We start from the raw sequence: 141,052 nt of genomic DNA on the forward strand, positions 1-141,052 counted from the left end.
CCCAACCAAGGGAAAGAAATATGACTGTTCAACAACTATATTACGCATTTCAACATACGACAGTTTCTCTTAGTAAAAAAAGAACATGGCCCAGTTGCTCAAAAAACTGGGGGTGCCTTTCTACAGAAAGTATGGCATTATCTAATAATGAAAAGTTCCTATTCAAAAAAAAAATGAAAAGTTGAGAACAGATCACTAGAATTGATGGTTGGTTGATTGTAGGAAACAAAATCTTGGTTTAGATTAGTGGCTGTTTCACGAAACAATGTAACACTCCAGAAGATTTCTGATTTCACTAACCAAACATAGGCATCATCTCCTTGCCAAGGTCTCATGCCAAATCGCCAGAGTATTCCACAACAAAAATAACTGGTAGAAATGGCAAGAACTAACCCTCACGAATCCCAGAAGCTCCCCTCCAGCAGCACTAGCTCCGCTACGGAACAGGAGAGACATTTCGTAGTTCACAGCTTCACACGACAATGCACGAGGCACCGTACACTCCGGCCACAGATTAGGCGCGGGATCGATCTGCCTCTGGGGGAAGAAGATGAGGGTGATAGGGATGGATATACCCGAAGAAGCCACGCCGACTGAGCGCCCGAGTAGCTCATCGCCGGCGAGATCCGGCCGCTGGCCGCAGCCGAGCGCCGGCGGACGCATCGGCATCGCCGCATATCAGATCGTACTTGGGAAAAAAAAAGTTAATTAGATTTATGCCATTACAAATTTGTTAGTTTATAAAAATGTCATTATAATTTAATAATTTATAAACATGCCATTATAATTAGGCTGAAACTTCTTTTATACCACTTTGTAGCATATGAGTAGGCATTTTACTTATTTGTCGTATACAGACTAAAATCCCAGAGAAATTCCCATATCTCAGTACGAGGACGAGGGGGCTGAGACCGCAGCCAAGGAAGATGAGGCGGGAGGGCGGCGGGCTGGGGCGGGCGAGGAGGCTAGCCAGCGAGGCAACGGTGGAGTCGACGGCGGTGGGCGGTCGGTCAGCTGACACGGCGACGAGCGGAGTCAATGGCGCGGTCAGCGCGGCGGGTTCCAAGACCAGCCGCAAGGCCTCAGGATGAACTACTACCCGCCGTGCCGAGAGGCCGACAAGGTGCTCGGTTGTCGCCACACACCGACGACCCGACCCGACGCTGCTCCTGCAGGTGAACAACGTAGCGCGCCTGCAGATCAGGAGGCCCGACGACGATGGCAATAGGTGGCTCTCTATTGGCACCCCTCTCGACGGCGTATTCATCGTCAATGTCGGCAACATACTCAAGGTGGTGATCACCGACCATCAATGGTTGCGGAGACGCAGCCATCGATCTTGCCCGATGCTTTTCTTGGCTTCATGTGTTGCTTTGCTGCTGCGTCATGTGCATGCAGATCATGAGCAACAGCAAGCAAGTATATAAGCGTGGAGCACAAGGCGTTGGTGTGCCCCAACATGGAGCGCATTTCGGTGGCGGTGTTCAACCAGCCATGCTAGGATGAGGTGGTCGGCCAACTAGCGCGGAGACGACACGACGACGAGGGAGGCCGGCTAGCGCGGTGACGACGCAAAGAGGCATGGTGTACAATGACGAGAGAAAAGATGGAAGGGCATTTTAGGTTATATAGAAATATACTAGTCTGCCATGTGGGCCCAACAGCCTTTAAGTTATAGAGAATGGCACGTCTCTAATTGAGAGATAATTGGAATGGCATGTTCATAAATATTTGAATTATAATGACATTTTCCTAAACTAGCATATTTGTAATGGTATGGATCTAATTAACCCAAAAAAAAGAAAAGGGGATCTCAAGGATCCAAACACCGTTGGATATGAAATGGGCGTGGGGATCACTTTCGGACCCCTAGTTTGACATCACAAAATGGAAATTCATTGGGGCTTTCTTTTGTCGTGACAATATACTCGTCTATTGTAGTGGGTCTACGTTGACGGATGGATTGTACAGGGCCTATTGAGGAGAAGGGAGTGTATTTTTCCTGGTTTTCCCGACAAACCGCGTACGTGTAGATAATAAGTCGGCTTGGTTCGGCTTTTGAGTTGACTCGTTAAGTTTGTTTGACTCGACAAAAGCTTTATTTTAGTTATGTAACCTTCGTAATTTCAAATTCATCAATTTATTATATGTTAACATAATAATAAATAGGTAAATTTTGTAACAGTACAGCGTGACTTCGCGGTTTTACCTTAGGATACTGCATAAAGTGATTTTTGGGAAACACACTTGGTAAATGTGGGAATAGTTCATAGACACCACGCTCGTTAGAATATTTATTTCTTCTAAAATAGGAAAGAGAAACTATGTCATTGTTTCATGGACCCCGCCTGCATGTAAGTCTCTAAGTTTTGCAATGATGTCGTTGGTCACCAAGACACTTTGCACCCCCAGCGTCTACATCTCTAATGACGCTAGCCTTTTCTCGCTACTCCATCGCGTCACATGGGAGACTTTGGCATGTGAGCCTAGGGGTACTTTTGAACTTTCACATGGTTTATCTCTTATATTCAAGCAAACATGAATATTCTAATGGACATAGTGTTCGTGAGCTAATTTCCACATTTACGGAGTGTATTTCCCTAAAAATCATTCCGTATGGTGTTCTGCTAAAACCACAATATCACGATGTCCTACAACAAATTTGCCTAATAAATATTAGCGGGTAAAGAACTAACTAAATAGAAGTAGTTTTAGAAGTAACCATAAGAATAAATATTGTTCTCTCAAAACGAAGTTAAGTGCACCATTCAGACTTCAAAGGTATACTCTCTGTTTTAAAATATAACGATCTAGTACTCAATGTGACATTTTATAGTACTACATATTTAGAGGAGTGGTTAAAAAGTACACTCTCTGTCCTAAAAAAATTCATCTTTATTCTTTTTTGTTTGTTCCATAAAGACTTTTTTATGAGTGTTTCATAAAGACTATTTTGTGAGTAATTATTGTATGGAGTTTGGTAAAACGTGGAACAAAATGCATTGGGGTTTCGAAAAGTAGGGTACAATTGCATTGAAGTTTGAGAAAAATAAAGGGCCTTTTAGTCTTTATAGTTTTGTTGGGATTGTGAACGTTCATCACAATTAGGATGTCTTCACGATTCACTGGATTATAGCGTTCTTTTTATTTTTGTTGTTGTTGGGGGGGGGGGGGGGGGGTGTATGGTGTACTGTGTACATATGCTGCCATCTCTGTTTAGGAAAGTTTATGGTAACTGCAAGAAAGAATCTCCACCTCGTTATAGGATGATTGAATCAAATAACATATTTACAAATGAAAAATATTTTATAAGGAAAACTTTTATATATGTGTACTCGTGACGAGTGAAAAACTAAGGCTATAAAATAAACTACGATAAAAAAGACCAAAATCTACTCTAAATTTAATATTAAAAATTGAAATTTTGGCTTATAAATATAAACGAAAGCGAAAAGACAAGGATATAATTAAGATATTTGCTCCAGTCCAACAAAAAAGTACCTTAAGGTACCAAATTGTTTCACTTGGATCTGTTAGATCCAATGACCAGAAACGATTTGGTATCACGAGGTATTTTTGTTACTTTTTATTGGACTGAAGCAAATCTCTATAATTAAACAGCCCAGATGCAACAGTGTATCTTCTAATCTGAACTTTCGAAGATGCAACGATCTACTAGTGCATTCAGGAAGGAGAAAGTAGAAACAACCGAATAAACAGCAACATAAATCACCTAGACATGTATATATTTATACAAGAATTGTACTACAGCAATCACAATCCATCTGCTTCACCTGCAAATCACTCACTCGAATCACAGCCACAGCAGGGGGGGTACAGTAGCTAGCTCACCACGGTTAACGGTATAGTTAACACAACAGAGCCAAGAAGAATCACACCAAGCTAAGCATTTATTTGTCGATGAACAACAATTCTTTAACGAACCCAGGAATCGATATGTCTTGAAATCTATCAGTCATCCTTCTTGCAGCAGCAGCAGAAGCACTCGAGGCAGTGCTCACAGGTTTCGTAGCAACAGAAGCAGCAGCACAGCATGAACAGGCTACCAAAAAAACAAACATGAAAAACCAGATTAATAGCAGCTAATTAACCTTACACGATGCGTCATGCAGGTATGCAGAGTGCAACACCTCAGAAGTTCAGAGTTCAGGGCTAGTCTGATATTGGTACTGAAGCTACTGCATATGCAGCAAGAAACAAGCAGTATGGTCATGCGGCATCAAACAGTTTTTAATACAGAGGTAAAACGGTGGATATCTATCTGTATATTTACATGTCATCTAGATAATTATCAAAAAGAACATAAAAAAGTTGATAGATAGATTAATACGAGTTATATCACTCTATAAACATGTAAGATTAAATTAAACTTCTACAAGTTATAGAAAAAAATTAAACTGAAACTAAGCATACGTATATTCATAATTATTTTTGTTACGTAGATGTTGAATTTAAATTTACATGTTTGTGAAATGATAATAAATCATATTAATATATCTTATCAATTTTTTTATATTTTTTATAACTATTTAAATGATACGGAGACAACCGGTGGACATCCCGTGTGCCTTGTGCATGCAGATGCAGTGTTGTGTTCTGTACAAACCAGGCATAGAGGAAGCCCTTCTCCTCATGGCGCTTCTTGACATGCTCCATGGCCGACAGCTTCTGGTCACCGCCGCTCTGAGATGGCTCGTCCATCGTCGTCGACTCGATGCTTGATTCTTCAGTTCGCAGCCAAGAGCGAGGAGGATTTACGAACTGATGCTGCAAATTAGAGAGGGGAGAGGTGAGGAGCAATGGTGTGGCTTGTTCTTGCTCCAGTGTTCCAGTGTGATATTTAAGGAGAAGGGGAGAGAGTCTGGCTAGGCCAGAGCTTTAACTAATCCCTTGCATCTTCAGATCAGACTGTTTCAATTCCACTAGAATAGTACATTATTGTTTAATTAATTTTGCTATTTTTCTTTTGATTTGTGTACCAATACGATATTGTCGTGATCATCGTGTTCCCCACCAATTTCCAGCTAGAAATGGAGCATATAAATATGTAGCTAGGAGATACCTCTGAAGATGCTTTGAAAAGTCAGGGTGAGAGTGATGTTGCTGGATATACCTAACCCCAGCAGTCTATCCATCCCATTCTCTATCATGAAAATAGAGAATAGAGGATAAAAATTGAGCTCCGGCAAAACATTCGATCACATCCTCTATTTTTGGATGTCATCCATATTAGTTGAGAAAAACTCTGCATTTAAATGTTCTCTCTGCACCCTTAAAGAAATATGAAGGATATCATGTATGGATAATCAGCTGAAGTACGAAGAAATATAAATGATGAAATTGTTTTAGATGATCATCTGAATGAAGATATGGATGATCAGATTTAGATGAGCTACTGGGAATGCTCCTAGGATACTTCAGCAATAATCTGGATTGGTCTTGCAACAAATGAACCGAAACAATATCCGTTCAACGTAGTGCACCCTTAGTTTGACGAGTAACATGCTCGTACGTTACAACTAGTCCATACCGTCGCGCAGTACTTAATTCTTATGACTCGAGATGGGTTGGGAGTCTTCTATCGTCCGTTGGAAAGGAAATGAAGGAGGACGACTTCGCTATTACAGAGGTAGAGAAAATTGAAACTAAAATAGAAATGTCATTAGCACTAAGTATGCATGGGACTTGGGAGTTAGCACACCAACATATCACAGATTTTGCATTCATAACGACTCCAAATTAGAATAAAAAAATGGTTTATATGAAGGTAAAGAGGCAGACCAGCATATGTCTGTAGTTAGTGCTAAAAACATGTCAATTTCACACCATAAAAGTAGCTAGCCCTTATCCTTACACTGATCCATTCAGGTTCAGATTTTAGACTAGTTAGGCTTCTTGTTCTAAACTTCTAATCATTCATCAATCACAATCCAAGGTGACCTGCCACCAAATTAGTGATAGTTCATCGGTATCATCCAAGAAAAACGAACCACGGTTCAATTAATCTATTTAAATCAGGCGTGTCATGATTCAAAGTTAAAGGGCGCTATTATGGTACTTTTTACTGTTAGTGGTAGTAGCGCAGTAAAAATTAGAATTAATTATGTATCTAGAATTAAATATTTTATTTCAAACATTGGTAAAATATATTTATCAATTTATCTATTTTAATATGATATATGACACACAAATTTATCATAGAATTGTATATTTTAGTTTCAATTTTACCCTTATAGAATTTCTATTACACATACTATCGGTGCAGTATAATAAAAACCGGACCCATTGGATCCAAAGCAATGAACAACTACTTTTAAAAAAATCCTAGTTAAAAGATAGAGTAGCTCATTTAAAGTTGAATTTCCATTTTAATTGTAATATCATTTTGACATTTTCAGAAGCTGTTGTTTTCAGTGACTCATCATCTATGCCCCAGCTACCACAACCGATGTAAACATCACCTTAATGAGATATAAAGCACTATGGGGGCAAAGTGTCAAGAAATTAGAGGCTTGCTTCGCCCATTAAATCTTAAGCAACCAACCAGATGCGTAGAACGAATAAGATAAGTCAGTGTGTTGTGTATGTGGATATATGAAAAATCAGACTTTAGAGAATATTTAACTTTTGCATCAGCATATCCCGTTTACCAATTGAGAATGTTTGGGTGCAGATCATCTTTTATGTTTTTGTTTTGTCTGAGTTGAACTGGCATTAGCTAGTCGCTAAGTCTTTGCTGGCTATTCCTCTACAAGATAAGTGCTTGTAGCCTCATTTTTCGCTTTTACTTATGCTAAGCCAAAATTTAAATTTTTAACTAAATTTGAATTTAACTTTTAGGGTTTTATCGTAGTTTATTTTCAGTCTTGTCTTTTACATCACTGAGAACATATATATATATATATATATATATATATATATATATATATATATATATATATATATATACAAACATTTTATTCATGAATATGCCGTTCACGACCATCCCTGGAATCGTATCGACAAATGATTGAACACCACGATTTAAGTAGAATAGTAGATCGTTTTGAATTTATTTTTTAATAAAGAGGGGGAATATCTAGACATCATATTTTTTTTTATACAAGTTACAAACATGAATGCTACTGTCCAACATTTGATCACCAAGGAATAAACAGAGATAACCAGCACAGCCATGGTTGGATACCTAGTAAATAGTTTAACATCTTTGGACATCAGGTGAACACTGATCAGGGAACAACATTCCAAAGTGTCTCTGTCCCCATGTCCAACAATTATCTTCCGAGCTGATTGATTTGGAGAAAATGGAGCTACTAAACAGTATCAACAAAGAGTTGATTGGTGAGAGGAGGCCTTACCAGGAGCAGGAACAGCAACCATGTCTAAAAATAGTTCTTATTATACGGCAATTTGCAAGAATATGAACGGAGATGTTTTCATATGATTCCTGAAATCTAATGACAAAACAAACACAAGATTATTTTTTTTAATGATGATGCGAAGAGAGAAGATAATTTGATAGGATTGCATGTCGCACATCAGAAAAACGACAGTGGAGTGGAGTCAAAAGTAAATTTCTAAGGTGGATCAATATTTTTTTTGACAAGAATTGAACTAACCATTGCGAAAATATTGTATTCCGAAGGAAAACTAGGCGATGTTCTTTACACATCATCAAATTACATGGATTATCAGCGCCAGTAGTACGCTTTTCAAATTCATAAATGATGTGTCTTGCGTAAAAAATATGTACGAAAGTTGCTCATCCAACCCTTCTAAAGTGATGTTGGACATGTGGTAGTTAGTGGTTGTTTGAACCCAGAGACTTTTTCAAGTCCCTTGTCACATCGGATGTTTGGATGTTAATTATGAGTATTAAATATATACTGATAATAAAAACTAAGTTTTTGCATAAATAAAGGCTATTTCATTAGACAATTTTTTAAGCCTAATTAATCCACAATTAGCAAATGTTTACCGTAGCATCACATTCGCGAATCATGGACTAATTAGGCTCAATAGAATCGTCTCGCGAAATAGTCTAGAGTATGGGGTGAGTTTTATTAATAGTCTATATTTAATACTTCTAATTAGTGTCCAAACATTCGATGTGACAAGAACTTAAAAAAGTCAGAGGAAAACAAACACCCCCTTAATCAAATAGCTTTCAGTAAAACTTGCATTTCTGGTTCAAATTTTTGGTGGGCCTAATTAGACTGGACGCAATTTTAGGTGGGCCGAAATCCGATCGGATTGTCGTCCTGGCCCATACACAACAAAGGAGGCCCAAGTGACGAAATCACGGCCCATCAAACACCCCAAGGCCCAACACCGCAGCGTGGGAGCCGGATGGATGGATGGATGGAGTCGCGACCCGAACGCCACCTCATCCACACGCACTCCGCCACTCACCACACACACGCGACGCGACACCCCACCTCCTCTCTCGCGCGGCGGGGGCGGCGCCGAGCCAAAAACCAAACGGAAGAAACGCGAAATCCGTGAGCTAACCCTAAACCCCCAAATCACCTCCCCCGCCCCCCCCCCCCCCCCGCCCCCCCGGGCAAATCTCCTCCCCGCCTCTCGATCCCCGATCTCGCCGCCGCCGCCGGTGCCTGCGCCTGCGCCGGCGCCGGGCTGGCCTTCTCGTCGAGCCAGGTGAGGTGTGGGTTGGGATCCCTCCCGGGCGCTTCCGGATGAGTCGTGAGATCGACGCGTGTAGTTGTTGTTGTTTTTTCGGGGGTTGGGAGCGTCGCCATCGTCGTCGTCGTTGGTGTCGGCGTGTTTGCGGGATGGCCCGTGATCGCCGCTGTTTGGTGTGGGGGGAGCGCGGCGCTGCTCGTTTGTTTTGAGTGATTGGGATTGTACGATTTTGGAGGGAGGTGGTAGGGTTGGTTATGTCCTCCTAGGGGTGATTTGTCTGTTGTAGTTCGTTCCGTGCGCGTTGGTGCACTCTTGTCAAATATGCCATCCCTTTGGATTTGAGTATGGTTTGGTGTTACTTGCATGAGAGAAGTTTGATATAATGAACACTTGCATGAGAGAAGTTTGATATAATGATGGATGTAGAGGAATGTGAGTATAGTTTGGTGTTCCTTCTCGTGCATGAGAGAAGTTTGATATAATTATTGATGTAGAGGAATGTTATAATTCTGGTTTTTGCTTTGTTAAGGGGTGTATTGAGATCTACTAGTGGTACTTCCATAGTTTCATCCACATAGTTTATCTCAACTTGGTGCATTTCCTAGTAAGTGCTAATCAAACATTGGTTCATTTGTTTACTTGTGTTGGCATTTTAACCCCTAGCGTTGTATCATGATAGTGCTATGGAGTATGGACTTTTTTTTACTGTTAAACTAGATTGTAGTGTTAATCTGGAACCGATGAATGTAGTCACCTCTTTAAATCAATTCTCATGAATGAAATCCATGTGCATACTTTTCTAGTAAACTCAATGCTCCGCCACAATAATTTTCATTTTCATGTGAGAAATGTCTTACTTTTACTGTTGTTTCTCTACAAAATCCCAATTCAACTTTATTTTTGTCTTTCATGCTTGAGTCAACAACTAGTTCTGGGAGTATCTATTTGGTCTTCTCCACAGTTTGTATATGCTCTTTTCTGTTTATGGTTCTAAAACCTCCACTCCTTTATATATATTTCAGATATACGTATTAACTCTGTGTTAAGCAACACAGCTATTTCTCATCAAGGATCTTGGGAGTTTTTGAAAAAGTTTGCGTGATGGAGTTGTCAAATCAAGGGCAGACACCCATGTCAACTACCATGGGTTCTCAACCATTGCCTTCTTCAAATATCCAACCTAATCAGGCTGAGTATCCATCTATGCTTTATCCATCCTTGCCTGCTGATTGGGGTGCACAGCCAATGTTTTCCATGGGAGCTTCTGTACCAATTAGCTCTTATTATATTGTTCCTATGAGTCAACAGTCAGTCCAAATTGGTGCTTCCAGGCCTGATACTCCACGTTCTTCAGGGCCACAATCTCTAAGCAGAGTATCATTGAGGCCACCACAGCAAGTACTAAGTATTCGAACATCTTTGCCAACAATGGCTGGATCACAACCCTCGCCTGCCAGCAAGAAACTGCAATCATCAGTTGCTTCTCCAAAGGTTCAGATGCTGAAATCTACACAATCACAGTCATTGAACAAACGTTCTGCACAAAAGGAGACACCATCAAGGGGTCAAACTCAGCAATTGGAATCTGTGAGATCAAAGTTTAGGGAGTCACTTTCTGCTGCTCTGAGAACAGATTCTGATCACCGGAATAAGAATCAATCATCTGAGAATGTGCAGCCAGATGGGTCTGCAGACCAAAAGAAACAGGTGGAGGTAGACACAGATCCAGTGTCGACCACTTCTCAAGGCGTGAGCTCAGCCAAGTCGGAAGTATTGACGAGTGTTGATGCTGAGAGACATGAGGAAAATAAGAAGTTGAGCAACGATTTAGTTTCAAACACGGTCACACCAACAAATGCTGACACCCAGCAACAGCCAGAGAATGTTTCTTTACAAGATGATGTTTTAGGTCAATATACAATTGTCGCCGATGAACTCTTGCAAGGTCATGGACTTTGTTGGGTTTCTGATTTTGATGCTGGGATCTCTGAGACTTCCACACAACCTAATTTAAAAAGGTCCAGGACTTCTGATACTGACCCTAGTGTTGCAGACTCTCTCTCGGAATCTGAATTGAAAAGAATGAAGTCTTGCAACGATGATAAAGCAATAAATAAGAACAACATTATTCAAAAGGCAGATGATTTGGCATTTAGGATTGAAGAGGAGCTGTTCAAACTATTTGGTGGAGTTAATAAGAAGTATAAGGAGAAAGGCAGATCTCTTCTATTTAATCTAAAAGATAAAAGTAATCCTGAGTTAAGAGAGAGGGTCTTATCTGGAGATATTACACCTGACCGCCTCTGTTCAATGACTGCGGAGGAACTTGCTTCCAAGGAGCTCTCACAGTGGCGAATAGCTAAAGCTGAAGAACTTGCACAGATGGTTGTCCTTCCTAGTACCGAGGTTGACGTTAGACGTTTGGTTAGGAAAACACACAAAGGAGAATTTCAAGTTGAAGTAGAAGAAACAGATGGTATCTCAGTGGAGGTTGAGCTTGGAGGCAATCTTCTTACTCAAGTTCCATCAAAAGCATCTGAAGGTCGGACCAAATCAGAGGATAAAGAAGGTACAGACAATAAAGCAGGCGCACAAGAAAAAGAAAAGGCACCCGATGGGACTTCACAAGATGAGGATAATGTGACAGGCGACAAAGACCTCCAAGATGATTCAGAATACACAGATAATGAGAAAAGTGATCTTATGCAAGAACTTATGGTGGATGACTTGAAAGACACCGAGAATCTTCCACCAATTCCTTCACTAGATGAATTCATGCAAGGTTTAGATTCTGAACCACCTTTTGAAAATCTCTCAGTTGGGACGCCAGAAGAGGATTCAGAAGATCGAGACGAAGCTGACACCACCGTTGAATCTGAGGAATTTCCTGAGAAGGAAGTTAAGGTTTCTGCACCAGAGAAGATTGGATCTGAAGCTGAATTGCCATCTTTGCAGGATAAGGATAAACGTGAGTCCAAGTTAGAGTCACCCAAACATGAGGTGGGTTCAAATTTGGGCCCTGCTGAGCTGTCTGAAGGGAAGCTTATAAAATCATCCCCAGATAGAGTTGATGCCAAACAAACAAGTGCTGAAAAAATGTTGAATCATGAATCTGCCATTCATAATAAGGCAACTACTATTCCTATCATACGTGAGAGTATATGGGAGGGTGCAATTCAACTTACCATGTCTTCGCTCACAAATGTTGTTGCCATCTTCAAAAGGTTTCTTTGATCTACAACTTTTCCTTACCCAATGTGCAATCTTCTGTTATCATACCATGATTATTTAACATGTTCACTTCGATGTTTGTCTTAGCTTTAATTCATTAAAAGTGGATTAATGTTTTACAGAACTTTTACATCTTTCTTTGCACAGAACTTACTGTGAACCGTGTCTGCAAATTTCATCTTGTATTTAAGAATCGATCTATGGAGGACAGGCCCTCTTGTATAGGGCAGGGGCCTCAAAGCATGGGTTAAGGACCGATCCATAGGGGGTGATTTCTTCTCCAGTCGAGTTTTTATATTATCCTGGACGTATTTTGCACATTGGTTGTCTGTTCTTGGTGTTATGAACTTGGAGGTTTATGCTCTCCTTCATCCAAGACATTACACTTCTCATATGTCCAAGACACATGATAACTTAAATTATTATTATTATTTTGGCTTAGAGGCTACTATTGCAAATCTAGCTAGCATCAAATTAAGTATATAACTGATGGCACACAAAGTGTCTAAATATATCTTTGTATGAGAACCACTAAGATTGATAATATATAATTGGCAAGAACTGCCAAATGTGACATGCTTCACTGTACTTCTCTTGATTCACTAGTTCACTAGAGAGTGCATCACGTAGGCTTTGAGGGTTCAATTTGGCTTCCTCCTCATTCTGATAATAACTTGTACATTTGTGTTTTTGTTTGGCTCTTTGTCTTCTTGTTAATGAATAATGAAATAAATTGTTTCTCTTGCTCAAGCTGTCTGATTTAATTTACATACTCATGTTGATTACAATTTGCAACTGCTTCTTTGTTGTTGTGACCCACCCCAGTACCCCATTGGGGAATGTCCTGCTACTGTCCAAATACACATGATTCACTCAAACTGTAATATAGTGTGAACGCTGATATTCTAGAAACTAAAAAAACTGTGGATATGTGGTGATTCTGTACTTTATATTTGTATTTGTGCTGACATGTATTAAATTTAACTTTGTAGTGGTGAAAAGCCACCAGTAAAAGAATGGCGGAGCTTTGTTGAAATCAAGGGGAGAGTGAAACTTAGTGCCTTTCAAGAGTTCGTTGAACAGCTTCCCAAATCTAGGAGCCGTGCTATAATGGTAATCTTGCATTTTTTTTATTTTTCTATTGTAAACTAAAGATTATGTTTAAACATCGGAGGTCTGGGCAAAGATGTTTGACAAATACTAATACTTATGTTATTTGAAAGAAAAATTGAGTGAATTGGAGCATGTGTCAGTAAAAAAGTGAACTGTTACAGAAAAAAATCTGGAGAAAGATCCCTTGCATATATCTTCAATCTGTTCTTTGTGAAATTCCTCTTATATTCTATATGCTTTAGCATCTAGAGGTATCACTCTGTTTGGAATTGTTACTCTATTTATTCTCCAACTAAATTGTTCAACCCACAGATAATGCTTTTAGCGTTATGGATTATGGTTCATGCTGGTAGTGATAATTTCATATCGATGTCAACTTTATAGGTAACTGAGCTGTGTTGGAAAGAGGGTTCTCAGGAGAGTGGTCGCCAACACCTCTTGCAGGTTTTCTATCCTAAGCCCTTTTGTTTCTTCAGTAGCTAGCATAATGAATGTTTGTTGATTTGATAATTATATTTGCATGTTCTTCTGCAGACAATTGACTCGTATGTTTCAGATGAGAGAGTAGGATTAGCTGAACCTGCAGAAGGAATAGAGCTGTACTTGTGCCCTTCTCAAGGGAAAACTGTGGAGATTCTCTCTCGGCATCTTCCAAAGGAGCATTTGGAGAGCCTTGTTGTGCCTGCATCCTCCATCATCGGAGTCATCGTCTGGCGGAGGCCCAACATTCCCAGGATGTCTGGCCACCCTAGGCATGATAGTTCCAGGAGGCTGTCGATTCTAAAGAAACCGCAGGTTACCGGTTCTACCTCAGGTCCTAGGCCCTCCTTGCCTATGAACTCGCTCGGCGCGCCGCCAGGCTTTCCAGTTCAGCGTCATCACCCCCACGAGGAAGATGTAACTGATGATGTCCCCCCGGGCTTTGGCCCTGGTGTTGCTAGGGATGAAGACGATCTTCCTGAATTTAATTTTGTTAACTCGTCCAATCCTGCTGCTAATGTAACAACCCAGGCCTACAAGGGCCGGCAGCATGTACACCCTTCCTCTGCTCGCCCGGTAGAGCAAATGAGGGAACTGGTTCAGAAGTATGGTAAAAGATCATCTGTTCAGGCTCGTCCTTGGGATGATGATGATGACGATGATATACCAGAATGGAACCCCAACCAGCTTAACCAACAGCCAACAAGGCAGCAACAACTCCCAGTTGCACCAACTCCACCGCCGCCACCACCACCCCCGCTTCAGCAAATGCACCCCTACCAGCACCAGCAGCAACTTTTCCACCAAAATGCAGTGCAGCCTCAGATTCCCAGCAACCCTCTTCCCCAGGCTTACCTCCGGACCACCCAGCAGCAGCCTATGCAGCAACTTTCTCTGATGCAGCAGCAGCAGCAGCAGCTTCAGCCGGCGCAGGCCTGGCAGCAGCCTAATACTTGGTGGCCGGCGCAGGGCGGCGCGGCCACCGGTGCCGCCGCCGTCGGCGCGGTGGCTCCGGCGAGCATGGTGCAGCAGTCCCAGTATGGTGTGATGCCTAACAGTAATAACAGCGTGCAAGGCTATGGCTCCGGGAGTGTGGGCGGAATGGCATGGAGACCGAGATAGAAAGAACCTGTAAAACTTGAAATCTATGTTCTTTGTAGTTTGTGGTTACAACCTGCGAGCGTCCGTTGTAGGGTGGCTTCTTTTTCTCTCTTAGTTCTCCGATTCATGTAAGTATGAGTCAGCCGTGTACACCCATACAGGGGATGTAATTTGGATAAACTAGAGATAGCTGTGGGTTGTATTCATAATCGTAGGGAAAAAAAGTTTACTCTTTGTTTTGGACCTCTCCCTCTCCGAATCAGTTCGTAAGCACTTCAAATAATAATTTAAACGACAATAATGTACTGCAAAACCTGCTTGGTTTTAATTAAGTGGCATTCAGTGAACCGGTGTTAGCCAGGAAAATTGCAAAGCGACTAGTGACTTGAGGTCTTGCCTTTCCGACCTACTGATGTTGATGTGACACGTATGGGAGATGAGCTACAACTACAAGTAGCCAAGTACAGTGCGCTACCATGATGCTGTCGTTTTTTTCCCCAGACATTTTTGTGATATATTCTCATTTTCCTGGAGAACTATTTCTACGTAGGAACATAAAAAAAAACTTTAGTTATTTTTGAATGTGATATATATATAACGCTTTAAGCGCTACATAATAAACCATGCGTGACACACCATAATCAAACCAACCTCACATCACCCATCAACAACGCAATCATCTCATCTTTACACGTTGCAGTAAAGTTTTAATATTTTAAGGGGTTATTTAGATGGGGCTAAACTTTTTAGCCTCATGCCACATCTGATATTTGGACACTAATTTGAAGTATTAAATATAGACTAATCAAAAAACTAATTTTATAAATAAGAGCTAATCCACGAGACGATTTTTTTAGTCTAATTAATCCATAATTAGCAAATATTTACTGTAGCATCACATAGGTTAATCATGGATTAATTAGGCTCATTAGATTCGTCTCGCAAATTAGTCCAAGATACATGAGTTTTATTTATAGATTACGTTTACTATTTATAATAAATATCAGGGACTAAAGTTTAGCCCCTATAAACAAACGTCCTAAATTACTTACGGCTGCCCCTGAATAAAAAAAAATTGTACTATGTAATAACTAGCGGCCCAGAGCACGTACGTCTTACCTGCAGAGTATTCTTCAGAGTCGCTGAGACTCCGACGACTGTGCGGGGCCCACCCTCACATCCACTTGGCTTCAGTTCTCCATCGCCGCCGCATTCCTGACCCTCCACTCGCCGGCGCAGCCAGTCGATCGGCCGCTCCATCTCGCTGCATCCCGATTCCCGAGCACGACCCCGGCGACTCGATCGGCCTCAGCCTCTAGGCCCTCTACCTGTAAGCGCGCGGGGCCGCGGCCGGAGGAACGCGGAGGCCGCCGCGAGGATCGGGAGAGCGACGACGTGTTCGCCCGCCGCGCTCAAGGCCCGCAGGAGGAAGAGGAAGGAGTCGAGGAAGGCCGCCGCGGCAGGGGGGGAATGAGGAGTCCACGCTGCCACCTCCGCCGGTGTTCTAGACTAGGGACCCGCGCCGCTCAAGTCCAAGGCCTGGGCCGACGTCGACGGCTAATTCGCCACCAGGTGAGAGCCTGATTACACAGTTTACTTGCATTCGTGTGGGTTCACTTCTCAGGACTTCCGCGCTGATGCTATGCCGAGCTCATATGAGCACCGATACATAACTTGCTTGTCTAGTTTGGAACCGATTAAGTGTAGCTTTGTCATTAAGGTGGTATTCTAATTAATTTTGTTGTTTTTTAATCAAGACGTAATTTTGTAATTCGCAGTTACTCATGTGGCGTTGTGATCATTGGTTGTAGCTTTCCTTGAAGTATCTAAAAATGTCTAGAGCCCGTTTGTTCGTGATGGAACGAATCATCCAGAAGAAGGGGATGGTTCATAACCAAAGGGTGAAATTTCCAAATTATTGAGAATCTGGCATGAGGTGCCTTCTCTTTTGGGTTTGTGTTTTTGTGATGCATTCCGATGATTGGTACACTCTTTGTGTGCACTGCTTTTGTGTTTAGCTCACTGCTCACCCAAGTAAAGCACTTGTGGAGATGGGTGGTGGGTATATCTAATGTTGGCTGCACATTTCCCCTGTACCACATTTTTTTGTAAGTTTATATATGTGTGCGATTCAAATCTTGGTGCATATTGCTGTAACGTAGAAGAAAAAATATATAGTGTTGTCCTTGTGATCATTTTGTCTTTCTGTTTTTCTAGATTCCTAATTTACAGTGGAACACTGAAAGTTCTTTTCATTACAGCAGCATAAACCCGTTGGTGTTGCATAAAGCACTTCAGACCATTCCCTTGCCTATTTCTTGCTGGCTTCTCATTTACTAGTAAAATTTAGCAATCTTATTCCATCCTTGGGGCCATCAGTTGTCCTTTTATGCACGTTTTTTTTTTGTCTACCCATGCATATTCTGACATTACATGGTTGTAATTCAGGATCTTGTTTAATCCACTTGATTCTATGTCATGATGAATAGATTAGAAGTTAAAATGCTCTTTTTGTGGACACGTGCTTGTTTATTGTCTGTGCATCTCTATGGGAATCCAAAATATATATATCAGCTCGCAGTGAAGCTTTAAGTTCCATCTTTCATGTTGCTAGTAATTTTACATACATATACTAGTAGACGTAAAACGTTCAGGGAACTAGGGTAACAATATTTTTCCATATTCAATTTATCTTGTGTGTGCCAATCATGACCCTTTTCATGCATATAAGTGTTAAGAGTTGAGAATATAGAACAGAAAAGGAAAATATTTATATATGCTCTATATTATTCTTATTTATCTGAGCAATTTTACGGTACTTAATTAGATACCAAGAGGTACTAAAATTTACATAGAAAAAAATGACAGTTCTTGGTATCTTCTCAAGGACTGTAAAATTGGTCTATTTATTTACCCTGCACGATTATACAAGGGACATCACACCTCAAGAACAAAATATTATCTGTTTCAGAGACTAATTAGGCATAAATAAATTCTGCTCTTTATTGCGTAATTACATTGGTGTACATCATCGATGTGTCCAGTTGTCCACCGTTAAGTTGTATGTGCCGTAATTATTTTTATCCAACTCACTCTGGTCTAATTAATTACTGTTATTTTTATTCTCTAGGAATCGAAGAGTGAAGATGATGGCCTTGATGTTGATATGGGTGATAATGAACCAGAGGAGGAACCTGAGCATGAACCTGAAGTTGATGTACGAGTAAGATCTGAGCAGCTTCAAAGAGAGAGGCAGCTTTCAAAGAAGGAATTGAGGAAGGAAGAGCTTGCAGAACTAGATACTGTGCTGGCTGAGCTGGGGATTTCTGGACATGCTACACAGCCTGATGCAATTAGTAAATGTATGGAACTTAGTCATGATGTGGCTTGTACTAAATTAACATCATCTTCACTATTTGGCATTCATGAACTGTTGTTTATTTATGATATGATATATTTTACTAAACAAGCAAGTATTTTTTGACTTTTGCAAATTTGCAGCTGACAGAAAACCAGATGAGCAGAATGATGGAGATAAGAATGGTGCTCCTTCACCTTCAGAAAGCAAGACTTCAAAATTGAAAAAAAGAAACAATCAAAGGACAAATCAATCAGGGATTGTAAAGAGCAACCCCATGAAGTGGATTCCAGCAAGGATCATGGAGAGGCAGCTAATCCAAAAGCATGAGGAGGAAAATAGGGCTGTGGATGTGAGGGAGAAGATGAAGAAGATAACTGCAACCAAAAAGAAAAGGTCCATCAGAGATGGATGGTGCTGCAAAGCATGCCCCCATGGAGTGCCAAGCTTGCTGCTGCAAAGAAGACGGAGAAACCCCATTACAACCAACAACCCGTGCGATAGACTTGCTTCGATCACCAAGTTTAGAATGATCACTGTGCTCATTTGTTGTACTTGGTCTGTTTGCTTTATATTATCCAATGCACTTCTCGTGAATGTATCCACCATATCTGGTGAAACATACCGTTTTTGTGAATCCCAACTTCTATATTGAATAGTCAAATTGATATATTAAGTGAACAGTGGTAGATCTAGCAACGATGTTAGAGGGTTTGAATAAACTAGATAGAGCTTTATTTCTCTTTCCATTGATTTTTCACGTAAAATTTTTGAGAAGCCTATGGGCCCCATAGTCTTAACGAGAATAGTTGAGGCTCGAGCCCTCACCGCCCTGCAAGTGAATGGCAATTAGGCCATCAACATACAGAACTTATACTCAGGAAACTCTAGTTATCTTTTACCTATGCCTGGCTTGACTTCAGGATATATATTTGGTGATGCCAACTATACAAATGGTCCAACTTGTTAGATAGATATTTACGGAGTGATTATTTGACTTTTTCATGAAAATAGTCAAATGGCATATTTACAAATAAAAAATAATTTATGAATAAAAATTTTATATACATGTTCTTAGCGATCTAAAAACCAAAGTTGAAAAATAAACTTTAGTAATAAACCTTAAAATTGACTTTAATTTAAGATTGAAAATTCAAATCTTGCTTTACGAACATCAATGTTTTGTCTTAACCATACTACAGGCAAGACATGCTGACATTTTTTAAGGTCATATGTTCTGTTCGTGTCTGGTCTGAGTTTGGATTCTGCTCTCTGCGTGTGTCGGCGGCCATAGTTTCTTCTCAGCAGCAATGAAGTGGAAGTGCTTGGTATTGGATTTGCGGCAAGATGTGATCTCAGAGATTTGCTGTACTTGGTTTGGTCAAGAACCAGGTACAGAGCAGAGGTAGATAAGATTTGGCACTCATTACGCAGCAGCCAGAAATGATTTTTGCTTCAGATTCAAGCCGGTGAACTTTCAGGCGGCGTTGACCGGTTGGCACTTTGTTAGGTCAGCTTTAAAAATAGGCACCACGGTGACTCTGAAGCTCATAAAAAAGATTACAAGGTCAGAATTCTCAAGTTTTTAGTTTGAATCAGAATTCTTCTAAGAGGATTTTTTTTTCTTGACGTGTTAAGTCCTGGTAAGAGAGAGGCTAGCTAGTTAAAAGTTTTAAAATTGACAGTGTATATGGTCAAATTAACAGTTGATAGTGACTATATGTATACCATACTATTTATATTTATACATAGCTTACTAGCCTAAGTTGTAGCTAGCTATAAATTTATAATATTTCGATTTTCTTCTATTTCGTCTATCTAAGCATAAGTTTGATGTATCAAATATTATATTCCATCCAATTTATAATATAAAACTTTTTATATTAACTAGATTTATATTGATGCTAATGAATATATACATATATACCAACAACAAACATGCATGGATAATAAATAAATTTAAATATAGATATGATTAAAAAAATCAGCAGTTCGTCACTCTATTGTACTCTGTATAAAAACCTTTGCTTTTCACAAAAATTCCAAAGAGACGGGTTTTTGCCACGTTGGAAACGAAACCTGCGTCCACCAGAACACAGTGAAAACTGAAAACGCCCTCAGCTCGCCGATCCCACGCTGAGAACGGATTCGGATCACCTGCTATTGCTTAGCAATGGCAGGACAGCACAGTAAAAAAGTAGAGAGGAGATGGCAAAACACCGTAGCATATGTACTATAGCTTAAAACATAAAAATATAATCACTGTTTTTGTACTATAGCAAATCACTGTAGCGTATTGATCCGTATCCATCCACCGTGAAACAAATGACCGAGATTAATTGTTCATCCTCTACCATTAGCATGGCATTAGCATGGAACGGTAGAGAATCCATTTCGCCCTGAGAACAGCTCGCGGATTCCGCTGGCCGAGCTGGACAACGTCGCCGTCAACGGCATACGACATCCCTCATCCTGGTCTGGTCCCTCTTTTTTTTTTCTCTCTCTCTCCGTCGGCTTCCGTGCCGGCAACGGTTATCCGTTGGGCGCGAAAGGAAGTACGGCATTCTGCGGCCGTTGCTTTCGCGCCATTTACCGGCGGCGGCGGGGCTACGGATCAGATCGTTCGACTTTCTCTATGTGTGCGCGTATCTGTGGTTTAGGCATCAGCAGGGTTTTGAACGGACCACTTGCCGCTGCAGGTTGTGTATACTCACGTACTCCCTCCGTCCTATAATAAGCCAACTTTTGGTTCGTATATTCATAGTTTGAGCATTCGTTTTATTTAAAAAATTTTAAATTTTTTTTAAAAAATAGTCACACGTAAAGTACTATTTATGATTTATCATCTAATAAAAATAAAAATGTTAATCGTAAAATTTTTTTAAATAAGACGAAGAGTAAAAAACTATAAATAAAAAGTGAAATATTGATTTATTTTGGGACGGAAAGAGTATAGGTCCACTTTAAGTCGACTGGCTTCTCTCTTTTTTTCTGTTTTGCCTTGCTCTGTCGTTGTCTTCAACAGGAATGTCACATATGATTGCATAAATATAAACCCATCGTTTTTTCGTTAATTTGTATATACATGTTTAATTTTTTTTCCTTTGTTTAAAAAGATTAGGTGGTTATTATTTACTTTGGTGTGATTTGCTTTATACTTTAAACATAACTTATCTTTTTATATATTTGATAAAAATAAAATAAGATGAATAAGTAGGGTGCGTTCTTTTCGGCCTATCCGGTTAAAGTAATCCTTGGTTTTTCGTAAAAAATTTCTATATAGAAATGGTTTTATAAGATCAAATAAATTTATTTTTCAAATTTTTAATAAGTAATACTTGATCAAACATATACTACGCAACACCCACTTTCAAACGCAGCCGTAAAACACATGTTACAAAGTTAATGGTATTAAACATGAAAAAAACAAAAGGAGTATCATCCAAGATCTGATTTTACCAGCATTATTATATTTTGGGATTTGTAAATATAATCAATGCTATAAAGGGGTGACAGTATTTATTTTAGCAATAATAGTGATAATATGAAGTTTATGTTTAGAAGTGTAAAACGCATGGACCGGTCCTTAAACTCTCATTTTACCATGCCACCTCTAACTCCTCAAATCTATTGTCATCACCTCTCCGCAAATTGAAGGTGCGTTGGAATCCCCACATCACCCTTCCCGGCCGATCGGCTAAGGTATCGATTTCCTTGAGCTAGGACAGAAGGGATAACAGAAAAAATAAAGTTGAAAAAGTAAACAGAAAAGGAAAGGGAATTTTGTGGGTGGACCCATTTGCTAGTTGGCATAGGATTAGTTCAGGTGCAATGCCAGTGTTATTGTGGGCCTGTGGCACATAACATCAGGATTTTTGATCGATGTAGGCATGCTTAACAAGTTTAGGGATCTAAAGATGTACTTTTTCAAGTTTATATACAAGGATGAAACTCGCATCCAAATTTAAGAATTATATGTATATTTTACTATTTTTTCACTAAAGAGTTATAATAACCCCAAAAGTTGTAGAAATATGGGCACTCATTGTTTGGCTTTTACTTTTAAAAAACAAACGATATATTTGCCAATGAAAAATAATTTATAAATAAAAATTCTATATACGTGTTTTTAGCGATATAAAATCAAATGCTAAAAAATAAACTTTGATGAAAAATCCTAAAATCAACTCTAAATTTAATGTTAAAAATTTATATTTTGTCTTATAAGCATAATCAAAAGCAAAGAGACAAGTGTAACGATGTTCATACATAGATAAGGATGTAATTTCACTAGAAATTAAGTGGTTGTTTATCTTTTTAGGAAATAACCAAATTTTATAAAGCCATAAACCGAAAAATAAATTTATTTTTTATATTCACGTTCTAATGATCTGGCCAAGGAAAAAAATAAATTATGATAAGAAACCCCTAAAATCAACTCTAAATTTAAGATTAAAACTTTAAATTTGTACACATAATAAGTAGAAACGGAATGATGGAGCTGTCAGTAAGAATAATGATACTACCACCCGTCTCTAAGTATCTGTGTTAAAGATGCAGGTGCATGAGTGTGGTATATACGCGCAATGGTGTATACTTACTCGAAAGAGAAAAAATAGCGTTCAATTTATGGATGCACGGAAGACTCAAACGAGCTTAAGTTAAGTACACAAACAGAGCTTGTGAAAACTGATCGTCACCATCATTTCAAATCGTTGTATACACGAAAGGCTAAGCTTCAAGTAACACAAACAAAACAGAGTTCCGCGCAACATCATGTACATTACATGCACGTATAGTTATACTTCGACGCAGCACGCGGCCTGCACGTACCCGGCGAACTCCGGCGGCGCCGGAGCACGCGCCCACGGCTGTGCCGCCGCCGCCGCTGCGGTGAGCAGGTACACTGCCTGCTGGGCGCCGTGGCTACCGGCGCCGATGGCGACGACGCGGCCGTCCCCGATGGCCGCGAGGGCCGACACCGCGCGCCCGTCCTCCGGCAGGGTCGCCACCGCCCGCCACGCGGAGGCGGCGGGGCCGTCGGCGGTGGCGTCGCGCGCCGCGAGCTGGCCGTCACGGAGCATGTACAGCGTCGTGCCCGCGGCGCAGCACGTCCTCGGGCACGTGCCCTCGTCGAGCACCCGCTCCTGCACGGGGCCCCACGCCCACGCCGCCGGGTCGAACGCCTCGGTGGAGCCGGCGAACCTGCCCTGCGCCTCCGTCGGGTACCCGCCAACGACGACGAACCTGCCTCCGACGGAGACCCCCCTGGCCTCGTCCCTGTCCGTCGCCATGTCCGGGAGCGTGACCCACGCGTCGGCCTCGGCGTCGTACGCGGCCGCCGACCGCAGCGCGTTCTTCTCCTCGTCGTGCCCGCCGGCGACGAACACCCACCTCCCCGCCGCCGCGCACGCGAAGAACGACCGCCTCGGGCCAGGCATCGCCGCGCCGCTCCGCCACGCGCCGGACAAGAAGTCATACACATGCACCGCATCCGTCGGCGCCCACGTCTCCGGATCCCACCCTCCGACCACCACCAGCCGCCGCCTCTCCCCGCACGCCACCGCGGCGAGCTGGCAGAACAGCGGCAGCCCGCCACCACCACCACCACTGGGAAGCGGCGGCAGCGTGGCCCACCCTCCCCCGACGGGGTCGTGCAGCACGAGGCGATACGACGTCGCCAGCCCGGCGTACTTGCGCGCCGGCCCGGCGGCGGGGAGCGGCGGCTCGGCCTGCGCGAGGGCGAGCAGCGGGCGCGCCATGCCCCGCGCCCTGCGCAGCCGGTGGTAGAACGGCGACTCGACCTCCGCCTTCCACCGCCGCGAGGTGCTCCTCGCCGCCGGGAGCTGGTCGAACCCCACGCGCAGCAGGCACTCCCGCGCCACCTCCTCCGGTAGGCCAGGAATCAGCTCGTCGTCCATCGCTTCTTCCTTTCTTCGATCGCGCAGCGAGAAGAACCGACCGGGAGAAAAAAAAACCGGGATTTTGAGACTCGAACCGTGGATGAGCCGTGGCGGCGTTGGGAGCCGCGGTTTAAATAGATGGCGGGAGCGGAGGGAACCGGGGTTGCGGCGGGGCGAACCGTTGGTTTGGGCGGGGGGAACCGGGGGGTCGCGTCGCGTGTCGTCGCGTGGTTTTGGAGGGGGTAATTTTGCGCGTGTTTCCGTGGGAATCGGCGGCGGGGGCACACGGTTGGGTCGGGAGGGGAACCGGGGAGGCGCCCCCCGTCGCTTGGATGGATTTTTGGTGTGCGACGCCGACACATGACTATGGGATCCGCTCGTCTGGACTCCTCTTTTGCCTCTGTTCGTAGTGCCCCTGCCACCCTAATCTTGTCGTTTTTTTAAATTATTTTTAGCCTTTATTTTTTTAATTGTAAACTTAATCTCCACCAGACTTGTTTCCAAATCTTAACATTTTTGACACGCAGGAGATTACGACCAGCCTAACCATGTGCTTATAGCGTGATATTGTTTATTTGATCATTCTAAACGTGTGGCGTGTAAAAAAGGTTTAGTTTTATAAATAAGTTTTTGGAATATTTGATTTTAGAATTTTAAAAAGTGCACTAGACATTCATAAAATTGAATTCTATGTCTATACTTATAAGCTAAAATTTAAATTTGAAAACTCAAGTTGCAATGGGTTTTTCTATATAGTTTATTTATATCATTTGTTTTTGAAATGGTAAAAATACATATGCAAAAGTTCTACCAATAATTTTTTTTATTTAGTAAATATTGTTTTGCTTACGCTTATTATAAACAAAACGATTTGGCCCTCAGACTGTTTTTTAAATATTAGTGATTCCATTAAACCAAGGCCTCCGGCGCTCGGTATGCAAGATCGTCAGCCAACAAAAGGGAACACGGTTTGGAACCGAGTCCGACCACATCACACTAGCTAGACCAAGTTTGCAATAGCAAGTTCATCAGCTAATAAGTTACAAAACACGAGGACAATTAGTTACTCTAAATTCAATAAAGTTATAGCTAAGTATGAATTTTGTCTCCCTATTCCCTAACAAGGATATCAACAGCGACATATCAAAAGTTATGCTATAGATTGTGTTGCGCCGTTAATTCTCATAGCTATACTGTGCTGTATGCTATCCATCTTCGCTTCTCTTGTTATTCGTATGAACTTTTTTCTCATTGAATTGAATGTACTAGTTGATACCCCACACGTTGGGCGGAAATTTATAAAAATCGATGTGTTATATATATATATATATAGCTGGACAACAACAAAAAATGATTGCACTTAAATATTTTTGTCATAGAACATTTAGAGCAAAACCGTAATAAATTATACAATACATTAAATTGTGTAGTCATGTCATCGTTGCACATGTTCTTTACTTCTTGTGTTCTGAATATTAGGTAATTATGCATTGGCTCTAGATCAAACTGTTTTTTAATTTCTGACAAATTCATATAGAATCATGCCTAGGAGTGGTAAGACCAAGACCTATGGATTCTTTCACAACCCAATTCATTCCTAATATATTTTTAGCTCAACTGTTTATAAAATTTCAGCCCACATCTTTTTAACACATCGCTTAAATTTTATAGGCCAACAAATTGCACCTATTACCATCTCCTGTAATAATGGCCTGGTGTCAACAATATTGCTACACTGAGAACATTAATAAAAAAAAGAAGCACTAGCAGGTAGGGAAGAAGGGAGCATTGTTTGGATGGGGAAGAGAATGCGAAGTGTTATAGAAAATGCATCAATTAAAAAGGGATCAGATAACGACAGTTTCATGTGAGGGCAATAAAGAGGGAAGGGGAGAGGGCTGCAAACATTAAGGGGAGCAACAATGAGCTGTTGGCCCAAAGCAGTCGAATCATCACCTAGATAGATATCACTAATTGTACTTATTGGGAGTGAACTTTAATAGGTATATGAAGAGATGAAACCTATGGACACGTGGTAAAAATCGAGAGCTCACCGGATTTGTTCGGACGGCTGTGATTTAACGATGATGTGGCCTTCTAGAAATTAAGCTTTGTGGGTGAAAATATAGTAAGAGTAGATTTGTTTTGGATCACTCCTGCCTTTGGAAAGTATTTTCTCCTCTATTTCATATTATGAGATATTTTGGTTCTGTCTGATTCATCAATGGGTTAATATATACTCACTCTATATTTTTTATATGATGTCGTTTTTTTACGTTTGGTCATTTGTTTTATTAAAAAATATAATTATTAATTATTTTGTTATAATATGATTTATTATTATAGAAACTTTGAGTATGACTATGATTTTGCATACTTGGATAAAATTTTTGAATAAAACGAATGGTTAAACACAAACTTAAAAGTCAGTGACATTAGATGAAAAAACATGTAGGGGTACATTATATATATATATATATATAAATATATATATATATATATTTGTGTGTGTTAAATTTATTAGCATATAGTTCATGGTGAACTGGATATTAATAAAGGAAATGTAAAAACCTCATCCTAAAACCATTACTCACTCCATCAATCACTGTGTCTTCGCGGTTATCGCATTTTCTATCGATCAGGATAGATCATGAGATGGGTGATATTTTAGTGGACCATCAGAGTGACCGAAACAGACCGAGCAAAAGCAAAACCGCTGGTTAACTGCAGCCGCAAGTGCATCCATCCCATTAACCTATTTCCTCTCAACTTGATGCCACTGTCGCATCCCGGGTCAGAATCAGATCGTCGGCATGCTGGCTTATCCATTCGTGCCCAGATCTCGGATCCTCCGTCATGTGGTACTGACGTACTGTACATTTATATGTGAGCTACATGACTCACCGACACCTAGTCTCTACTCCATGACCAGAGGTGTCGATGGTTCTCGTTACCTGTTTCGTCGCGGGGAATTCTCCTACTAAGGGATTTCATCGTGGGGAATTCTCCTACTAAGGGATAGAGATGGTTCTAATTGATTTCCCATGAGAAACTAAATGGAGAAAAACATGTCCTCGTCGGGTCTCGCATGGACAAGTATGGTCCTTTATCCCTGTCCCCGTTCTCACGTATACCCGATTAATACACAATATATGAGTTTTAAGTTTTTTTCATGTCATGGGATTATATTCATGGGATTAGTGAATATATGTTCATTTTTATTGATATTAAATGTAGATTATATATATGATTTGATATGCATACTATATTGTTTAAGCAGGGACGGGGAACCTACAGGGATTAATTCCCCGTGTAGGGACAGGTATGGGGAAATTGTTTACCCGTTGCAATTCGCGAGGATGACAATAGGAAAAATTCTAACTCACGTGGATATGTCTAGGGATGTAAAACCCGACGGGGAATTTTCCATTGCCATCTCTATCCATGACACATAAAGTCATATGTTGGTAAGCAGTAATACAGAAACAAGACTGTAGATATCCCAACTGCTTGTGCACACCGTCGTCGTCGATGAGTAGAGACAGGGGCGGTGCTAGAGTGAAACAGAGGGTGCCACTCATATATTTTTTAGTGCCTTGAACTAGATTTAGAATGTTACGAGTGTCTAAGTTTAAATCAGCAGAATGCATATATGGTGAAAATTGATAAACTCAAGCTAATTTTTTTTCTAAGTGGGGTTCTTGGGAACCCCCTCAACACATGCAAATACAGCTCCGCCCCTGAGTAGAAAGATACGGATATGTTCGTCTTTTCGTTTCTTATGCTTATAAGTAATGTTTTTCTATTATAGTTTATTTTTCAACAATAGTTTTGAATAAAAATTTTATTCACGGACTATTTTTTGTTTACAAATATACAGTTTGGTTTTTTCACGATAACCATATGAAAACACACGCGAGTGCCATGTTGCTATCACTGTTACACCTGGAGTGCTACTGGTCGACGTGCTGATCGATCTAAGCGGCCGGGACTGTGCAGTGCAAAACGGTGATCAGACTGGGGAGTTGGAGCCTCAATGCACCGGCTCATTTGTGGCCGCTGGCGTAGCTTGCAGGGTTGCCCAGATATCTGGGGATTACTGTTCACACATGCACACACGCTGTTCACACAAATATTTGACGATTTTACAGGGACAGCAAGATGACTAATACGGCAGGATTGGGTTCTTTATCAGGTTTGGATCGATGATGGCTCTTGTGTCCCAAGTGCAACGTTGTTGTAAGTAATTCGTGAAACTGATTGAAAAAAGAATAGGGATGATTGTTTGGTTTTCTTAACGCATATCTATAAACGATAAAATTTTTATACACGTATTCTTAGTGTTCTAAAGGAGAAAACTGAAAAATAAGTTTTGGTAAATTTTTTTAAAAAAATTAATTTTAAATTTAAGGTCAAAAAATCAAACCTTATCAATTTAGCATGAAGAGAAGCGAAAAAGATAGAAATAGATCTCTCAAACACATTGAAGTATTGAATAACTGAGTTCTTTGAATTATTTTTAAACCTTTTTAATAAATAATTTTATTACTAAACCTTAGGAAAAATATTTTCACCATGTGAACCTTTTGGCCACACTAATATTATTTTTATTTTTAAACATTTTTAATAAATAATTTTATTACTAAACCTTTGGAAAAATATTTTCACCATGTAAACCTTTTGGCCACGCCACCAACATTAGCGTGGCCAAAAAGTTTATACAGTGAAAATGTTTTTACCCGAGGTTTAGTAATAAAATTATTTATTAAAAAGATTAAAAAAAATAAAAAAAAATCGAACTCTTCCTGCCTCTAAAAACGAAATGGAAAAAAAAAGGATTCTGCTGTTGAAATTTCTGTCCTGAATTCTGGGCAGGTTTTCTAAAGGAAGTGGAAGGGTATACGCACGGAAGAATTGAAGACGCGCAGTTTGGCAAAAGCTGCACATTTCTGAAACTGGAGATGAGCTTCTGAAGTTTCTGAATGTATGTCTCCGTGGAAGAATGTGGTGTGATATGGGTGTAGCAGGATGGCATATGTTCTTTGTAGTTACCCGAAAATCTCAACTACCTGTTCCGATGGATATAGCTACGTGAGCTGTTGTCCAGGATGGATTTCAGTCTTTCTTAATGAAAAAAATGGAGCAGGTTGTTAATTTGGCCTAATTCTAATAACATTAGGAATTTAGGATGATCATGATATCTGGTTTATTCAAGCTGTTACTGTTTACATCCAGCGAAGCAAAGTTTACATGAATAAGCAAAATAGTTGTGAGAGGATTGAACATCTGGTATTCAGATCAGGTGTGAGTATTGGTTTTGGTGGTGAGATAAACCATCTGAACTGTGAATCTCTTCAAGCCACCTACTCTATGTAATGTACTGGTAGAACTAATGTTCATCCGTGACACCAACGTCTTATTCATAGATTCATAGTACATCCGAGTAAATTCTACTGTGATTCTAATTTCTAAAGTACAGGAAAAGTGCATGAATTGAAATGCATGACCACATCCATTCATAAGATTTTTTTAAGAGGTCTGAGTGGGTGAAATTTTTCTATGCTAGGAAAATAAATTATGTTTTACTTCTCTATACTCTATTCCTCCAAACCGAATCACTTACTTAAAAATCCAATTCTTTGTTTTTCCCCGGAAAAAAAAAGAGCCTCACCCATACAAATTGCACAGAAAATACTACCATGATGATACTACATGGGATGAGAGCCCGAACGTGTCACTGACATATGGAACATAGCCATAACAAAGTAAAAACATCCTAGACAGCTTATGAAAATTTAAAATCTTCATTATCCCTCACTTAAGGGATCATATTTTCTCTTTTTAAAGACCATGCCAAATAACATATTTACAAACAAAAATAATTTGCAAATAAAACTGTTATATATGTGTTCATATCGATCTAAAATGCAATGCTGAAACATAAACTATTGTAAAAAAAAATCTTAAAATCAACTATAAATTTAAGGTTAAAAATTTAATTTTGATGTTAATTTCATACAACACACATCAATCTTACCTTTCAATCCCAACCAGGAAAGATAAAAAAAAATAGTTCAACCGATCAACTCTCTGTACATGCCACCAACTCAGCTGCAAGGTTCTAGAACCATCAGCTTCCGCAAAACATATACTAAGAAAGAACTTCTTTTCCGCTGGTCCCCACCTGTCGGCGAGACAGCGCCGAGACAGTAATCATGATTAGCCAGCAAATCAGCAAAAAAAAAACCAAACAAACCGAACCAAACCAAACAAACCAGACCAGAAACGCCGGTGACCGGAACAGCCCACGTCCAGCTCAGCACGCACCCCCCCAACCGCCGCTGCCATGTGGGCCCCACGCGCCCCTGGCCCCACGCCCTCCAGAAAACCGCCGCCCCCTCGACCGGCCACAGCCGGTCACCGCCCGCCGGGTGACCGGCTACCCTTCCCTTCGAGCTGCCTCCTTCTTCTCCCCTTCCGGTCACCGCCCACCCCCAAAACCCACCCCACGAGAAAGGGAGAAGGAAAAAAAAACCTTTTTTATTTTATTTTATATTTTTATTCACACGCGCAGCGAAGCAGCAGCAGGCAGCGCAAAAGAGGCGAGCCTTTGCGTCGCCCCGCCCGCGCGCGTGCGAGATCTCGGCGAGCTCCTGCGCCGTCGCCGGAGGAGGAGGAGGAGCGCCCCCCCGCAGGTGAGTGGGGCTCGTCGATCTGGCGGCGGTTTCGGTGTGGTTGTCGCGCGGATCTGGCCGGATCTCGGGCCATTTTCGGTGTGTGGGTGTGTGTGTTTGATTTTGTTGCGGCGGTGGGGTTTTAGGGTTTGCGGCGGCCGGGGATCCGGCGGCGATGGCGAGCCGGCTGAAGGAGGATGAGCGGAACGAGCGGATCATACGTGGGCTGCTCAAGCTGCCCGCTAACAAGAGGTGCATCAACTGCAACAATTTGGTGAGTTTTTTTTTCTCCATTTTTGCTGGCTTTCTACAGTTCTCTTGCTAAATGTGGTAGGATTCGGGAGGGTTTTGAGGTTTCGGGGGTTGGGTAGGATCTCGGGAAGTGATTTCGAGCCAGCTTCGCCCTATACTCGAGCGTTGCTAGAGAATGCGAAGGTTTTTAAGCTACCCGCGAATGCTTGCGGCATACTAGGAGATCTCATTGGCTGGATATGGAAGTTTCTCGATTAGTTAACGGTGCCTTAGGTTGGTTAAATACCGGATCACAATTCAGTAGATTGGGACGTAGAGTAAAATGCGGTGCTACTGCTGGAGATAGTGCCACAAATGTTGCTATATCGAGAGCGCAATGAAAGATTATGAGCGCATGAAGTATTCCCATCTTTGCATAGGAACGGATTATGAGTGTCACGACTCACGAAGTTATCATATCTTTGCAGTCAATGGTGAAAGTTAGACTTGCGATTTTATCCAGGAACTCTTGCACTGTCTGCAGTGGAACAAAACAAAGCACACCCAAGAGCATCACAAGCAGAAAGGGAAAGAAAATACCTATAGTTGAACTACAACATATGGATTTTAATGAATTTCTTAACGGAAAACAGCTTGTGAAATATATTCTTCATTACTATTATAAATGATGACAAGCATAGAAGTATTATAAAGCACCACATGTTTTCCTGGATCAAAACTTGTAATGTGATATGTCTGGCATATCATGCCAACACTTCTAATATATACAAAGCACCATTGATTGTGAACTCTAGATGATCTCTAAAAGTTCGCTAGTTTTTCAACCACCCTAGTATGCTAGTTGACCTTGTTTTAGTCCGTGGGTGTTTAATACTTTCCCTTCTGTTTTATACCCTTAACTCCGTTGTTGTGCTAATACGTGTAAGGTGCACACCTCACTTTAGGCTCTATCATTTTCTTAAGCTTAAAGTATTTTTTTCTTTTTTCTTTTCTGCCAGCGTAATGTCTATGCGAGCATCCTTGGCTTTAGGTATGAATTTTGCGCATTTATAGTGGAACACAGCCATCAATAAGGAAAGTAGGTCCATTTGGATGTCTATAGTGTTGGTAGTAAACTTTTACCCTTTTAGAGTATTTCACTTAGTGACTGCTTTAATTATGATGCAAAATAATGTTTTTTCTTAAACTGCTAGTATTAAAGTGGGATCCTATAATATGCCAGTTGTCACTAATACTTTTACTGTTGGAAAAGCCTGAACCATATGTTTCACTGTATAAGCCTTCTTTGCTAGTTATTTGCTACTCTATCTACAGTTCAATGAGGTGATTTGGTAGACTCCAAGATTGTTCAAGCTTAGATGTATGCCCAATATTTTGATTGAGTGGAGTTTTCCTTGCTTAGGTGCTTCACACATGTTTTATTTTATTTGGACAGTAGACTTAAATGAGTTGGTCTGTAATACTGTTTCACATTACTTTATTTCCTAAATTTCTGTTTTTCTTCTATATTGCTGATTTCTGATGCACATATATTGATATTAACAGGGACCACAATATGTCTGTACAAATTTCTGGACCTTCGTTTGTACGAATTGCAGTGGAGCACAGTAAGATTCTTATTCAGTTCTGTTTTATACACTTCTAAACTGTCAAACCTCTCTAGCTTCATTGTTCCATTTGCCAAATTAGATGCGTGATAAAATTTGTTTTGCTTCTCCTAGCCGAGAGTTCACTCATCGAGTGAAGTCAGTTTCCATGGCTAAATTTACTGCACAGGAAGTTAGTGCTCTTCAAGAAGGAGGAAATGAGGTAGCTTGTACATTTTTGTGTTTTCTATCAGTTTGCGGCCTTATGTCTAATTTGACATGTATCTTGCTTAACCTGTAGCGTGCCAGAGAAATATTCTTCAAGGAATGGGATCCTCAACGTAATTCTTACCCTGACAGCAGGTTTCCATTTTCGTTTAGCTATTCCATATTTTAGATTACATCATATTTTCTTTATCTGGAAATTCTGATATGTTTCTTTTGGTCTCAGTAATGCTGATAAATTGAGGAACTTCATCAAGCATGTCTATGTGGAACGGAGATATACAGGGGAAAGAAGTGCTGATCGGCCACCAAGGGGAAAGGTGATATATTGGTTAAATATAGCTCTTATCAATTTTCTTGCATTGGTCATTGCTTGTTGGAAATGCCAATTACACTCTCCTAAATTTGTTATTTCCTTATTTCTTTGCATCTTTAGGATGATAAGGATGAAATTAGTGAAAATAGGAGATCTGATGGAAATTGGGGTAGCTCAAGAAGTCCTCCATATAATGAAAGCTACTCTGATCGTCGCAGTTATAGTGGAAGGAGCGATGACAGAAATTCCAGATACTCCTATGGAGAACGAAGTCCTGGCTATGAACAGAATGATTATAAGAAAAGTCCCCGCTACTTTGACGTTGATGATAGAAGTCGTGAGGATAGATCTGGGAAAACAACTCCAGTTCAACGGTTTGAGGACCGCAGGTCTTCTGAACCACAAAAGCTAGACAATGGTTCTCCAAATTACCAGAAGGAAACTGATGGATCTAGCCCTGTTGTACGGCCGGTGAGGGATATATTAGGCGATAATGCACCTCAACTTCGAGTTGGTGAACCTCCTAAGCCACATGTAGTAAGACCAATTTATCCTCCAAGACCAGTTGATCCTCCAAGACCGATTGATCCCCCAAGAGTAATTGATCCCCCAAGAGCAAATGGTCCCCCAAGACCAAATGGAACCAGAGCCATCGAACCTCCACTGCAGAGGCAGGTTGTTATTCTCCTCTGATGTTTCCTTTTTTTTTTTTTGCAGAAATTGATTTAGAAGTATTCCTTTTGAAATATCACCATTTTTTTGTTTCCATTTCCTCATTAGGCTGATAATTTTTCAGCAGCTTCAACTTCACTTCACTTGCTTACATACCTCATAATTGCAGAGGACATCAACTGCCAGCAGTATTGGTTCTTCTGAGGGTACCTCGGAACAGATAAAGGCAGCAAATACGATAAGTTTGATTGATTTCAGTGCAGATTCTGAGCCTGTATCTGTGCCACTGCCACAGTCGACCCCTACATCACAACAGCAGCCTGCTAATGCACAGCCAGTGCAACCTGTTAATGCACCAGCACAACAGCCTGTTCTGGAACAAGGGACAAATGCATCATCAGTGATCAGTGGTGGAGGTGACTGGGCATCTTTTGGTTCTTTTGGCCAGCAACAAACACCACAAGCTAGCAATAGTGTAAATCCCCTTGAGTCTGCGCTTGCACAACTATCATTTTCTGAAACACCCTCTGCATCCAATGCATCAGCTTTTCCAGCCTCTGTCAGTTCCACTTCAGTTCCAAATGATGGAGGATCATTTTTTGGTGCATCCCTTGGAGTCTCAGGTCATCAGGTACTTCCATTTTCATAAGAATATCAAAAGTCAATTAGTGTACATGCCATTTCTTTTTTTTGCCTTGAAAGACGTTTTCACTTGATATCTTTCTTAGGCCTCAACAGGAATTTCTGTCCATGGATCTTCTGTTCAACAAACTGGTCTAGCTGGTCCGACAGTTGTACTTCCATCTCAGGTGTCTGCAAGTTCGCGAGCAACTAGTGGCATTCCAGAAGCAGCACCTTCTACAGACAGTAGATCCATTGGTCGGAAAGAACTTCCAGCGGTATGTGATTAACTGCTTGTAGAGTATTGAACATCTAACAATGCAGCATTTTCTAGTTCATGCACTACGGCTTGTTCCATTTTTTGTTGACCCTTTGCTTCATTGTCCTCATTTTGACATGTAATCTGTTAATTTGTATGTTCTACGGTGTAGCTTCTGAAACATATGATGCCATTTTCTAAACATATTGAACCATTTTTGTCGATCATAAAACTGAAGTTACCAAATTTGCAGGCAAAGCATAAAACTAACCAGTTACCACTTCAGTAGCGTATCTGTTAGAATACATTCTAGAAGTTGCAGAAGAACTGCATTGTACTATACCCATATATAGGTCAGCAGTCTGTGGCACCTTGCTGGTGCCTAGGTAACCAAGTTAATACCTGTTGGAATGCTTTGAGTTTCAGGACATTATGTGGTTATATTCCCATGAACTACTTTGATGATCTATATCAATACAGTTCAATTAAAGTGAATACTAGATCTAAATGAGTTTTAACTCAGTTCAGATTTCACATACCATATGCATATGAGCATGTTGGGATATGAAACATTTCATACCCAAGCATACCAACAGGTATCGGACAATTGTAGATGTGCATGCCCAGATATTCAGGTTCCTTGAATAATTTACATGAAATTACAAAACTAGTTGTCAGTGTTGTATTGAGATTTTATAAAGTTAGCATCAAATAAAAAAGAATGGGAGTACTTAGTACAAGGTAATCCCAAAACTGCTAAGAGATTGATGGTTGATACCTGCAATTCTGTATTCCTAATAGTTCCTTGAAATCTTGTAAAATAATGCAAGGTGATGGCCCAAGGTTAATGATAATCTGATCTGTCAGAGGTGGAATTTATGTTTAACAAGTATTAGATAATATGTAGGTAGAGTATATCATTTCCTATGTGATTCAGTTATGTTGGTTTGCAATTAAGTGGGATTTTGTTGACTGTTAATATATAAGATTGCATTTTAGTGGGGTTACATGGTTATCAACTATTGCATCTACTGTACATAAACTAGTGTGGTGGGTGCAAATAGGTACAACAACTTGTAAATTGCTCACTCCAGTGCAGCAACTTGCTTACTCTGTGCAAACTAAGGGTAAGATAGTCCATACAATCAATATGAGATGATGTGGAGCCAACATAAATGCTGCATTAACTTCCATGCTAGAAAATTTGATGATGGTCTGCTTTTCATTTTTTAAAAAGAGAAGGCTATGCGTATGGGATGCTATTTTAGATGATTTTATTATTTTCTAGATCTTATCTGTGATTTTTCTTTTCTAAAATATTTGCGTGATGTGTATAAAATTTAGGTCCTGACAATGATGATGAGTTTAGCATCAAGTTGCTCCTCACCAACCACTTGTGTTATTTGGTTAAGATAGAAAGGAATGGGTTCGAGTAAAACCATAAACAATGTCGAATGGTATTTTTTGGAAAAAAATGAAAAGAAAACCATGAGCCATGCTATCTTAGAATCTAACGTGATATTAATATCAATGCCATATCAAATATTTTGCTTACTTGTAGTGTTTTGTCCCTGGTTCATGCGAACTAGGTAAGTCGTTGTAACGTGGTGAGCTATTTGTAAGTTGTTGTACCTGTTTACACCCACTATCTAGGTTTGTGTTCTGTTAGTGCATTTCACTAACACTTTATGGAGAGATGGTAACATGTGCATGTAAATAATGCATGGCATGGTAGGGCAAGTATTGAAATAGTGGTTTTAATTGTTATTTTGGTGCATTTGAATATGATATCTGGGCTGACTGGCCAGATACCTGGAAACAAACCAGGTTGTAGAGTGAAAAGGCTAAACGTGCCATTTAGATCATAATTATGCAAGAAAAAATAGTTGGTTATTGGTTTGAGTCTGTATTTCCAGTAAGTAATAACTAATACTACCTCCGTCCCATAATAACTTCATTTTTCAGTTTTTTGATACGATGTTTTAACTCTTCGTCTTATTTGAAATTTTTTTGCGATTAATATTTATTGGTGCTAGATGATAAAATATGAATAGTACTTTATGCATGACTAATTTTTAAAAGTTTTTTACAAATTTTTTGAAATAAGACGAATGGTCAAACGTTGGACAGGAAAAATAAAAAATGAAGTTATTATGGGACGGAGGTAGGAAGTAATAACCGAGCTATTTTTTTCTCTTTTTTCATGCGCAGGTTTCGTGAATTGCTAAATGGTTTGTTTTTTGCAAAAAAAAAATCAAAGTTGCTTAAAAAAATTAGATTAATCTATTTTTCAACTTTATAATATAATAGCTAATATTTTACTGAATTAATCATACGCTAATGGCTTTCCTCGTTTTTCGTGCGCTATTAGTCAAACAACATTAGCTGTTGATAAAGCGCATGTAGTGATCTGTATGCCCATGTGGCCATGCATTCTGATCAGAACTAACAAATAGTTGCTCAGTTCATTTGTGTTCTGCTGTAACCATATTTCACTTGTAAGATTGTTTAAACTAACTTTAAATGGAAGACAACCATGTCATCCTTTTCCTTTCCTGTGAAAAATGATCATGTTAGAGAGAAAAACTTATAAGGCCATTACTGTGCTCCATAAAATCATCGTATCAGCATAGTTGACCATTAAATCAATTTTTGCAGGATATCTTTACCTCACTATATCCACAAGGAGCAATGGGGGGTTGGCAGAGAACACCCCAATTCGGAATGGGATATGCCATGCCATATCAGACTCCAATGGTATCTATCATTTGTCATATAAGTAATTTATTATGTATCACATGTTGATGTTTTTCCTTACTAGATAAATTATTTCCCAATCTTAGGGAATGCAAGCATATCCTCTGATGGCATTTGCTCAACCTGCATATCAACAACCTCAACAACATGTTTATCCGCAACATGCATATCCCCAACCTGCAAAAGCATCAAACCCTTTTGATCTTGGCAACGAGCCAGCTCCAATTCAAGCTCACACGGTATGATTGAAATCCCTCTTTTACAAACTATCTGAAACTAATATCATTTCTAATTCTATTCTTGTAAATCTTGAGATATCTTGTTTATCAACTATGCTAGTTTGTTTCATTGACATGATATTCTTGTAAATATTGAGCCTCTATAAAACTGTCGAGTGCATTAGTTTTAAGTACTTGATGATGCACTTTGATATCGCAAACATATTGGATGTGCATCATATTTGTTCTTCTGGAAGTCATTTTGTTTGTCCCATTGAGCATCCCCAACCTGGATCAGCTGGCATGACTCACATCTTTGCTCCGTTAACATTGTTAATTTGTGTCGTTGAGCAGCAGCAGCCCCTACCTGGACCATTGGGAGCATCTGCTGGCATGACTCCCACAACCTTACATGGTACCTCAAGTTTTGGAGTCCTTCAACAACAACCTCAGCAGCTGTATCAGTCACCTGCACCTCCAAGTATTTGCATATCTCAGCATAATATCTGGAATCGTGCTCATTATTAGTATTTCTTTTATGTGTGCTAACTTGTGTTTCAACTTCAGATCATTACATGATGCAGCAAGTTCCAAACATGGCTGAGCAGTTACCTAATTCCATGCTTCCAATGTGAGTTGACTATTGTATTTGGTGCATCTTGTAAGTTTGAAGTGAAGATTATTTAGCGCTAGTTGTTAAAAGGATTTTTTTTTTTGCTTGTGCTGACTTTTTTTTTTTGCATTTTTATTCTCTATGAAATGTAGAAAAAAGTACCCAACCTTAAAATATAAATCAGTAATGAGTCCATTGGACCAGATTGGATGGTTAACATTAACCACTGAAACCCATAGCTTAGCATCCACATTCTAGTGGCATGGCCAGTCCTTTCTTGTTGCGTCACCAAAATCTGGTACAATAATAACCAAGGCTGGTGTTCATGTTGCCATTCTTTCATTTTAAGATTAGTTCTTTCAAGATATATTACCCCAGTAAAATACTGGTGTGGTACTAGTGTTCCATTGTGCATTCCTGTTGTCGGTTCAACACCTTACGTCTGGGTTGTGGCATTTACAGGCAGCAAGGAGGGTTGGGTTCCCTCAGCATGGGCTTTGATCAACAAGCCGCTCCCAGGTATCCCCACCCAAACACCCCACCTTCGTATGGCTCTGCTGGCGGAAATCCTTTTGGGTGAGTTCATATATAATTGGTTGTCTGTACAATATTATCCGTTCTTTTGGAGTCTTGTGCATCATCGGACAAGGGTTTGCAATGCCCGGCGGGATCAGGAACCATACTAGCCCTCAACAGAGAATTGGTTTCATATAACTGGTTGTGTATTTATCTGCTATAGTTCGTTGTTCAACTCATCTCCACAGGGGTAGTGGTCGAGTGTTACTTTGAGCATAAGCTCCAGCCGCGGAGTTCTTGATGCACATCCAATAGTTCTTGTATATTTGTGTTTGCTGCGGTTACAACATGTATATTTGGGAAGAATGTGAGGCCTTGTGGCTTCGATTTCTCTCTTTTCACATTTCCTATGTACTCCGATCATGTATTCTTGCATCTTTGGCCAGATTGTTTATTTACCTCTAGTGTAGTACAGTTGGCTATTCAAATTTATATGGACGATAAAACCATGGTTGATATGTATAATTATGTAAGGTCATTTTTGGGATGTATAACACGACAAAAATGTTTTAAGTCGATTTTTTTTTTACTTCTATGTGTTTGAAATTCTTTTGCTTCCTTTGCCCACTAGCAAGCGTGCCGTTTGATTACTGCGTGTCAAGGTTATAGATGCGCCCAAGCAAAAATGGGTAAACATTTAGTTAAGTTGCGCCTGTTCACTTTCTTTGCATATAAAACTAGAGTAGGCTACACGTCCGACGTGCTCGCAGGGAATCCAAAAATTCCTTTGGATTGGCTTTAATCAATACTTAATATATTCAAGCATTACAAGAAGTTGATAATATATCCATGCGTTATGACAGGTTTATATAATTCATGATGAACTGCATAAGCCGGTAGAAATATAAGCCTGTAGAAAAAGAATGCATGTTTAATAAACCACTTCAATTTTTTTTCTGAAAGCAGTAACAGTTGATGTTCTTCACCAAAAAGAAAGTGGACGGATGGGACGGATGACTCCGGAGAATACCTTCGTATCTAAACTTTATTCACCAAAAAACTCACAAGGTATATATCACAAATGAAAATGATACATAGCTCACAAAGTGCTGTCTTCCAACATCCTGAGGATTGCATCGATGAAATACCCTATCCAGCGAGCATACTATCAACCTATGTACTTTGTAAAATATGGCTCCGCTGTAGCTGATCAAGTTCAACCTCAACGAGAAGGGAAAAAAGATCCTCACTCATTCCCGCTATAAGAAAATCCAGAGAACCCACAGTAATGACCTATATGTGTAAAAAAGGTACAAAATTTTCTATCCGGAACAAGGACAAAGTGTGACCTAACTTTCTGCGGGTTTTATCATCGGATATATCGATTGTAAAGCACGCCCAATGATTATACAAGTGGGGGGAAACGGCCTTCACAAGGTCTCAGTAGGAGTCAGCAACCTGTGAAAAAGAATTAGATATAGTAACAGAAAAGATGTCGCAAACAACTGCTGCTAATAGTATATTTGGAGCAAATGAACAAAACCCCACCTTTACAAACTGAAACAGTGTAACAGGTTGCTCTCCCGCTGATTCACTATTGGTCAGGTGTCAATACTGCAAAGGCAGGACAATCGTTAGAATTTATATAAATTTTGCATAAAATCAAGTATAGCAAATACAAAATATGCTTCCATGTTCAAACGGTGTCTAAGGAAGCAGGTCAGACCAACAGATAAACTCGAATACCAAAATGAATTAAAACAGAAACTATTCCAAACAGATTAACTGAAGTATGTGGTCCAGAATAAACACTTCTATCCAGTTCAGCCACAAGTTCTCTCTATTTTTTTAGGGTACTAGCAGCAGCTGCACTAAGATCAATGTTACGCTGGGAGGAAAAACCAGGACGTAAAAAAGTTTTAGGACTGTACACTTTTTCAACTACAGCTTTTATGCTGACAATTCTTCGTTGTTCGTACCCCACTGTTCCTCAGTATCATTTTCATTCACAAGGACAGCACCATCAGTTGAACCATCAGCCTCAACCTCAATAGCATCTTCTTGGCTGTCTTCTACTCCATTTTCCTCGGGAACCTGTTCGACCACACAGATATTTGTGTATTAACGCTTAAACATGAAGCAAAGAAAATATAATGAAGAACAAAAGAACTGATTGTACTGAAATAATGAACATCTTTAAAGGTTGGCAGAAACCAGTAGAAACCTCATATGCAACAAAAAATCTGTTCTAAAAGTAATTTAACATCATCAAGGAACTACCCAACTGTTCAACAGCATTTTTGACAACTGTCTTTCTGCAAGAGAGTGATACCTCATGATCATCGTCCCCATTTTCATCTGGCAGCACCTCTTCATCATGTATATGCATATTTTTGAAAACTTCCACCAGAGTCTCATTGGGCCTTTCAGCATGAATAATGTACTCCTCAGCTGGTGGATAAATACCCCTACCAAAATAGTATTTCGTCAGCATGGCAATGAGAGATTACAAATGAGTATTGACATAACTTTTCTTTATTTCAAAACCCACATCCAATGGGATGTTTATTTCATCAGATGCTTTCAACTAAAGAAAAGAGGAAACACTAAAAACCTAGTCAGTTTGTCCTATGCAAAGAAGAGGTAAACAGCCAAAACTCACAAAAGACATAACTTTTAACTTCTACAAACACATACCTTTTGGGCGCAACATTAGCTTCTACATTCAGAGCAATTTGCCAGTCTTCAAACAAGTTTGGGTACTCGTCAGGATCTGCCAACGATTCTGCTGCTTTTGGGTTTACCTATAAAGCAATTGTCACAAGATAAAAAGAAAGCCACGGTCAGGTAGTAAAAGATAACTCCTACAAATTAAGAGTGTTTGAAAGTCTTCAAACAGCAATCAACTGGCAAAAGATAATAAGCATGTCTTTTTGTTAGTTTTTTGCATGTTACCCCAGATAAGAGACTAATACAGTTTGATGCATTAGGTGCACAAAAAATAAAATGAGGAATACTGCTAATTAAGAGATAACTATAAATCATCAGTATTACCACCAGGAAAAGATCATGTCATGGTAATGCCGAATAGAAATTTCAAGCTTGACTACGTAACTTAAGTAGAAGTAACAATACATGCTAAAATGTGAGCAAATAAGCACTAGTATCTAATACAGGTGAGGGGAAAGACTAAGGATGAGTGTAGGTAAAAAAAGCAATGGAAATTTAATAGGAGATAGGATAGAATGTACCTTTTGCAGATCCTTTTTCCATAATGCTACAATCTCAGGGACTTTGCTCGGAAGATAAGATCTTGCCATCAATGCTGCTTCTGGGATACGATTGCTGTACAGAGAATATATCATGTTCAACATAAAAGAAAAATATAAATTCTGAATAAGCATTGTATTGAACAGGATAATCTAGCCAAATGGTTAATTGGTTATACCTTTCCACCAACAACTGAAGGCATTCTTCCAATTTCCCTAGCATGAAGAAACAGAGGAAAGCAACGTTGTTCTTCCCTTGTTCTTTAGCCATAGATGCTAATTTTGTTACCCCTTCAACATCACCAAGGGATGAATAAAGAAGCAATAAACCGCTCAGGTCCAAAGCACTTAGAAGACACTCCTCTGCCAAATCAAGCTGCAGAAAGTAGTACAAGTGAGGCCAAGAGTGCACTTTTAAACTCAGTTTTGTATCAAGTACAAAACACTGAAACATAAAAGGGCCAAATTATTATATTACAAGAAGAATTCTGATTCTTAACACTAAGATGGAAACTTATTGTTTTAAATGCAAAACTCTGCCATCTCAAGCTGCAGAAAGTAGTATGAAAGCCAAGACCAGAGTGTAAATAATGTGGCAAGTTATTATTTTACATGCAAATTCTACTTCTTAAAACCACGATGGAACAAGCAGAGGCTGATGGGAAAAGTATATCTTAGGTTATAGTTGAAGAATCATAGCAACAGATGAAGCTCCTTCCCATCAAAACTGCAAAATTATTATTTATCTTCATAAATGCCTTTGTTAAATTATTATTTTTTTCAATATGCTCATAATTATCAAGTCACATGGTATTAACGATCAAGAAACTCAAATGGCATGGCAGAACAGACCTACTTCATTAGAGCTATATATATCGGGCATAGATTCATAAAAGATAACTGATATATCCAACAACCATACCTTTCCCGTTGACATAGCCAACTCCCCTAACTGCTTCCACTTGGACTCGCTTTGTGCCTCAATAGCAATTGCCTGCAAAGCAACTATAGTTAAAAATATTTGAACAAAGAGAAGACATTCTTGAAAATGTGGTGAGGTAATCATTTGTGCCTTTGCAACTTCAAGCCGACCAAGCTGCACAGCCAGGTCAAATCTGTAATTGGAGTCTGTTGCTATCTCAAGGGCTTCTTCCAACATGCCCCGTGATTCCAAGAAACGTGCCACACTGCAAATAAAAGGTTTATCTCCATACACTAAGACCTGAGTTGCATAACTACTACAATAATTAGTAGAACAAGGAGGCACCTGTCATGGTGTTCTTTTGGTATAGACGTTAAAAGAGCATTTGCACGATCGAAGTCTCCACGCATTACAAGTGTTTTATACTCAATCAAACTAAGGAGCAAAGTGTACCCCACAACACTGCAGCAAAAAAACAAGTTAACCTCAAGAACTCGTTGTGGCTTCGTACCATGAAGCCATACCAGAGCAACAGAGACGGCACTCACTTAAATGCCTTGTCAATCAGATAAACACGGCTTTGGTTAGCAAGATATCCCAGTAAATACATTTGCCGATCCAAGTGAAACAAGGTTGTGACCTATAACACAAGGAACAGTTATAACACCCCTGGAAATTAAATGTATAACAAAAACATGCATGGCAATGTATTTTTGCTATGGTGAAAATACTCACCTCTCCTCCTACACAGTAGTTAAGTCGGGATGAAGAATTGTTGTAGATGAAACAGTCACCAACCCATAGGCCAGTTCGGATGCGTTCATTGATCTCATGAAGCAGTTCAAAAGCATCTTCCACGCCTTCCTCACCAACTGAACCCCCTCCGTCCAAATGAGAAGAAACTACATCCCGCTGGAAGGTATAGTTTTTTTGTGTTGTATTAATATTAGTTACATCAAGTAGATATAACGTAATTGAACTTTACAGAGGCGGAAAAAATGCAGAAAAAACTTACATTGTATTTCAGAATGTAGAATGAAGTATCACTTGCAATTGTTACTAAATCACCGCTGTCAGCCCAATAGAGATTCTACAAATAAGAGAGCGGACGCTTTTAGCATCATAATACTCCTAATGAAACACACAAAAAAAAAAGGTTTCAACCCATGAACAGAATTACTCACTTTCACATTGACATCAATTCTGCGTATCAACCTGCATTCTGCCCAGTCGTAGAAGCAAATAAAATCATTGGTACACATAGCCAGCAATACTCCTCCAAATATACGTTCTGCAGAAAATGTTGGTCTTATACTCTTTCTCTCCTGAAATTAATATCTTTCATTATCATATTATCTTTAAGAAACCATACTGAAGGATATTGTTATGATAACTCAGCAACTGGTCAACAAATATTCAATTAAGAAATTCGAATATTGGTCTTATACTCTGCAGGAAATGGTATTATACTATCTCCCCTTAAATTAATAGCTTCCACTATTATATTATGTTCTATGTTATGTTCATGAAACGATACTTAAGGGTATTCTTATGATAACTCAGCAACTGGTCAACAAATATTCAATTAACAAATTTGAAGCTGAAACAGTACAATATAGTTCGTAATTTCCCATCTTACCATTTTACTCAAGGAAGGATATTATCAGATGAAATCACACCGAGTATTGATCTGCCTAGGACCTCTTGCTATTAATCTAGTGGTAGTGAGTTACTATGAGAAAAATATTCCCTGACTGTTCCCTTTGTTTCCATAAGGAGTTGATCATTATGTAATCTAAATTCTAAAGAAAGACGACAGACTGGCTTTATATTATGAAACCTTCAGTGATATTCATAAATTGGAGATGATCCTGCTGGATTTTTAATGGGGATTAGCCAAATGTGAAATATGATTTGAAATAAAGAAAATTTTCGCAGAAAATCAATGATGATTACAAGCATTTCCAACATATAAAATAGCCTCATGAGGTATTGAAATTTTTGTTAAATATTATGTGGTTTTCTGTACACGTTAATCTTTTTTTAACTACTTGCAGTTCATTTTTTCTTATTTTGTACTAATTTCTATTAGGCTTTTTGATAACATGAATATGTTGTACTGTACTCAAGATTTTGTCCATAAATTGTGCCCACTCGTTAAAGTTTTCCAGCCCCGTATACCATGTTGAAGAGAGGCCCCTTCGCTGATGTACGAAGATAATTAAACAAAAGAGTAGTAGCCTAGCAGGTGGTACAAACCTGGAAATTTTTACTGTATATCTTTATCCTTGAGGTGCTTTCTCTGACAGCGTATTCTCCATCAAATGACCAAACGAATTCAAGTGCAGATCCAAATGATCTATTTCTCCATGCTAATGCAGTGTATATTACGTATTCTCCATCTCCACATACAACAACGAATCTCCCATTCGGGTTGTGCTTTAAGCTCTGAAATGCATATTTATTAGTGACATGCAAACACACAATAGAATGAAGGACAGTAAAAAAATATTAAAAAAAACATAAATTCTTCATTCACCAAGAAATTCCTGGTAGCTTAAACTTCAAAGCAAAATAATATTATCAGAATAATCTATTAATAGTCAGAAAATATTGCATCACATTTATTTAGCACAAACAAGTAAAATTTAGAAACCAGCACTCCAACTACGCTATGCTAGAATTGAACTCAGTTTAACTACACTGCAAAATCAAACATCAGAGCCTCCATGCTGTGCTTAAATAAAAATAACTCACAACACATCAAAATAAGTTAACATGTAGTTCAGTCAAAAAATAAATACATGTAAGAAAATACTTTAAAATTCATGGCCAAATGGTGTACACATGTAATTCTTGTATTGAATAGGAAAAAAGGACTCAAGCAGAAATTTAGGACTCATTTGCAAGCATCAAGTTCAATTTAGATAAAAGGTCAGTATGTGAATGACGCATTCAATTAAATACAAATAGCACTTACTTGTGGATAAAGATCACAGGTTCCCAACTCCTTCACAGCCAACGGTAAGCGCTCACCATCTGCAATCTAACAAATCAACCAGGTTAAGAAAAATAAACCATATAGAGGTATACCGATTTTCAGCATATTAGCATGGTGAAAAAGAACCTCATTGTCTGCACCAATACTCTTGATATTAACAGTTTGGATTTCATTATGTTTTGCCCATATGATTTTTCCACCACTGTCCATGCTAGCAACAGGAACTTCACGGCCAATTTTTATCATTATTGTCCCTTCATCATATCCAATCACAACCCTGCACAAATGAAGTTTTTCCCATATTACTAAATTAACTTGAAGAGGAAAGAACGATTTAATGAAAGCATGGAAAGAAACAAATTGCTGTGAAGAGCACACTTCGGAACAAACTATTTAGCAGACCAAAAAAAATGTTCTTGGTACATTGGGAGGAAACTGTGAAACAGAGAACATGTATGCTAAACTAAATATTTTGTCCTGGTAGTTGAGGAAATATTGTATAGGAACCAATCTGTATGCTGTATGGTTCATTTTTGGTGTGGAGAGCTTCAATAGTATGCAAACCCATAGCATTCAAATAGTAAGAGTAACATTTCCCATACCTTCTTGAACCCTTCATGTATCCTAAAGCCCACACTCGCTCAAGGCCATAGTTAAGAGTGTTCTCGAGCCTGTAAGAATCAAGTAATGCATTAATTGTTATTCACGTCTACAGTAAGAATAAAAGAATCCAAAGCAGTGCTTGACATAAATGGAACAATCATTTATCAAAAAGATATTAGAACAATCCAAAGCACAAAAATAAGAATATGACTGAAATACACTTCCATGTGCCAACTAAGTATATGCACACATAGTAACCTATAAGCTCCAATACCTATTGAAGACAGTGTAACTCATCTAGTTAACAATCAGAGTAGGTATGCATATCTGTGTGCGTGTGTTGTGGCATGGGCGTGATGTTCATTCTAGTCATGCCCTCTAAATTTTTGTATCTATATCCTGGTGTGGAATGCTAATTTCAAAATTTGGAAAGAGATTTTCCTTATTCTCAACACCATAGGAAAATGATAGCTTCAATAATTCTCCAGAAATAATACTTCATTTCAAATATCACCAATTGTCAGGTAGTTTTATAGTCACATATTTCTGGTAGTTTAACCCTAAAGTTAGTACCAGTTCTGATGCCAATCAGGACATGGCTAATTAATATTATTCCTCTTAACTATTCCTACTTCAAGCTGTAACATTTTGCCCTGTAATGCACTACTACCTTATGCTATAGGAGTAAATGTAACCCTTTCACTCAAAACATAGGTCTAGATTAAAGCATGTAATGCTGCATCAATCAAAAAAAGACTAAAGAAACGAATAGAAGTACAAACTAATACCCAAAGAACCAAAAGGACAGAAACGACAGTTATAAGGTCACCACTAGATATGACTACATTAATGATTGTTTACACACCAAATTTTATGTCACTGGTCAGAGCTGTTATTGCCATCTATAAGCACATCACACCTATGGGTAGCAAGTAAACAAGTTTATTATAAAATTCAAACTATGTAAGAAGTATCCTAGTACTTCTATTACAGGGAGAGAGATAGAACCTGTAGGTGGTAGAGTGCCACAGACGAACTGTCCCATCCTCTGAGCCAGTAAGTATTATAGGTAACTCCGGATGGAAACAGACAGCAGAAATGTTATGTGCATGCCCATCAAGTGTTTGAACGCAGCTCTTTGTTTGGTAGTCCCAAACCTGATTCAACCAAGGGTGTCATAATAAGGTCCAATACAATCACAAGATAATTCACCGCAGATGGTGTACCTTTGCAGTCTGATCATCAGAGCCTGTAATCAAATATGGACGATCACCACCAGTAAAGTAATCGACACAGTTGACACCTTTTGAATGGCCATCTAATGTGAAATTCGGATCAGGGGAACCAAGACTCCATACCTGAAATTAAATGAGAATGCCACATTCAGATCCCTAGACCAAGAAATGTTAGTAATGCAAGAACTATGCCAACAAAACTTGAGGGTAAAAAACTAAAAACCACCAACCTTTACTGTGCGATCAAGGGAAGCACTAGCAAAAGTATTGGTATCTTTCGGGTTAAATGTCACTTGCATCACATAGTGAGAATGCCCCTCGAAGATTTGAGTGCACATCCAACCCTTATCCCAATCCCAAAGCTTAATCAGCATGTCATCAGATGATGACAGCACAAAGGGCTGGGTTGGGTGAACAGCCACACACCTGATGTAATCCGTATGAGCTTCGAAAACCTTGACCTTATCCATTGTATTGTAATTGTACACACGTATGAACATATCGTCAGCACCAGCAACAACCCATTGCTTCCGTGCAATAAATTTAGCAGAACGAACTGCAATGGGGATGATAATATTAGACCGATGGTATATCATGGAACAGAAGTAAGCGATAAGGTAGGAAATCATACCTGGTAACTCTGTGACTTCAAATGATTTCACCATTGTCTGGGATAGATGAATATATTTTAATCAGATAACTTTAAGAGTAACTATACTGAAAATGTGCATGTTTCTTTTTTATTGCATTCATTACTAGATTTTACATTTATGTTTACATCCTCATGTTTACTCTACATAGCCTGCAAGACTTTTACAAATCCCAACCATGTAGCTACCACTCACCCATCAGAAACAACCATCTACAAGATCATTGACTCCCGTTACTGTTATCTTGACCATATTGTTTCTACAACACATTGAAGCAACCCTCGCTAGGTTTTAAGAACTGATCACTATGTTGTAAATACTCAGTACTCTCCCTTTTTTTCCTTTTTTGCTTCCTTCCAGGATAACTTAGTACACTGGAATATCATCAAGTTCCAATTATATGTACCTTAAAACAATGTGTGTAATGAATTTTACATATGGATGGGAATATCTATTATTCATTTTTTTAGTGCAACATGCTAGGGTACAAGTAGTAGATGATCATCATTGCATAGAATCCATGAAACTGGCAGGAAACGAGGAATTAAGCTATTGTGAATAGATGTGTACCTGCGTCTGGTAGTTCCAGATGCAAACGCTCCCTGAATATAGACTCGACAAAATCCTGCATTACACAGGAGGAAGTTATTCATGCGATTACCATGGCTTGGTCGAAACAGTGATAATTCAAACATCAGTAATACATCCAAACCCAAAACCATGTCATGGATACAGACTGCCTACTCACCATGGCTCGGTCGGATGCAGATCCACAGACTTGACCCTCTCGGACCTCTGCGCGAGCTTCCTCTGATCCAACCAAACACACGATCAACATCATCAGCTAAACATACCACAACAAACCAACAAGCAGATCCCAACCGAGGGAGAGGCGAGGCGCCGTAGTTACCTTGATATCCAACCGGAGCGGCTGCCAGCATCACAGCCATCGCCAGTTCGCCGCCCAGGGGGGAAAAATCACAACAAAAACGAAAAAAAAAAGCAGTCACGTCAGTACGTAGCGCACAAAAAACCTCAGATCCACGCGGAATTCGACGCTCCAGCCAGCGGATCTCGGCACGAAGCGAACGGCCCAGCATCCCCCCCATTCGCGCCGAAACCTAGCCAACGCGAACCTGGGGGGGGGGGGGAGGCGCCCGGAGCGGAAGGCGAGAGAGAGAGAGAGAGAGCGACGTACCATTGTGGCGCCCAGCGACGGTGGGGTAGCGGCGGCGGAGGCAGCTGCGAGACCGCGGAGAACCTCCCCGTCGGCGGCGGCGGAGTTGGGTCAGTGGGTGGCTGGAGGGTGGGAGAGAAGCGGGTGGGGGTGGCCGCGTCGGCGCGTGGTCGGGGTCGGAGGGGTTGCGGTTGGAGGCTGCGCGGGCGAGAGAGAGATTTGCGAGATGGGGGAGAAGGGTCGGAGAAGAGGACTGGCGAGGTGGCGAAACACGGTGTTGGTGTTGGTGTTGGACTTGGATGCAGAGTGAAATGTGTGGGTCGGATATCCGATCTTTGCTGCGATGTTCATTTCTCCCTCCGCTCCACTGCGACGTGTTGGCTTCTCCCTTATGTTTATATTTTTATTTACTACTATCTCTTATTCATAAAATAAGTTGGTTGACTTTTTATTATAACTTTTGATCATTCGTCTTATTTAAAAATTTAGTACAAATATAAAAAATAAGAAGCCGTGCTTAAAGTTATCTTAATAATAAAAGTAAGTCACAAGCAAAATAAATAATATTTTCACAATTTTTGAATAAGACAAATAATCAAATATTGCAAGCAAAAAAATCAAACATCTTACATTATGTAACAGAGGGAGTAGCTAAATGTCTATGGTTTACGAAGGATAAAAACATATTGTATTATTTTTAGAATAAATAGAAAATATTTTTTATGAAATGTGTGATCATCTTTTTTATATAGGAAATATTTATATCAATTTGATTTTACGTAGATATCCATCTAGATTTGATTGATTTTTAATATTAGAAAGTTAAGGGGGTAAATTGTAAAAACATAGTGAGAGTAGGCGGTGGTGGCATCACCCCTAAAGGGTTTTATAGTAGTAAGGATGAGCAAAAACTTAGATTTATAGCTAACTTTAGTGGTTTTTTACGTAGTTTATTTTTTGTTGTTGTTTCTAGATCTTCAAGAATATGTATATAAAAGTTGTACTAATTTAAGAATTAGTTTTAAATCATTAGTAAGTCTGTTTCGGTTATGGTTAGTTTTAGCAAAACAATGAGGCTACGAGGATAAATCTTTTCTGGAATCTAACAATCTAAAATATATGACAAAGTATGTCTTATTTTAAGAGTCTTATGTAGAGTAGACCATATGATAAGTCAAACACGGAACCGATGAGTTGGCTTATCGTGAAACGGAGGGAGCATAATAAGTGAATTATTTTCGCTTGTTTTTTTATCAATCTAATAACGTTTGCCAATGTAAAGAGAATCACTTGACATCTAAACTTCATTCATTAATAACACTCCCAAGGTATAACACAAATTAAATGATACATACTCCAGCTTAACACAAATTAAATGATACATACTCCAGCTCGCACGAAATGCTGTCTTTGGATTCCATCGAAGAAATATTCAATATCGAGCAGGCATACTATAAACCTATGTACTTAGTAAAATATGGACCCCCCTCTGTCTCTCTAGCTGATCAAGTTCAACCTCAACGAGAAGTAAAAATCCATCGATCCCCTATAAAAGCATCCTGAGAACCTTACAATAATGACCTATATGTGTAAAATGGTACCAAAATTTCTATCAGAAACAACGACAAAGGGCGGGCTAATTTCTGTGGGTTTTATCATCAGATATGTCGATTGTAGAGCACGCCCAGTGATTATACAAGGGGAAACGGCCTTCACATGGTATCCGTATTCCGTAGGAGTCAGCAACCTGTGAAAACTAAATAGCTATAATAACTGAAAAGATGTGCAAACAACAGTCGCCAATAGTATAGTTAGAACAAATGATGAACAATCCCTCACCTTTACAAGCTGAATCGGTGTAGCAGGTTGCTGTCCCGCTGATTCACTATTGGTCAGGAGTCAATACTGCAAAAGAAAGACGGTAATTAGAATTTAGAAACATTTTGCAGCAACTCAAGTATAGAAGTAACACGATTTGCTCCCATGTTCAAATGGTGTGCAAGAAAACTGGTCAGACCAACAGCTTAACTCGAAGGCCAAAATGAATTAAAACAGAAACTACTCCAAACAGATTAACAGAAGTATAATTTCCATTCACAGGTTTTCTATCCAGAATAAATATTTCTTCCCGCCACAGGTTCTCTTTCTTTTTTTAGGGCACTAGCAGCAGGTTTTCACTAAGATCATTGGTGTGCTGGGAGGAAAAACCAGGACCAAAAAATGTTTTTGGACAGCACACTTGCTCAACTACAGCTTTAAGCTGATGATTCTTCGTTGTTCATACCCCACTGTTCCTCAGTATCATTTCCATTCACAAGGACAGCACCATCACTTGAACCATCAGCCTCAACCTCAATGGCATCTTCTTGGCTGTCTTCTACTCCATCATCCTCGGTAACCTGTTAGACCATATTGATATTCATGTATTAACACTAAAACATGTAGCAAAGAAAATATAATGAACAAAAGAACTGATTATACTGAAAAAACATCTTTAAAGATGGGCAGAAAACAGTAGAAACCTCAGATGCAGCAAAATCTGTTCTAATAGAAGTAATTTAACATTATGAAAGAACTACCCAGCTGTTCAACAGTATTTATGACAATTCTCTTTCTGCAAGAGTGATACCTCATTATCATCATCTCCATTTTCATCTGGCAGCACCTCCTCTTGATGTAAATGCATGTTTTTGAAAGCTTCCACCAGAGTCTCGTTGGGCCTTTCAGAATGAATAGTGTACTCCTCAGCTGGTGGATAAATACCCCTACTCACATATGATTTTGTCAGGGCGACAATAAGGAAAGGATTACAAATGAGTATTGGCATAACTTTTGTTCACCATATGAGTTCAATTGAAGCAAAAAGTAAAATTTCCAAACCCACATCCCATGTCATGTTTGTTTCATCAGATGGATTAAAAAAGAAAAGATGATAGCTTAAAGACCATGTCAGTTTGTCCCATGAAAGGAATGGGTAAGCAGGTACAATTTTCATAAAAAGATATAATTTTGAACTTTTACGAACATACCTTTTGGGTGCAACATTAGCTTCGACATCGAGAGCAATTTGCCAGTCATCAAACAAGTTTGGGTACTCGTCAGGATCTGCCAATGATTCCGCTGCTTTTGGGTTTACCTATAAAGCAAATGTCACAAGAAAGAAAAAGCACGGTCAGGTAGTAAAATGTATTCCTAGTACAAATTGAACACAGTGCTTGTAAGTCTGAAATAAGAGCAATCAACTGGCAGGAGATAACAAGCATGCCTAGCAAATTTATAATGGCATGGATCTAATTAACCCTTTTTTTTGGCATGCTAACACAGATAATAGACAAATACCCTATGATTTATTGAGTGCACAAAAATAGACGAGGCATACTGCTAGTTGGATTGGAAATATCACTATAAATCATCAGTATTACTACCAGAAAGGGATCATGTCTTGGTAATGCCAAAAAGACCATTCATGCTTGAATATGCAACTTAAATATAAGTGAAATTCATGCTAAAATGTGAGCAAATGAGCACTAGCATCAAATACAGGTATGGGAAAACACTAAGAATGAGCCTGGGTAGGAAAAAAAAAAGCAAAGAAAATTCCATGAGATAGGACAGAAGGTACCTTTTGGAGATCCTTTTTCCATAATGCTACAATCTCAGGGACTTTGCTTGGAAGATAAGATCTTGCCATCAATGCTGCTTCTGGAGTACGGTTACTGTATACAGAATATAGTATGATCAACATAAAAGAAAAATATAATTTCTGAATACGCATCGTATTAAGGGAGTATTGTATTTGTATTCTATTAAATAGGATAGCCTAGCCAAAGGACTATACCTTTCAACCAACAATTGCAGGCATTCTTCCAATTTCCCTAGCATGAAGAAACAAAGGAAAGCAACATTGTTCTTCCCTTGTTCTTTAGCCATAGATGCTAATTTTGTTACCCCTTCAGCATCACCAAGGGATGAATACAGAAGTAATAAACCGCTGAGGTCCAAAGCATGTACAAGACACTCCTCTGCTAAATCAAGCTGCAGAGAGTATGACATGTAAGGCCAAGAGTGCATTTTCTAAACCCAGTTTTGTATCCGGTACAAAGAAACATAAAATGGTGAAGTTAATATATTACAGGCAGAATTTCTTAAAACTAAGATGGAAATTTATTATTTTACATGCAAAAGTCTGCCATCTCAAGCTGCACAGAGTAGTATGAAAGGCAAGACCAGAGTGCACTTTTAAGCCAGTTTTGTATCTTGTACAAGGCACTGGAACATAACATGGCAAGTTATTATTACGTGCCGAATTCTTCTTCTCAAAATTAAGATGGAAATAGCAAAACATGAAGCTGAAAAGTATTTCTCAGGTTCTAATTAAAGAGTCATAGCAACAGCAGAAGCATCTTCCCATCGAAACTATAATCTCTCTTCATAAATTCCTTTGTTGAATTTTTTTTTCTGTACCCTCATAATTATTAAGTCACGTGGTATTAATAATCAAGAAACCAAATGCCAGGGCAGAACAGCCCTACTTCATTAGTGCAATATACAATGCGCACAGATTCATAAAAGAAAGATAACTGATACATCAAACAAACATACCTTTCCAGTTGACATAGCTAACTCCCCTAACTGCTTCCACTTGGACTCGCCTTGTGCCTCAATAGCAATTGCCTGCAAAGCAACTATAGTTAAAAATATTTGAACAAAGAAAAGACATTCTTGAAAATGTGGTAAGGTAATCATTTGTGCCTTTGCAACTTCAAGCCGACCAAGCTGCACAGCCAGGTCAAATCTGTAATTGGAGTCTGTTGCTATCTCAAGGGCTTCTTCCAACATGCCCCGTGATTCCAAGAAACGTGCAACACTGCAAATAAAAGGTTTATCTTCATACCCTAAGCCCTGAGCTGCATACTGCTACAATAATATTAGTAGGACAGGGAGGCACCTGTCATGTTGTTCTTTTGGTATAGACGGTAAAAGAGCATTTGCACGATCGAAGTCTCCACGCATTACAAGTGTTTTATACTCAATCAAACTAAGGAGTAAAGTGTAACCCACAACACTGCAGCAAAAAAACAAGTTAACCTCAAGAATTCGTTGTGGCTTCGTACCATGAAGCAATACCAGAGCAACAGAGACGGGACTCACTTAAATGCCTTGTCAATAAGATACACACGGCTTTGGTTAGCAAGATATCCCAGTAAATACATTTGCCGATCCAAGTGAAACAAGGTTGTGACCTGTAACACAAGGAACAGTTATAACACCCCTGGAAATTAGATGTATAACACATACATGGCAATGAATTTTTGCTATGGTGAAAATACTCACCTCTCCTCCTACACAGTAGTTAAGTCGGGATGAAGAATTGTTGTAGATAAAACAATCACCAACCCAGAGGCCAGTTCGGATGCGTTCATTGATCTCATGAAGTAGTTCAAAGGCATCTTCCACACCTTCTTCACCAACTGAACCCCCTCCATCCAAATGAGAAGAAACTACATCCCTCTGGAAGGAATAGTTTTTTGGTTGTATTAATAATAGTTGCATCAAGTAGATATAACATAATTGAACTTTACAGAGGCGACAAATGCAGAAAGATCTTACATTGTATTTCAAAATGTAGAATGAGGTATCACTTGCAATTGTTACTAAATCACCGCTGTCAGCCCAATAGAGATTCTACAAATAAGCATGCGGATGTTTTTAGAATCATAATATTCCAAATGACACACAATATAGGCTCGATCCTATGAACAGAATTACTCACTTTCACATTGACATCAATTCTGCGTATCAACCTGCATTCTGCCCAGTCATAAAAGCAAATAAAATCATTTGTACACATCGCAAGCAATACTCCACCAAATATACGTTCTGCAGAAAATGTTGGTCTTATACTCTTTCTCTCCTGAAATTGATAGCATCCATTATCATATTATGTTTCACAAACCAGACTGACGGGTATTGTTACGATAACTCAGCAGCTGGCTAATGAATAATCAATTAACAATTTTCATCCTAAAACAGTATAATATAGTTCATAATGTCCCATATAATCACTGTTACATAAGGAGAAAGGATATTACCATATGAAATCATATTGAGTATTTAATCTAGCTCCTCTACCTATTAATCTAAAGGTAATGAGCTAGTAGGAGAAAATATTTCCTAATTCTTCCATTAGTTTCCATAAGGAGTTGATCACTTTGTGTTCTAGAAAGACAAGAGAAACCGGTTTTACATTATGAAACATTCAGTGATATTTATAAATTGGAGATGATTGTGCTGGATATTTTAATTCAGATTAGCGAAATGTGAAATGATTTAAAACAAAGAATATTTCCATTGAAAATGATGATGATTACGATTACCAAGTGTTTCCAACAAATAAAATTGCCTCATTAGGTTTTGAAATTTTCATTAAATATTTTTTTCATTTTTATTCATGATAGATCATTTTTGAACTTGCATTTTTTTGTCTATTTTATACCAATTGTATTGGACTTTGTGATAATATGAATCTGTTGTACAGCATTCGAGATTTCCAGCCCCACACGTCATGTTGAAGAGAGGCCCCTTCCCTGATGTACTAAGAAAATTAAACAAATGGGCAGTAGCCTAGTAGGTAGTACAAACCTGGAAATTTTTACTGTATATCTTTATCCTTGAGGTGCTTTCTCTAACAGCATATTCTCCATCAAATGACCAAACAAATTCAAGTGCAGATCCAAATGATCTATTTCTCCATGCTAATGCAGTGTATATTATGTATTCTCCATCTCCACATACAACAACAAATCTCCCATTCGGATTGTGCTTTAAGCTCTGAAATGAATATTATTATTAGTAGCATGCAAACATACATTAGAATGAAGGGCATTGAAAAAACTGTATATCCTTGATTCACCAAGAAATTCCTAGCACTTAAACTTCAAAGCAATAGAATATTTTTCAGAAGAATGTATCAATAGTCAGAACGTAGTGGACCACATTTATTTAACAAAACAAGTAAAATATAAAAATCAGCACCCCAACTACGATATGCCAGATTTGAGCATAGTTCAACTACACTGCAAATAAAACAACAGAGCCAAGAGCCTCCATGTTGTGGTTAAATAAAATAACTCATGACACAAATATCAAAATAAATTAACATGTAAAAAATACTTCAAACTGCATTGTCAAATTGTGTACACATGTGATTCTTGTATTGAATATTGTGACTTATTTGCATGCATCAAGTTCATTTAGTTAAAAAATCACTATGTGAATGATGCATTCATTCAAAATTCAAATATACACTTACTTGTGGATAAAGATCACAGGTCCCCAACTCCTTCACAGCCAGCGGTAAGCGCTCACCATCTGCAATCTGACATATGAAACATGTTAAGAAATGTAACAAAGCATAAGGTATACAAGTTTTCAGCAAATAAGCATGGTGAAAGGATAACCTCATTGTCTGCACTAATGCTCTTGATATTAACAGTTTGGATTTCATTATGTTTTGCCCATATGATTTTTCCACTGCTGTCCATGCTAGCAACAGGAACTTCACGGCCAATTTTTATCATTATTGTTCCTTCATCATATCCAATCACAACCCTGCACAGATGAAGTTTTTCTCATATCACTAAATTAACTTGAAGAGGAAAGAACAAGTTAATGAAAGCATAGGGAAAAAAACATTTTTGTGAAGAGGTCATTCCGGAACAAAATGTTCATGTTATATTGGGAGGGTTTTGAAATAGCAGTGGGAACTGTGATGTTAGGAGAGAAGATATACACTAAACTAAAATACTTATGTCCTGAGAGATGAGGAAATATTGTATAGAAAAATCTGTATGCTGTTTGGTTTGTTTTTGGTGTGGGGAGCTTCAATAGCACTCAAGTCCATATCATCAAAATAGTAACAATGCAACATTTTCAATACCTTCTTGAACCCTTCATGTATCCTAAAGCCCACACTCGCTCGAGGCCATAGTTAAGAGTGTTCTCAAGCCTGTAAGAATCAAGCAATGTGTCAATTGTTATTCACGTCTACAGTAAGAATAAAAGAATCTCCTCATCCTCAACACCATAGGAAAATGATGGCTCCAAAAAATCACGATACTTCACTTCTGAGATCACCAATTGTCAAGTAGTATTATAGTCGCATATTTCTGGTAGTTTAACCTAAAAATCACTGATAGTTATGATAAAAAAATCATGACACTTCACTTCAGAGATCACCAATTGTCAGGTAGTATTATAGTCACATATTTCTGGTAGTTTAACCCTAAAAATAACTAGTAATTCTGATACCAATCAGGAGACAGTAAATAGAAAATATTACTCATAACTATCCTACTTCAAGCTGTAACATTCTGCCCTATAATGTTACTAATAGGATTGAGTTGCACTACAAACTTATGTTATAGGAGTAAACGGAACCCTTTCACAGCATGTAATTCTGCATCAGTCAACACACAACTAAAGAAATTACTAAAAATACAGACTAATTCCTAAAGAAAAAAAACTACAGTTAGTAAGGTCACAACTAGATATGACTACATTAACGATTGTTTACACAACAAATATTATGTCACTGGGCAGCGCTGTTATTGCCATCTATAGCACATCACACCTCTGGATAGCAAGTAACTGAGTTTATCTCAAATTCAAACTATGCATGAAGTATCATATGACTTCTATTACAGGGAGAGAGATAGAACCTGTAGGTGGTAGAGTGCCACAAGCGAACTGTCCCATCCTCTGAGCCAGTAAGTATTATAGGTAACTCCGGATGGAAACAGACAGCAGAGATGTTATGTGCATGCCCATCAAGTGTTTGAACGCAGCTCTTTGTTTGGTAGTCCCAAACCTGATTCAAGCAAGGGTGTCATAATAAGGTCCAATACAATCACAAGATAATTCACCATAGATGGCGTACCTTTGCGGTCTGATCATCAGAGCCTGTAATTAAATATGGGCGATCACCACCAGTGAAGTAATCCACACAATTTACACCTTTTGAATGGCCATCTAGTGTGAAATTCGGATCAGGGGAACCAAGACTCCATACCTGAAACAAAACAAGGATACCACATTCAGATCGTAGAGCATGAAATGTTAGTAATGCAAGAACTATGCCAACCAACCACGAGGGAGAAAATCACCAACCTTTACTGTGCGATCAAGGGAAGCACTAGCAAAAGTATTGGTGTCTTTAGGGTTAAACGTGACTTGCATCACATAGTGAGAATGCCCCTCGAAGATTTGAGTGCACATCCAACCCTTTTCCCAATCCCAAAGCTTAATCAGCATGTCATCAGATGATGACAGCACAAAGGGCTGGGTTGGGTGAACAGCCACACACCTGATGTAATCCGTATGAGCTTCGAAAACCTTGACCTTATCCATTGTATTGTAATTGTACACACGTATGAACATATCGTCGGCACCAGCAACAACCCATTGCTTCCGTGCAATAAATTTAGACGAACGAACTGCAATGGGGATGAATATTTTAGTACGATGAAGTATCATGGAACAGAAGTAAGTGATAAGGTGGGAAAGCATACCGGGTAACTCTGTGACTTCAAATGACTTCACCATCGTCTGGGATAGATGAATATATTTTAATCAGTTAGCTATAAGAGTAACTATACTGAAAATGTGTATGTTTCTTGTTTCCTCCAGTAATGACATGATTTTACTTTTATGTTTTACCTCCTCACGTTTACTCTAATTAGGCTCAGACCTTTTACAAGTCCCAGCTATGTGGCTATCACTCACCCATCTGAAACAACCATCTATAAGATCATTGACTCCTTGTTGTTGTCTTGATCATACTTTTTTTAGAATGCATTGAAGCCTTCCTCGCTAGGTTTTAAGAATTCATTACTATGTTTAAATACTCGTACTCTACTCTCTTTTTTTTTCTTCCTTGCAGAACAACTTACTATCACAGGATTATCATCAAGTTCCAATGACATGTACCCTAAAACAAACTGTATACTGAATTTTACATGTGGATGGGAATATCCATGATGCATTTTTTTTCAGTAAAGACTAAGGTCCAGGTAGTAGATGATCATCATTGCCTAAAATCCATGAAACTAGCAGAAAACGGGGAATTTAGCTATTGTGAATAGTCGTGTACCTGCGTCTGGTAGTTCCAGATGCAAACACTCCCTGAATACAGACTCGACAAAATCCTGCATTCCATATAATAGGAAGTTAACCATGTGATTTACCACGGCTTGGTCGAAGCAGTGATCGTTCAAACATCAGTAATATATCCAAACCCAAAACCATGCCATGGGTACAGACTTCCTACTCACCATGGCTCGGTCGGATGCAGATCCACAGACTTGACCCTCTCGGACCTCTGCGCGAGCTTCCTCTGATCCAACCAAACACACGATCACCATCAGCTAAACACACCACAACAAACCAACAAGCAGATCCCAGCCGAGGGAGAGGCGAGGCGTCGTAGTTACCTTGATATCCAACCGGAGCGGCTGCCAGCATCACAGCCATCGCCAGTTCGCCGCCCAGGGAAACAAATCACAATCCAAAAAACAAATGGAAAAGGCAATCACGTCAGTACTTGTAGCGCACAAAATCCCCAGATCCACGCGGAATTCGACGCTCCAGCCAGCGGATCTCAGCACGACGCGGCGCGATACGAACGGCCCAGCATCCCCCATTCGCGCCGAAACCTAGACAACTCGAGCCCGGGGACGAGGGAGGCGTCCGGCGCGGAATGCGAGCGAGAGGGAGGGGCGTACGTACCATTGTGGCGCCCGGCGACGGCGGGGGGAGGTAGGCGCGAAACGGCGGATGCGAGGTCGCCCCCGGGGGGTCGGGCTAGTGGGTCTCGCTGGAGGGGAGAGAGAGGCGGCCGCGGTGGCGCGTGGGCTCTCGCGGCCTTCTCTCCGGGGGGTTGGAGCTGCACGCTGCGCCGCGCGGGGGCAGAGAAGGTGCGGAAAAAGGAGTTGCGAGATCGGGGGAGAAGGAAGGTGGCAAAACGGGTCTCGGATGCGGGGCGGGTGTGTGCGTGGATTGGGTATCCGGTATTGGTTGTGATGATGTTGACTTCCCCCTTCACTGCTTCACTTCACTACTACTGTAGTATAAATATTTTTTGGTTTCTTAACTCGAAGGTTAAGCATACCGATGTGAATGGTGGACGGTGATATAAACGCACTCCTAATCCAATGATAGTTACTGCCTCCGTCCTATAATAATTTTATTTTTCGTTTTTCCGTGTTTAACATCGGTTTAATCATTTGTCTTATTTGAAAAATTTATAAAAAACTTTAAAAAATTAGTCACGCATAAAGCATTATTCATATTTTATCATCTAGTAAAAATAAAAATATTAATCACGAAAAATTTTAAATAAGACGAAGAATCAAAACATTATATTAAAAACTAAAAAATAATCTTAATTTGGAACGGAAAGATAGTATCTTGGGACTCATCGGAGGTAAAGCATTTTAATTCTTCGCTTTTGAGCAGTAAGTATTTCGCAAGGCGGCCCGGGGGTCTTCTTCATTAAGGGGCAGTTGAGCAACCAATCATACTACGTAGTATGAGAATTGTAGTTCACAAATGAAGCCTCCCATGAGTGACTAGTTGGGTGATATATTAAAAATGGGTCAGTTATAAATAAATCCATCTTTTACGGCCGATTGAGACTCTAGAAATAGAACATGTATAATAGCCGCCAACCCTATCCATATAGCATGGGAGAGGTAAAAAGAAAAAGCTGACGTGGTAGCTATTAAATGAAGAAAGATGGTGCAGCCGTTACCAACTTTATCAACGGCTCAACCTCGTGCTCATAGGTCAGGCGATGCCTTCGGCGCGTTGTAACTAAATAGGTAACTGAATCATTGATGACTAGACTTTCCAGTGTCAAATTATTAACCAAAAGCACCTAAACATGTAAGTACAATAATAAATTCAGTTAATAAACCAGTGTGCATATCCATCTCTAGCTCTAACTCGTATACACTTTAACAGTCTCGTCTTTTCGTTTTTCTTATGTTTATAATCTTAAATTTAAAGTTCATTTTAAAGTTCATCATAGTTTATTTTTAACGTCTATTTTTTAAGATCGCCGAGAACATATTGCCCGTTGTTCGGATGTCCCGTTGTTCGGATGTCCCGTTGTTTTGTCGGTCGGGAATTCTCCACGGGAACTGAAACCGTAACGCCGCACGAATTCTTCTCCGGAACCAAGGTGCACGGGTTCCGATATGGCTCCGGCACGGCGGTAGACAATATCGTGCACGGTGGAGACGGCAAGGGCGAGACAGTGCATCTGTGCGCTCACGACCACGACGTACACACAAAGGTGCTTCACGTGCTGGCTCTACCCGAACCAGTTTGCTTCCTCTTTCGGTTAGCATGATACATTATATTTCAACTCTTCCAAGTTGCTGAATTGTCATATGGATACAGAAGTCGAGACTTATTACTTTCAATTTTTTCTTTTATTTCTACGAACACGCTTAACAAACCGCTAAATGATTTCTAAATCAGATTTTTTTTAACATTATATTAATTAATTTCATCGTTTATCATAAAAATCAGATAATCTTTTGTATTTATCCTTCGTAAACAGCCAAAGAACCCAGCCGTATGTTTTAAGACCAGTTAGCTCCTGTTTTCAGCTAGCACGATACTGTATTGCAAATCTTTAAGGTTGTTGTATCGTTCTATATGCGCATTCAGGACTAATTATTGTTTCAATGTAAGTGTTGTCTGCCAAGTTGAGAATAATGTAATAAGCATTTTATTTTGAAATTTCGAGTTGGCAGAACCATGACTGAAATTTCAGCACAGGTTCAATGCATCATCAGGTATCTGGGCTCATGGTGTACACAATTTTAGATCCTGTGGTATATGGGCACCTGGGCACATGGCACACTTGCCTCCTGCCCTTGCCTCGCCGCCTGCGTTTTGTATTTCATCAGTCACAGTTTCACATGTTTTTTTTACTTCGACACGTAATGCATCCAATTCTATTTCTATTTCCGTTATAAGATCATATATGATTTGTTTCTATGATTTAAAAACAATGCGATAGATGACCACGCGAGACAATGTTACCATCACAAATAAAAATTGAACCCTAATTATCTAATATTTATGATAGGTTTAGTTTCATCCGTTGCAATGCACATGCATTTTGTTGCTGGTATAAAGACATACTGGTTGGCTTTTATCAAACTATTCAGGTTTATCAGTGTAAGAGAATCATTTTGCATCTAAAATTCACCGATAACACTCCCATGATATAGCACAAACAAAAATGATACATAGCTCACGCGAAGTGCTGTCTTCCAACAATTCGAGGATTGCATCAAAGAAATATTCTGGAACGAAGTGCGGACTAATTTCTGCGGGTTTTAACATCGGATATGTCGATTGTAAAGCACGTCTAATGATTATACAAGTGGGGTAAACGGCTTTCACATGATCACAGTAGGAGTCAGCAACCTGTGAAAAAATATTAGCTATAACAACCGAAAGGACGTCCGTTGCGTACAACTGTCGCTAATACTAATACTAGTATAGTTGGATAGTTGGAACAAGTGCACAAAACCTCACCTTTACAAGCTTAATCAGTGTTGTATCAGGTTGCTGTCCCGCTGATTCACTATTGGTCAGGTGTCAATACTGCAAAGGCAAGGCAGTATCTAGAATTTAGAAACATTTTGCAGCAACTCAAGTACAGAAAATACAAAATCTGCTCCCATGTCCAAGAAGGTATCTAAAAAAAACTGGTCAGACCAACAGATAAACTCAAATACCAAAACGAATTAAAACTGAAACTATTTCCAACAGATTAACTGAAGGATATAGTCCAGAATCAACACTTCTATCCAGCCGCAGGTTCTGTTTCTTTCTTTCTTTTTCTTTTCCACTTCTTTTAGGGCACTACCAGCAGATTTTCACTAAGATCATTGGTGCGCTGGGAGGAGAAACCAGGACAAAAAAAGGTTTTAGGACTGTACACTTGCTCGACTACAGCTTTTATGCTGATGATTCTTCGTTGTTCGTACCCCACTGTTCCTCAGTATCATGTCCATTCACAAGGACAGCACCATCAGTTGAACCATCGGCCTCAACCTCAATGTCATCTTCTTGGCCATCTTCTCCATTATCCTCAGTAGCCTGTATGACCAGATTGATATTCGTGTATTAACACTTAAACATGAAGCAAAGAAAATATAATGAAAAATAAAAGTAAAGAACTGGTCATACTAAAATGATGGACATTAGATTGGTGGGAAACAGTAGAAACCTCATATGTGACAAAATCTGTTCTAATAATTTAACATCTTCAAAAAACTGCCAATTATTCAACAACAATTTTTACAAACTCTTTCTGCGGAAGTGATACCTCTTGATTATCGTCTCCATTTTCATCTGTTAGCAACTCCTGATGTATATGCATATTTTTGAAAACTTCCACCAGAGTCTCATTGGGCCTTTCAGCATGAATAATGTACTCCTCCGCTAGTGGATAAATACCCCTATTCAAATAGGATTTCATCAGGACAGCAATAAGGGAAACAACAAAGATGTGTATTGACGTAACTTTTCTTTATTTCACCATGTGTTCAATTGAAGCAAAATGTGAAATTTTCAAAACCACATCCGATGTCATGTTTATTTCATCATATGCTTCCAATTAAAGAAAAGAACAAAGCTTACAAACCTTGTCAGTTTGTCCCGTGCATGGGAAGAGGTAACCAGGAAAAGCTTTCACAAAAGGACATCATTTTTAACTTGTACAAACATACCTTTTGGGTGCAACATTAGCTTCTACATCGAGAGCAATTTGCCAGTCTTCAAACAAGTTTGGGTACTCGTCAGGATCTGCCAACGATTCTGCTGCTTTTGGGTTTACCTATACACCAAATGTCACAATAAAAAGAAAGGCACGGTCAGGTAGTAAACAATAGCTCCCACAAATTAAGCACAGTGCTTGTAGTCTGAAATAAGAGCAATCAACTGGTAGACGATAACAAGCATGTCTTTTTGCTAGTTTTTGCATGCCAACCTAGATAATAGACAAATACCCTTCGATTTATTGAGTGCATAAAAAACTAGATGAGGCACCCTGCTAATTAGATATAAAACATCACTATAAATTATCAGTATTATCACCAGAAAGGATCATGTCTTGGTAATGCCGAACAGAAATTTCATGCTTGTATATGTAACTTAAGTATAAGTGGCAATTCATGCTAAAATGTGAGCAAAGGAGCACTAGCATGTAATACAGGTGTGGGAAAAGACCAAGCATGTGTCTGACTGTCTGGGCAGAAAAAATGCAAAGGAAATTTCGTAGGAGATAGGACAGAAGGTACCTTTTGGAGATCATTTTTCCATAACGCTACAATCTCAGGGACTTTGCTTGGAAGATAAGATCTTGCCATCAATGCTGCTTCTGGGATACGATTGCTGTATAGAGAATATAGTATGATCACCATAAAAGATAAATATAAATTCTGAATATGCAATGTTTTAAATAGGATACCCTAGCCAAAGGCTATATACCTTTCAACCAACAATTGAAGGCATTCTTCCAATTTCCCTAGCATGAAGAAACAAAGGAAAGCAACATTGTTCTTCCCTTGTTCTTTAGCCATAGATGCTAATTTTGTTATCCCTTCAGCATCACCAAGGGATGAATACAGAAGCAATAAACCGCTGAGGTCCAGAGCATGTAGAAGGCACTCCTCTGCCAAATCAAGCTGCAGAAAGTAGTATGATGAGTAAGGCCAAGAGTGTACTATTTAACCCAGTTTTGTATCAAGTACAAAGCACTGATACATAAAATGGCAGTTACTATATTACAAAAAGAAATCTGATTCTTGACAACAGTTAACAAAGAGATGGAAACTTATTCTTTCACATGTAAAACTCTCCTATCTCAAGCAGCACAAGAAAGTATGAAAGGGAAGACCAGAGTGTGCTTTTAAACCAGTCTTGTATCTTGTACAAGGTACTGGAACATAACATGGCATGTTATTATTATACATGCAGAAGTCTACTTCTCGAAACTAAGATGGAACAAGCAAAAGCTGAAGGGAAAGAGTACTTCTCAGATTCTAATTCAAGAGTCATAGCAACAGCAGAAGCATCTTCCCATCGAAACTATAATCTCTCTTCATAAATTCCTTTGTTGAATTTTATATTTTTTCTGTACCCTCATAATTATTAAGTCACGTGGTATTAATAATCAAGAAACCAAATACCAGGGCAGAACAGCCCTGCTTCATTAGTGCAATATACACTGCGCACAGATTCATAAAAGAAAGATAACTGATACATCCAACAATCATACCTTTCCCGTTGACATAGCCAACTCCCCTAACTGCTTCCACTTGGACTCACTTTGTGCCTCAATAGCAATTGCCTGCAAAGCAACTATAGTTAAAAATATTTGAACAAAGAAAAGACATTATTGAAAATGTGGTGAGGTAATCATTTGTGCCTTTGCAACTTCAAGCCGACCAAGCTGCACAGCCAGGTCAAATCTGTAATTGGAGTCTGTTGCTATCTCAAGGGCTTCTTCCAACATACCCCGTGATTCCAAGAAACGTGCCACACTGCAAATAAAAGGTTTATGTTCATATCCTGAGCCCTGTGTTGCATACTACTACAATAATTAGTAGAACAGGGGGGCACCTGTCATGTTGTTCTTTCGGTATAGACGGTAAAAGAGCATTTGCACGATCGAAGTCTCCACGCATTACAAGTGTTTTATACTCAATCAAACTAAGGAGCAAAGTGTACCCCACAACACTGCAAACAAAAAAAATATAACCTTAAGAATTTGTTGTGGTTTCGTACCATGATACCGTGCCAGAGCAACAGAGATGGGACTCACTTAAATGCCTTGTCAATCAGATAAACACGGCTTTGGTTAGCAAGATATCCCAGTAAATACATTTGCCGATCCAAGTGAAATAAGGTTGTGACCTGTAACACAAGGAACAATTATAACACCCCTGGAAATTAAATGTATAACAAAAAAAAAACACATAGCAATCTATTTTTGCTATGGTGAAAATACTCACCTCCCCTCCTACACAGTAGTTAAGTCGGGATGAAGAATTGTTGTAGATAAAACAATCGCCAACCCATAGGCCAGTTCGGATGCGTTCATTGATCTCATGAAGTAGTTCAAAGGCATCTTCCACGCCTTCCTCACCAACTGAGCCCCCTCCATCCAAATGAGAAGAAACTACATCCCTCTGGAAGGTACAGTTTTTTTTTTTGTGTTGTATTAATATTAGTTACATCATGTAACACAATTTTACAGAGGACAAAATGCAGAAAGACTTACGTTGTACTTCAAAATGTAGAACGAGGTATCACTTGCAATTGTTACTAAATCACCACTGTCAGCCCAATACAGATTCTATAAATAAGAAAGCAGATGTTTTAGCATCATAATATTCCAAATGACATGCAAAATAGGTTTGAACCCATGAACAGAATTACTCACTTTCACATTGACATCAATTCTGCGTATCAACCTGCATTCTGCCCAGTCGTAAAAACAAATAAAGTCATTTGTACACATCGCCAGCAATACTCCACCAAATATACGTTCTGCAGAAAATGTTGGTCTTATACTCTTTCTCTCCTGAAATTGGTAGTTTCCATTATCATATTATGTTTCAGAAACCATACTGAAGGGTATTGTTATGATAACTCAGCAGCTCGCTAATAAATATTCAATTAACAAATTTGACCCTGAAACAATATAATATACTCCCTAACATCCCATAGTATAAGGTATTTTGCCATTCAAATTTGTACTACAATATAAGGGATTTTGTGATCCCAACACAATACTTTATTACCCACTTATCAACTTTTGCGCTATTTAATTCCCTATGTACCAACTTTTGCATCTCTTTATTTCCCATCAATCAACTTTTGTACTATTGTATTTCCCAACTACCATCTTTTTGTGACATGACTTGTACTATTTCTACTTAATTTTTGCAAAAAAAAAAATGCATAATCCCTTGTATCATGGGACGGAGGGAGTAGTTCACAATGTCCCATGTAATCACATTTCACATAAGGAAAAAGGATATTACCATATGAAATCATATTGAGTAATGATCTGCCTAGAACCTCTACCTTTTAATCTAAAGGTGATGAGTTAGTACGAGAATACTCCGTAACTGTTCCCTTAGTTTTCATAAGGAATTGATCACTTTGTATTCCGAAGAAAGACAAGAGAAACTGGCTTTATATTATGAAACATTCAGTAAGATTTATAAATTGGAGACAATTTTGCTGGATTTTGTAATGAGATTAGCAATATGTGAAAGATGATTTGAAACAAAGAATATTTCCGTTGCAAATCAATGATGATGATGATTTATCAAGTGTTTTCAATATATAAAATAACCTCACGAGCTATCAAAATTTTCATTAAATATTTTGTAGTTTTCTATTCATGTTAGATATTTATTTGAATTACTTGCATTTTATTTTTGCCTATTTTATACAAATTTGTATAAGGCTTTATGATACATGAATCTGTTGTACAGCACTTGAGATTTTGTCCATGAAATGTGCACACCCATTAAAGTTTTCCAGCCCAGCACATCGTGTTGAAGACAGGCCCCTTCCCTGATGTACAAAGATAATTAAATAGATGGGTAGTAGCCTAGTAGGTAGTACAAACCTGGAAATTTTTACTGTATATCTTTATCCTTGAGGTGCTTTCTCTGACAGCGTATTCTCCATCAAATGACCAAACGAATTCAAGTGCAGATCCAAATGATCTATTTCTCCATGCTAATGCAGTGTATATTACATATTCTCCATCTCCACATACAACAACAAATCTCCCATTCGGATTGTGCTTTAAGCTCTGTAATGAATATTATTATTAGTAACATGCAAACACACATTAGAATGAAGGACCATAAAAGTACAAAAAAAAAAGTATATTCTTGATTCACCAAGAAATTCCTAGTAGCTTAAACTTCAAAGTAAAAGAATATTTTTCAAAATAACCTATTAATAGTCAGAACATATTGCATCACATTTATTTAACACAAACAAGTAAAATTTTGAAACCAGCACTCCCACAACGCAATGCTAGATTTGAGCTTAGTTTAATTGCACTGCAAATGAAACAACAGAAGCTCCATGTTGTGGTTAAATATAAGTGACTCACAACGCAAATATGAAAGTAAATTAACATGTAAGAAAATACTTCAAAATGAATGATCAAATGGTGTACACATGATTCCTGTATCGAATAGGGAAAAAAAAGTACTCAAGCAGAAATTTGGGACCCAGTTGCAAGTGTCAAGTTCATTTTAGTTAAAAAAATCACTATGCGAATTACGCATTCATTTAAATATGAAATATACACTTACTTGTGGATAAAGATCACATGTTCCTAATTCCTTCACAGCCAATGGTAAGCGCTCACCGTCTGCAATCTGACAAATGAAACAGGTTAAGAAATGTAATAAAGCATAAGGTATACAGGTTAAGAAATGGTGAAAAAGACAACCTCATTCTCTGCACCAATACTCTTGATATTAACAGTTTGAATTTCATTATGTTTTGCCCATATGATTTTTCCACTGCTGTCCATGCTAGCAACAGGAACTTCACGGCCAATTTTTATCATTATTGTCCCTTCGTCATATCCAATCACAACCCTACACATATGAAGTTTTTTCCATATCACTACATTAACTTGAAGGAAAGAACAAGCTAGTGAAAGCATGAGAAGAAACATTTTTGTGAAGAGCACTCTTAAGAACTGTTTAGCAGACGAAAAAATTGTTCTTGCTACATTGTGACTTGTGAGGGAACTGTGAAGTAGAGAACATATACACTAAACTAACATACTTATGCCCTGATAGTTGAGAAAATATTGTATAGAAATATATCTGTATGCTGTGGTTTGTTTTTGGTGTGGGGAGCTTCAATAGCACACAAGCCCATAGCATCCAAACAGTAAGTGTAACATATCCAATACCTTCTTGAACCCTTCATGTATCCTAGAGCCCAAACTCGCTCAAGGCCATAGTTAAGAGTGTTCTCAAGCCTGCAAGAATCAAGCAATGTGTTACTTGCTATTCACATCTACAGTAATAATAAAAGAATCCAAAGCAATGCTTGACAAAAAAAAATGGAACAATCCTATGCAATTTTTTATTAAAAAAAGTTAGAACAATCCAATGCGCACAAATAAGAATATAACTGAAATACCCTGCCATGTGCCAATTAAGTATATGCACACATAGTAACCAATAGCTCTAGTACCTATTGAAGACTCTCTAATATGCGTATACGTGCGTGTAATCGTGTTATGGCGTGGGCGCGATGTGCATCCTGGTCGTTCCTCTAGAAAATATTTACCTATATCCTGGTGTAGAATATTAATTTCATAATTTGGCAAGTAAAATCTCTTTATTCTCAATATCACATGAAAATGATAGCTTAAAATATTCTCCAGAGTCCAGACACAATAATTCACTTCAGAGATCACCAATTGTTAGGTAGTACTGTATTATAGTCACAGTCCTGGTGTTTTAACCCTAGAAATCACTACCAATTCTGACACCAATCAGTACAGGGTTAATAGAAAATATTCCTCTTGACTATTCCTACTTCAAACTGTAACATTTTGCCCTATAACATTACTAAAATAGAACTGAGTTGAACTGCAAACTTATGATGTAGGAGTAATTGTAATTTGTAACCCTTTCACTCAAAACTTATATATCTAGATTAAAGCATGCAATGCTGCATCAGTCGACGGTCGACACATGACTAAAGAAATTACTAAATTTACAAACTAATTCCTAAAGAAACAAATGATCAGAAACTACAATTGGTAAGGTCATCACTATATATAACTACAATAATGATTGTTTAAGCATCAATTTTTATAACACTGGGCAGAGCTATTATTGCCATCTATAAGCACATCACACCAATAAGAGTAGCAAGTAAACGAGATTATCTCAAAATGCAAACTATGCACGAAGTATCCTACAGGCTACAAGTTCTATTATAGGGAGAGAAATAAAACCTGTAGGTGGTAGAGTGCCACAAGCGAACTGTCCCATCCTCTGAGCCAGTAAGTATTATAGGCAACTCTGGATGAAAACAGACAGCAGAGATATTATGTGCATGCCCTTCAAGTGTTTGAACGCAGCTCTTTGTTTGATAGTCCCACACCTGATTCAACAAAGCATGTCATAATAATGTCTAATACACTCACAAGATAATTCACTGGAGATGGCATACCTTTGCGGTCTGATCATCAGAACCTGTAATTAAATATGGACGATCACCACCAGTAAAGTAATCGACACAGTTGACACCTTTTGAATGGCCATCTAATGTGAAATTCGGATCAGGGGAACCAAGACTCCATACCTGAAATTAAATGAGAATGCCACATTCAGATCCCTAGACCAAGAAATGTTAGTAATGCAAGAACTATGCCAAGAAAACTTGAGGGTAAAAAACTAAAAACCACCAACCTTTACTGTGCGATCAAGGGAAGCACTAGCAAAAGTATTGGTATCTTTCGGGTTAAATGTCACTTGCATCACATAGTGAGAATGCCCCTCGAAGATTTGAGTGCACATCCAACCCTTATCCCAATCCCAAAGCTTAATCAGCATGTCATCAGATGATGACAGCACAAAGGGCTGGGTTGGGTGAACAGCCACACACCTGATGTAATCCGTATGAGCTTCGAAAACCTTGACCTTATCCATTGTATTGTAATTGTACACACGTATGAACATATCGTCAGCACCAGCAACAACCCATTGCTTCCGTGCAATAAATTTAGCAGAACGAACTGCAATGGGGATGATAATATTAGACCGATGGTATATCATGGAACAGAAGTAAGCGATAAGGTAGGAAATCATACCTGGTAACTCTGTGACTTCAAATGATTTCACCATTGTCTGGGATAGATGAACATATTTTAATCAGATAACTTTAAGAGTAACTAAACTATACTGAAAATGTGTCTGTTTCTTTTTTTTTTCTTCCATTCATTACTAGATTTTACTTTTATGTTGTACCTCCTCATGTTTACTCTACATAGTCTGCAGACTTCTTACAGGTCCCAACTATGTAGCTACCACTCACCCATCTGAAACAACCATCTAAAGGTTCATTGACTCGTTGTTACTGTTGCCTTGACCATATTCTTTGTAAACACATTAAAGCCTTCCTCGCTAGGTTTTAAGAACCAATCGCTACATTGTACATACTCGGTACTCTCCCTCCCCTTTTTTTGCTTCCTTCCAGGAGAACTTACTATCACTACATATTGCATGTAGCCTAAAACAAGATGTATATTAATTTTATATAAGGATGGGAATATCCATTATGTATTTTCTGAAGAAAAGGCTAGGGTACAGGTAGTAGACGATCATCATTGCATAAAATCCATGAAACTAGCAGAAAATGAGAATTAAGCTATTTTGAATAGTCGTGTACCTGCGTCTGGTAATTCCAGATGCAAACGCTCCCTGAGTACAAACTCGACAGAATCCTGCATTACACAAGAGGAGGTTATTCATGTGATTTGCCACGGCTAAGTCGTGATCATTCAAACATCAGTAATATATCCAAACCCAAAACTACACTACTATCCCAAACCCAAAACCACGTCATGGATACAGACTGCCTACTCACCATGGCTCTGTCGGATGCAGATCCACAGACTTGACCCTCTCCGACCTCTGCGCGAGCTTCCTCTGATCCGACCAAACACACAATCACTATCAGCTAAACATAGCAGATCCCATACGGGGAGAGAGGAGAGGCGCCGTAGTTACCTTGATATCCAACCGGAGCGGCTGCCAGCATCACAACCATCGCCAGTTCGCCACCCAGTGGGAAAAAATCATACCAAAAAGGGGAAAAAAAGGCAGTCACATCAGTACGTAGCGCACAAAAAAACCCCAGATCCACGCGGAATTCGACGCTCCAGCCAGCGGATCTCGGCACGACGCAGCGCGATATGAACGGCTCAGCCCCGCCGTCCCGATCCCCCTCATTCGCGCCGAGACATAGACGACGCCTAGCCCGGGGGGGGAGGGAGACGTCCGGCGCGGAATGCGAGCGAGAGGGAGGGACGTACCATTGTGGCGCCCCGCGACGGCGGCGGCGGCTGTAGTCGCGAAACTGCGGAGGCGAGGTCGGCCTCGGGGTCGGGTTAGTGGGTCGCCGGAGGGGAGAGAGGCGGGCGGGGTGGCCGCGGCGGCGCGTGGCCTCGCCGGACGGGGAGGGGTTGGACGCCGCGCGGGGAGATCTCCTGCCCGGCCGGGGGAGAGATTTGCGACGTTGCCCCTCGGGGTTGGGTTGATTAACCACTTGCTAACTTGCTATAGGGTTAGTGTACATATTCATCTCTTTTAACTCACACATATATTAAACCTTAAAAAATAGTATTAGAAAAAACAAGCCTTTATATGAATCTAAAACCATTGAGAACCATTGAGAGAAGCGCATAAATTTGTGTTCGTAAAACCTTCTCCTCCCCATAAATTAGAGAATTATGATCCATCTCCACGACAGTCTAGCCAGAAATGATAAGGGACGATTGCAATTTTACCACTGGTTTAAAACGTTATTATAAAATTGACACTAGAAAATTACAAAAAATATCACTAGAACTGTCATTCGAGTGACATCCTTATAATTTTAAAAAAATATAAGCGATCACTGTAACTAGTGGCAAATTTGCAAAAGCCTCAATAATCAAAGCATCAGCTAATGAAGTGGGTTTGTGGTGACCAGCGCAACAACCATGAGCATATAAGTGATCTCCGTCGACGGTATTTCGCATTCTCATATCAAGTGGTGTGCACTACTTCTGAAGATCATGTTATCATCTACATACTTAGAGCAATAAATCTATCCGCCAATAGTTATAGAAATGAATTAAGAGTTTTTTATAAGATGGCCCACATGTGTCCGGTACACGAGGGCTTCGAGGGAGAAGGAGACTTGCTCAAGGAAGGTTGCCAACTGTCATATTTGATTACGAGGATCAATTTTTATATTTGATTGGATGTGTTAGTGAATATAGAAGAGGCTATAAATTAATTATCTAGGGTAAAAGCTACTCGTCTATAAAGTAGTGCTAGTCACTACCTATTTTGGTCGGTTGACATGGAAAAAAAACGTGAGGAAAACTCTCTAATCGAGTGCTCATGCGGTTGTTAGTTTTTACCAGCTAGGATTTTTTGGTAAGGCATAAATCGATCTAGATCAGATGTCAGCGAAGAGTCACAACGTATGTCCTTTGTCATAGACCTTTCACTGAACGGGAGTGTTCTATGTGTTGCTTCGGCATAAGCTAAAAATGGATCCGATCCTCTCCAAAGTGGAGATGAAGATATAACATTGGGCCCTCTCAAAAAATGACAACGGGTCACTCTGCTGTTTTCTTCCTAACATAACGTTATTGCTTATTTTTCCCAGTCATTGTTTTTTATTATCAGTAATCTCTATTATTTATTATATGGGTTTTCACCTAGTAAACACATTAGAATTAAGCTAATTTTTAGATGGACTAGATTACATCTAGAATCATCTACCTGATATGACTCATTACTCATTGTCTCACGGGATAAATCCAACGATCCAGAATTATCGTACATTAATGGAATGGTCTGGATCAATTTTACAACCCCACTGACATGCATAGGAAATTCCTTTCTATATATTAGAAATTTCCTATAGAATATAAATATATATAGTTTTCATGTATATAGCTTCTAATTATGCTATATATTGTGTATACATATTCCTATAGTTACCAAAAATGATAAAGTTGTGGTTTATTGAGTTTTAGAAATTTATTAGATTAATTATTATACACACAATTAGATTTCTAAATTTTATATGATTAAATTTTTCTCTTATCTTGTACGTGATTTGTAGTGGATTTTTATTAAATTGTGATAAAAGAACATTGTTCAATGGGATTGTACAAATTTGCTTAAATACGATTATTTTATATGAATTAGAAGAGATGTCCCAATTGCATTGCATTAAAAAGTCATACATATGTCTTTTTAAAATATTTCTATTTAGCTCATCTTTAGTATATACATACATGGCTTAATTAATAGCATGGTGGATGGTACGTATATGGTCATAAAATTCTTTTGGTTGAATATGACAAAATTATGTAATATCCAAAACATAAATTTTATTTTAATTAATTGATTTTCATTATAAATTCACCGTTCATTAGCATATTTATGTTTGATATCAATGTGCGCACAGTTTTCTCTTATCTATTCAACATTCAATTTCTCATTTGCTGTTTAATTGTCCTCCATTTTCTGTTGTCACAGTATTATGGCCAGGGCTAATTAAACCGTCAATTACCACGTGGCTATAGCTGAGGTACGTTAATAGTAACCACATTTAAATAAAATTAATCTTTTGATAAATTTTATGTTGTTTTTTATGATTTAATACGGTAACCGGGCTTAACGCCAGGTACAGTAACTAGGCCATACCGTTAAAGGTAAACCCTGATCATGACCACTGTAGCACAGAATAGGGGGGAAAAAGAAGAAGAAGCGCAACACACAACTGGTTTAGCATATATGTCCTTACAAAGTTCGGTGATACTCGCAGCGTACTAAACCAAACACCATCACTTCATAAAGATTTCTTTGTAGTAAAACATTAGGCCCATCTCACGTTTTGCCACATTAAGTGCTATCTTTGGGCTCCTTTTGATGTTACAAGACATTCTGATTTTCGACCAAACTTATAAAATGTAGCAGCACTTTTGACACAAAGCAAGTATGTTGTTAACATGTATTCAGTATTGGATTTAATGGAACTATTTTTGTGTGGTATATATTGCTATACTTTTTTTATAAATTTAGTCAAACTTAAAAAACTGACTTAGGAAAAAAATGTTAACATGTATTCAGTATTGGATTTAATGGAACTATTTTTGTGTGGTATATATTGCTATACTTTTTTAATATAAATTTAGTCAAACTTAAAAAACTGACTTAGGAAAAAATAAAATGTCTTGTAATATGACTGCAGGGTAGTGATAGTAGACAACAGTAAGCTACCAATATGTATTAAAATTTGCACTGTTGTTAATAGGAGAGAACCAAAGAAGTCTATGAAAATGTTTTGTCATAAGACTTTGGAGTAACATTTTTCAAACTTGTAAATGGTGTATTTTGTACAAAATATTTCTATATAAAAGGTTCTCAATGATATTTCTAAAGAAAGACTTTTTACTCTTTACTATTTAATTCAATTGTTTATACCCTCAAATAAGTATAACAAAAAAATAATAAAAAAACAAAATCTTCATCACTTTCAAATGGAGCCTAAGAACCCGAGTTAAACGGAAGTGGATTTCACCACTCAAGGGGACCTCCACTTGTTTCTTACATGTCACCAATATATATAGTCATAATTTTTTCAAAAAAATGACAAGATAAATTAATATGGTATATCATTCCCCGAACATGCAAGTTCAAATTTAAACTCTTACAAGTTGTAAAAAAAACAAATTAACCTAGGTACACGTGGTAGCATCTTGTCAAATTATTTAATTTTTGTAACTATTAAGGTGATATGCAATAAAAGATGCAATATTCCTTCAGTGGTTGAAAACACTTCCCCAAGTTTAACATAATTTTCAACCTATGAGGTAAGGCAAAAGGACGCCAAATCATCATGCAATCACCAGCGATAATTTCTTCCAAAACCGGGACTAATTATTCACCGTCTCAAATCAACTTTATCAGAAGCGTGGACGTAAGCAACGGCAATCATTTGACATTTCCAGAGATGACTGTACGAAAATTCCGCTGAGAACAGTTAGCAGGTATAGCAGCCAATAACATGAGACGGTTTGTCAGCAGTCAAAAGCACGTATTCTCGTTCATCTTTTTTTATTTAAATAAAAAAATTAGCAGAGACTTTCTTGATGTTTATTGGTGCCTGAGAAATTAATTAATCGATGCAGAAATGGCATCTGTTCTACGCCATGTCCCCCTTTCCAGGCCTCCACTGTTGAACACGTTGCGTGAATTTGAGAAGCCAACGCTGGAAAAAAAAATCAAAGCTGCTTTTGATCATAGCCATGGGTCATCTCTCAAGTGTATGAATAATCAGGAGAAAAGATGCATGGATCAGCACGATTCGTATCAATCGCCATAGCTATTAACCCCTTGTAACTCAAAATCTCACACAGCTAGTGGTGGGGAGCCAATGGTATGATCTAGCCTGTGCAACATTACTTCAGTTAAATAAAAAATATCTCGAGGTATCGGTATATCACGGTAATAAATTATTTATGATCGTTGGATCTAACAGTACATATCCTATTTAGCTAGATCCAATGATAAAAAACGATTTGTTAAATACCTCGAGATATTTTTTTTTGGACTGAACAAATCTTGTGTAACAAAGATCTCCAATTGATTGTTCGTAACTTTTAAGGTAGTTTTCAACGACTTGTCATGAACTTGTGATTCCCCAGGGCTGTCTGATCAGCCCAAGAACTGGCCAGCAAAATAGATCAAGTAGATTTACTCAAAGAATGGGGCAAAAAAAAACAAAATTCAAATTAAACAGAAACACAATAGTGAGTTTCAGCAGTGACATTCCTTTGGATGGATTACGTTAAAATTTTAAATTTACATACTGCAAAGTAGACATATGAGGTTTGATTTACCCGCCATTGAGCAGGTTCTCTAAACCGCACAAATATGCCATGGCAGCCATGATGATGAGATCAGTTCACTGAGTCACCTGGATTAGTTCGCGGGGGGCACCCCAAGGCGCCAGCCCGGCGGATCGCCGGCCGCCGGCGTAGCGCGCGGAGAAGGACCGCGAGAGGTACTCGGGCTCGGGCTCGCCGCCGGCCGCCGCGGCGCCCTCGTCGAAGTTCTGCTCGTACTCGTCCTGCCCGTACTGCTCCCCGACCGACGACGACCCGCTCCGGCTCATCACCTTCCACCTCCTCCCCCTCACGATCCTCCTCCACAGCGCGCGCACGAGGGCCACGCCGCCGGGGGCGGGCCGCTCCGCCGACGGTGTGGCGTGGTCGAAGCGCCCACCCTCTTCCTCCTCCCCGACTACGCGGCGGCGGCGGTAGCGAGCAGACTTGGCCGCCCCTCCCAAGCGAAGGACTCTCGGCGGCGGCGGCGCCGCCTGGTGACCTGCGCCGCCGCCGACGCAGGGCGCGAAGGTGGCCACGACGGCGGCCGGGACGGACCGCTGCCTCCGCAGCCGCCACGGGGGCGACACGGCCATCGGCGCTCCACCCGTCATACCACGGGGCGGCGACGGCGGCGGCGGAACGGGAAGAGACGAGGACGAGAGCGGAGAGCACTGGTGCTCGCGGCGGCTTTGCGGTTGTATGTATGTATGTATACGCAGTATAGCAGCAGGGGAGGTGCTGACGTACGGCGCGGCGGCGAGGGGCTTGGTTCGTTTTGGCGCGCGACGGCGGGTCAAGCGCGGGGTGCGTTTTTTGGTCGTGGGAGTGTTTGCCGGCGGCGTCGCGCGGCGATTAACTGGCGCCGTCGGTCAGCCGGTGCTCGCTTGCCTGCCTGCCTGCGCGCGCGTGTTCAGATCCAGTGGGTGGGTCGCTTCGCTCGTCTCTTCTTTTCTACTTGTTCTAGAAGAAACCGCCAGATGACCAGAAAGGCTGTTTGGATCAGAGATTTTTTTAAGTTTTTTATCACGAATGTTTAAACGTTAATTAGGAGTATTAAATATAGACTGATAGTAAAACTAATTGCATAAATAAATGCTATTTCATTAGATAAATTTTTAAAGCCTAATTAATTCACGATTAGCTAATGTTTACTATAGCATCACATTCGCTAATCATGTACTAATTAGGTTAAATAGATTCGTCTCGTAAAATAGTCCAAAGTGTAAAGTGGGTTTTATTAATAGTCTATATTTAATACTTCTAATTAGTGTCCAAACATTCGATGTGACGGAGACTTAAAAAAAGTTGGGATCCAAACATGCCCTATGGCTGCGGCTGTGGTTTTCTTTACCGTAGATTTTTTTATTTTATTCATATGTTTTTAAATGGGTTGTTAGAAACAAAGGCACAAATGAGACACGAATTTAATGTGGAAAACCCTTGCGGGAAAAACCACGGGCGCTAACCGGCAATAATCACTATGAGGATATGATTACAATGCAGGGGAAACAATGAGAACTCTACTCTTTCCGTGCAAACTACAAGAGTATATATAAGGGGAAAATCTAAGAGTCCTAGTAGGATTAGGCGAAAGAATCCTATTAGGAAACTAATCCGACTCCTAGTAGGAAACAACTGGGAGAAACCTACTAGGAAACTAATCCGGATATAATTCCAGTTACAATTCGGATCACATATTTAACAATCTCCACCTTGAGACGAATTTTCTCTTGTAGCATCAAAAATCATCAATCACCAATATACACCTCACAGGTCAAATTGATTGCGCGTCAAATAGTCTCTTGGACTATACCGTAACACCAACCAAGCTTGAGCAAAGCTCAAACTTAGTGGCAGGAACTGACTTTGTCATCATGTCAGCTGGATTATCATGAGTACTTATCTTGCATACCTTAACATCACCATCAGCAATAACACCTCGAATAAAGTGATATCTGACATCAATGTGCTTAGTTCTCTCATGAAACATCTGATCCTTTGTAAGGCAAATTGCACTTTGACTGTCACAAAATATATTTATGCAAGACGTAATTCCACAAAGCTCAGTATACAAGCCTCTGAGCCAAATAGCTTCTTTGCAAGCTTCAGAAATAGCCATGTACTCTGCTTCAGTAGTAGATAAGGCAACAGTTGCTTGCAAACTTGCCTTCCAACTAACAGCACAGCCTCCAATAGTGAAAACATAACCTGTAAGCGATCTTCTCCTATCCAAATCTCCAGCAAAATCTGAATCCACATAACCAACAAGTCCATCTCTAGACGTTCCAAACTGCAAACGAGCATTAGAAGTACCACGCAGATATCTGAAAATCCATTGAACTGCTTTCTAATGCTCTTTGCCAGGATTAGCCATGTATCTACTGACAACACTCAATGCATGTGATAAGTCAGGACGCGAACATACCATGGCATACATAAGTGAACCAACTGCTCTTGAATATGGAACTCCAGACATGTACTCAATATCAACTTCTGATTGTGGACAAAAATCTGAAGATAATCTGAAATGTGCAGCTAAAGGAGTGCTTACTGGTTTTGCATCATGCATATTGAAGCGACGAAGGACCTTTTCAATATAACCTTTCTGGCTAAGATACAACTTGCCAGACCGTCTTTCTCTGGTAATTTCCATACCGAGGATTTTCTTTGCTGCACCTAAATCCTTCATCTCAAACTCACTACTCAGTTGTGCCTTCAATTTTGCTATCTCTGATTTGTCTTTTGCAGCAATCAACATATCATCAACATAAAGAAGCAGATATATAATTGAACCATTAACCTCTTTAAGATAAACACAACTATCAAATTGTGATCTTCTGAAATTCTGAGAAAGCATGAAAGAGTCAAATCTCTTGTACCATTGCCGAGGTGATTGTTTCAACCCGTAAAGGGACTTATCCAACCTACAGACAAGGTTTTCTTTACCAGGAACAACAAAACCTTCTGGTTACTCCATATAGATGTCTTCTTCTAACTCCCCATGTAAAAATGCAGTTTTCACATCTAATTGCTCTAGTTCATAATCATGTATTGCAACGATACCAAGTAAAGTGCGAATTGAACTATGCTTCACAACTGGGGAAAACACATCATTGAAATCAATACCTGGAATCTGGCTATAATCTTTAGCAACTAACCTTGCTTTATATCTTGTCCCATCAGTTGGAGATATACCTTCCTTTCTTTTGAAAATCCACTTGCAACGGATAGGTTTCTTCTCCTTTGGCAATTCCACCAATTTCCAAGTATGATTCTTTTCAAGTGACTCCATCTCGTCATGCATGGCAGCTATCCATCTATTGTTATCGGCAGAAACAATAGCCTCAGAATATGAAGAAGGTTCTGCATTACCTTCGATTTCTTGCGCCACACTCATAGCATAAGCAACTATGTTCGCTTCTTCGATCAATCTTTGAGGGACTTTAATATTTCGCCTAGCTCTGCCTTGTGCAATAGAGTATTTTGGTGACTGCTCAACAACAGAAGAGTTTGACTCTTAAATAACCGGTGCATCTTGGTTACTAGCAATATTCTCTTTTTCTGGTACATGTCCTGAACTGATCAAGCGCTCCACCTGCACGCTTGCTTTCTGCTGACTCTCAACAAGAACATTAGTAGAAGATTTATCATTCAACATAACTGTTTCATTGAAGATGACATTTCTACTAATCACAACCTTTTGGGTTTCAGGACACCATAACTTGTAGGCTTTCACACCAGAAGGATAACCAAGAAATATGCACTTAATAGCTCTAGGCTCCAATTTACCGTTGTCAACGTGAGCATAAGCAGTACAACCAAATACTTTCAGGTCTGAATAATTAGCTGGGGAACCAGACCACATCTCAATTGGAGTCTTCTTATCGATGGCATAACTGGGTGAGCGATTAATAAGATGACAAGCAGTGGAAGCAGCTTCCGCCCAAAAACGTCTAGGTAAACCTGCATTTGACAGCATACAACGGGCCTTTGAAATAATTGTCCTGTTCATACGCTCAACTACACCGTTCTGTTGAGGTGTATGAGAAACGGTGTAGTGGCGCACAATGCCTTCTGACCTACAATATGATTTAAATTGCCTAGAACAGAACTCATCCCATTATCAGTACGAAGGACTTTCACCTTCCTTTCAGTCTGTCTTTCGACCATAGTCTTCCACTCCTTAAATACCAAAAAGGCTTCAAATTTGTGCTTTAGAAAATAGGGCCAAACTTTTCTCGAATAATCATCAACGATAGTCATCATATAATGAGCACCTCCAAATGACCTCTTACGAGCAGGACCCCATAAGTCAGAATGCACATAATCAAGAATACCTTCAGTAGTATGTGTGGATGTGGTAAACTTCACCCTCTTGTGTTTGTCAAAGATACAATGCTCACAAAATTTCAACTTTCCGATGTTTTGTCCATCTAGTAATCCTCTCTTGCTCAATTCTGCCAAACCAATTTCACTCATATGCCCAAGACGCATATGCCAAAGATCGGAATTCGATAATGAATCGGTAACTGCAGCAACATTACCTACTATCGTAGTACCTCGTAGATGGTACAAATCGGCAGTTTTAATGTCAGCTTTCATCACAACAAGAGAGCCTTTTGTTACCTTCAAAATTCCGTCTCCACCGGAATATCTGTACCCTTTGCGATCAAGAGTAGATAAAGAGATGAGATTTCTCTTTAAACTGGGAATATGCCGCACATCTGATAATGTTCTAATGCAGCCATCAAACATCTTGATCTGTATAGTACCAACGCCCGCAACTTTGCAGGGCGTATTATCACCCATTAAAACATTACCACCTTGTACAGGTTCATAGGTGGTAAACCAATCCCTATTAGGGCACATATGATAGGTGCATCCAGTATCAAGAAGCCACTCGTCACTGGTTTGTACACAACCAGCATAAGCAACTAGTAATTCTGCATCTGGTTTATTATCAGTAGCAACTGCAGCTTTACCTTGCTCTTCTTGCTTACCTTTTGGTTTATAATTTCCCTTGTGCTTTTCTTTGTTCTGTAGCTTCCAACAATCGGAAATATCATGTCCACCTCTCTTGCAGTATTTGCATGACTTATACCTGCCTCTGGATTTTGATCTCCCGCGGTAGCCACTAGAACTTTTGTCTCTTGATTTGTTGTCTGTGTTCTTCTCTGGTTGCCTGCCCCGAACAACCAAGCTTTCTGGTTGTGAGTTAGATCCTTCAGAAGGTACCATCTTCTTCATCTTTTCTTTGGCATGCAAAGCATCATAAACTTCTTGCAAAGTTAGAGTATCACGACTATACAAGATAGTATCTCTGAAATTTGCATATGAGCTAGGCAATGAGCACAACAGAATAAGGCCTAAATCCTCTTCATCATACTTTATCTCCATGGACTCAAGGTCAGCAACAATTTCCTTGAAAGTGGAGAGATGATCCATCACAGACTCATCATCTTGCAACTTGTGCAGAAATAACTTTTGCTTCAAGTGCATCTTGCTGGTTAGATCCTTTGTCATGCATATCTGTTCCAGCTTCAACCACAGCGCGGCAGCTGTCTTCTCCTTAAGCACTTCCTGCAAAATATTATTGGATAGATGAAGATGGATATATGCCATAGCCTTACGGTCTCTCTTCTTCTCATCGTCGGACCAATCATTTGTCCTTTTGTTGTTGAATCCATCAAGCGCATCATCCAGATCTTGCTGTGCAAGAATTGCACGCATCTTCACTTGCCACAATGAGAATCTTGTGTCTCGGTCCAAAAGAGGTAGATCATACTTTAAACTCGTCATTGGGAATAAATCCTGAATCTGTTGGTATTAATATGTTGAACCCAAGCAGATACGCGAAACTCCAGTGCTCGGAACGATGCACAATAGTTGATCTGACAACTTTTGGGTACACAAGATCGGGTAAATGTAGCAATTAAATCTGGAAAGAAAAACGATACTGTTACTGTAGCTGTACTGTAGCTGCTACAGTAGCGTGGATTGGACGGCACGATCTGATGGCTTGTCCTTGGAACGATCAATTTTTCTCCTGCGTACGTGCGTCTGCTCCTTTCTTTTTCTTCTGTGCGGACGCGACGTCGAGTCGGAGTCGCCGCCGACTCCGACCTGATCTCGACAAAACGACGATTCTGTAGATCGCCGGAAAAAGCCCGGTCAGCGGCAGCAATAGCGTAGATTAATCTTCGCGGCTCTGATACCAGTTGTTAGAAACAAAGGCACAAACGAGACACGAATTTAACGTGGAAAACCCTTGCGGGAAAAACCACGGGCGCTAACCGGCAATAATCACTATGAGGATATGATTACAATACAGGGGAAACAATGAGAACTCTACTCTTCCCGTGCAAACTACAAGAGTATATATAAGGGGAAAATCTAAGAGTCCTAGTAGGATTAGGCGAAAGAATCCTATTAGGAAACTAATCCGACTCCTAGTAGGAAACAACTGGGAGAAACCTACTAGGAAACTAATCCGGATATAATTCAGTTACAATTCAGATCACATATTTAACAATCAGTTTTCACCCTCCATCCCTAAATATTTGACGCTGTTGACTTTTTTTATGCACTTTTGACTACTTGTCTTATTCAAAAAATTTACATAATTATTAATTATTTTTATATCATTTCATTTATTGTTAAATATATTTTTATGTATATATAGTTTTACATATTTGATAATTTTTTTTGAATAAGACGAATAGTCGAACATAAATAAAAAAGTCAACGGCGTCAAACATTTAGGGATGGATGTAGTATGTGTTTTTTAACAAAAATTTTTATATTGGAGTTGATTATTTTATATTTTTAAAGTATATTTTTGACTTTCTAGCAGTTAATTCTATTATTTGTATTTATTGTAAAAACAAATAATCTTTTATCTTTGCATATCAAAAGAATATATTTTTTCTAGATGAAGATGATTTATATTTTTATGATATTTTGATAGTTATTTAATGACATAAACAATAGAATTAACTAGACTGTTTGTATAGGATTTTTAAAAAAAGGCACAATTTATCCTATCGGAAAGCATATGCGGCAGAAATTAGGAAAATAACGCAACCCATCTTACAGAGTCACAACCATTAAATTGATTGTGGTTATCGTCGAGTATTGCTGATTGGGAGCCTCTTGCTTAAAAGTCAAGGAACGTGGTCCTGGACATGGTAGTGATGGCCCTGGTATGTTCATGAAAGTAAACCTTATCGACTATCAGGGGTGGAGCTACGGTATAACCATCGAGATCAGCCGATGACCTCTGATAAAATCTATTATTATATTGTTTAATCAACTAAGATAATAGTAAAAATTAAGTAAGATTAATGTATTCTGACCCCGGTTACCCTATGAACTAATTTTGTAGCTCCGCCCTGTCGTTTATTGGTAGAACCAAAGATTATGGTGAATTTCAGCAGTAGAATATCTGAGTGAATTTAAGCAATTATTCTATATTCAAATTCTCCATTTGACATAACATCCTATGTCGGGACTGACAACCCAAAATTTTCAGAAACGTTGATTAAAAAAATTGTGAAAGAGTGAAAAATTGGGCTTGTTTTTTCATGGTACTTTGGAGATTGGTTCAATTGATAATCATTAATCGCGTGATATTTTGTTACCTGTGAGTTGAATTCATATCATCATTCATCCCCCATGGTACTCGATCATTGGAGGTCACAGTGGAGCTCGCCGATGGTCCATGGGGTCGTTAGAGCCTTATCTTTGGATGAGTTCCAAATTCTGAGAAACAACTAATGGTAATCAAAAGAAGCTAGATGAATTGGCTTATGCATGCTTCATTTTCTAAATTTCACAACCACAATACCCAGAATTTAGTGAAAATATAGACTGTTTGGTCGTTCTTTTTAAGATTCTGACGAGAATACAGAAGTAATCAAAAAGCCCTAGACCTAGAGGAAGGCTATGGCCCTAGGGAGATAACCTGCCAATGTTGGACCTTGGTGCGATGCTGGAGCCACAGGTGAGAAAGCCAAAATACACTATTAAGATCCTCTATTATAACAATAGGAGGTGCCATTACAGTTAAGGGTATAAGTCCCAAACAATAGGTGTATTATCTTCTTTTCAAACTATAAGATGATATAGGAGGAGATAGAGATCTGGAAGGACAGAAGTAGCATATTTCTTGGCTAAAAAGCTAAAAAAAACTTCTTCGGCAGAGTTAACCCGGTCTTTAAACAGCTGCCCTGTTAACTGCCTCGAGGGTAATTGTTTGTTTTTTTTTCATGAAAAATGCCAAACCAACATATTTACGAATGAAAGCTAATTTATGAATAAAAATTTTATATTTGTATTCTTATATATCTAAAAGCCAAGATTAAAAAATAAACTTCGGTGAAAAAGACCAAAATTAACTCTGAACTTAAGGTTAAAAAATAAAATTTTGACTTGTAAGCATAATGAGAAGCGAAAAGAAGAGGGTGCTAGTTTTGGCAGAGCTAGTTTTTGTTGCCTTTGGTTTCTCTTTTTGTTTGGTTTTCAAGTTAATTCCTCTCATCTTAATAAAAATTTGGATGGTATGTATTAGCCATCCCTTAAAAAAATATTCTGCTTGTGTTTAAATTCATATAAATATATTTATTGATTTATAACTAACTCTAGGTAGAAAAAACACTCTATCTTGTAATATGAAACGTTCTATTAGTTGACACTCTCTCCATCCCAAATTAATCATCATATAAGGTCTCATATAAGGTCTTAGTACAAAGATCAAAATTTATTTAATTAGCATTGAAAAACTAGAACAAATCCAAAGCTACATATATACATGCAAAATTAAAATTTACAAATCACATCAAAACTAATTGAATAGATGCATGTAAGCATTAAATGCGCATATGAACCCGCACTACGATTAATGCTTCTCTTAAAAGACAGTGAAGCCGAGTGATTAGGAGGCATCAGAAATGGAATCAAATCCGAACGTAGAAACCTCTAGAGACGGCGATTCGGCGAAGACATGTACCAGTGTCCTTGCAGAGCTTAGGTGCATGACACACGAATCAACTTATGCTGAACATGTAGGATCGAACAAGATCAAACAAACCTACCAGAAGGGGGTGAATGGTAGGGAAAAACAAAACCCAAAAATCTTTCGCGGAATAAAAGATTACCTCTGTCGAAGAAATTGACGCAGGCTTGCTACCTTGATCGCGTCGCTCCTGTGTCGCCGCTATCATGATCGCGCCGCTCATGTGCCGCCGAGCAGATCATCGAATCGCGCCACTCCTATGACGTCGATCGGATCGTCGGAATCCAAAAAATCACCAGTAGATGAAAGCCGAAACCGTAGATTGAATGATCTTGACTTTATTGCATCAACTGGTATTTACAAAGTGTACCAACAGCACTCCTATCAAAATCGTCGATCTAGAATCAACAACTAAGTCTCACAAAAGCACACCGGGGGCATACCCCTCGGTCTCTATTTATATCGAAAAGTCTATCACCAAATAGGAGTAGAACTCCTTATACTAATATGACTCGTCTCTTAGTTTTCCTAATCAAATCCAACGTGCCAAAATCAGCCGTGCTACAGTAGTCCGACTGCTACAGTACCGCCGCGCTACAGTAATCCGATTCGGTTGCTACAGTGCCGCGGGCTACAGTAATCCGGTTGCTACAGTATCGTGCGCTACAGTATCCGACACTGCTACGGTGTCCGAACCTGTAGCAAATTCCTTTCCTTTTCTCATCCAGTTTTGATCCGATTTATTTCCCGATTTTTCCGGCGCTTACACACACAACATGTGAAGCCCGTTACGATTCCATCCCACACGGTGTTGCTCCACCATGTACCAACTCGTATTCAATATCGTCACCTGGCATCCTCGATCGTCCGGACCTCAGCTTCTCCCTGAGCCTAGTCACGATCCCACCGCCATTGATCGATATTGACCTCAAGTCACCTGCACAACTAGAGATAAATCAACCGTTTCCGAGCACAGATATCGCAACCTGACTCATATTAGTTACACACACTCGCACCAACACCTTAATTATTTCCAAACCAAATTCAATTTATAAACCAAATCACAAGCCAATTGTTCATCAGAAAATATTAATCATGCTTATGATCTTACGGAACAGACCCATTAATAAGTAACTAGTCTGTCGACCATCGATCGATCATTTTCTGTCATTCCAGTGCATGGCACACGAATCAAGAACTTTCTCATCACCGCATGACATTTCAGTACTAATGTTTTTTACTCGTGGCGTTCTGCGTCTCATTGACAGATCAAGAATGGATTTGTACAAGTTAGAAAGAACATTGCAACCGTGTACAGAAGAAACAGAAAAGAAGCACGCATCATTCGGCCTGGGCCATTCACGGTCACTGGATCACCCGACAAGGTAGGTGACGACGAGAGCCACGATCATGAGCACGTACGCGATGCCCTGGTCGATCGTCTTACCTGAAGAACAAGAAAAAAAAAAGGGAACAGAGCAAATTCAGGTACAGCCACGTTCATAGAAACAGAAGGGAAAAAGAGAAATCAAGTGTGCAACAACGGGAGAAGGGCTCTGTCTTGTTACCGACTTACCGTCGCTGGTGTGGGCCTCCAAGAGCGACGCCGGCGGCGAGCCCTGGCAGAGCAGAGGGTGGAGGAGGACGGCGAGGAGGACGTAGGTCAGGATCACGGCCTGCACCTTGATGGAACCAACCATGGCCATGGCTAGGCTCAGCTCGAGACTGTCTATGGATGGACGGTGAAGAGGAAGAAGAAGATCTTGCTTGCTGGTGCTAGATCAGGCAAGTGATAGCTACAATCTTGTTCTGTCTGTGGCCTGCAAGACTGTTACTGAACTGAACTGAGCTGCTGCTGCCAGTGAAAGAAATTTCGTCCGTGTTTATATACGGGCTGGTCTGGGTTGTTTATTGCTGCCTGTTTTTGATCGGTTCAAACGGTGCTCCTTCATCTTTTGAACTTTCTGGTACTGGAGGCTGTATTCTATCATAGTGATATGCAGCGGTACTAATAAGTTGAGGCGTTCCTCGGCAAGAGTGACTGGAGGCAGAATTTTTTTAAATGTAGGGCTTAATTAGTTGAATTTATATAATTTTGCTCATATCTTTTAGTTTTTAAAATTTTAAAATAAAATTTTAATGTATATTTAGGATCAGGCGTAGGGCTGTAGCCCTAGCTGCCTTACTCATATATCCGTCCATACGGCAACTTTTTTTTTTTTGTATTCCCTAACTTTGCTTGTGCTGCACACGGAGGGAGCAGTGCCACAGCCTGTGAGAAAAAAACATTAACCAGTGAGAAAAAAGAATCAACATCTTCAGAAATGAGCACAAAAAGGTTGACAAGGGTTTTCTGATCACTTTCAGAAATTAGCACAAAAAGGTTGACAAGGTGAACAAGTCCAACATGTTCACGCAGGACAGGATGATCATCTTCAGAAATGAGAAATGAGGTCAAAACGGTTTTAAAAATAAAAGAGATCTTTCAGTCTTGCAGAACACCTTTGATCCCACAAACTGAAATTTGGGACATTCTGTCACAAAATAAGTAATCAATGCAACAGGGACCAAACATTTCAATGCTTAACATATCAGGTGTGACGTGCGTCGTTCTAATGCTTTACAAAAATCTGAACATTGTTCAGTTTAATGATGCATTCATGCAAAAAATAAAAAAATCAGGTCACAGCTCACAAGCACGACCTGAATGAACTTCAGCAAGGCGATGTGATCTTGCAAACAATTCGTGAATCAATCATAATTACAATTAATCAATCAATTTGAGACACTAAACAATACACGGAGATGGATCGGACATGGAGAGAAATGGAGCAGTGCTGCTAGTAGTAGTCTCTATCTATCTGGCGGTCAAGAGGTGGAGGTTGACGAGGATGGGCAGCACGACGACGGCGACGAGCACGGCGCCGGCGATCACCGCGGCGCAGGCCCACTTGCGGCCGCCCCTCTGGTACTCCCTCGCCGTCTCCAGCTCGACGGCGCCGCGGCGGACGAAGGAGCTGGCGCGCGCGACGTGGCTCTCGATGTCGTTGAGCTGCTGGCCCTGGGCCTCGACGAGCGCCGCCATGTCGAGGAACACCCGGTGCAGGTCGAGGAGTCCCCGCTCGATCTCCCTCACGGCGTCGCGCCGCTCCTGGATCTCCGCGACGGCGTCGAGCACCGCGCCGCGCCCTTGCTCCTGGATCGCCCTCTGCAGGAACGTCTCGCTCTCCCCCGACGAGATGAGCGCCTCCACCGTCGCCTCGTCGGCGCTCTCCCCCGTCACCGTGTAGTACCGCCGCGCCACCGTCTCCTTGTACTCCTCCGCCATCCGGCTCCTCAGCCCCTGCACGCATTTCATGATAAATTTGAAAAATTTCGAATGAAATTCCCAAAATTTTTAGAAATTTCGAACTGAAGTTGCAAATGATTATCAAACTAGAAGTGATGTACGTATCTTGTTCGAACCTGGAAATCGTCCATGAGGTCCTTGAGCTTGGCGCCGAGGCCGGAGACGACGGAGGAGCGGGTGCGGTCGGTGGAGGAGCCCGGGCCGCGGCCGGGGAGCTTGCGGCTGGCGGCGTTGGCGCGGTCGAGGGCCTGGAGCCCGGCCCGCACGGCCCTGGCGCGGCGGAGCACCTGCTCGACGTCGGCGTCCATGCGGGCGCGGAGCGACTTCACGGCGCCGGCGTCGTGCGCCGTCTTGCTCTCCTCGTGCGCCGCCTGCAGCCGCCGGTGCAGCGCCTCCAGCGCGCGCATCTCCTCCCTGACGCCCTCCACGTCCTCGAAGAACCCGTCCAGGTTAGCACCCTCACCCTCACCGCCGCCGCCGCCGCCGGACTCCATGTCGTCGAGCACCACCTGGTGCTTCAGGTCGGCGTACTTCTTGAACGACCCCGACGAGAAGAGGTCGTTCATCTTGGACCCCAAAAGAAATCCTCGATCACAAGAGTAGCAGCTAAGCGGCAATGGCGCCGGCCTGATCTCCGAAAGCGGCTAGTTTGATCACAATTCGCAATCTTTTTCTAGATGATGCGAGCAATGGCAGCTTGATGAGATCAAGGAAGAGGGTTAGAGGGGTTTTGCCAATTGGCGAGTCGAGAAGAAGGAAAAAAAAAGTGGCATCCAACGAACACGGAACGGGACATGGGACGTGCAGAGGTTGAAGAAGCCTTGCTGTAAATTCCTCTCTCTCTCGACTCTATGATTCTCTGATTAATTGTCTATCTCCATTGGTGCTGGGGGTTGACGAAGTATACGGGTGTGGCATGCACGGCTCCGGCTTTGATCAACTCATGTCATGCATCGTGGCAGAGTCATGTGCTGCCTGTGCTAGCTATCTAGTTACTCTCTCTCTCTTTTTCTAAAATACTATGCACTATGCACGCGCTAACATTGTTTGGAACAAGTTAATTATAAGATTTTTTTTCAAACGATTTCATCCCTATAGATGAAATAATGTATGGAGTATTAATAATATGTAGAGGTATTTTTTAACGTTAAAGAAATGGAGTAGTTAGTAAAATCGATATAGTAGGATGGGTGATAGATTTACTTTTAAAGGAGTATATATAGCGGCCTTCGACAGAGGGAATCTGATCAGAGCAAGTTTAATAGTATAGCCACTACTAGCTTTAATTCATCTATAGCCAATCTAATAGTCAATTCATACAATAGCTATCTACAAAACATATACTAACATGTTCCACCTGTCATACACACACTACGTCTTAGATTCTGTGCTGCAGCTGGATACAAATCTGTAGTCCACTCCTCTTCTCTCTCCTCTCTTATCTCACTAAAATATGTTTATAACCGGCTTATAGCCTACTATTGTACCTGCTCTCATGGTGTACAAAAAAAATGTGATATTTAATATGTGCATGCGAATACTATGCTATTATGTGCCAAAATTAATCAACTCAATATCTAAGGTATATCATACATAAAGTTAGACCCGCTCTTGACTCTGTTCCGTCCCGTAAAACCTTACGGCCATGCATAGATTCATTAATGAATCAATGTATATATTTATACAGGTGTGTAAATTTATTTTTATCTATATAAATTAGGGTAATAGTATTAAGTATTACAAATGGACGTGGCAAGTATTACAAACGGAGTACCGTAAAAAAAATGAAAACTACTTATCTCACATGATTAGTATAAACTGTATCGGTAACCTCACTATCCACAAGATAACGTATCTATACTCAGAATGTGTCTAACCCAACCAAACAACATCTACTCCATGCAACTATTTGCTGCAGGCAACCAAATAATATCTACCATATCCGGGCTTATTCAATAAGAACAACCAAATATTTATATTTGCATCTCTAGAGACCGGTCAAATTTAGTTTGGATACGAGAGATGAGCCAGACTATGAGAAATATGGGCAACCAAACAGGCCAGGCCGTGAGAACACAGGCTAAAGAAGCAACACAATTAACACCCCTGGTAGTCGATCGAGCACACACCCAGGACAGCCGCATGAGATAGTGTGGCATATTAACTGAGAAATTGAATACTGCTTCTCTAAAAAAAATAGTGCTCTATTAAGCATTACGACATGATGGTAGATAAATTCAACTTACAGAAATCAACAAAAGTGTCACACTTGATCTTGTGAATGGGAGTTTTCTGTACTCGACCTAGCTGACAACATTTTATACTCATTGGTCAACAGTCTAAGGTAAAATCACCTGGTAACATTTTATCAAAATTTCATGTTCTTTGCAGTCTACCAACTACTGTCTTTGAGATGTGACCGCTGCCCGTCGAGCAGATTGTCCCGTACCTTTCCCATAGTCTTTGCACTGACAAACGGTCTTCGCAGAATCGCAGTCCCATGGCAAACTGACAAAAAAAGTCTCAAAGGCACATTCAGATAAAAATATAATATGAAAGGTTAACATAATACGTGCACACTCAATAGTAGAATATGACTGATAGCTGAAAGTATAATTAGGAATAAAATAAAGAGTTTACATATATTTCAAGAAGGGGACAAATACTTCAGAGAACAACTCCATACTATACATGATATACATGACTGATAGGGGTTCTATATATATTTCAGGATGAATGGTAGCTGAACTTAATATTAAGACTGCTAACCCAATACCAAAGCAAAAAACTATTGTTGTTCCATTGTCCTATAGCACAAATAATATCAAACAGAAGAGGTGAGCGAGCAATGTGCAGCCAAGGTTTTGTACTACCTGGATGGCTAATTTCAAACTAAACACTGTTGAAGCTAATTTATTTTTTTGAATTTTCTTGAAATCTCATGAATAACTAAGAGGATAGTCTATCTCTTGAAGCTTCTAGATCACCCATACATGATTGAGAAACTAATTTGTTGTCTAAAACTTTTAGGCAACTCATGTATGGCTAAAACTCTCCTATATTCATGAAGCAAGGATCAAGTACTCCCTCCGTTTTATAATATAAGATTCTTGACTTTTTTGCTTCTAATGTTTGATCATTTATCTTATTTAAAAAAATATGAAAATATTATTTATTTTGCTTGTAACTTACTTTATTATCAAAAGAACTTTAAGCATGACTTGTCATTTTTTATATTTGTACTAAATTTTTCAATAAGACGAATGATTAAACGTTGCAACCAAAAAAAATCAAACATCTTACATTACGAAACGGAGGTAGTAATAGCTAGAAATATATAAAAACTTCTAGCCTCTCAAATGTTCATGAAACAATAGCTAAGTAGCAGAAATATATGAAAATCTATAGAAAAATATAGTATTCCTATATTTGTTCATGTGGTCTAGAATAATCTAACCTAACCCTACTTGTAGAATAATCTAACCTAGTCATCCAATGTGTTAGATGGTGACCTATAAATAGGCGCCGAAGGGTGAGTGAAGTTGATATACTCTTGCACATTGAAGTGAATAAAAGGTAGCTAACAGCTTACTCTACACAAGACTACCTCTTTAGTAAGACACAAAAGCAAAACAACTCCTCTATTCGCTTCCTTCTAACCAATTCTCAACATGATTAGCACCAACAAACACTGGTAGAATCATTTTCAGAACATATGTGCAGATAATTAAGACTTTAACTGGTTTCAGATATGTTCCAAGGAAAATCAGCCGAGTAAATACGGCCAACTAAGAAGTTTGGATGCCAAATTTTACACAAAACACTGGTATGATAATAATGACAGTGAAATTAGCATTTATTCCTATATGCAGATAATAAAGACTCAAAATGGTTCTAGACCATCCATTGTAGATGACAGACCCACAACAATATTCCACGATTAGATCAGACGATATTAAAAAAATACCATTTAGCTGTAACACTTCTTATCAGTAATATTCAGATAAATCCTAGTCCAAACTCTAAAGAAACTAGAGTATATCCAAAAGGTGCAGATAAGCTTGTTTGAGTAAACTGATAGCGGCTCCTAACTAATCATATACATATCAATATTATACGAATCTATAAAGTTGATCTAAAATAAAAAAAGTCTCAAAAGATTTATCTCAAGATCACAAAAAATACATCGCACATCAATATATATGTTGCCAACCATTACTCACCGCGCTATTGCTATGCCTTCATTGAATCACACATCTACATCAAACTATACAATTCAGTTATATGCATATCATCGATAATGTATCTACTATTTACAATACATTTCCTATACATAATTTAATAGAGTTTACACATTTTCTAAGCATATCACTCCTATTCAACGGTGCACTAACTAAAAAATAAAAAAAAATGATAGAATGATGGCTATAAAGAAACCGAGAAAACATTATCAGAAAACAACCCAAGAGAGGCACACGCTTGTATCTCTGCGGATCAACGTAAAACAAACCACAAATCTCCTTAACCAACCAGTAGATCAACCTCGTAGAAAAATTGATAGCAACACCCAGATCGATACCAAGAACTCACCAGTCGCATGTTCCCCATCACATCCAATTCAATAGACTTTAGGGTATGCTTGTCTGTTGTGGGATCAACGATCCAATCTATCTAAGAGATCTAGATAGTCGTTAGAACAGGTAAATTTTTAACTGAAAAATAACGAGCAACCTCACCTACTGTCATCTGGTACACAAGATAACCGGTCTCAAATTTCTTGCCAACATGGAACCTTTACTGATATTCAGATGTTTCTTCAGATCAAAGACAACCTCCAACATGTTAAGCATGAGCTAAAAACAATAGAGTTCGCCCAATAACCGCGGGCACGGCTATTCGAATAGTTTTACTCTGCAGAGGTGTACAACTTTACCCACAAGACATGGCTGCCAAGCATGTTACCATGCCCCAACGTATCACCACGATACCTCAGTACGGAAACCATGATAAGACCTTTCACCTAGCCCTCCCTAGACAATCGCACCACACTTCAGGTTTCACCCCCTCCTTTACACCAAGTCGGGCAGTCCCCTCTTGTGCCTTGGTAGATCCGGAAGCAGGAGAAGCTTTCGTTACACCACGATTGCCCGTCCATACTCCATCACGCCTACCCTTGCCTGGGTACGTCGAATAGGGACAAGCTAGATTACGAGTCTCACCGTTGCCCATTCTGGCTTATGGTTAGTACGTGTAAGACCTTCAGGGTTTCCTGAGAACCGGTCCTTAATTGCCATGGGCACGACTCTCAAAACCATGCACCCACAGCCCACCATAAGCAATATTTTAGTTGTATTAATCCATAACGGGAAATTAATAATGATCAAAACCATTAAAGGTGTATCAAAGTTTAATCAATAATCAAATAAGAATTGGTGAGCTAGTTGAACTAAGCATGGCTAAGCATTGACCAACCCTAATTCTAGTCAAATTAACCCTGGGATGACAATAATAAATAGGAATCAACGGATATATACCCAATAGATAAATACAATAAATAGATTTGCATAAAACAATGCATGTTTGAATGTAAAAGCGGGGGATTTTATAATCATAGGTTCAATATGATCAAAGAAGGGTGCCACTTGCCTTGCTTAGACCCACGAGGAACTTCGGCGACGACTTCGGGAACGAACGGCGCTTCGACGGGGTCAAAACCTACGACAAACAAGGCAAAACAAACAAAGCAGGCTAAAAAACTACTGAAACAGAGAAAGAAACTATTTTTAATGGATTCTTGGCATTTTTCTGGATTTAATGAAACTTGAATGGACCTAAACGGAGACTAGATGAATTACTTATGAATTTTAGAAGTTTTCTGGGTTTTTAAACTAAACAGAAAAGTCCTAAATCAATTATTGCGCAATTAATGGGGCTGCTGACGTCAGCGAGGAGAGAGGGCACTGACGGCTGACAGGTGGGGACCACCTGTCGGTGAGAGAGAGAGGGAATGGGTGGCTGACACGCGGGCCCGGGGAGGAGAGAGAGGAGGCGGCTGGCGGGGTGGCGACTGACGGGTGGGTCCCGCTTGTCAGCGAGAGAGGAACAGAGAGGAAGGGAGCAGAGCGCGCGGCTCGCGGCTCGCGGCGCGACGGTGCGGCGGGCGGCGACCGGCGGACGGCGGCGCGGACCGGCGGGTACGCGGCGGACGGCGGCGACCCAGTGGGTGGCCACGTGAGAGCTGGCGACGGCGCTAGGAGCGGCGACGCCGAAGGGAGAACGGCGGCGGCTCAGGGAGGACGATGACGACGGCGCGACGGGAGGGCGACGACGGCGTCGGCGAGCGTTGGCGCGAGGTGACGGGGAAGGTGGCGACAACGCGCCAGGTCCGGCGGCGCTCTAGCGGCGGCGGGAGCGGCGGAGACGGCGAGGGCCGAGGAGAAAGGGGAGGTGGCGATGGCGATGACCGGCGGCACGAGGGCGTCGACGTCGGCGACACCGACCGGCGACCGAAGGGCGACGACGGCGTCGGCGAGGAGGAGGCAGAGACCGCGGCGGGGTGGCGCGGCTCGGAGTGGCGGCGGAGCAGAGCGGAGGAGGGAGAGGGCGGCTGAGCGGCGGCGGAGTCGCACGGAGCGGCCAAGTGGCAGCGATAGAGGAGAGGAGAGACGGCCTCGACGGCGGCGCGGGGGCAGCGACGGCCGGCGACGGCTCGACAGCAAAGCGGCGGTTGGAGGTCGGCGGAGGCGAAGGTGGTGGTGGGCGGAGGGGTGACGGCGACGCAAAGATGGCGATTGCGACGAAGTGGGGAACGGCGGCGTGGAGACACGGCCGAGGGAGAGGGATCGGGGCGGCGCGGCGGTGGGTCAGCCGGCGGCGCGGGCGCGCACTGGTGTGGGCGGAGGGAGCTTAGTGACGGCGTCGCGAGGGTGACGGTGATGGCGGAGGGTGGTGGACGGCGGTGACGTCGGCAGGGAGGTGGCGAACGACGGCCCCAGGCAGCGTAGCGACGATGAAAGGGAGCAAGTGGCGGCCAGGGTCGGGGAGAAAGAGGAGAGGGGAGGCCGGGGTGGCGCCGAGCATGACCGGCGAGAGGAGGAGGAGCGGCGCCGGCGACGAGCGAACGGCGGTGGCGGGCGGCGATGGCGCGGCTCGGCCACGGCCACGACGCGACGAGCATGACGAAGACGGCAGGTGGAGGGGCGACGAGCGATGCAAGGCGACGGGCGGCGGCGCACGGTCTGGGGCGATGGCGATGGCGCCGGGAGATGGAGGCGGCAGCGGGCGCCAGCAGCGATGGATTGGCGACCGCGGGGTGACGGCGTCGCCGGGTGGAGATGCGGCAGCGACGCGGTGGTAGCGCACGGCACCTGGCAACGGCGCGGCGGCGAGGGGACCCAGCGACGGTGGAAGAAAGAGAGGAAGAGAGGAGGGGAGGGCTCACCGACGGCGACGGAGGACGGCAGCAAGTCGGCGAGGAGGAGGCGGAGGTGGAGACACGAACGAGCGACGGCTTGCGGCGTTCGGTGGCGAGACCGGCCAACGGCGTCGAGACGACGGGGCACGGCAGCGGGAGGGACGAAGGGGCGGCGACGAAGCTCGGCGACCACCAGTGGCGACAAGGGCCGGCGGAAGGTCGGCGAAGCCGAGGCGGAGGTGGTGACGCGGGTGGGTGGCGACGTCCGACGGCCGACGGGGAAATCGGCGGCTGACGGCGACGGAGGGGGGGCTTCGGGCGGAGGGGAAAGTGGCGGCGGGGCGGCGGCGCAAGGATTTTATAGGTGATGGCGCCGGCTAGGGCGGAGCGGCCGGTGGAGACCGAGTCGACGACGCGGCGAACTCGGCGGCGGGAGTTGCGGCGGTGGTTGCAGCGGCGGCGCGGCGGAGAACTCGGGGCGGCGGCGGACTCGGCTGGCGCGACGCGGCGCGGGCGCGGGCTGGCGCGGAGACGGAGTTTCGGTCGCTGACAGGTGGGCCCCACCTGTCAGTGGCGCGAGGGGAGGAGGGAGGCGAGACGGACTTCGCCGCGAGCGCGGGCGAGCGAGCGGGCGAGCTGGCGAGCTGGGCCGGGCGGCCTGGCCGGGAGGAGACGCGCGCGCGGGAGGGGCGGGAGCGGAAGGCCGGCTCGGCTGGGCCGGCCGGGCGGGGAAAGGCGGCCCAGCTCGGCTGGGCCGGCCCGGGAAGGAAAAGAAAAAGAAAAAGAAAAAGGAAAAAGAAAGAGGGAGGAAAATTGGACTTCGGCCCAATTTGAGAAGGAAGGGAAAAAGAAAGGAAAAAGGAGGGAAAAAGGAAAACCCCACTTTTGCCGAGTTTTAAATTATTTTGTTTGGCCAAATTTTATACTTCTGCAATTTGAATTTAAATCCTGTTAGTCGATTTGCGAGCCTCGATTTAATTGATTTAATTCCTTTTAGAGGGATTTTTCCTGAGTTAATTAAACCAATTGTTATTTACGACTTTCTTTTTACGATTTAGGCTTAGGACAAAACTCCGGGCGTGACATGTTACGCCTTCCATACCAACATAAACTCATTTTTAGGTTTTAAGATATAATGTTTGACTTTTTATCTTATTTTATGAGTAATATTTTTATTTATATTAGAAGATAAAACATAATAGTACTTTACGTGTGATTAACTTTAAACTTTTAATATTTTTTAAATAAAATGGATGATCAAACATTGAACATGGAAACCAAAAAATTAATTTTTTGATCAAGGGAGTACAGTACTAGTGATACTAAATTAATTAACAACAATTAATCTTGCGTCAGCTTACTTGAGCTCTAGGAGAAAGTTTAACTAATACTCACTCCCAACTATTAGTTTATTTTAAAGCCTACATATATGATTGATTAGGTCAGTATTTGCCTAAACGGTAAACGCTAGTCGGACGGTTACCCATTGTCTACTGTTTAAACGGATTAAACGTTTTAAACGGGTTTCCTACTTTTTGCACAAAAATACACAATCACAAGACTAAAAGTTGAAGTATTACCAACAATCAATCACGACAATTACATCCATCATTAAACAACATGGCTGATTCAAAGCAATAAAAACTCATTCAATCAATCATTGATTAGTGGGTTAATTGATTGACTCAGAAATCAGAACTGGAGAACAGTCAACCAAATTTTGTTCGCCGAGTCGGTGTTTAATCCGCTCTCGCACCGTCTAAACGGGCTGATTACCGTTTTGTTTATCCCGTTTAAATCATTTTGACCCGTTTAAACGCTCAGCCCGTTTAGTTCACTGTTTAGGCCCTAAACGAGACAGATTCACTCCGTCCACCGTTTAGACGCCGTTTAAACGGTCTAAACGGCTGTTTAGCCGAACACTGGATTAGGTATAAGTTTAGTTTTGATTTTCTTCTCTCTTTCTCTTACTCATACAATAATATTTATTGGATTTGTCTTGAAGCACGTGTTAAGCTAGCTCTTTAATAAGAACCAACACTTCTTTATTTTTTGTTATATCTCTCCTCCACGTACGCTAAGAGCAATTTAATAATAAAGTCAACTATAATAACATTTCTAACAGGTCATCCAAAATTGATCATTCATATTAACATTTGGATGATCATCTAAAATAAATTCTTTATTCATATCAGTTATCACTTCAACAAACCATTCATATTACATCCTTCATATATATTTAGTAATATTTTACAATCTCCTACTCTCATGTTTTCATATATATTTAGTAATATTTTACAATCTCCTACTCTCATGTTGGTTCTCCTGTCTTCTCTTGAGATTGAATGTTGAGATATGGAGTGAAGTTTTTTTTCCAATATGATGATGCTCTATTTATTTTTTAAGGATGGAATATAGTATCTACTGGAGTAATATTTTTGTGAGACGAAATATCTGTTGGGAATGCGCTAAGCTTATAACTTATAGTAGAGTTAACCTATATAGTAGATGAGCTATATGGTTATCTCTATTTTTCTTCCCTCTTTCTCTCACCTATGTATTTAATGTATTTATTTTGAAGTTTGTGAATAGCTAGCTATGACATGAAAGCCAACCCTCTTGATAAATTCTCTCTTCTCTAAATAAGCTACCTATGTATTTAATGTATTTATTTTGAAGTTTGTGAATAGCTAGCTATGACATGAAAGCCAACCCTCTTGATAAATTCTCTCTTCTCTAAATAAGCTTATAGTTAACTTATAGCCTACTATTAAACTCATTCATAGTAGTATGTTCTCTCCGTGCCAAAATATAAAGGATTTTGAACGACCGAGACACTTTTAGCATACTTCCAAGACCAAATTCATAATCCTAGGAAGCAAGTATATGAAGATAATTTCATACAAAGATATTATCAAAGCAACAAAAGAGTTCTCTTCTGAAAACTTGGTTGGCTCAGGATCCTTTGAAGATGTTTATAAGGGAACCTTGGAGTTTGAGGTTGATCTAGGAGCTATTAAGGTTTTCAATCTCAACAAGCACGGAGGACCTACAAGCTTTACTGCAGAATGTGAAGCCTTGAATAACATCCGACATCGTAATCTTGTTAAAGTCATCATATTATGTTCCACCTTGGATCCAAAAGGACAAGACTTTAAAGCAATCATCTTTCAATATATGCCTAATGGAAGCCTAGAAACATAGCTGCATCAAAAAGTTTATGGTCATAATCAGAAACAAGTCTCAAGTTTGGGTGATAGGATTAGTATAGCCCTGGATATAGCGTATGCCTTAGATTATCTTCACAACCAGCGTGCATCTCCACTAATACACTGTGACCTTAAGCCAAGCAATGTGCTCTTGGATCTACAAATGACTGCATGTCAGTGACTTGAGCTTGGCAAGATTCATGTGCACTACAACTGCAGAGTTCGTTAGTTCAATGAGTTTGGCTGATTTAAAAGGATCCATCGGATATATTGCACTTGGTGAGAATTCACTACCTATTTTTATTCTCATTTATATAAGGTTCACCCACTTGATTTACTTATCCAATATTACATTCAAGTGATGTTCCCTTATATTGAATGAACACTTATGTTTTCAAATACATATGCAGAGTATGGAATGGGTGGACCTATCTCAACCAAGGGAGATACCTACAGCTATGGAGTGGTCTTACTAGAGATGTTAACCGGGATGCGTCCAAGAGATGAAAAATAATAATAAAAAAAGCTGGACAATTGGGAAGGACCCAATGTCAAATGTTATTAAGAGGTGGTGAGGCTTCGGACCTGCGCTGGCTAGCCCACCATCTGTGGTGCTAGCCAGAAGAACCGCAAGCGTTTCTCTGAAAAATTGAAGGATGGTTTAAGCCTTCATGGACTCGTGGAGTTAGCATTTCCACACAAAGTAGCTGAGAATTTGGATCCACTTATGCTACAAAGTGACCTAAATGGCGGAAAATATCCGACTGAAATAATGCAGAGTTGTGTCATATCATTGGTTAAGCTGGGCCTGCTATGTTCATCCATATCACCAAAAGACCGGTTAGGAATGTTACATGTTTATGCTGAAATCGTCACAATAAGACAGTCGTTTATTGAGTTACAATGAGAAAATGGAGCTGACTGCCATTGTAAATAGTACCAACAATAGCTGAAAATCTTTTTGTTGAGATGATCATAACAGGACATGCAAACTTGAGCTTTACGGGGAAGAAATGCAAAAGTGAAAATAGATAGAAGTGAATGCACGAAAAATTCTGCCTCCAACTTCTGTTCCCAACTTAATGTTGGTATATTATGCAGCTGCACTTTGGAAGTTTGTAGAACTACTTCTAATATGATTTGAGAATTGTAGTGAGTTCCATTTGGTAAAAAAAACTTACTCCCTTTGTTGTAAGATTTACTAGGCTTGTCTAAATTTATATGAATGATAACGAAAGTAGAATCATCTTCGTGGGCATTTTCACAAACACACCGCCCGCACGCATGTCAAACACCGACCGTCGCCACCGCCACGCGCCTACGCTGCTGCCGATGCCGTTGCAAACACAAGCATAGAGAGGAGCAACGCGCGAAACGAACCTGGCCGGAGTCTGCCGGCCGTCGGCGCGGCGCAGGCGATCTCCGGCGCACCGGCCCCGTCGCCGCCGCACCAGCGGAGGAGAGGAGGAGCCCGCGACGGTGACGAGCGCCTGCTAGAAGTAGTTGGGCCCAAACCCCAAATTGAATTGGGCCCATTTATCTACCAACCTGAAGAGGCCACAAGCCGCAACCGCCGCCGCAGAGACCCGGCCTGCGGGTTCGTCGGCTCGACGAGGCGGCGGCGATGGACGACGGCGGCGGCGGGGGCGGGCGCGGATGCCGCCGGCCTCGTGCCGTCTTCATGGCCTTCGGCACCCGCGGTGACGTCTTCCCCATCGCTGTACGCCCCCCTCTACTCTCTCCTTGTATCCTTGGGCCTCGAGGCGAAGATACACGCAGCTATGTGGGATTCGAGCGCAAGATGCAATTTCATTTGATTTTTCTAGCGAATGGTGCCGCTTCGTTTACTCCGCATGTTGCCGAAATCTGGAGCTCCGAGTGAATTCATGGAGTCGATACGCTTAACTTTGAATTTTTTTTTTCTTAGGCACTTGCTGCAGGTTTTGCGCAGGACCAACGACAGTATGATGTGGTGTTCATCACTCACTCAGCGCACCAGGTTTGATTCTTGTAGAAATAAAATCTGCAAAAAAAAAAAAGGCTAGCTGGCTAGCTTCATGTGAGTTTACATGGTGAAATGGATGCATGGTGAAATGGATGCAGAGCTTGTCAACACATCTAGCTGACTGTAGTATTCGATATATGCCCGTGTCAAGCCCACCTGTACTTGCTGCAGAACAGCTCGAGAACATTTCAGGTAAGCGTCCGATTTCATGCTCGCAATTTTCTATTGCAAATATGGTTTGTCATGCAATATTTTTTGATAGGTGATTCTGTTCAATCAAATGTTGAGCATGACTCCTGTTCGCAGAGGGAAAAGATGATTCAGAAGGAGCACAGGAAAGAGTGTTTATCAGCAGTCGAAGATGTTTTTGGAAATGACATGAGCATTCATGGTGATTTCATTGTGATCAACTTCTTTGCCCTGGTGAGGATCTCGTTAACAGAGTAACCATCATATTTGCTATGTCTTATGTAGATTATTTCGTCCCTGAAAACATTAAAGATCACACTAAAATCGTGCCACACCAATTCATGTTCAAAATATGGAATTTCGCTTTTTTTCAGGATGCACTAGAACAATCCAAGGATGACAATATCAGTCAGCCAGTCACTCTTGTCTAGAAAAAAAAATCATTAGCTATCTAACGCATTATGTGGAATAATACTCCATCCAATTACAAGAATTGGTGATAATAATAGAACCTTGCTGTGCACTTTGCATGTTTGGCACTAGAATAGGTCCAGGACAATAACTGCCAGTCAGTCCTATGTAAGAATCACTCGTAATGCATCTGTAAAAGCCATCACATTGTCATAATTGTGAAAATATAGACGTAATGTGGGTCTTTCTCATGATTTAGGAAGGTTGGCATCTAGCAGAACTGTTTCAAGTTAAGTGCATCATTGCTGCTCCTTATTTTGTTCCATACAGGTAACTTGGGGCTTTACTGATTCCAATGTCAACTTTTATTCTATTTTATGAGGATATTTCCCATTTTTCTATTGTCTTCTGCATGATTTTAATTCATTTTAATTCTTTAATTTATATCTAGTGCACCTGCATCATTTGAACGCCAATTTAAACAAAGTCTTCCTCTTCTATACAAGTACTTTCAAGAAGCTCCTCCAAACATGGTACAGAATTTGCTCTTCTAGTAGCAATATATCGCTAGTGTATTGTTCTTCCTTGAATTATTTATTTTTTCACTTTTGATTGGTCCTTTTTCTATTTTCAAGCATTACACCTGCAACTTGCTGCCAAGTCTTATATAACTACTGTGTCAGATTGACAATTTTTTGACAAGTCTAGCATTGACCAAAAGTTTACATGGTGTGTGTGTGCCATCATTTAGTAACCATTGTCAGGGAAGAATAAAAAATAAACCAGTATCCTGCCTGTTACAGTTCCTGAAGGTCAATCTGGATCTTCATTAAATCCTTTGAAGCTGAACTTGCATAGTTACATTTATATGCGTACACAGTCAACAGGTTTCCAGTTTTTAATGTCATTGGTTCTTTTGTTATTGTACTGGCTGTCCAGTATATACCTTTTGTATTCTCAAATGGCACTGCTTTGACATGTGTGGGCAGCATGCTGCCTTCTAATGTATCATCTGCTTTGCACTGGGAAAAATAATGATTCTGGGCAACATGTCAGGTCTGCTGGACAGACATTACCCACTGGATGTGGGCACTGTTCATGGAAAGTTGGGGATCATGGAGAAATGATAGTCTAAATCTTAGCCCTATTCCTTTCACAGTGAGTGTACAGTATATAATTTCTGTTCATATCTCTGCAATCCCATTTTATTTATGTGCAATTCCAATAGGGGCTTTACTGAGGTCAGATATTTTTTTTAATAACTGCAGGATCCAGTAACAAATCTTCCTCTCTGGTATATGCGAGAAGAGTCTCCATTGTTGCTGTAAGACTCATTTACTCATTACCTTCATATGTCATACTTTTGAATATTTGACATTAGTAAATTTAAGCCAATTAGGATTTGTGATGGTAGTTATTAGTTGGAGATGGATAAAACAATTATCTGAAAAATGAAATATTATATCAGTTTTTGAATATGATTACTTGATTATACTGAACAAGTGAGCTCCTTGGTCATCATTTGAGCAGGTATGCTTTTAGCAGGGAAATTGTTGAGTGCCCAGGTAAGCATTGCTGGGGCCCTGTATCTATCTTAAATCAGCTGTTTATACTAAATCCATTCATATGAAACCAAAGATTGATACTTATTGTGTAATATCATGACAGGATATTGGCCATGCAGTGCTCATGTTTGTGGCTTTTGGTTTCTTCCCATGGCCTGGCAATTTTCTTGTCATAAATGCAAGGAGTTACTGTGTGGAAATGCCAATAATTCCTATGGTGGAACTCTATGTATAAATCACGCTAGCCTAGAGCACTTTACCGTGGGAAATTCTAATTCATCCTTACCTATATTTATAGGGTTGAATTCCATCGGTAGGTGAGTTTCTTGTTTTAACGAATTTATGCCCGTGTTTCTATTTCATACAAGGGCATTTCTTCTAGCCAGTGCAGTGTTTTTGATATGTCCGCATCATCAAAAACCACCCCAATGTAGTCCAAGGGATGAAATACGAACAGTTTCAAGGGTTGAGGGACCAACAGTAACCGGTTTTATATTCGAGGGACAAAAATCGAAACAAGGACATAGTCAAGGGACAAGAATGTTGACTTTTTCCATATTTTTTACTTTTTTGTTGCTAGAGACTTTAAAGCTGTATGATTTCTCCTTAAGTGTTCTCTGAATGATAACTTATTAAAATGTGGGGACTAAACTTAGTGAAATTGGGATCTCACTGACGCCCTTAAAAATGTTGACTGCCCATCATGAATACATGTTTTCTTTTGAATTTTGCTTTTGATAAGCCCACGGTTCTTATTTCGTGCTTAGTTTCATGACTTTAGGAATCAAATTTCTTCTATTTCGTTAGCCAAATTTTGGACTAGACCCTTCTCAGTGTACTTATCTCTTCTGCAGCATGGGTTTCCTTAAAAATCCAAAAGCATTTCTTATGGTGCTTAAAACTGTCATAGATAAAACAGATCACAGATTTATCCTTTTCTCATCTGGATACCAGCCATTAGATTCTGCAATACAATCTGTTGCTTCTTCAGTAGTAGAATCAAGTGAGTGCCAGGCATCTGCTCTTCATTGTGATAGTACTATCCTATTTAGCAGTCGACTCTTTTGCTTTTCTGGGTGAGTAATGTCACTAATCTCTTTGCTCTTCCTGGAAATTGGTAGATGCTCTGGTGAATGACATGACTACCTTTTCAGATCAATACCATACAGTTGGCTCTTCCCTAAGTGTGCAGTTGCTATTCACCATGCTGGCAGGTAAAAGAAACTTACATTCTCACAGTGGCCCAGCATATGATTGACAAATTCTCATATTACTATCTACAAAAGTTCATCTTTTCTGATACTTCTGAAACAGTGGTTCTACAGCTGCAGCACTTTTTGCTGGCGTCCCTCAGGTGATAAATGCAGCAGCTATACACTGATTTTTTTTTATTATTTGATAACTCTGGCAGGTCAATGTTTTTCGTTCTACTCCGGTTTTTGAAATCACTTAGAAAAGCCAGCTTCATTGTTTTGCTTAAATTAAGAATAAGTGATACGACTTATTAATGACAAAAAATAATTTGTGGGTAAAACTTTTTAATACATGTTCTTAGCAATCTAAAAGCAAAGACTGTAAAATAAACCACGATGAAAAAAATCCTAAATTAACTCTAAATTTAAGTTTTAAAGTTCAAAGTTTGTCTTATAAGAATAAGTATAAGCGGAAAGATAGGGCGCTTCAAACAACGTTAGATTGCTCACCCATCCCTGTCATGCAGATTGCATGTCCTTTCCTGCTGGACCAGTTTTACTGGGCAGAAAGGCTACATTGGTTAGGAGTGGCACCTGAGCCTCTACGAAGACAACATCTAATTCCAGATACAGACAATGCCTCAAGCATTGAAAATGCTGCAGATGTGTTAATTGGAGCTATCAAAACAGCATTAGCACCTGAAATTAAAGCTCAAGCAACCAGGATAGCTGATAAACTTTCTTCTGAGGTGTTTTCCCGTGGCACATTACAATTGTGTCTCGAATACCAGTTGTGTTTGTTTTCTTGTAGACACACTGTAGCTTTACTTCTTTTCATGTTTGATCATTGCAGGATGGGATTGGAGAAGCACTCAGGATCTTGAAAGAGAGAGTTTTGCCTAGAAGTAAAAGTTAAGCAATATGTATAAACTAGGGGTTTGCTGAACACCAAATGCATGTCAAATTACGGATATGCTTTAAATTGGTATCATCGCCCCCATTGATTTGTGCATTGTATGAACCGCTACATGCAATTCTTGGTCAGAGCATTGGTAAACAACCTCTATACTACTATGTACATATGACATATGGAGGTCATGAATGAAAAACCAGAACCGTGATGATATGAATACTGGCAACAAAGCAGGTTTCCCCAGTGAAAAAGAAAAAGCCCAACCTGAACACTGTAAACAGCTCCTGTCTTCTTTAAGAGAAGGGTTAGTACACAGTAGAGGAGGCTTGGCTTTAGCATGTAACCACTCCGTCCTAAAATGTAATTATTTTTAAAATAATAGTAAGTCAAGCATTTTAAACTTTGACTATTAATGAAAAATTTAAAATATCGATCATGTAATTCTTACGTTACTAAATTTATCATTAAACAAACTATCATAATATAGAACTCTTTTTATTTAAAATAACTCTAAAAATTATAGCTCAATATAGTATATGGAATACCATGTCAAGATTTAAAAATAGTTATATTTTGAGTCGAATGCATTAGTACAGCAGTACAATGTCACCTCACTCTGTCAGACCTCTCAAATTGCATGGCTTGATTGTGAAAGAAAATTGATATGTGTACGACTCAACCATCCGACTTACGTACGACTCAACCATCCAACGGCTACAATAACACTCACTTGATCCTCTTTGTATAATTAATAGTTATAGTGTCTCTTTGTCTAATTAATAGTTATAGTGTTTCAGCCATACGCAAGTAATACAATTAGGTCGTTGGGACTGATTGTGAAATGGTTCAGATTCAGCTAGGAAGCTTAGAGCTTGCAGAGCTAGCAAACCAATCCCCTCACCAACTCAATGACCAACTCCATGCTCTGCTGCTGTTTTCAAGCAAGTAAACAACTCCACAAAAAAGCGCGGGAAAAAAGAAGTGGCCTTGCTCTCGCGCGCCTATTTATTTGAGCACCCAAAATCCAGCGAGCTCCAAAGTCATCACCAACTCGTGCCTGAGCGATCGATCACTTGGAGTAGCTAAGCTAGCCGGCAATGGCGCGCCACCTCCTCGCCCTGCACGCGATCACCGCGGCCACGTCGATGCCGGCGGCGGCGTGCGGGAAGCTCGGCGCGGCGGCGGCGGCGTTCCTGGCCGTGTGCGCGCTGGCGCTGGCGCTGTGCGCGTCGCACGCGGCGCCGGAGCGGCTGCGCCGAGCGTTGGCGAGCGTGAGCCGGCGGAGGACGGAGCCGGTGATCAGCATCCACCAGGTGCAGCCCGGCGTCGGCGAGGGCGAGGCGGGCGACGGGATGCCGCCGCCGTGCGTCTGGCAGAGGAACATCCTCATGGGCGGGAAGTGCCAGCTCCCGGAATTCTCCGGCGTGATCAACTACGACGCCGCCGGGAACGTCGTTGTGCCCGGCCGCCCCCGCGCCATGCCGGCGGCGCTCGGCTGGTGATGAAGACGGAAAGGCAGCTAGCGCGATATGTCCGTGCAACACAAGCACGGGGAACTGCAGAGTGGCACGCGTCGTGTAGAGTTTTTGTTTTCTCCTTTCATCCTATTTTGTGAACGAAATGAAATAATATTTGAAAGAAATTTGAATGCCATAATTATGACCCGAAAGCTGAAATTTGTGTTTGATGTATGGAAGGTGTGTACTTCTGTTGAGTTCCGCAGTGGGCGTCGGAGGAGAGGATGATTCAGATATCTTATTAATTAATGATTAATTAAATATTGTATTAACTATTATAATCTTGAAAAAGATATTCCATCGGCTTCATGTTTAATGTGAAATTTTCATACATTTGACCATTCATCTTATTTAAACTTTTAAGCAAATATGTAAAAATATAAGTAATACTAGAGATATGAAACAAATGACAATTAAATTAGTGATAATTATATATTTTTTAATAGGACGAAAGTTAACTATAGACCAAAGTCAATGACATAAAAAATAAAAAAAATCAGAGGAATTAGATTAATATGATTTATGAAATCAACCTTTTAGTTTAATTTTTTAAAAATATCACACCATACTTAGACGGCATTTTCCAGTGCCATAATTGCCACCTGAAATTTGTGCTTATTAATGCATGGGTCAACTGTGTGACTGTGTCCATACCTGTATTTTCTAGTGCTGCAGCTAAAAAATCCAAAACACATCACTGAAATAAAGAGAAAAAAAATTAGGTTGAGATTTTTGCACTTCCGCTCTTAATGATTCAAAACTACAAACACTATATTTTAAAAATAGAACATGACAAAATAATCTAAATTAATTCAAAAGCTAGATTTTAAAATTCAAAGCTGACCACAACAGACACTAAAACGGCATCACACCACCGAACTACATTTGATCTTGCATATATACGTACATCCTTATATACGTACATCCTTGTATTTTCGTTTCTGATTATGCTTATAAGCCAAAATTTAAATTTTAAATCTTAAATTTAGAGTTGATTTTAGAATTTTTTTACCAAAGTTTATTTTTTGGCCTTGACGTTTATATCGCTAAGAACGTGTATATAAAATTTTTATTCACATACTATTTTTTTTTACAAATATACCTTTTATTTTTCTTAAAAATCTATCACCCTATAAATTTATAGATACGCCAAATCGTCCTCTCCGATCTCCAAATACGAAAAAAAAAGAAAATGTCGCACCCAACACTATGACCACGTATTCATTCACGTCCAACAGACGAGTGTTTTCGTTTGACCGCGACGGCTGACGACAACCACGCTTAATTCCGAGGGGGCAAAACCGTCATCTCAAGATGCCCAGCACGCAAACGCAAAGCAAGCCGAGCCAACTGTACTAAGAAATGACGTTGCCGCCTCGCTCTCGCTCCACTCCGGCCGGTTCGAGAGTGTGGCGTCTCCGCCTGCGTCTCTCTCCTCTTGTTTGCCTCGACTTCTCCGAGGCGAAGTGCGAGCGCCATGGGCGCCAGCCGCCTCGCCCAGACCAATGCTCTCTTCAGGAAAAACCTTGTGATCCAGGTGAGGTGGTGACCCGTCGTCCCGTTCTTGAACCCCTCCTTTGTTTCGGATTAGCAAAATTGTGTTAGCGAAATCGTGCGTTTCTTTTGAAAGAATCTTTATGTTGGTGTTTCTTTTCTTGGCTGGATGGTTCAGTATTTGGAATCAGTGAAGAAATGCATCTTTAGCGATTTCTGTGCTCGTGGATTTGGGTGAAAAAGGACTCGCATGTTCACAGGATTTAATTCTGGTTATGTTTGTTCAATCCTGTTCCAAGATTCAATTTTCCACCCTGCATGGATGGAAATTCCTGTCTTTGATGTCTTCGTGCTATGTTTGCTCCTACCAAGATTGGATTTTTTTTTTCTCTTCGAGATATCTATGGAGCTCAAGTTTGGTTCTTGTGTCTTTGTGTTGTCCCCCCGATCCGCAGAGGCGCGCAGGGAAGACGAACTGCTGCGTGATCCTCTTCCCGCTGCTCCTCTTCTCGGTCATCGGGGGCCTCCAGATCGCCATCAACATCGAGCTGTCGCGGGGGCTCGCCTCCGGCACCGGGTCCGCCGTCGACTGCCGGTGCAGCAGCGGCGCCACCGTGGACGCGAACGCCACGGGGGGATTGGACTGCCCGCCACAGTGCCCGTTGCCCCGTGCACCCAAATGGCCCCCCGTGCTGCAGATCCCGCGGCCGGACCGCCGCGCCGTCAGGGACGGCGATCTCTTCCCGTCCGCCGGCGATCTCCCCGACGCCTCGTGCAGAGCCGCGGGGTCCTGCGCCGCCTCGTTCCTCGTCACCGGCAGCAATCGCTCGTTTGTGGCAAGTATGCCCTTTTACTCTCAGTGCAATTACAAGGTTAAGTTGTGGTTTTGCCGGCTTGTTTATCTGTTTTGACTTTGAAGCATGCCCGTGTACTGCAACGGAACTATAGAGTCGATGGGCTATACGGACGGATAGAGAAATAACACTTTTTAAAAGTGGGCCTATAGGATATAGGGAGGGTTTTTTTTTAACAAACTATTTTTTCTCCTGTTTTTCTTGGTGGAATTGGTTTTCTAATAATAGGGCACGCGGGACACGCTATGCTTGTGCGAAAGAGGGATGAGTGGATGGAAGACTGCGCTTTTAAAGTAGCAGAGATAATGGAAATGGTTTAAATGTCTGGCCTATGTGACATGCATACAGCCAAGGTGCTGTTGACTGATAGTGAACAGTGGTTCTGTCTTTGATACCTTATTCTGCTTGCAGGTATGATGGACAACATGTTGCCTGTTCACAATTCTTCGGTGAACTTGTCGTCTGACATCTCGGCTTTGGCCGATTATGTTCTGGTTAGTGTCCTTGATTTCAGTGTGACCGTTGTTTAGGCAGTTTTTTGTTTAGGGATATGAGTGCTGTGTATTACTGTAGAAGATGAAAAAGGGTTTAGGCATTTTGTGATGTATCTAAAATTGCAGGTGGATGATAAGTATTCTTTCTTTGGCTTTGGAGTAAGCTCTTTTCTTCAGAACACATGCAGCCCAAACCAGACACTTTCTTTTGCATACCAAAGTGGCAATAGAACTGAAACTGTAGGCAAGTTTTTCTCCATGTAAGGTCAAAAGTTGGGTTGCATATTGTTTAGTAGAAAAATGTGCAGTACCGATGATTTCAACTATTCTCAATATTGGTTTATTAAGGTTCTAAAGAACATGGAAAAATGATTAAATACATTTACAAAAATTCTCTCTGTTCGTGAAACTACAATGACTACATGATCAATCAACTTATGAAACTATTTAGATGATGATTATCTATTGGTTAAGGTTAGTAGCTTTATCATTTAGTTGTTGGCTTCTTTTCTGTAGCTAAGATTTGAATTTTGAAACTTAATATTAGAGTTGATTTTAAGGTGTTCTTATTGTAGTTTATTTTTTCCCACACTGTCTTTTAAATTGCTAAGAACACAAATAAAAAAAGTTTTAATCATAAACTATTTTTTGTTGATTCGCTTATTTTTTTCATTCATTTTCTTTATTTTAGTTTTCAGTTTAGTGTCAACATCATTTATCAAAATTTTGAACGGAGACTATATTGCAAGTTAGCTCTTAAGAGTTAATACTTGGTTTATCATGTAAGTGATGCTTATTTGTGTGACTTTAGAGGATAAATAATTATACAATATATATTATAAGTAAAAAATATTTAGCCTAAGGGCCTATGGCACCAAGTCACCTAGGGCCCTCGAAATTATAGAACCGGCCCTGTACACGCGAACTATTCTAATGTTTGCTGAGGTTTGGAATAGATGTGCAATGTACCCAAGGATTAATGCTCTGGCGGGACAGTTCGTGGCTCATCAATGATGAACTCTATAGAGGTTACTACCAAGGAAATAATAAGAACAAAACCAATGAAATTGCTGCAGGTAATTTCCAATGTGCCCCCAATCAGTTCTGCAAACCTACCACTCATTAACATTAAATCCATCCTTTTGCAGCTTATGACTTCTTAAGCTCTGATCATAGTAACTTTAATGTGTTCATCTCATATAACTCAACAAAAAAGTTTGATGCCTACGAAGGAGGCATCACACTCGCTTTTAATCAAGAAGGAGCATGGCAAGCACCTAGATTGGTTCAAGTTCCACGATTGATCAATATGGTATCTGCTTTCCAAATTGAGAAGTTGGAATAGTTGATTATTTATCATCTCTAATTGCTCATGAATATTCGTCCATACATCATTGCATATGTTACCTTTGTCAGATTTGCGTGCACACCATTCTCAAATCTTTATTTTACAGCTCATTTGTGTACTGTTATTCTCTTTACTGTTAAATGATTTCTAATGCTTTATCATTGCAGGCTTCAAATGCATACCTTCATCTTAGGGCCAGTACCCTCAAAATGTCATTTGATTTTGTCAAAGAAATGCCTAAAGCAGCTCAAAACATGAGGCCATTTGATATTTCTTCATTAATAGGGCAGCTTCCTTATGTATGGACTATGGAACTTCTTTTCCCGGTATGCATATTGCACCAATTTGTTTGAATGATGTGAGATTTTGTGGCCCTTTTACAAGAAAATAACTGTGGATCAAGCTTAATTTTTAATTATTAATGAATTGATACTATAGGTAATTTTGACCAACATTGTATATGAGAAGCAAGAGAAGCTAAGGATTATGATGAAGATGCATGGTCTTGGTGATTTATCATATTGGACTATCTCATACTGCTATTTTTTTCTTCTATCACTGCTTTATGTGATGTCCTTCACGTTATTTGGTTCTGTTCTCGGTAAGATATCTTTTTATCTGGGGATGTATCCGGTGATTATCCAAATGAAACTAAGCTTGAACTAAAAGTGAATTTGGTCACATAATGTTGATATTTTGCCTATTATCTCTAGTTCCTGGTTTGATGTAAGAAAAGAGAAGTCTGCTGGAAAAGTTATAAACTGGAGGCAAGTTGCTTATACTTTTACCTTTTTCTGTTTTTCAGGTTTAAGATTCTTTCGACTGAACGACTACAGTCTACAGTTTGTGTATTACTCTGCGTATATGAATTTACAAATTTCGTTTGCATTTCTTATGGCAACATGCTTTTCCAGTGTGAGGACAGCTACTGGTATGCTTTGATACATAAGTAATCTCAGTTTATCCATTTATTCAGATTATGAAATTTACTCTGTTTATTTGGCATATCATGCCTCAGTGACAGGATACTTCTACATAATTGGTTCTGGACTTTTAGGAGAACTTTTATTCAGGTCCTATGTCGAAGATGTTTTCCTCTCAAGTATGTACAAGTTTATCTTTACAATAATATCCGTAATTCTTTATTCCCCGTATTCATTTTGTCCCTTACATTGTTGCATTTTTTTCCTATGTTGTTCTCTTGCTATAGTGGCCATAAGATCTTTCTTTTTATCTGGCTGTTACTGAGCTGCCGCCATGGCAACTTGTTTTTCTCCTGTAACACTGCAATTTTTTACACTCAGCGACATGTGTGGTCCCAATCCCATATGTCCATGAGATGAGGAGTGGCGAATAAGAAATTGGAAAAGTTTGAAATGGTTAATAAGGAATTGCCACATATAATTAGTCATCAGCCTGTGCATTTCACCATTTAGTAATTTATAAATTTTATATTAAAAATGTAAAATTTATTATGTTTTATGGATACACAATATACTGACAGATATAAATGGTAATTTCTTTTATTGTCATCTATGGGTAATAAGCTTGTATAAAAAGAATGTGATAATATGTTTGATTGTTTGGCTATCCCTTCACTTTTGCCTAACCAGATTGTTGTCGATTCACTAGCATAAAACTTCTTTGTCAACCTCTAGCTAGTGTCTTCCACTTCTATTGTCATCAAATTCCTCTTATTTGGTAAGGAGCAGCCATGAGTTTGGTGAAATATGGACCTTTTTAGATAATGGAAGTAAGACTTCTGATCTCTGCATCAACTAAGGATGCATTGTTAGGGCACGTACAAAGGTGCCTATTAGCTGACTCTCTCAATCGCCACGTAAGCAAATTTGGTGATGTGGAGGAAAGAGAGGAAATGAGAGAGAAAAGCTGTTGCCATGCATGACAACGGCTTAGAGTCGACTCTTAGCATTTATTAAAGGAAACTCTCTTGCATGTGAATGTATAAAAAGGAAACTAACTTAATAAAAAATATTTTATTGCATTAATGAAGAAACCACACCTGACTCTACCTTTACACGTATCATTATAAAATAGACTCTTGTTACTGACGTGGCTTCAGATAGAGTCCACAGCGGGTTCTACCTTTGAACATGCCCTTAAGAGAACTAATTTCGGGCCTCTAATTTTTTCCATAAATGTAGTTTTTTTTTTCTAAGTGATTGCAAAATCCGGTGTCCCACCAGTGGTTGTGTACATCCTGTGGATGTAGAGGCTGGGTCTTATCCCATTTTTTTAAAAAATAATGTAGGATTCATGTGGTGGTATCTAATTAGTAAAGATAAATATGTGAGATATTTTTATGCAGCCAATATCTATGATTTTTGCATTTTCTCATGCCAATGTCTATCACTATTTTCCAATAATTTTGTGGAAATGTTGTATTTATTCATCTCAAGGAAGCTGGATTACACTTTTGGAGCTCTTTCCTGCATTTTCATTGTATCGCATTATCTATGAGTTTGCACAATCTGCATTGCTTGGGGATTATATGAACTCTTCCGGGATGAAGTGGATTGACTTGAGTGATCCCAAAAATGGAATGAGAAGTGTTTTGACCATAATGATACTAGAATGGTTTTTGTTCCTTTTATTGGCGTTCTATTTGGATCACTTCGGTTCCTTCCAAAATGGAATAAGAAAAGCGGCACTACTTTTTCATTCGCACGTTGATAAGAATCGTTTTCAAGCGACTCAGCAGACCATCCAGCTTCAAGAGTTCAAAGCTTCAATTGACAATGAGAAGACAGATGTTATCCAAGAGGTATTCCCACTTGTTCTGTATACTCCTATATAATATCCTTTTGTATATCTAATAACACTTCCGCTCTATCATTTATGTTAAGCTTTAGCTTTCAAATCAAAGGCTAAGAACTTTATATGTCAGCTCATCCCTTATACTATTGCATGTCAAGATCCTTGGAGTTACAATTTGTCTTATTTTTCACCTTCCTTTTTTTTTCCTTCTACCGAACTTCAATGCTGTATGGAATGCAAATATGTAAGGTAGTTGTTGAAGTTAGTACTGCATGTTTGTATTTGCACAGGCCATCATGAGTATTAATTTAGTTTTGTCATCATTTTTTCAGAGAGAAACAGTTGAACATATCTTACAAGAATCAAACAATAGCTGCTCAGTCATCTGTGACAACCTTAGGAAAGTGTACCGTGGAACAGATGGGAATGCAAAAAGAGTTGCTGTCAGAGGACTATCTCTTTCTATTCCACGTGGGCAATGTTTTGGTGTCCTGGGACCAAACGGTGCTGGAAAAACCACTCTCATCAACATGGTACATATGATTTAATTTTAGATCTTAATAATAAATCAAATAAACATTATATTTAGATAACAATAAATATCCAGTATGTAAACCATTTTTTGCACAATTCCCTTTCAAGACCAGGAACTGTCATACTAGTACATTTCTTTAAATCTGAAAACATGTCTAGGTAGTTATGTACCTATATAATCCCCCTGGAAGAAGACCTATATAATCAAAACACAGATTTTCTATTTGTCACAAATGATCCCTATATAGGTCACTTAGAAACTCAACTGATGTTTCATTTGGTCACATCACATTATCGGATTTAAAGGGCTCTTAACCTGACAACAGCTGACTGGATTTACTAAGCCTACGTCTGGCACGGCGTACATTGAAGGATTGGACATACAATTCGAGATGAACAAAATTTATGCAGGAATCGGTGTTTGTCCACAGCACGAGTAATCTTATCTAATCTCACTCTGATGTTTCTGAGCTACATTTTTGGTTTCTTCTGGCCAGCCTTCAAGGAAATGTAGCTGGTGAACTTGAATTAACTTCCCCTTCCTTTTTTTTTCTTGTTGCAGCCTGCTCTGGGAAACACTGACTGGTCGCGAGCATCTGATGTTCTATGGAAGGCTTAAGAATTTGAGGGGTGTATCATTAACTCAGGTAATATGTGCTCGTTTGTTAATAACTCACTACTTCCTCCACTTTTTTTTATTTAATGCCGTTGACTTTTAGATTTACGTTCGACAATTCGTTTTATTCAAAAAATACATAATTATTGATCATTTTGTTGTGATTTTTTAATTACTACTTTAAGAATGACTTATAGTTATTTGTATTTACATAAAATTTTTGAATAAGATGAATGGTTAAACATAGATCCAATAGTTAATGGTATTAAATAAAAAAAACCTGAGAGTGTATCTCTGTATTTAAATATATGATATTGTTGACTTAATTTATTCGGTCTTTAGGGTGCAACTTTGCCACTATTTTCCTATTAGAATATAACAACAATATCTGACAAAACTATTATGTTGTAAAGGCACTTATAAATAAAAATCTGTCCATATGATTTTTATGTTTTCAAACTAAATATTTTGAGTTATTGATGGTCAAAGTTTCAAAAATTTGACCAAATAACATCAACAGTGTCAGAGGGAGTAATATGGTGATATTTTTTATGGACTAAGGCATGTTTAGTTCCTAAAAAGTTTTGCCAAAAATATCACATCAAATTTTTGGACACCTAAATAAAGTATTAAATATACATAAACATTAAAACTAATTAAACAGTTATGAGGGAAATTGTGAGATGAATCTTTTGAGGCTAATTAGTACGTGATTAGCCATAAGTGCTATAGTAATCCACATGTGCTAATGAGGGATTAATTAGGCTTAAAAGTTTTGTCTCCCAGTTTCTTAGCGGATTCTGTAATTTATTTTGTGTCCGTATATCCGATATGATGTTTTTAAAAAATATTTTGCAAACTGAACGGGGCCTAACATGACGAATTCAATTTCCAACGCCATTCACAAGTGAAAGATGAGCTTATCATCTGCATACAGGACTGATTTGTCTATTGACAAAAAGTAAGGTGGTGAAATATGCTGTGGAAGATCCAAGTCACGTCATTATTATAAATATAAGTTGAACTAACATTTTCACAGTCGCTATGCTGTTCTTATGTGATTATGATTTCACAGTCGCTATGCATCTTCATATATTCTGTCACTATTTTACTGCATTTTTGTCTACACAAATTTACTGGATGCAAAACCAAATCCTCGTGCATCTCTGGAGCAATCACTTAAGATCGCCTATTTCTTTTTTTTAGGCCATTGAGAAATCTTTGAAAAGTGTGCGCCTGTTTGCTGGTGGCGTTGCTGATAAGCTTGTAGGAAAATACAGTGGTGGCATGAAACGTCGCCTCAGCGTTGCGATCTCTCTAATTGGCGACCCTAAGGTACAGTTTATATCTATCAAACTCAGGAAGATTATGAATATTCTTGCATGTGTAAATCACACATTTTGAGCATTCCGCAGGTAGTTTATATGGATGAACCAAGCTCAGGATTGGACCCAGCATCAAGGAAAGATTTATGGAATGCTGTCAAGTCTGCCAAGCAGGACAGGGCCATAATACTCACAAGTACTGCACAATGGGGCGGTACCAGGCGTGAGGCAGCTTGGGTTGGAGCCCCACGCCTGGCCAAAAAATTCATTGGAACATTATTATTTTTTAGTTAAAACTTAATCAAAAGATTTATATTTTATTTTTGAGCTCTAGGCTTAGTAAATTTCTGGTTCCGCTCAACTCTGATACAAAACATACCCTTTCTTGAGTCAATCACTGCATTGCATTGCATTGCACCACATCACATTATCACATCATACTTGCACTTTTTTTTCCAGCGCATTCGATGGAGGAGGCTGAAGCTCTATGCGACCGCATAGGAATAATCGCAAACGGCAGCTTGCAATGCATCGGCAACTCTAAAGAGGTACATCATGAATGTAAAATTGATCATACTTTTTTCTTCATTTGAGGCCATTGATGCCAGATGCTAACATGAACCCCCCAAAACCTTGTCTTTTTTCCAGCTGAAAGCCAAGTATGGGGGGTCATATGTACTGACAGTAACAACGGTGACCGGCGAGGCGGCGGAGGAGGAGATGAGGAGGCTTGTCCAGTCCATCTCCCCTGCCATGAACAGGGTGTACAGCATCTCCGGGACGCAGAAGTTCGAGATGCCGAAGCAGGAGGTGAGGATCTCTCAAGTGTTTCAGGCCATGGAGCACGCCAAGAGCAGGATGGCCGTTCTTGCCTGGGGCCTGGCTGACACGACGTTGGAGGATGTCTTCATCAGAGTCGCCAGGGAGAGTGACAGTGCATCATCATCCCCTTTGGCCTAATCAAGTACTCACTCATCGGTAAACCATAGAAAAAATCACCTCATGGTTGGAGGAGCATGAGCTGATGAGCCCTTGATAGTTAAGATGATGGTGAACTCCAGACGCCATCTTCAGAGTTCAGACACAGAAGCAGTGGTACATGGAACGGGATCCCCTGCGATAGCATGGTGGTACTGCAGGGCTACAGTACGCTGAATTTGATATATTCTGTAACCGTTAGATCAAAACACTGTTCATAACATTTATTCACTATTCATCTCATATGAACGGTGCCTCTCTGTCTTACAGTCTTACTACAGAGGATCCGGATGCGCGGTACATCGAGTACTGATTCATTCTCTTAAAGACAAACATAATATAATGTACACTATCGTGCAGCTTGCTGTGGGTTGCTAGGAAGTAGTAGAAGAACGGATGAACGTCAGAACCTGTGGCTGTCTGGCTGAATTATCAGGATTTGACATTATATACTTAGAACTATTGTACTATATTGACTCGTCTGAGTGTACCTACCTGACTGCTCACTCCTAGCTGGCTAGCAAGTGAAGCAGCATGCGCGTAGCTGGCTTTCTTTATCTATACCGGCGAAGTTTTGGAAGGTGAAAGCCATAGCCGATCCGATCAAAAGAAGTGGCTACGCAGCTTGAGATTTTTCAGAGAACGAGCTGTGCGGGCATGGGAGCAGCTCGTCGGCTTCGCTTCGGGCTACCAGCGGTGCTCGTCTTCCTGCTGCCGTCGCTTCTGCTCTGCGCTCTAGCCGTTGCTCCCCTTGCAGTCGGCGTCCCTTTTGCCGGTGAGCACGTCGTAAATCATTTTCTCTGGTGTACAGTGTACTTTCTATGTTTCATATTTTTAGGCTAGGTTCGGTATTCACTCTTCCATCTACTCATTTTCGGTGGACATATTCTTAAACTGGTAAATGGTATGTTTTGTATAGAGAAATATAGACAAGTTGTTTTAAAAGTCATATTACTTTCATTTAAATTTCTTTTATCAATAATAATTAATTAATCATATGTTATTGAGCCATGATGTTTTTCTTTGGCGCAAGAAGAGGAGCAGTTCGGAACATGTTGGTTGGAACGAAGCCTAGGTTGGAGCGAAGCCTAGTTTTATTCTCGTTCTTTTAGCTTTGAGATCTTTGACCAAGCTTACTGAAAAATAATTAACATCTACTCCCTCCGTCCCTCAATGTTTGACGCCATTGGCTTTTTTATACATATTTGACCATTCGTCTTATTTAAATTTTTTATAAAATATGTAAAGCTATATATATGCATAAAAATATACTTAACAATAAATGAAATGATATAAAAATATTAAAAGTTATGTTCATTTTTTGAATAAGACGAATGGTCAAATGTACGTAAAAAAGTCAACGACGTCAAATATTTAGGGACGGAGGTAGTATACTATCAAATAAATTCAACATCAACACATATTTTATGGTGGATTTGAACTAAACTAATGTGATGTTTTAGATGTATGTGTACTTTTTTTTATAAACGTATAATATTACATAACTTCAACATAGACGAAAACTAAAATTCCTGACCATATAAAACAAGGGGAGTATTATTGTGTGAATGTGTGATTTCAAATATAATTGCGCACAGTTAGGAAATAGTCAATATGTGAAAATAGGGTAGCTATTGGGCAAAGAAAGGCAAAATATAATACGTTAATGCTTGAAACATGATTTTCTTTAAAATTTATAATATGTTGGCATAAATTTATTTAACATGGTTCATTGAAGCTGTAGAACGTGGAGGTGGTCCGGGTGGATATGGAGGAGAAATTGGAGGCGGAGGCGGTGGCCCCGGTGGGGTTCATAATCCTCCAATCTCTTTAATGTACGGCAACCAATACATACCTACAGGCAAGTGTATAAGTATATTTTGCTTTCTGTATTATAAAATTTTTTGGATTTATCTAGATTCATCAATGCATCAATGTATATGTTTTATATATATGTTTAGATTAATTAGCACATAAATAAATCTAGATAATTAGAAAGTCTTATAATGTGGAACGGAGTGAATAGCTACACGTAGGAAAAAAAATCTTTTAACCATATCAAAAACATATCAAGAATTACTACTACTTTAAAATATGAGACATTTACTTTTGAAAGTGTATATAATAGAATTTTGGAAAGCACAATAAACATATGGATTAGAAGTAGAAAAATTTTATAGAAGTTCTAAAACCAGAAAGGGAATTTTGGGTAAAGGCAAAATATAACATATTCTAATACGTGAAAGACAACTTCGTTTAAAATTTACATAATTGCTTTTGTAGAACATGGATGTGGATATGGTGGTGGTACCGGCGGGGTTCACAATCCTCCGATCTCTGTCATGAACGATAACAAATACATGCCTAAAGGCAAGTGTATTTTACCGGAAAATTTAGCAACACGTAGGAAAGAAGAGCCTTTAAACCATATTGAAAACATACCAAGAGTTACTACTCCCTCGTGTTTTCATGTTTGACAAAATTGGATTTTGCATGTGTGCTTACCTATTTGTCTTATTTTTTTAAAAAATATATGACTATAATTTATTTTGTTATGATTTGTCTTTATTATTAAAAGTATTCTAAGCATGATTTAATTTTTTACAGATTTGTACAAGAATTTGGAATAATATGAATGGTCAAACATATGTATGAAACTTAATGGCGTTGAACACTAAATACTACTCTGTCCGTTTCACAACGCAAGACATTCTAGGCATGTCTGGATTCATATGGATGCTAATGAATCTAGACATATATAAATTATATACATTCATCAATTGATTAATTTAGGTAAAGCTAGAAAGTCTTACAGTATGAAACGGATGTAGTATTCACAGCTAGCGAGAGGTATCAAATTTATTTCTCTAAACATTATAGAACCTTTTCAAGGTTGTAAATAGTAGTACCATGTGTTGATACCAGGGTTTTATTTACCACAGAAGTGGCCAAAATTGCTCTTGGGTGTAGCAACAATAATCGATGATAATCACGAATATCGTTAAAAACTGTGCGAACTAAAAACTAAAAAATTTAAAAATCATCGTGGTTTTAGATGCCAAACCGCATAGTTTGACATGATTATCGCGCGGTCTAGTGCGATTATTGTGGCGACTTTGAAGACGATAATAATCACGGCTTTGATCATGATAAACGCATGGTTTGGTGTGATTATTGCACAATTTTAAATAAAACGATAATCATGGTTTTGATCACGATAATCACACATTTTCTATGATTATCGTGCAGTTTGCTAAGATTATTACGACGATTTTGAATTCCTCTGCATTAGACTGTATTGGTCCTTAGGATCAGTGTGATTTTTTATTTTTTCTCATCTTTTAAACTTTTTTTAATTGATTCATGTCTTGTTTTTAAAATTTTTCTTCACCACTGAGTTTAGAATAAACATAACTATCATGATTTTTGGATTTTTCTACTAATTATTTTTTGAAAAGTTTTGAATTAGATGATATTTGCGGAACCGTATTGCCAAAAACCATAACTGTATCTTAGCGATGCATGTGATTATTATGATAATCATAGTTATGTGAATGTTTTAAGGACGACAAAAAAAAGACCTCACAAATATACCATAGACAAATCCTCTGTCTGTACCCACAGAAGTATTCATTCGTAAATTTCCCTTCATTTTTCTTCGAAATCATAGCAGAGTTTTTTAAATCTTAATTGTTTTTCCTTCCATAGGTCGACGTGGAATGTATCGTTGGCCAGGCCGCAGGACAAATCAAGGCAACTAACTGACAAGACCGGCGAATGACATATCATTGAAACAAATACTGCATATGTATGATGCAGGGGACGAAATATAGCAAGAAATTCGTCTCCAAAATTTGTATTTGAATCTACGTAAATTTCATTGGTTTCACATGACACCAACGAAGTTTTACGAACTCTATAAAATTTAATGTTTTTATTATCCATGTGTAAAGCTCAATGACTCTATGAGTAGTAGAGATACCAATGGTTGCTTATCATTGGATCCACCGCTGGGCTCAAAGATACCTCGACCACTAGCTTGCTCGAAGCCATCGTACCATCTCCATTGTGAGCTAGTTGTCGCCGGTGCTACTTCCACCTCCAAATATGGAACATGGTCGAGACGTCTTCAATATCTCATTATCGCTAACCCACATGCTTGAGAAGGAGGGAGCCAAGCTATTGTATCACCCACTATCTCCATATGCACTTACAGTCTCATCTATATAGGTGTCACGTATATGCCACGTGGGATAGAGATTAAGTTAATGTGTCATGCACATTGCGTAGGATGAAATCGTCGTTCAAACAACTAGGGAGGTAAAATAAATTGGTTTTTACAGCTCCTGTATTTAGTTTTATAGTTGACGAACGAAAAATAGACTATAGCTATAGTTAAGACAAATGCAACGAAAGTTTAGTCACATCGCTATAACCCCACTAACATAATAGCTAAGATCAAATAAGAGGCTATGACTTAGGCAAAAGTGGGAGTGGAACGCTAGAGTGACCTTTTTGGAGGTTCGTTCAGGATTTTCATGCAAGAGGAGGCCCGGATCGGAGCACGCCCACAGGCAGCTACCACGGAGCACATAGTTTAGGCCATTGATCTTGGATTCTTCAAGCTGTATTCAAGGGACGCTTGCCTTTTTTTTTTCTCCTTTATTTTTTGGTTTGGCAAAGAGGACTCTTGGTGTGCAGTACCCACCAAACTCCATTCGGATCACAAACCTTTAAGCACTGTTCTTTTTTAAATTTTAAAAAAGGAAACTATAAAGTCACACGGCAGAATTTATCTGTAAAAAGCTGAAAGTTGGTAGAATGCCATTCTAGATATTGACAACGTTATATGCGTGTACTACAAGTTACAACACAGCATGTATTACAGTTTACAAGCACTTCTACGTACTGTATTCAATAAAATTGGCACGCTGTGCCGGTTCGGCCAAAACAAAAACTTCAGAACTTAGTCCATTCATCTTCGGAGCCCTATATTCCCATCTTTTTACGTTTACTTTTGCTTATAAATCAAAATTTAAATTTTCATTCTTAAATTTCGAGTAGGTTTGGGTTTTTTCAGCTTTCATCATAATTTGGAGAAGGTACCGTATATACAAGGGACCTCTATATCCAGTAAACTCGTGAGATTATAATAGGGAAGTGGATTTTAAACCCTCGAGAGGATGTTCCCTCGTTTATTACATGCTATCTAAATAGTTATAAAAAATTTGAAAAAAATTATGAAGATAGACTAATATAAGATATATCACTACACAAACATGCAAGTTCAAATATGACTTTTACAATCCATAACAAATTAAACTCTGAATTACAGTCATATTTGTAATTTTTTCTATGGATTTTAGAAGTCATATTTAAACTTACATGTTTGTGTAGTGATATATCTTATATTAATCTATCTTTATAATTTTTTTTAAATTTTTTGATGACTATTCGAATAATATGCAATAGACGAGGAGACATCCTCTCGAGGGATTAGAATACTTTCCCTGCTCCGTGCATTGTGTATGCTTTTGCATGCTCACCACCTGAGCTCAAGTCTGTGAGCTAAGTTATATATGTTGGCACGGAAAGGATCGAGTAAAGTTTAAATATGACTTTTACAATTCATAACAAAAATAACAAATTAAACTCTAAATAGTATACGTATACTCACAGTCATATTTGTTATTTTTGCTATGAATTATAGAAGTCATATTTAAACTTACATATTTGTGTAGGGACATATCTTATATTAATCTATCTTTATAATTTTTTCTAAATTTTTTAATAACTATTTAAATAACATGTAATAAACAATGGTACATCGGTTTAAAATCAACTTCCCACAGAGCGGAGCCAGCTTCAAATGCTTCCATTTTGTCCTACATAGCGTGGAGCCTCCTGTGGACTGTGGTTGCTTCGTCGTAAAGCACATAACGTCAGAAACAGTGGCTGATCGATCAGTGAGCAGGATTTGACTCTCGTTAATTAGTTACCTAATTATAACAAGCTACTTAATTGGCACGGACCTCACTAGCTAGCTCATGGCTCTGCTGCCTTTCTATATATACGGGCAAATTAAGTTTTGGAGAGGTGAAAGACGCACAGCCGATCGATCATTTCGAGCTAGGCGCAGGTACGCCGTAAGGCCATGGGAGCAGCTCGTCGGCTTCTCTTGGGGCCACGAGCGGCGGCGGCCATGGCGCTGCTCCTCCTGCTGCTGCTGCTGCCGTCGCTTCTGCTCGGCGCTCTCGCCGCCGCGACTCCTGCGGCCGGCGGCGGCGCCCCTTTTGCTGGTGAGAACGTTGTGTAACATTTCTTCTGAGACATGTTACTCTGTTCTCAAATATTAATGTAATTTTGTTTTAGAGTTATGAACAAGAATTTAGTAGTATCTTCATTGATATTATATTTCATTTAATTTAGCTACAAAATATTTGACGTTAATTTATTTATGATAGCATTGGTATTAGTTTACTATAAGTCCTAAAATACAAGGGATTATACCTTTGTATTTATTCCGAAATAAAAGGAATTTTAGGATCCCGATACATAGTCTAATCAATTTGTTCCATACCGTAGTGTAAGACTTGATAGTCTAGTATGAATTCATCCATTAATCGATATATATGGTTTATGATTTTTTATGATTTGTAATATGTATGAATTTATTAGCATTCATACATTATGAAACAAGAAATGTACTTTATTCCTCGTCTATGTACTTGTATATTTCTCATCTCTAACCTTTTATACTATTTTATTTCCCTAACTATCCCTTTTACTACTTTCTTAATTTCTTAAAAAAATGCTATAATATTTTGTATTTTGGGATAAGAGTAGTATTTGATAAGAACAAACATGACATAAGTAAAAAAAGGGGAAATTCTGAAACTACGAGCAATGCATTTGGGACAAGAACAAATAGTCATATATGAATATATGCTAGCTTTTGGTAAATGAATAACACAATACATCAATATTTGAGACACTATTTGTTTATAATTCATATAGATTACTCCGTCTGCTAAAATGCTAGCATTTCTAGCATCTGAATATTGTCATAAAATATAAGCAAATTTATTACTACTCACGGTACTACTTATCCTATCAATTACTTCTTATTTAAAATTCATCTCATTTTATCCTCACCTACCGTCTCATTCACTCCTTAAATATATAGTCTTTTCTTCTCAAACTTAATCTCCACTAAATAACCTAAAAATATTTATATTTTAGAATAGAAGGATTATGTCGCTAGAAATATATTGTGTTTGCATAAATTAACTTACTCACATGCTAACTTTTCTACTTATTTATTTCTCACCTACAACCTTTTATACTATTTTTTTTTACCTAACTATCACATTTTACTGCTTCATTAATTTCTATTAAAAATACAATAATGTCTTATATTTTCGGACAAGGATAGTATTTGAGAATGACAAATATGAAATGAGGTAAAAAATAAGTGTATATATGGAAGTTCTGAACTTACATGCAGTGCATTTGGGATAAAGCAAATAGTCGTATATGAATATATTCTAGCTATTGCTAAAGGAATAATACAATACTTGAAACAGTATGTATGTATGTATGTATGTATGTATGTATGTATGTATGTATGGTGTTGCTAAAAAGTTATATATTTTGTTTGTAAACATGGTTAATTTTGTAGAACCTGGAGGTGGATATGAAGGAGGAACTGAAGGCGGAGGTGGTGAACACGGGGGTGGATACCAAGGAGGAATTGGAGACAGAGGTGGTGGTGACAACAACCAATACATAGGCAAGTGTATTTCACTCGGAACTTAATACATATGCGGGAAGAAAACCTTCTAACCATCTTGAAAAATATAATGAGTTATAGTGCTTCTCTAAAATATGGGACAATTAGTTTTTTAAGCTAGTAGTATCTTGTAAATGATAATGTACATGGAATAACCTAAAAAGTGTATAGAGACAAACTTCTAAAAACTACTTGGTAGAATGCCATAGGAAATATTCATATATAATTAATAGTATCTCCTAGCTATTGGGTCAATGCAAGGTATAACATATTCCAACATGTGAACACAACTTCATTTAACAGAACATTTATATTTACAAAACTGGTAGCCTTGCAAGAATAAAAATATACAAAAACAAAGAAAAAAGAAAACATATAGAAGTTCTAAAACTGTGTAATTAAGTTGCATTTCTAATTAGAGGAAGTATTATTATATAAATATCTCTTAGATATTAAATTAAGACAATATAATACATTAATACTTGAACACAACTTCTTTTAAAATTTATATAATATGTTTGTATAGGTTTATTGCAATACACCTCAGCCCATTAAAAGTATAGCTTGGTCTGCTTGTCCATATTCTTGCTCCCGTTCAAGCAAGTTTAGACTGGTTTGGACTATCTTATATATACCAAATTTACTCCAACTAGAGCAACTTGGGATCAACCACTTTTACGAGAAACGATGGTAAAGGTGTAACCGATGTGCTGTGCATATATAGGTCCACCCAACTCATAAAATTAACTACGTATTTACGATTGAAACATTACATTTATTAAACATGATTGGTTATTTTTACAACATACAGGGGGAGGTGGAGGTAGGAGTGGAGGTGCAGGACGAGAAGGAAGTGGTGGTGGTGGTGGACCTATTCATAATCCTCCCATATCTTACATGCGCAGTAACACATATATGTCTGCTGGTAATTGTTTTTCATTTAAATTAAATTTAGAGAAGAGAAAAGCATTATATTTTTACCATCCTAAAAGATATATACTGTTCCATACATATCAAAAATATATTTTTCCTTAATCTTCATCCTAAGTTAGATATATATATTTTTAGATGGAGCGAGTACTATACTTAAGTATTAGATATATATAAAAAGTTTTCTAAGCTTATAAATAGTAGTATAGTACCATGTCTTTGAATAATTTTCGAGGATAATAAAATGCTTGCAAAGAATGATAAATCTTGTGTTTGTACGAACAAAATTATTTGTAAATGTTAATTCATTTATCTGAACACTGTAGTAGCCCTTTTTTTAAAGAAAAAAGAAACTGAATTGCTTTTGGTTTCATAGGTCAACGTGGTGAAAGGCATCATTAATCAGGCCGTAGGACAAACCAAGCCAACTAGCCAAGCTAACTGGACTGGCAAGCCGGTGAATAACGTGGCATGAACAAAAAAAAAATGAGTAAATTTCACAAGGTTGTAACTTTTTTTGTCGGAATTAATATTTTGCTAAACTTTAGTCAGATGCATGCTTATCAAAACTGCAACAATAGTGAGATTATTTTATCACAAAACTATGATATTAACTTATTGTGTTTGACATGTGGGGCCCAACTTAAAAAACTGTAAATGTATTACGGATGGGTCTAATTTGTCAAAAACAAACTTTGTGGTTTTATGATAGAACAATTCACTATATATGTTTGTAGTTTTCTGAAATGCACGATAAAGTTACAGTAAAACGATAGTTTTGATGAGAAAGCTGTAGAAATTTACTCTATGTATGTATGTACGTACGTGTACGTATACGTACGTATGTATGTATGTGATGGCATATACTAGCAATTCATGCCTAGTAGTTTGTATTCGAAATCCATGTAAAATTAGCTTCAAATGTACCCTAAGCTAGTTATGGAAGAAATAGTACTATCTGCTCGCTAGCTATGGAAGAAATAATACTATCTACTCATACAAATAAAATTAGTTGGAATTTACCTGATTATTTGCAAATGAAAAGAGTAAATGTTTACATACATGGTCTTATCGATATAAAAATTGAGGTTCAAAAATAAACTATGTTAAAAAACCTCAAAATCTACCCTAATTTTAAAAATTGGAAATGCAAATTTTACTTAATGAATGTTTTAAAATAAATTTAGAGCACCACTAGTGAGGTACAACAATCGATCATTGGATGAAGGCATAATGAATGGTTCAAAATAAATTTAGACCACACTAAAATGGAGAGGGGATTCCGGATCAGAAGTTAATTTTAGGGGATTTTGACTAATTCTGCTATCGGGACCCACCAGAAGACCCAAATTCGAAACGAGATTGCAAACACTGGCTGGGTTAAGGTTCACAAAAAGAGATTTTCTAGGATAAAAAACAATATTACATTATTACTCTGTACATGTCTTCATACAAGCACACATTTTTTTGAGGACAATAACAAATCTCATGAAAGAATGACAAACCATCAACTTGTCATTCTTTATACATATATTTTTCATTTTTAATTAACTGAAATTGCTTTCATAGGTCGACGTGGAATGCAGCCTTGGTCAGGATACAGGACAAACCAAGCCAAGACAACTGGGAGTAACTGAAGACACGGTCGAATAACATAGCATGAAACAAAAGTATATATACGTGTACATTATATGTGATATATATATATATATACACACACACTAGCTATAAATTCATGATAAAAAAACTTTGCAGTCGAAATCCATGTAAAGTTGCTCCAATGTACGAGAATCTATCAAGTTCTTTGAAATTTACATGAGATTTATCTAATACTTAAAAGAAAAAAAGTTTTCTCGTTCCCTCTCTAGTCTCCACTCCGTTGAAAACATGTTCCCTTAGGGCACCTCCAACGCGGCTCTAAACAGCGCTGCTTATAAAAAAACAGGTTTATTTTTCCACATCAGATAGGCAAGGCTCTTGGCGCAGGAAGCCGCTGCTTTACGCGACGTCGATGCTTCTCGGGCGCTCCAGAAAAAAAATGAAACATTGATTGCGTCGATGCTAGCATCGGTCATAAACAAACTGAAAAAATTGGAGGCAAAAAATAAACAAGCAGCTACCCACAAACAAACAGAACACACAAGCCGACAAACATGCATATATGTTCAACAAACCAGGCAACAAAGAAGCAATGGCTAGGACGACCAAACGTTTACCTTGAGTTGTTTATCCGTGGATCGGATCGTGACGTAGACCGGAACGCCTGCCCGCCGATCATCCCAGTGGACTTCGCCGCCATGGCATCGTTGATGACAGCGCGAGGACGGCGGCGGCAACCGCGACCATCGCCAGCTTGCCAAGCATCACCTCAAGACCACCCTTTCTCATCGGTGGCCCTACACTAGGAGGGGGTCTCGAGAGGAGCGGAGGGGAGGGGGCACTGTCCGAAGGAAAGATCTGGCTTATATACAACCGAGCTCCACACAAGCAGCAATGTGTTCCTCCCGTCGTCACGCCACAAGGTCAGTGTCCTCCCCACCTCCCCCTCTCTCTTCCATCTAGTGTACTCCTGGCATGAGGGGAGGTAGCACAATTGAGCTGAGGGGAGAAGCATAGGGAGGATAAATCTAGCTAAGAGAAGAACATTCGAGAAGAGTGAGTGCTGGTTGTGGCTGAGCTGAGTTGAGGCAGAGAGAAAGAACATTTGCGAGGAGAGTGCTGGCTGTGACTGAGCTGAGTTCCGGCAATAATTTTTGGTAGTTGGTGACAGAAAAATGAGAGAGGTAGTAGCTGTTGCGTTGGATAGGGTGGATGCTTGGATGTGTGGTATAAATGGTAATCATAATTTTAAGCATCTGTCCAACTCTTTAGCATCGAACCATTAGGCTCTAAAGTAGACTTTTAAGTACTAAATAGGCCTTAGCTTTATCTTGTTATAAGCACCCTACTAAACACTAAGTATTGGAGTTGTCCTTATAAAAACCGTTCTTCATAAAAAAAATGGCTTCTAAAAGAAACCAACAACGCATAGAAAACCGAACATCCTACTCCATCCACTAACCTAAATTAAAAAAAAGTTACAACACACGTGTCTGTATTTTTTTAACTATTAATATATTGTTTGACTTATACTTATAAAACTTTTACATACATATTATTGTCATCAAAAAAGAAAATATTATAAAATAAACTAGAAAAAAACCTAAAACAACTTCAAAATTAAAATCAAATTTTGAATTTTTATATACCCTTACATGGTGTTGCCAAAGTGATGAGGCCTCTGCGTGCCCGGCCCCGCCCACGGCCCAACCAAATTCCTTCTCTCTCTCTCTCTCTCTCTCCAACTTGCTTGCGCTGCCGCCGGAGGCGAGAGCCGGTGGGCGCACGACAGCGACGCCGAGTCGGCCGCGCGGCAGCGAAGAGTGGCCGAAGATGGTGGGTTCCCCCCGGCCGGGCGCCCTACTTCCGAGGTCAGTGTGCTAGTTACTTCTTTCTGACTCCGCGTGCGCGCGGCGTTGCCGTGGGCGTGTTTGTGGACTCCGCGTGCGCGCGGCGTGTTTGTCGAAATGCCTCCGACAGTACGCACGCGGTAATCACGCCATGCCTGTGCCCCCGTTTCGCTCTGTGATGTCGTCGTATGTAGTTGTGAGTTGTGGTTGTTCTCAGCACTAACCATATCATATGTGAAAGGGCATGTAGCCCAGTGGTTACAGTGACCTGAGTAGTAAGATTCTGGGTTCAAAATAGCTGCATATGTCCTGGTGGATATAGAGGCCGGGTAAAAAATACCATTCTCTAAAAAAAATATTTAGGACAGCACCAAATGCAACAATCTAATTAATTCGAAAGATTAGATTGTTGATTCATTACCATAATGAAGTTGCAACAATCTAATTAATTCGAAAGACTGGTGCTGTCCTAAACATACATATCATAGGACATGCGATCAAGAGATTAATCATGTGTATACTTCATTATGGTAATGAAAGTATCCTTACATAGTATTTCCAAAGAAGCACACTTTGTAGATCACTGGTATCAATTTCAGGAAGAAAAGTAACAAAAAAACGAGAGAAGGCTTAACTAGATTTATTTTGTAGTGTCCAATGCACTGAATTTGTTTAATTTCCAGTCACACTATTTTTCCTCCACTGGAAAGATCAATAAATGCTTGCTTGATGGAGTGTATTTCAGTGGAAACTTGCGCCATCCCTAACCGGTCTTTTGGTGATGCCATGGAGCACATGAGGGCCACCTTAATTAGTGGGAGGACACAACTCTGCATCACTTCAGAGTTTCCACTATCTAAATCGTTGTGTAGCACAGTGGGGTCCAAAATCTCTGCTACTCTGTGTGGAAATGCAGCATCCACAAGTTCATGGAGGTTCATGCCATCCTTGAATTTTTCATCAGTTGGACGCTTCCCAGTTAATATCTCTAACAAAAGAACTCCATAGCTGTAGATATCACCCTTTTTCGATATTTGCCCACCCATTCCATACTCTGCATTTTTGTTTGAAAACATAGCAAAGGTGAATAGAGGAAAATAAAATTCCTGTAACATTGCATAAGTAAATAAAACAAGGGGATTACCCTGCACCTTTTTGCTGGAAGATAGATAATTCAAGTAGAGTTAGTAATATGCAACTCTGAAATTTTGTTTCTATAAATACCGCTATGTAGAAGTATATTTGGATTTCATATACAACTTTCTATTTCTATAAGGTTTGGATTTCACATACAACTCTTAGATTCTGTTTATATAGACTTCGATTTCATATACAACTCTTATATTCTATTTATGTAAGTTTGGATTGGATTTCATATACAACTCTTAGGCTGGATAGTCGTAAATTATTCAATTGTCAATTTTGAACTTAAAAAACGTTCTATTTCTATGAATATAATTGTATTTTCATACAACTATATCGATCAATCTATACTGTTTATAATCTAGACCCACCATGGTCTAACGGTTAAGGTATTTTTCTTTTCTTAGATTAATGTGGTGATTTCTAGCCTCCAGAGCAAATATGGTGGCTTCTTTTCGAGCTGTCTTTATAATATAATCGATAGATAGATACATAGATGGCTGAAGCATAGAAGGCAAGAATCAGTATAGGTTTCCAAGTTCTCTCACCTGGTGCAATATATCCAATGGATCCTTTTAGGTCGGCCAAACTTGTTGAATTGCCAGGTGCTTCTGTTGAATTAGCACACATAAATCTCGCCAACCCAAAATCACTGACATATGCAGTCATTTCAAGATCCAAAAGAACATTGCTTGGCTTCATGTCACAATGTATTAGTGGGGATACACACTGGTTATGAAGATAATCTAAAGCATATGCAATGTCCAGGGCTATGCTAATCCTTTCACCCAAAGTTAGGAATCTTTGCGTGCCATGCGTGTGGTCCTCTGGATGTAGCCACATTTCCAGACTCCCATTTGGCATATACTGAAAGATAAGTGCCTTAAAATCATAGCCACTTGGATCGACCGTAGAGCATAAAGTAATAATTTTGACAAGATTCCGATGACGAATATTTCTTAAAGCCTCACACTCCGCATTGAAGCTTGTGGGTGCTCCATACTTGTTGAGATTGAAAACCTTAATAGCAACTGGATTGTCCTCAAATGACAAAAGGCCCTTGTAAACAGCCCCAAAGGAGCCCAAACCAACCAAATTAGAGGAAGAGAACCCGTTTGTTGCTTTGGCAATATCTTCGTATGATATTTTCCTCAAGTTCACACTAGAGTGCTGCAAACTTGGTTCTTCTTTTCTTCTCTTGATGAGAACAGCCGTTAAACACAGCAATGAAATTACAACAGCAGTCACTGCAATTGGAATCACTATTTTGAGAACAGTTGACTTGTGTTTGCTTTGTGATCCTGATTCAGGGCAAAGGGGCAGGCTATACCCTGGAGCATTTGCACACAGCCTGTAGTTTCCGTCCAAGATAACCCTGCTAGCATTACTAAAGACACCGTTTGATGGTATTGGCCCTTCAAAATCATTGAAGGAAAGGTTGAGTTTCTGCAAAGAACTAAAGAGTGTGAGGAACTCTGGAACTTTTCCTGACAATCTGTTACGAGAGAGATCCAGCTCCTTGATGCTTTTTAAGTTCATGAAAGATTGTGGAATGTTTCCAGTAAGAAGGTTCCCTTCCATGTGAAGGTATTCCAAAAGCACACAGTTCCCTAGAGTGGATGGTATATTGTCTGTCAAGCGATTGTTTGCAATACTGATGCTTCCAAGATTTATGAGGTTGCCAATTTCTGGTGGTATGGGCCCGGTAAACAGATTATTTGACAAGTCTAAATTTTGTGACAGGGAAGAAATGTTGAATACCTCACTTGGCATGTGTCCACTGAATGAATTGTGAGAGAGATTAAGCTTCTCTAATTGTTGCCACTGCCCTATGTTTGCAGGTATGGTTCCGTTGAAATCGTTCCCATCTAGATAAAACTCATTTAGTTGGGCAAGATTACCAATAGAATCTGGAATATGGCCAGAGAGGTTATTTTTTGCAAAACTTAGAACCAGTAGGTTGCTAAGATTTCCAATGGTTGGTGGGATGCTTCCGCTAAACATATTGTTATCCATGTACATAATACTGAGACTCTTAAGGTTACCAATCTCTGGGGGAATTGTCCCAGAAAGTTTGTTTTGTTTGAGCCACAACCAGTCAAGCTGTGAGGGAAGATTACCAACTGAACTAGGCAAACTTCCTTGGAGAATATTCCCATCCAAGGTCAATTTTTTCAGTTGAGTGCAGTTTGCAAGGGATGAGAGGAAGCTCCAGTCCCCTGCTTCAAGCTGGTTGTATGCAAGATCAAGGTCCCGCAAGTTTGTCAAGGACCCAAACGATGGCACTATACCAGTGAGCCCCGTAGCAACAAGATAAATCATTTCTAGTTTGGTCATATTGGCAAGAGTAGCTGGGATTGGCCCATTTAACTGTGTTGTAGATAGGATCAGGGTTTGAAGGTTTGGAAGCTTGTTGCCTATATCTGGTGGTAGTCGGCTGATGAGTGAGTTATTGGCCATTTCAAGATATTTCAAAGTTGACATGTTGAAAATAGACTCTGGCACAGGACCAGACAAGTTGTTGTATGTGAGAATCAACCTCTCTAGAGTTGAGATTTTACTTAGGCTCTCAGGGATGCTCCCCACCAAGTTATTTGCTGCAAGAGACAGACGAACCAGGGAAGAAAGGTTTCCCAGTGAGGCTGGAATCCCTCCTGTGAGGTTGTTCTGGGCTAGAACAAGGTATTGAATTGGTGCAGCAACTGCTGTAACAGGTGGTATGGAGCCAACTAAGTTGTTACGGTTGAGGTAAATGGTTGTCAATGTGGAGCTGTTGAAGAGGGCTGGTGGGATCTCCCCTGTAAGACTATTTATCATGAGCCTCAGCACTTGAATAGACGAACTATTTGCCAAAAACTCTGGGATTCCTCCTGTGAGCTGATTGCTCCCAAGATCAACATATACAACAGACGGGCTGCTGCCCAACAACGGTGGTATGGCACCTGTGAGGGCGTTGTTGGAGAGATTGAGAGTTTTCAGCTCACGAAGCAGCCCAAACCCAGTGGGAATTCTGCCTTCAAGCTTGTTATTGTCAAGTCTAACTTGCTGGAGGTGAGTGCATTGGGTTAAGTTTGTTGGTATCTCACCTTGGAGGGAGTTGTTCCATAAGCTGAGTACCTGGAGATTGCTGCACGAAGACAGCTCATCTGGAATATGACCTTCAAGAGAGTTGATGCTCAGGTCCAGGTACCTGAGCTGTCGCAGGCGCCCGAGCTCTACTGGAATTTTTCCATGGAAGGCGTTGCTTGATAAGTCGAGGCTTGCAATGGAGCTCAGATTGCCGATGCAAGCTGGTATTGAACCACTGAGGCCTTTGGAGCTTATGTTGAGTGCCATGACTCGGAGTTGAGTCTGCGTGTTGTTGCATGAGACGCCCTGCCAGTTGCAGAAGTTCTGGGATGTATTGGTCCAGGAGCTTAGGGCTCCACTTGAATCAGAGATTTGCGACTTGAAGCATAGCAGGGCTTCTCGATCAGTATCAGTGTCATCACTGATTGCTAATGGCAGGGAGCATGAGAAGATGAAGACAGCCAAGAATTGAATGTGTTTTGGGCTTGGGCAGGAAGCAAACAATCGGATCATCTTGCTGTTGATGCTGAGGCTTTTGCGTACGGCATGTTGAGTGCAGACAGGCATACACTTGTCTTATACTTGTAAATTTCAAATTTCAATGGGCAGGCCTACTGATTCCAGACCTAAAATAAAAAACTGTGTTCCTAGCTTTAGGAAGAGAGAGGTCTGAATTCAATTTTGCAGGACTTCTGGGTTGATTTTATTTTGACTGGTCGACCACGCACTTTGTGCTTGATTACTTTTTATTATCTAATATTTGTGGAGACTCCTAATGTGATATCTTTCATGCCATGTTGACTGAAGCAATTGCATTTAATATAATGCTACATGGTTTTAGATTGGAGAGTGGTGCCAAAGTTGTATTTCTTGGATAACCAGCAGTGTAAGATATCTGATGTGCGTGTTCATTTGACAGTATATTGAAATATGTATGCGGAGTGAAAAGCTAGCATGCTGAATTTGACTGAGAAGACAAGCTGATAAATGAATTGGATGGATACATGCACAAAGCTTTTAATAATATCTACCATTGTTGACTAGAATCCTCTTCTTTCCATATGCTTCTCTGTCATTTGTTACTAGCTGGCACACGTAACCGACTATCCTCAGCATGATATCCAATATCAGCGAGGTATATTGTATTCATGTATTCTGACAATCCTACCTTTTTTTCTTCCCATGCATATAGCTTATAAGCCAAAATTTAAACTTTTAACTTTAAATTTAAAGTTGATTTTGGATTTTCATCATAGTTTATTTTTTATCCTTACCTTCTACATCGCTAAGAACATGTATATAAAACTTTTATTATAAATTATTTTTCATTTGTAAATATATCGTTTCACCTTTTCCTTTAAAAAGCAAAAATGATGACCCCTGAAGGTGTTCATGCGGTGACTATATTCAAATTGCCACTGGCATTCTTTTAGAAAAAAACTGAACAGAAAGCTAGGAGAAGCTAGAACCATCAGTAAGGTGTAGGCTACTTATCAAGATATATCAATTTCAGCTAACAAACATGGTTAGTAGAAGCAGCCACTTAACAACTTATAATTAGTCAACTAAGTTATGGACAATCAGCTATATGATATCTGGTTTTAAATGCCGCTGTTTGATTTGTTCTTAATAGAATATATCCAAGGCAGATTTCTAAAATCCATTTAACTTATTTCTTTAGAGCATCTTTAAGAGCATGGCTAAAATTTTATCTCTTTAAATCTTATTTTAGTAATTTTATATGAAAAAAATATATCTCTAAATTGATGTGCACTGTAACAGACCCCTCTAAATTCTGACAGTGGATTACTACTGTCTAAATTTTTGAAACTCCAACACCTATATCAGACTCTCCATATCCACTATTAATATTCACTCTCTAGATTTACTATAGAAAGTATGGGCCATCCTCGTTGGATCTACCGATAGCATCCAAACTTTGTAGGAGGACAGGAGGAAGACATGCTAGATTTGGCCATTGAGGGGGAAAGTTTATCATTCAAATGACATGAGTCATACGAGTAGTCTCTTGGAGATTATTTTTTAATATAATTGCTAAAATTTAGTATATAGAGTCATCGATCATTCTTTTGATATGCTCGTCTTGATTGGTCAAATAAAAGCATCAGTCTTGGTTTGCATACAACCCTACCCATACCACACATACATTAGTACATTTTTTATTTAATTAGCAGGGCCTAGTTCAGATCGGATGAGAGAGTCATTGCCATTGCCTGTACATGAACTGTAGATCCACATAAAAAAAATACTAGTTTGGTATTTTGCAACATAGAACATATTGACAAGATAATATTATGCCAATGATCACGTCTTCTGTTTTACCCAGAAAGACAAACCTTATTAAATTTACCCAGCTAGATGAAAATATACTTGCCGCGTGTGACTTCTGCATGGCCACCTGCATGTAATTTTTGCTGACAATGTTGTTCCAGTTGCTAGTTAGCTTGTGTAATAATTGCTGATGTCAGTTCTGCATGGTCACCATCATGTATTTTTCTGACTATGATGTTCCAACTTGCTAGTTAACTTGTGTCATTCAGAACTAATTACGTCAGGTTGGAATATTACTCAGCAACGGTTTGAGCCAAAATAGTGGAGCAAAAAACAGAGGTTGCCAACTTGACACGATTTTGTAATTCTTGTTGGACTTTGATAGTACATAGCAAGCTTGTTCAAACAAATTTGTTAGGAGTTCTGACCATGATGTGTTTTGAAGGATAGAGTACTGACATTGACAAAATGACAAGTGGTGACTCCTATGATTATTACGTATCATGGCATGCATGACATGCATTTTCTAATGTGATTATGGCCACAAAGTGGTTAGGAAGGATATTAATTATGTTGAGTTAGTCATCAGGCTACTCAGAAATATCAAATAGGACCCGATGACTTTTGAGGCGGTGAGATCAGCGTCAAAGATAGCACACAAAATCTTCAATTAAAAAAAACATTAATGTCATCTTACCAAACAGTTGAAGTTTTCTTTAGCTATTACATTATATTATGATAATAAAATATTAAGAAACCTTGACCTGGCTTTGCTATCTTGGAAGAACAACCGAAACAGATGCAAAATGCAGTACAAGGAAATCACAATCAGTGTGCCACGCTCCACTCATAAGATTTCTCCGTAACCTTTTCGGTTACAAAAGAACGTTGATATGGACTTGTCAGAGTTAACAAGACATAACTTTGACTACTTAATTATACGAAATTTTAATCTGTAGCACAGAAAATAAGTTGGTGAAATAGTACAAAACATTTTTGTATTCGGTTTATAGCACATCCAGTTTGTTTTTGTTCGGTCTATGACACTTCCGTTTCATCTTATGTGGGGAACACAAAATATTCAGATTACCCTTCACCTTTTTCCTTCGAAGTTTGAACTGCCTCTCTCGTCCTAGTGAAAGTAAGGCAACCACTGTGTCTTTTTGTGGATAAAAGATTATCTTTTTTATATGTTTGTCAGAATTTTAGAAGTTTGACAAAATCTTATCATAAACGATAAGTATTTTTTACTGGAGAAAATACAATGTTAAAAATTTATTTTGGAAAGGCGAAATTGTAAGCTTCTATAAAAAAAACCTTTTTAAAAAACACACCGTTCTACAAGTCAATAAATATGTAGGTAAAAAACTAAGAAATAATTTGCACCGTAGGGCTGCAAAATGACGCAGCCAACTAGCTGCAACGGTGGAGACGGGACTGCTCCCGGGCCGGAGTTAAAGCCACTCGCTGCTAGGTGAAAATATTAGCAGCTATATGGATTTAGTCAGTTTGTTTGGTTTGATTAATATTTCTGGTTAGATTTAGTTAGGGGCTTTTCTCTCACATGCGGACATGCATATATACCTGCCCATGGTCTTCTCAATAGAGATCACATCACGATATATCTGCGTACTGCATCCAGTTTCCACTGAAAATCTGAAATGATTGCTGGCCAATAGTATAATCGCATTCCTGAAGTCACCGCTCTCCAAATTTGCTGCAATTGCGTCAGGCAGCGAACACAGCAAATTGTCTTTAACTGTTTTCACCAATTTTATTCAGATCATTCGAGCATACACATCCGACACACCAATGAACAAATCACAATCCTAGCCATTACCACAGCAAGCGATCAGGTTCTACATTTGGTAGCTGCAACCCGGTGAACAAACCACATCATCAGTTATAGTTTCATCGATCATTCATTCATTCGTTCGACGGAGACTCCGGCCGGACTCCGGCGCCGGCGGCGTCAGGCCGCCGTGGTCGCTGCCGCACTCCACGGTGCAGAAGCAGCGGCGCGTCAGGTACCTGCACTTGCCGTCGACGTAGCCCTCCAGCTTGCACTTGTTGGCGCAGTTCTGCGACCGGATGCACACCCCTCTGAACTCGCTGCTCTCCTTCTGGCACAGCTTCGCCTGCACCACCGTCCCCATCTCTGCACAACAAAGAAATGCACGCGCAAACTTCGATCATGAACAGCAAGAACAACTTTGATGGATGGATGGATGAATGCGTACCGGTGGCGACGATGAGCAGCAGGAGAACGGCGGCGGTCATGGAGAGTTTGCGTGAAGGCTCCATTGAAGAATGGTGATGGATTTTTTGTTTGTTTGTGTGTTTTTAGTTCAGAGGGGGAGGTTTTGGACGGTCAGATGAGGAGAATAGTTGTTTATATGTGATTGCTGATGCTGTGCAGATCTGAATCTGAAGGAGATATATTAATTGAAAATCCTCATGTAGAGAGTAATGTGTGCATATCTTCAGGAGATTCATTTGATAGGAGAAAGGAATTAATTGAAAGAAATCCATCCTTGAACATCTTCACAATCTACATTTGCATTTATTACTTTAGGGCGATTCATTAAATTACTCTCTTTTTTAGATATTGCTTTAAAGAGACTATATCTAATTATTATAGAGGTTACAAAATGGACAACTGTTAATTAGGATTACAACTTGATTAAACATAAGAAAAACTACCTAGAATGCCATCATAAAGTTATAAATTTCCATCAATGGCTAACAAGAAAATGCTCCCAACAGTTTACATGTTGTAAGTAGTTGTTATCTCTCTTAAAATACAAAAAGCAGAATCTCCAAAATCAACAGTTAAATCTATGTGTCGATTGAATTTCGCTCCGATCACCAGCAGCAACTAACGTCAAACCAAAGTAGAAGATAACACCGGAGGGTAACTAAGCTGAAAATCAATCGTTGGTCCAAATCTTTGTCACTATCATTGCCACCAAACCTAATGCAACTGCCGTGAACACTTCCACAAGAACATTGCACAAACAGAGAATCTCTAACGCGATGCCTCTAAGAATGTTGCGACATCTAGCATGTCATCGTCGTTATTCTGCACATCTGGAACAAGGTTTTCACCTAAAAAATCCACCCTGGGACATGAAATTGAGGAATGGGCCATTCTGGAATGTGTGTGGCACCAAGAGACGTCACCGATGTCGAGCGACAGTCAAGATCAATCTAGAAGGTTTAAACCAAGCCCTGGCCTTCCTCTTGTCTCCCCTATTGGTCGCTTAGATCAGCGACAGACAACAACGAGGGAGAAGGAACATCCCTGACAAACTGAGATAACTTGAGTCACCATGGTGTCAGTCATCATCATTGTAGAAACACCGTAGGGTATGTGCACGGTTAGAGAAGAAGACCTACGCATCATCTTTTCGCTTTTGCTTATTCTTATAGGCCAAAGTTTGAGTTTTTAACATTAAATTTAAAGTTGATTTTTAGATTTTCTTCGTCATAGTTATTTTATAGCCTTGACTTTTAGATCATTAAGAACATGTGTGTAATTTTTTTCAGCAATTATTTTTTATTTGTAAATACGACATTTGACTTTTTCTTTCACAAGCGAAAAGATGATCCTCCTAGATGCCCCATTGCTAGTTGCACGCCAGGGCGAGTTAATGTCGGCACCACCGCAATCAGATCTAAGAGCGGAGGCCCCATATCCAGAGGCTACCCAACCAGGAAGAGGCTCATCTACTATAATCCTTGCCACTACGTGCAGTGGCGGATCTAGCCAACACTGCTAAAGGGGTTAGAACAAATTAGTTAGAGCTTTAGTGCCTTTTTCTTTAATGTTCAATATAAAATTTTTAGGGGGTCATAGCGGGAGCTCCCATAATTTTAACAAAGGTAGGGGCTCGAGCCTCCACCGCTCTTATACTAAATCCACCCCTGACCATGTGCAAGACCAGCAGCTGGCTTGAGTGGCAGAGATAGAAAAGGGGAAGGAGTGTATAG

General features: G+C 39.6%; 15 protein-coding genes across 20 annotated transcripts; 7 read left to right on the forward strand and 8 right to left on the reverse strand.

Annotated features, from left to right (window-relative positions):
• Positions 1-8,598: 8,598 nt before the first annotated feature.
• LOC102702634 (death-inducer obliterator 1-like) lies at positions 8,599-14,935 on the forward strand. The gene is made up of 5 exons (XM_006648383.3): positions 8,599-8,679; positions 9,687-11,888; positions 12,888-13,008; positions 13,393-13,452; positions 13,543-14,935. The coding sequence occupies exons 2-5, from the start codon at positions 9,766-9,768 to the stop codon at positions 14,608-14,610; spliced, it is 3,372 nt and encodes a 1,123-aa protein (XP_006648446.2). The 5' UTR covers positions 8,599-8,679; positions 9,687-9,765; the 3' UTR covers positions 14,611-14,935.
• An 806-nt stretch (positions 14,936-15,741) lies between these two features.
• On the forward strand, positions 15,742-18,674 carry LOC102715729. Of its 3 annotated transcripts, none has more exons than XM_006646998.3 (3): positions 15,742-16,161; positions 17,720-17,951; positions 18,091-18,674. In XM_006646998.3, the coding sequence occupies exons 1-3, from the start codon at positions 16,060-16,062 to the stop codon at positions 18,600-18,602; spliced, it is 846 nt and encodes a 281-aa protein (XP_006647061.2). In that variant the 5' UTR covers positions 15,742-16,059; the 3' UTR covers positions 18,603-18,674. The 3 variants fall into 3 exon arrangements, with proteins under 3 accessions (XP_006647061.2, XP_015689045.1, XP_040376986.1); XM_015833559.1 differs by lacking the exon at positions 15,742-16,161 and adding an exon at positions 16,437-16,490; XM_040521052.1 differs by lacking the exon at positions 15,742-16,161 and adding an exon at positions 16,470-16,525.
• A 3,973-nt stretch (positions 18,675-22,647) lies between these two features.
• Positions 22,648-23,905, reverse strand: LOC121053644 (F-box/kelch-repeat protein At1g80440-like). The gene has a single exon (XM_040521383.1). It carries the CDS (start codon positions 23,866-23,868, stop codon positions 22,747-22,749), a length of 1,122 nt encoding a protein of 373 aa, XP_040377317.1. The 5' UTR covers positions 23,869-23,905; the 3' UTR covers positions 22,648-22,746.
• A 6,469-nt stretch (positions 23,906-30,374) lies between these two features.
• LOC102716007 (probable ADP-ribosylation factor GTPase-activating protein AGD14) lies at positions 30,375-38,962 on the forward strand. Of its 2 annotated transcripts, none has more exons than XM_015834054.2 (14): positions 30,375-30,545; positions 30,671-30,798; positions 32,322-32,383; positions 32,498-32,585; positions 32,664-32,725; positions 32,814-32,907; positions 33,024-33,578; positions 33,745-34,206; positions 34,304-34,474; positions 37,114-37,212; positions 37,299-37,451; positions 37,788-37,911; positions 37,998-38,061; positions 38,506-38,962. In XM_015834054.2, the coding sequence occupies exons 2-14, from the start codon at positions 30,700-30,702 to the stop codon at positions 38,621-38,623; spliced, it is 2,151 nt and encodes a 716-aa protein (XP_015689540.1). In that variant the 5' UTR covers positions 30,375-30,545; positions 30,671-30,699; the 3' UTR covers positions 38,624-38,962. The 2 variants fall into 2 exon arrangements, with proteins under 2 accessions (XP_015689540.1, XP_006647062.1); XM_006646999.3 differs by having other exon boundaries at positions 30,376-30,545; positions 37,785-37,911.
• Positions 38,963-39,488: 526 nt separating this feature from the next.
• LOC102702915 (coatomer subunit beta'-2-like) lies at positions 39,489-49,677 on the reverse strand. 2 transcript variants are annotated; one of them, XM_040520502.1, is made up of 26 exons: positions 49,438-49,677; positions 49,150-49,170; positions 48,988-49,049; positions 48,810-48,864; positions 48,221-48,257; positions 47,820-48,145; positions 47,581-47,712; positions 47,363-47,511; positions 46,354-46,422; positions 45,878-46,028; positions 45,731-45,796; positions 45,010-45,198; positions 43,935-44,075; positions 43,766-43,840; positions 43,486-43,662; positions 43,299-43,390; positions 43,096-43,212; positions 42,901-43,015; positions 42,751-42,822; positions 42,008-42,204; positions 41,811-41,904; positions 41,257-41,363; positions 40,892-41,027; positions 40,539-40,653; positions 40,108-40,173; positions 39,489-40,017 (listed from the first exon to the last, which is right to left on the reverse strand). In XM_040520502.1, the coding sequence occupies exons 1-25, from the start codon at positions 49,438-49,440 to the stop codon at positions 40,154-40,156; spliced, it is 2,718 nt and encodes a 905-aa protein (XP_040376436.1). In that variant the 5' UTR covers positions 49,441-49,677; the 3' UTR covers positions 39,489-40,017; positions 40,108-40,153. The 2 variants fall into 2 exon arrangements, 1 of the variants encoding a protein (XP_040376436.1); XR_005811078.1 differs by having other exon boundaries at positions 39,490-40,017; positions 40,491-40,653; positions 49,438-49,675.
• A 1,029-nt stretch (positions 49,678-50,706) lies between these two features.
• LOC107303418 (coatomer subunit beta'-2) lies at positions 50,707-60,391 on the reverse strand. Of its 2 annotated transcripts, XM_015833740.2 has the most exons (26): positions 60,202-60,388; positions 59,907-59,927; positions 59,748-59,809; positions 59,567-59,621; positions 58,986-59,022; positions 58,585-58,910; positions 58,355-58,486; positions 58,137-58,285; positions 57,356-57,424; positions 56,877-57,027; positions 56,729-56,794; positions 56,059-56,247; positions 55,190-55,330; positions 55,027-55,101; positions 54,751-54,927; positions 54,568-54,659; positions 54,365-54,481; positions 54,169-54,283; positions 54,019-54,090; positions 53,255-53,451; positions 53,039-53,132; positions 52,446-52,552; positions 52,046-52,181; positions 51,701-51,815; positions 51,256-51,321; positions 50,707-51,163 (listed from the first exon to the last, which is right to left on the reverse strand). In XM_015833740.2, the coding sequence occupies exons 1-25, from the start codon at positions 60,202-60,204 to the stop codon at positions 51,302-51,304; spliced, it is 2,718 nt and encodes a 905-aa protein (XP_015689226.2). In that variant the 5' UTR covers positions 60,205-60,388; the 3' UTR covers positions 50,707-51,163; positions 51,256-51,301. The 2 variants fall into 2 exon arrangements, with proteins under 2 accessions (XP_015689226.2, XP_015689225.2); XM_015833739.2 differs by lacking the exons at positions 50,707-51,163; positions 51,256-51,321 and having other exon boundaries at positions 51,334-51,815; positions 60,202-60,391.
• Positions 60,392-62,925: 2,534 nt separating this feature from the next.
• Positions 62,926-72,834, reverse strand: LOC102716286 (coatomer subunit beta'-2-like). The gene is made up of 24 exons (XM_040520594.1): positions 72,605-72,834; positions 72,300-72,320; positions 72,157-72,218; positions 71,959-72,013; positions 71,381-71,417; positions 70,980-71,305; positions 70,741-70,872; positions 70,523-70,671; positions 69,464-69,532; positions 68,990-69,140; positions 68,850-68,915; positions 68,147-68,335; positions 66,947-67,087; positions 66,785-66,859; positions 66,516-66,692; positions 66,326-66,417; positions 66,124-66,240; positions 65,930-66,044; positions 65,780-65,851; positions 64,990-65,186; positions 64,800-64,893; positions 64,230-64,336; positions 63,827-63,959; positions 62,926-63,597 (listed from the first exon to the last, which is right to left on the reverse strand). The coding sequence occupies exons 1-24, from the start codon at positions 72,605-72,607 to the stop codon at positions 63,457-63,459; spliced, it is 2,721 nt and encodes a 906-aa protein (XP_040376528.1). The 5' UTR covers positions 72,608-72,834; the 3' UTR covers positions 62,926-63,456.
• Positions 72,835-77,069: 4,235 nt separating this feature from the next.
• On the reverse strand, positions 77,070-77,778 carry LOC121053450. The gene has a single exon (XM_040520363.1). The coding sequence runs from the start codon at positions 77,776-77,778 to the stop codon at positions 77,263-77,265; it is 516 nt and encodes a 171-aa protein (XP_040376297.1). The 3' UTR covers positions 77,070-77,262.
• A 10,989-nt stretch (positions 77,779-88,767) lies between these two features.
• Positions 88,768-90,355, reverse strand: LOC102703188 (syntaxin-124-like). Its single transcript, XM_040521341.1, has 2 exons — positions 89,664-90,355; positions 88,768-89,541 (listed from the first exon to the last, which is right to left on the reverse strand). Exons 1-2 carry the CDS (start codon positions 90,111-90,113, stop codon positions 89,056-89,058), a joined length of 936 nt encoding a protein of 311 aa, XP_040377275.1. The 5' UTR covers positions 90,114-90,355; the 3' UTR covers positions 88,768-89,055.
• An 11,439-nt stretch (positions 90,356-101,794) lies between these two features.
• LOC102703464 (sterol 3-beta-glucosyltransferase UGT80B1) lies at positions 101,795-106,825 on the forward strand. Its single transcript, XM_015833023.2, has 15 exons — positions 101,795-101,890; positions 102,098-102,169; positions 102,274-102,367; positions 102,438-102,598; positions 103,035-103,105; positions 103,227-103,308; positions 103,832-103,933; positions 104,044-104,099; positions 104,306-104,340; positions 104,444-104,657; positions 105,195-105,416; positions 105,495-105,554; positions 105,655-105,694; positions 106,061-106,282; positions 106,387-106,825. The coding sequence occupies exons 1-15, from the start codon at positions 101,795-101,797 to the stop codon at positions 106,447-106,449; spliced, it is 1,590 nt and encodes a 529-aa protein (XP_015688509.2). The 3' UTR covers positions 106,450-106,825.
• A 718-nt stretch (positions 106,826-107,543) lies between these two features.
• Positions 107,544-107,948, forward strand: LOC121053453. Its single transcript, XM_040520369.1, has one exon. It carries the CDS (start codon positions 107,544-107,546, stop codon positions 107,946-107,948), a length of 405 nt encoding a protein of 134 aa, XP_040376303.1.
• Positions 107,949-109,371: 1,423 nt separating this feature from the next.
• LOC102703754 (ABC transporter A family member 10-like) lies at positions 109,372-118,856 on the forward strand. Its single transcript, XM_015833378.2, has 18 exons — positions 109,372-109,500; positions 109,913-110,297; positions 110,723-110,805; positions 110,932-111,049; positions 111,762-111,881; positions 111,954-112,117; positions 112,321-112,479; positions 112,592-112,754; positions 112,959-113,084; positions 113,172-113,255; positions 114,574-114,938; positions 115,264-115,464; positions 115,792-115,901; positions 116,028-116,112; positions 117,288-117,416; positions 117,497-117,602; positions 117,866-117,954; positions 118,055-118,856. The coding sequence occupies exons 1-18, from the start codon at positions 109,441-109,443 to the stop codon at positions 118,364-118,366; spliced, it is 2,859 nt and encodes a 952-aa protein (XP_015688864.2). The 5' UTR covers positions 109,372-109,440; the 3' UTR covers positions 118,367-118,856.
• A 185-nt stretch (positions 118,857-119,041) lies between these two features.
• On the forward strand, positions 119,042-126,176 carry LOC107303501. The gene is made up of 4 exons (XM_040520364.1): positions 119,042-119,159; positions 120,123-120,245; positions 120,668-120,831; positions 126,066-126,176. Exons 1-4 carry the CDS (start codon positions 119,042-119,044, stop codon positions 126,174-126,176), a joined length of 516 nt encoding a protein of 171 aa, XP_040376298.1.
• Positions 126,177-131,142: 4,966 nt separating this feature from the next.
• Positions 131,143-135,334, reverse strand: LOC102717588 (probable LRR receptor-like serine/threonine-protein kinase At3g47570). Its single transcript, XM_006647004.3, has 2 exons — positions 132,247-135,334; positions 131,143-131,609 (listed from the first exon to the last, which is right to left on the reverse strand). The coding sequence occupies exons 1-2, from the start codon at positions 135,332-135,334 to the stop codon at positions 131,239-131,241; spliced, it is 3,459 nt and encodes a 1,152-aa protein (XP_006647067.2). The 3' UTR covers positions 131,143-131,238.
• Positions 135,335-138,769: 3,435 nt separating this feature from the next.
• LOC107303640 (defensin-like protein CAL1) lies at positions 138,770-139,440 on the reverse strand. The gene is made up of 2 exons (XM_015833705.2): positions 139,300-139,440; positions 138,770-139,217 (listed from the first exon to the last, which is right to left on the reverse strand). Exons 1-2 carry the CDS (start codon positions 139,361-139,363, stop codon positions 138,982-138,984), a joined length of 300 nt encoding a protein of 99 aa, XP_015689191.1. The 5' UTR covers positions 139,364-139,440; the 3' UTR covers positions 138,770-138,981.
• Positions 139,441-141,052: the final 1,612 nt, after the last annotated feature.

This window comes from Oryza brachyantha, chromosome 2 (genome assembly GCF_000231095.2).
Source record: "Oryza brachyantha chromosome 2, ObraRS2, whole genome shotgun sequence".
NCBI lineage: Eukaryota > Viridiplantae > Streptophyta > Magnoliopsida > Poales > Poaceae > Oryza > Oryza brachyantha.

Bases quoted from the DNA above. Each gene is read 5' to 3' on its own strand.
- LOC102702634 (XM_006648383.3), top strand. From the start codon at position 9,766: ATGGAGTTGTCAAATCAAGGGCAGACACCCATGTCAACTACCATGGGT. The intron at 11,889-12,887 runs GTTTCTTTGATC...TTAACTTTGTAG, and splicing joins GTTGTTGCCATCTTCAAAAG to TGGTGAAAAGCCACCAGTAA. The intron at 13,453-13,542 runs GTTTTCTATCCT...GTTCTTCTGCAG, and splicing joins GTCGCCAACACCTCTTGCAG to ACAATTGACTCGTATGTTTC.
- LOC102715729 (XM_006646998.3), top strand. From the start codon at position 16,060: ATGAGGAGTCCACGCTGCCACCTCCGCCGGTGTTCTAGACTAGGGACC. The intron at 16,162-17,719 runs GTGAGAGCCTGA...TTTATTCTCTAG, and splicing joins GACGGCTAATTCGCCACCAG to GAATCGAAGAGTGAAGATGA. The intron at 17,952-18,090 runs GTATGGAACTTA...GCAAATTTGCAG, and splicing joins GCCTGATGCAATTAGTAAAT to CTGACAGAAAACCAGATGAG.
- LOC121053644 (XM_040521383.1), bottom strand. From the start codon at position 23,868: ATGGACGACGAGCTGATTCCTGGCCTACCGGAGGAGGTGGCGCGGGAG.
- LOC102716007 (XM_006646999.3), top strand. From the start codon at position 30,700: ATGGCGAGCCGGCTGAAGGAGGATGAGCGGAACGAGCGGATCATACGT. The intron at 32,726-32,813 runs GTTTCCATTTTC...TTTTGGTCTCAG, and splicing joins AATTCTTACCCTGACAGCAG to TAATGCTGATAAATTGAGGA. The intron at 37,213-37,298 runs GTATCTATCATT...TCCCAATCTTAG, and splicing joins TGCCATATCAGACTCCAATG to GGAATGCAAGCATATCCTCT.
- LOC102702915 (XM_040520502.1), bottom strand. The intron at 47,713-47,819 runs GTTGGTGGTTTT...ATTTAATTTCAG, and splicing joins CCCTTGATCGCACAGTAAAG to GTATGGAGTCTTGGTTCCCC. The intron at 43,841-43,934 runs GTGAGTAATTCT...TCTTATTTGTAG, and splicing joins GAATTGATGTCAATGTGAAA to AATCTCTATTGGGCTGACAG.
- LOC107303418 (XM_015833739.2), bottom strand. The intron at 59,810-59,906 runs GTAACTACGACG...TGGTTGGATCAG, and splicing joins CGCTCCGGTTGGATATCAAG to AGGAAGCTCGCGCAGAGGTC. The intron at 51,816-52,045 runs GTATCACTCTTG...ATGGTCTAACAG, and splicing joins ATGGAGATGATGATAATGAG to GTTACCGAGGATGATGGAGT.
- LOC102716286 (XM_040520594.1), bottom strand. The intron at 68,336-68,849 runs GTAAGTGTATAT...TATTCATTACAG, and splicing joins CATGTGATCTTTATCCACAA to AGCTTAAAGCACAATCCGAA. The intron at 66,045-66,123 runs GTGCCCCCCTGT...TTTTATTTGCAG, and splicing joins CCGAAAGAACAACATGACAG to TGTGGCACGTTTCTTGGAAT.
- LOC121053450 (XM_040520363.1), bottom strand. From the start codon at position 77,778: ATGGCCGTGTCGCCCCCGTGGCGGCTGCGGAGGCAGCGGTCCGTCCCG.
- LOC102703188 (XM_040521341.1), bottom strand. From the start codon at position 90,113: ATGAACGACCTCTTCTCGTCGGGGTCGTTCAAGAAGTACGCCGACCTG. The intron at 89,542-89,663 runs GTTCGAACAAGA...AAATGCGTGCAG, and splicing joins ACCTCATGGACGATTTCCAG to GGGCTGAGGAGCCGGATGGC.
- LOC102703464 (XM_015833023.2), top strand. From the start codon at position 101,795: ATGGACGACGGCGGCGGCGGGGGCGGGCGCGGATGCCGCCGGCCTCGT. The intron at 104,100-104,305 runs GTAAGACTCATT...TCATTTGAGCAG, and splicing joins GAAGAGTCTCCATTGTTGCT to GTATGCTTTTAGCAGGGAAA. The intron at 106,283-106,386 runs GTGTTTTCCCGT...TGATCATTGCAG, and splicing joins CTGATAAACTTTCTTCTGAG to GATGGGATTGGAGAAGCACT.
- LOC121053453 (XM_040520369.1), top strand. From the start codon at position 107,544: ATGGCGCGCCACCTCCTCGCCCTGCACGCGATCACCGCGGCCACGTCG.
- LOC102703754 (XM_015833378.2), top strand. From the start codon at position 109,441: ATGGGCGCCAGCCGCCTCGCCCAGACCAATGCTCTCTTCAGGAAAAAC. The intron at 112,480-112,591 runs GTATGCATATTG...TTGATACTATAG, and splicing joins CTATGGAACTTCTTTTCCCG to GTAATTTTGACCAACATTGT. The intron at 115,465-115,791 runs GTACATATGATT...ACCTGACAACAG, and splicing joins AAACCACTCTCATCAACATG to CTGACTGGATTTACTAAGCC.
- LOC107303501 (XM_040520364.1), top strand. From the start codon at position 119,042: ATGGGAGCAGCTCGTCGGCTTCGCTTCGGGCTACCAGCGGTGCTCGTC. The intron at 120,246-120,667 runs GCAAGTGTATAA...TTGCTTTTGTAG, and splicing joins CAACCAATACATACCTACAG to AACATGGATGTGGATATGGT. The intron at 120,832-126,065 runs GTTACTACTCCC...TTAATTTTGTAG, and splicing joins ATATTGAAAACATACCAAGA to AACCTGGAGGTGGATATGAA.
- LOC102717588 (XM_006647004.3), bottom strand. From the start codon at position 135,334: ATGCCTGTCTGCACTCAACATGCCGTACGCAAAAGCCTCAGCATCAAC. The intron at 131,610-132,246 runs GTGAGAGAACTT...ACAAAAATGCAG, and splicing joins CATTGGATATATTGCACCAG to AGTATGGAATGGGTGGGCAA.
- LOC107303640 (XM_015833705.2), bottom strand. From the start codon at position 139,363: ATGGAGCCTTCACGCAAACTCTCCATGACCGCCGCCGTTCTCCTGCTG. The intron at 139,218-139,299 runs GTACGCATTCAT...TTTGTTGTGCAG, and splicing joins GCTGCTCATCGTCGCCACCG to AGATGGGGACGGTGGTGCAG.